This window comes from Lygodium microphyllum, chromosome 20 (genome assembly GCF_053477565.2).
Source record: "Lygodium microphyllum isolate KBCC chromosome 20, Lygodium_microphyllum_v1.1.10, whole genome shotgun sequence".
In the NCBI taxonomy this organism is placed as follows: Eukaryota; Viridiplantae; Streptophyta; class Polypodiopsida; order Schizaeales; family Lygodiaceae; genus Lygodium; species Lygodium microphyllum.
In genome coordinates, this window is record NC_141154.1 from 32,831,253 (window position 1) to 32,975,431 (window position 144,179).

The 144,179-nt window shown below is 40.8% G+C and overlaps 1 pseudogene; it reads left to right on the forward strand.

Moving 5' to 3' along the window:
* The first annotated feature begins 41,179 nt into the window (after positions 1–41,179).
* Positions 41,180–110,445, forward strand: LOC148018819 (uncharacterized; annotated as a pseudogene).
* The last annotated feature ends 33,734 nt before the right edge of the window (positions 110,446–144,179 follow it).

Here is a 144,179-nt window from a genome sequence, read left to right on the forward strand (position 1 = left end):
AATGGCTTCTCACTCTCTTGAACATGTCTAGGAAATGGTTTCCTTGCCTGTTTTCCAAACTGACAGGCTTCACATACCTTATGCATTTCTGCAACCTTGAATTTGGGCAATCCTGTAACAATATTTTGGGCCTGCATTGATTTAAGTCACTGTACATTAACATGACCAATGCGTTTATGCCAAATATCAATATCTGCAACTACACCGGTCCCATGTGCAAACATTGCTGCACTCAATTCAGACATGTCTGCATCCAACGTAAACATTCTGCCCTTCTTCTTTCCTTTTGCTATCAAGCGACCTTTATTTTTCATATCCTCAACAAAGCATCCATGAGGATTAAATCTGACCTGCAAGCCCTGTTCAACCATTTGACCAACAGAAACCAGATTCTTGGTGATATTCGGGACATGAAATACATCAGACAGGTATTTCTTTTTCCCATCCTGCATAGACAAAGGAAATTTTCCAATCTGCACAATCGGATGTGCAGTATCATCACCAGTCTCCACAAATCCTGGTTTTTCCATTTTCCTTGCATCCTCCATCCATTCTGCATGACCTGTCATGTGGTTTGATGCACCTGAGTCAACATACCACACATCGTTGCTTTCTTCTGCACTTGTCACAGAATTGTTCATGTGCTGCACCATAAATAAATGCTCATTTCTGTCATCACCCTGTCTACTAGAAGATGCATAATTTCCTTGTTGCAGTTTTCCATTCATGATGTCATTCTGCTTTTTATAGCAGTCTTTAGCCATATGACCCATTTTACCACAATAGTAGCATTCAACATTACTGTTTGCATTTTGGCCTCTTTGCCATCCACCACGACCTCTCTGGCTCCCCCTGCCTCTAGAGTTACCACGTCCTCCTCCATAGGACTGGTTTTCTTGAGTTTGCTGCATATTCTGATTTCTACCACGGCCTCCAAATCAGCCTCCTCTACCTCTGCCTCTACCTCTTCCAGCATTTGAGTAGAAGACAGCTTCTTTTGAAGTTCCTCCTGAAGAAGATGCACCACCATTTCTCTGCTCCTCAGAAATTAGAAGAGCAATCAACTCCTCAAAATCAGGAAATCTTTCACGGACGGAAATGGATGTTCGGAACTGTGCATAATCCTTTCCTAGACCATTCAAGGTCACAGAAACTAAATCATCATCTTCCACTGGCGACCCAATGGAAGCAAGTGCATCTGCAATCTTCTTCACCTTCATGTGGTAGTCATTGATGCTCATATTTTCTCTTTGCACATTATGCAACTCTTGCTTGAGCTGCATTTTCCTGGCTTGTGTATTTGTGCTATACATTTTTGACAAAGTATCCCATGCCTCCTTTGGCGTACTTGCATCCTGAATATGCACAATCATAGAGTCTGAAATACTGATAGACAGCCAGTACATAACTTTCCTGGCTCTCTCATGCCATGCTTTGAATGCCTGCATTTGCTGTTGATTGGGAACATCAGGAAGAATTGGTTCTTCTTCATTTCCTGCAACAAATTCCCAATATCCTTTTCCCATAAGGAAATTCGTCATTCTAAACTTCCATGCCTGGAAGTTGTTCTTGTCAAGCTTTTCAGTGACAATCTGTGAAAGAGAATCAGACGCCATTACAGAATACTGCAAAAAATTCTGTCACTGCAAAAAACACAGCTTCACCCTCACAAGGGCAAATCTGCAAAACTGGCGAAAGTGGTATTTGACCACACAGTCACTTCCTAGTGACGATTTTGCATAAACAGGAACCAAGGATGATTCTGAAACTCCCAATGTCTCTGCGCACAAGCATACGATGCAATTTCTACAGTAACTTTTCACCGACTTGTAGAACAGTGGCTGCACAGCATAAAACTGAGCCTTTTTCTAAGTGCGTGCAGAAAACTTCCGCCTCCAAAACAGGCCCCGAAATGGCCTCAAATCAAAAAAACAGTGTCGCCAAGAGCTAAAGCTCTATCTCGCAGCATATATTGCCCTCTTGCTTCACCGCGAAGGGCGTCTCAACCTGAGACAATGCACTCTTGCAATTTCCGGCTGTGCTACCTGCAAAGATCTGCTCCCAAAACAGAAAATGAAAGCAACACTGCTCCTCTTACCAGAACACCGCGAGCTTGGCTTGCTTTCTTGAGCTCCTTACCACGAACAAGGCTCTGGTACCATGTCAAGATTGTGGGAGAGAAGGAAGGAGTCTCACTTGTAGCTTTCTTGCTTGCACAATGGGGGAATACACACAAGGGTGGAGGCTGAAAACTGTTTTTTTCTCTTCTTAGTTGTGGAAGCCAAAAGAACTCTCATACAAAGAAATAGAAGAACCCTATATATGGGTCTCAAACCAAACTCAACTAACTAAGGTGGCATACTAACCAAGCCACGAACTAGAGTAGATAAGGATAGCTATCATGTAGCTATTATTCATGGGCGGTATACCAACCGCATCTGCAACTAACACGTCGGTGACATAAATGCACAACGGTCACCCTGGCATATCACGAGTGGAGCTCGATATCTCAACATCCTTGGCAATGTGACCATACTTACCACATTAGTGACCGAGATCCTCTGCCATAGCTATAACCTCTACCATGGCTACCAAGGTCGTGTTCATTTGAATAAAAAATAGCATCCTTGCTCTTGTAGCTACTAGAACCTGTAGCCAAACCCAGTTTAACTTCCTCATGAATGAGCAATGCAACAAGCTTATTAAAATTTTGCATTTCAACACCCCACATAGATATGGAAGCATCAAACAATTTATATTCAGGCCCCAATCCATTTAATGCTATTGCACCCATGTTTGCATCCTCCACTTGTGTGCCAATGGACGCTAACTAGTCTGCAATGGTCTTGATTTCATTGACAGAGTCCTGAATAGATCTACACTTTTTGTCCATATTTTTGAATTTCTGCTTCAATTTTATCTTTCTGGCACTTGTGGTTGTGCCATAATACCTGATCAAATTGTTCCGTGCATCTCTTGGTGACTTGCACTTCATTATCTACACCACCATAGCATCTGAGATACATAATGACAGCCAATATAAAACCCTGCGTGCTCCTTTCATCGAAGCTTAGTGTGCCCATCTGTGATCAGCTATAGGATTCCTCTCTAGGAGCTTGGGTGCTTCAATACCCATTACCGAATCCCAATATCCTTTTCCTATCAAAAAATTCTCCATGTAGAACTTCCATATGGCATAGTTATTGCAATCAAGCTTTTCCCCCACTATCTGGGTTATGTTGTCAGTTCTTCTGCACTTTCCATATTGCAAACACTGCTTGACTACCTACAAATCAAGGTCTCTTAATTGATTAGTTTTAGCCTTCCAATGTAATGATAGTTTAAAACATCAACCTCTTCTCAGATCTATGATATTTCAATCCAAAATACCTGTCATACATCCTTGTCAAGTGACAAACCACCTAGGTATTACAACTCGTTTACTCAAACTGCATTCACTGCATATTCAGCATGCATTCAAGCTAACTAAGAGTAAACAGACAAGCAATTTGTGAGTAGAAAATTTTAGTGACCAGCAGCCCTTTTCCAACAAAAAAATCAAGTATATATGCCTCAAAACACCCCTACAACACTTCAGACGTTTACCTCTGCATATGGGAGTCTATACATGTCAATCTGGGCACAAAGTAATTCATGTGCAACAAGTATAAGAGTCAAATAACCTTCCTACATGTTGTAGCTAGCTCAAACACAGTCAAAACAAGGTGTATCTCAATCCAAAAACTCCTCGAAGTGTCACATACATATGCCACCACAACTGGAAATCAATACATGATCATTTCATCATCCAAAGAGGTCCTGTCTTCAAGAGCTAGTGTCATACAATGCATTTACTATTCATAAATGGACAAAGCCATGTCAATACATTTGTTTTCAGCCCCAAACATTAGGTTTCAATCCCCTTCTCAATCCACAAGACATTTACTGAGCATATGCCAAATCGTACATCTCATAGGAGCCAACTAATGTCATGGAGTGCTTCAACATAAACCAATGCCTACTGCCAACAATTTATGACAGTTTTTCACCCTCTCATGAACTCTCAGATTTGTGTATTACAACACATAAATATTTTTTCAAATTGAGAAAATGAAGTTATTGAATCAGCCCAAAGTCATCTCACATAGGCATAACATTCCCAAAGTATTCGACATCAATCATAGCCATTCGGGCATCAAACGAGCATAACCAAGGAGCATGAAGCATCAAGACAAGGGGCTACCTTGGTTTACATAGCTTGTAGACTATTTTTCACAATCGAGAATTGAAGATATGGTGGTAAATCTCAATATCAAGTGTCAATAGTCGATGCTAGGGTTCATTGCCACTAACCAATGGTGTTACCAAGGAGGATAAGCTACCATTCAGCTAGAGTAGAAGCGAGAAAGGACTGATCTGAGAAGAACCAATTCTAGGCAGCTGGCATGAATTAGCATCTGCTATTCTTGGGGCTAGGCAACAACAAATGATGGCTCATAAGCCTCAATCAAGGTTATAGGATGGCTAAGATAAGCCTAGACTAAGTCTAGAGCAAGCCTCCATTGCAAGCCAAGGGAAAAAAAGGGTGCCAATCTCCATGTGCATATTTTGAGGTGAAACTAACCTATAAATTGAGTTGAAAGTTCACTGTCCTAAGCTTAACACAAGCTCAAAGAAGCCTTCCAAAGCACTCACAAAGCTGGGGAACTCCTCCACCTGCTCTGATACCATATTTTTAAAAAATGAGTCACTGATAGAGGAGATCCATAGAGAGCTAAGTCATGCTCTCATTCTTCTTTCATTATTCCATTGTTCTTCTACACTTACTAAAGAGTAAGTCATACACTAGGTTTCACTAACCATGACTAGGTCACACTGATTAAGCTGACTTATTAAATGTCCCACACATGTACAGTTGGACACAGTTAAGATACTATTGGGTCACACACAAGATAATGAGCTTGAAGTCTCAATAGTTCGGTTAATATGTCATTGAATGATCCTATGCATCCATGAAAGAATAGAAAGATGGTCAATTGCTACCTGAATCATCACCCATACTAACCATTGGTGGCCATATCAAGACATTTCAACAACAAGTAGTCCCCATAGTAGTCCTGGGGAAATAAAATCAAACAATTCTAATAACCCCTCAAGACCACAGTTGAGAAATAAGTCCTCAACAAAGGCATAACTTGCCAACAAATTTGCAAAGTGGTTCCATTGATGAAAATCCAATTGACAAGTCACTGTCTCAAAAATCTCAAGTATATCCAAGGTGGCATGATGATAAATCCACAGAATGAGATCCCTCACATTATCAGTTCCATTCAATTATTTGATCACTAACTGTGAATCACCTTTCACCAATAATTGATAAATACTAGCACATTGGACTATATTCAGCCCCATGATTAAGACCTTGTATTTTGCCATGTTATTAATAAAAGTAGTGCCTAAATAAACTACCATTTTCATAATAAATCTACGTCTAGGGTCCTTATTAACCATACTAGCACTCACATGCTTAGTGGGTCCTCACGAAGCTCCATCAAAATACAAAGTATAGACCCATGCTTCATTGATAGGCCATGCCATATTGATCAGCCTAATTGTACTTACAATAGTCAAAGTCAAGTGGAGAGAGAGGATGTACGACATGTACAATCTCTTCTTTCTCACTAAACTCAATAGGGACTCTAGTAAGAATCTTATGACAATGGTGGTAGTAGATATTAATTTCCCACGTGAAAGATCCATCTTGCACTTAGTAATATGATAACCCTTACTCCAGTAGATCACTTGACCTTGTTGGTAATGTTGCTCTAAATATGGATGTTCAAGATAAGGAATGATTATGTCCATCCAATTTCCTTGGCAACTATTTCAAGTTTAAGTTAGATCCTAGAAGATATGCAAAGGTACCAAGTCCAACGTCAGCCCCTATATATAATAGGGCTTCAATTTTTTAAGGTTTACTTTATTTTTAAACTCTACCTCGTGAAAATTTGCTAAAAGGGCTGTAAAGTCATTCTTACCTATACAAACAATCTTACAAGGGCTATCCCATTTGAATACCATTTTGCCAAGAAATAACTCGTGATGTACATCAAAATATAGGACCAACTAATGCTTCACAAATTTATATCTTTATGCACAAAGGTCATGAACCATCTTCATCCTCTTCTTCCCTATCTCTTGATGTAACAAAATCTGCAATCAGATCTCATGAAGATGTCCTACTTCAACCTCTGCTACTTTGACCTTCCCTTTGACATCACTCTCATTGAAACTAATCATCCTGATGTTACAATTATCTAGTGGCTAGATAGGCAAGGGTGGCACCTTTGCAAGTGGTCGAGGATGCTGGAGAGCTTGAACTGGCAGTGGAGGCCTTGGATTCGGTGGAACAAGCCTCTCCCTAGGTGGTGTCACTTGTTGTCCCCTCCTTCTCTTGGTTGGAACTCATTTCCTGGCAGATGCCTAGGATGAGGGAAAAAGTACATACCATGTCCAATCTCCCTATAATTATAGCAAACATACTCTCTTTCTTGTCTTCTTGGGCCCCGATTGCCTTCATTTGCGAGGGGAGGGGGCTATACTCCTTGCACTAAATTCAACAAAAGACTTTCAAGTTGATTAGTAATGCATTGTAGGAGCTCTTGCTATGGCATCTTTGGTTCGGGTGGGGCCTCTGCTATTTCTCTCGGCCTTGGCATGTGTTTACCGCAGCACAGAGGAGCGGGAAAATGGAAAAATGAGATAACCGAAAGGGCACAGGACAAAGGAAGGAAAAGGTGCCCCAGATGGAAGGCAGACCTTGAAAAATTTGAATAACGACCTCTCCAGAAGGCCTCAATGTCGCCTCGAGAAAAGAAAAGAGTAAAAGCGCACCATTAATTGTGAAAGCGCTCCCGAATCCTTGTAAAAGAGTGACATGCTCACTCCTGTGCAAATTGTATGTACTAGTTGGGAATGGGATAAGTTAGAACGGTGGGAAATAGGAAAAGAGGGCCTAGGCTAATGGTCGGCCATGTAAAAAGTGGGGATGACCGCCCAAAAAGTAGGGCATGAATATAAAGTTCAAAAGTGAATGAGAAGATCATTCTTGTGTGAGGCCAAAGCTTCTTCTTCTTCTTCTCTTATTTCTTGCCTTCTTGCTTGTGCTTGAGTGAGGGATTGAGGGAGTGTGAGGGAGTGAGGGAGTGAGTGTGTGAGAGTGAGGGATCGTGGAGAAGAAGCTCCCCATCTTCTCTCTTCATCTTCTCTTCTTCTCTTCTCTTCTCTTTTCTCGCGTGGCTATGGAGGATGGAGCCTGACGGAGAGGGCTTGAGCTTGCTTGAGCTTGCTGCAAGGATCGTGGAGCTACTAGAGTGCAAGAGAGAGGAGGGAACTCAATCGAGCATCAAGGTAAGCTCACTACACCCGTAAGGTAGGCATCGCGCGTTGGCTATGTGAGAGGTAGCCATGGCGGCTCGGCTTGAAATGCTTCATCAATAAGCGGTCCGTAGGTCTCGGGGTAGAGCTCCATAGCTCCCCTTTATTTTGGTTCCGTTACCGACAGAATCGAGCCTCGAGTGCCACGTGCATCGAATCGAGCATAGAAGTAGGGTTTGCAGCCCGAATCGGTGCTCGAGATAGTTAGGAGATTTAGGGGGTTTTAATCCTTGAAGCAAGTAAGTATTTTGATTTGTTGTTGAATATTAGAGTAGACCATCCATCTCCATCTCTGTTTTTGATTTTTGTTGCATTAGCTAAAGATTAGGATAGGAAAAAGAAGGAAAACAGAAAGGGTTCTACTGCTGTTGAAAACAGGGAAATAGGTGCACAAATTCAAATTTCTGGTTGGAAGAGTGTAAGGGATTAGCTTCTGAGGTTACAGCAGGCTGGGATGGGGCAATAAGAGGCCCAAGGAACTAGGAAAGACCACACTTGACATTTTGCTTTGTGAGCTTGAGAGCCAGGGGGAGAGAGAGAGAGAGAGAGAGAGCTGCAGGGAGATCCTTGGAGTGCTGTTTGATTCGAGCACCACAATGATTCCAGGTATGTCTGGCATTTCCTTGTAGTGTTTTGCACCTATCTGGAAGACACTGGATGATTCCATGGAGTAGGTGCTGAGCTTGAGTCATCGCATGCAACCCGCGGACTATCGTTTGCCCAGTCGAACCAAGTTGTCTGGGTCCGATTCCCAGAATCGAACCACCCGATTTCTCGAGTCGGACCGTCTGATTGTGAGAATCAAACCACTCCGTCTGATCTGATTCCAATAGTCGGACCTAGTGCCAAAATTGAACCACGTGTCCTAGTCCCAAAATCGGACCAACTGCAAGGATTGGACCACTTTTCCTAGTGTGAGAATCGGACCATTGGTCCTAGCGCCACAATGGGACCACTCATCCTATCGCAGGAGTCGGACCCCCCTGTCCGACTAGGAAAATCAGACCAAAGTAGAAATTGGACTATCCGATTTTCACAATCGGACTATCCGATGTTCACAATCGGACCACCCTGTCTAAGTCTCAAAATCGGACCAGTCCGTCCGATTCTAAGAATCGGACCACTTCATTAGAACTTAAAATAGAGGGTTTTTGAACCTGTCTGACAGTCCTGGCCACTCTGTTCACATCTCTGACCCCCCCTAGGAACCCAATTTAGCCCTTAGAAGCCAGAGACGAGACAGGATAACGGAGGATTCACCCCAAACAGCTAGACATTGAGCGGACCGAATTTAGAACTTGACTTGACTTTCCGTAACCAACCAACCAACCCTAAAGTAGAATAGAGAACATAGTATGGACTTTCAGTAAGACCTTAGATCAGCCAGAACCTGTGCTTAGAGCCATATCAAGCTATGAACGTGAGGGGAAGAGTGGAGTTTGCATTGAGCATTTCCTACACCCGCACCTCACTTTTGATTTTATCACCAAAGGTGCACTACAAGAAATGAAAAAGCACGTTTTCACACTGAGCACTAGACAACACAAAGCACAACTTGTGAATAAGATTGACAACTGCTTTCAATAACAAGGAACTCATCAGGAGATATAATAACATCAAGGAACCCACTATTAGGAGAAGATCCCAAAACATAGTTGGGTGCCTGAGAGCCCCATCAGTAGGACCTTAAGAGAACACGAAGATCCAGAAGGCGACAACATAGAGGATCGGACGTTGCCGGAGCTACTAAAATTGATCGATGACCTTGTGGAGCTGGAAGTGGGAGCAATGTCAAGATCATGAGGCGGACAAGGAGAGGACCGCGACTGGACTTGGGAGAATTCCCAGTCTTAGTGCAGCAGTTAGTCAATGAGTACGACTTGTTGACTAGGATGGTAGTTCAGGGAAGACCAGTAGAGGAAGTGGTAGCAAGCCTAGAAGAGGAAAGAAAGGCGATAGAGAGCATAATTGCCTATAACCACGAGCAGAAGGCTAGGAAACTCCAACAAGATATAGACATGTACGAGGCCCGTAGCCTTGGCTGGTGCAGCCAAATGCAGAGAGAGAATGAGCAGTAGAGGGACTGACTTATCATTGAGTGAACTCGTAGCCAAGTGGCTCATGTACAATACGTCCGCTGAGCAGAGCGCAACAGCCTTAGCCACCGCATTACTCTCGGGATTAGGGGTCACGTAAGGGGCAAAGGGGCAATCTAGAATCCCTATTGTAGCAAAGCAGCTAGACAAGTATGAACCTAGCAATGACCCATATAGCTTTGTGGAGCAATTTTAACAAGTTTGTGAAGCAAACGGTCTCACGGACCTTGCACAACGCTCTCAAGCTTTCGGTCTGTGCTTAGGTGATAAGGGGAGAATTTGATACACTAGTCTAGATGCAGCTAAGTGCACCAACTTTGCCCGTCTTAAGGACCTCTTTATCAAGAGATTCTCTGAGGTAGGGTACTTTGACAATCTCATCGTGCGGTTGATGAATGTCAGTCAAAGGGAAAAGGAAGACGTAAGGGACTATGTCACTCATGTGCATAGCCTCTTCAAGAGGATCCCTGCAAATGAGCAACCTAATGAGAAGGTTGTGTCTATCGTAGTTATAAATGGAATTCGAAGCGAGGAGCTCTATAAGGATTTGGCTAGTAACTCCACTCTACACCAAGACATGTTAGCTAGATTCTTTGAAGAGGCAATAAGGGTGGATGATCAGCTTAGGGAGCGAAGCATGAGGAACACCAATCCGGACAGTATAAGTCAAAGAGCTCCAGAGCGATCAACAATTTCAGAAGAGAGAGAGAACTCTAGTATACAAGATAAGAGAAAGAGTGTTGACCAAGGCCAGGAGCTGGCTGAGGTGAGAATGGAGCTTGCACGATTTCAAGACCAAATGAGGAAACTTGTGTGGTGGCATGTGCAGTGTATACACTGTGGCGGTAACCACCTCCTAGCCAAGTGCCAAGATCCTAGATCTAGGTTGTGCTCGAACTGCGGTAGGTTTGTTCATGTCACATTACATTGAAAACTACCAAGGAGATTCCCATATGCGCAGCAATACAACCCTCCATACTTAGGCAACAGGCCACCTAACCTCTTTGGCAGGGGAGCCTAGTTGGCGTTCCAGCACCAAATGACGCAAGACCGGCCATTCCTAGGCTAGAGATGAACCCAATAGGCATACCTAGACTACCAGGGCCTTATGTAACCCATCCACTGAGTGACGCTCCTGTTCACTATGTGGAAGAACCTAGTGAAGAGGAGACCTACGTGAACCCATACATATCCTATGATGAGAAAGGAAATCTAGTCCTAATGATGGTGCTAGGTAGAGGAAGAGGTAGAGGCTTTGGAGGACCAAGCCAAGATCCAATCTCATGCTGGACTTGTGGTCATCCAAGCCATATTTCATCATGCTGCGAACAGGTAAACAAGCATAAAGCTGACCTTCGATGCACGGAGTGTGGAATCACACACCTATTTTCTGACTGTCCTAAATGAAAGCCATCAACTAGTTCTGCCAAGTGCCCTTAGTACCCTTGGGGCTGTTAGGTGTGGAGACCTTTGACAGTGAGGATACGCCCATCCCACTACATGTCATGACGCGAGCACAGACAAAACAGGAAGGCATCTCATTGCCTGGGCCAAGTAACCTCAATGCAGCCTCGTTGGAAAAGAAAAGCTAGAGGAGAAGGAGAAAGAGAACAGACACAAAGATTACCCTCAAGTTTGAGGAAGCTACAACATTAGTGACAGGAAAGAGGGTCACTGATGCAGAGGCAGAGACCTCAGCCCCTAAGAAAACAAAACTAGGGAGTGCCAAGGTAGGGGAATACCCCTACCCCAAACGGCAACAGAACTAGGGAGTGCCAAGGTAGGGGAATACCCCCACCCCAAGATTGAGGAAGCTACAACACTAGTGACAGGAAAGAGAGTCATTGATGCAGAGGCAGAGACCTCAGCCCCTAAGACAACAGAACTAGGGAGTGCCAAGGTAGGTGAATACCCCCACCCCAAATGGCAACTCGAGGCTATAGCCAAAGTCAAGGAGTGGGTCAAGGATGCCCAAGAACACCTTAAGGACATAGAGCCCATACTAGAAGATCAAATTGAAGACCTCTCTAATGTGAGTACACCCGTTTCACCGTCGTGACCTCAATCGGGGAACGCACCCACACCACATGAGATGCCGCAGAGACAAGACCAGGAAGAAGTATGTCAGCAAGCTAACCAATACATATGGCCAAAGAGTGCTAACCAAGGAGGAAGACAACCACCCAGCAACCTCCTCACCACTTTAGTAACCACGCAAGTAACCTTAAGCCTAGGAGATCTGCTTCGACAACACCCTTCCTTATGGCAAGAATTAAAGCACTAGGTGGAGGGAAAAGAGGAGCACATTGCCACTGACTTGCAAGAGCAGGACGTAGTCACCAGATTCCAAGCCTAATGCTACACTCAGTTCCAAGGTCACTGCACATCAATGCTTTCTGGGAAGGCACTGAGATGCATGCAGTCTTACCTATCTTACCTTGAGGGATGTAACACGAAAAGGAATCGTAGACACAGGCGCCGGTGTCAGTGTCTTGAGCCGTGCAGTTCTACAGGCCTGGGGAAACCCACCCATGGAAATGGCTAGGTTCAATGTCACATTGGCCAATGGAATAAAGGTCAGACCATTCGGGGTCCTAAAGAGCTGGCCAGTGAAGGTCACACGGGTACAGTTTTCCGTGAACTTCATTGTCATGAAGGGAGTGGACTATGACATACTACTAGGCTGACCCTGGATGAGGAACGCTTGAGTTATTGAAGATTGGGGTAACAATCTCATCTTCTTGGGGAATAGAACAGAAGCAGTAAGGGTTGAGATGGATACTTGGAAGACTACCCTAGCCAACCTTGATGCTATCTCAACCATGCTAAAAGGTTATGCATAGGCAAGCAAACCCTATGGGTCATTGACCAAGTACATCCCTTGCCCTAAGGACAAGCAGGATTGGATGCATGTCTTGGCAACCATTGACCTACCGTTATCAGATGAGGAAGAGCTGTATAGGCAAGCTGCTAAATCCCCAAGCATGCCAGCAAGGGAGCCCATCGTGCCACTATACATGATGGTAGGAAGCTCACGTAACCCAGGGAAACCGGTCTCGTTCCATATCCCCACCAACAAGCTCAAGCTTTAGGAAACCATAGAGTACCTGACCGATAAACTGAAGGGCAACATGGCTGCCAATCTAAAACCCCTAAGTGATCTTTTGGCTAAGCCTGAGTGGAAATGGACCAAAATTCATGATCTGAACCTATTATACAATTGGGCTTTAGTCACTGACGAAAAGGAGATTGGAGAGGAAAGCCTGGGGGATGACGAGCAGTCAGAGGGGCAAGCCTCTGATTATGAGGAGTACGAGGACTGCCGCTCTATTGGAGAAGAGAGGGAAGAAGAGTTAGACACGATAGAATATGACACTGAAGGGAGAATGATCGAACAAATCAAGGCAGACTCTAGGCCTAGAAGGGAAAGGGCAGGCTAGAATGAAAGAGGAGTCATGTAGATGGAGTGCAATAGATCCTGGTTGGAGCACATAGGAGCCATGGATTACGAGCAAGAAGGAGTGGCGCAACCATTGGTAGTTCCAGTGCTTAAGACGGATACACCTACTGAATTATGACCCCCTGGAAAAACTCCTTTCTCAAGTGAGGGTTGTGAGTTTAACTCGGAGTCAGAAGTCAGTGCGAAGAGTGGTCCCGAAATACCCCAACCCTCTAAGGTCAGACGCACCAAAGGGGACTTGCCAGTCCACCTAAGGCACAGATGGCTAAAGGAGGAGGCCATGAAGCGAACTAAGGACTGAGAAGTAGAGAGGCAAAAGAAGCCGCAGGATCTCCCCAAACGCTTCACAAAGTTTAAGAAGGGTGATAGAGTGGTGATATTGCTAGGAGCAAAGAGACAAGGGAAAACCAGCGAGCCAATTGAGGGACCCGTGAAGGTCAAGGAAGTCAACTTGGCAGGGGAAGGCGAGAAGCCTCGACATGTGTTCATTGCTGATGACTTGACCAAGGATGAGGAGGCTAAACTTGTTGCTCTCCTACGAGAGTATGTCGACGTGTTTGCCTGGTTCTTGGAGGAACTTAAAGGAGTCGATCCTAGGGTTGTGACCCATAATATCCCAATGGTTCCAGATGCAGTGCCAACAAAGCAACGACCTTACCCTATGAATCCCAAACATGCTTATGCAGTGAAGGAGAAAATCGATAAGCTCCTGAAGGCGGGATTTATATATGAGATTGAGCACACGGATTGGGTATCACCTATAGTGATCGTTATGAAAAAGAATGGTAAAATTCGACTGTGCATGAATTACAAGAAAGTTAATGCTGCTACGAAGAGGTACAACTACCCCTTACCATATACCAAGCACATGCTAGAGAGGGTAGCATGCAAAGAAGCCTATAGCTTCTTGGATGGCTTCTCTAGCTATAATCAAGTGCAAGTGCACCCTGACGATAGGCACAAGACTGCCTTTGGCATGGAGTGGGGTGTATTCACCTACATAGTTATGCCGTTTGGGCTAATGAATGTGCCTGCGACCTTTCAATGATTAATGTACACCATCTTCAAGGATATGCTTAGACGCGAGCTAGAGGTGTTCGTAGACGACTTATGCGTACACTCTAGTTGGGCCAAACACTTAGAAAAGTTGAGAGCTGTCTTTGAACGGTGTCAGTTATACAACCTCTCGTTGAACCCCTTAAAGTGCCAATTCTAGGTGAAGCACGGATGTATCCTAGGGCACGTAGAGTCAAGGAATGGCATTGCCACTGACTTCTCAAAAGTCAGGGTCATTGTCGACCTACCACCACCCACTAAGGGTGTTCAGTGTTTCTTAGGCCATACGGGATACTATCGATGCTTTGTACTAAATTACACATTGATTGCTAGACCATTGTACAAGCTGCTGATCGTATTCGAGTGGATTGAGGAATGCCAACGTGCATATGAAGAGTTGAAGAAGGCTCTCACCACTGCACCAATGTTACAAGCCCCAGACTGGAGCATAATGTTTCATGTACACATAGATGCCTCTAAGTTTGCTATTGGAGTTGTTCTATGCCAGCCTGGTGAGCATAACCTAGATTACCTCGTGAGTTTTGCCAGCAGGCAACTCACTGAAACGGAGATGAACTATTCCACTACAGAAAGGGAAGGGTTAGCCATGGTGTCTGCTGTAAAGAAATTTAGGCATTATCTATTGGCCACCCCCTTCGTCTTTTTCGTTGACCATCAAGCCTTGCTTTATCTCGTGAACAAGCCGTGCGCTACAGGTTGCATAGCTAGATGGTTACTTCTCTTGTTGGAATTCGATTTCTCTGTGGTTGTACGTAAGGGAAAGCAACACTACATGGCTGATCACATGTCCTGCATACCCACAGGAGAAGCTGTTGGACAAGGCATACCTGACGACCTACCGGATGCTCATCTCTTTGGCCTCTCTAGCGAAAGAGACTTGTTTAGAGCCGATCAAATGCCATATTGGGCCGATGATGTAGTTCAAGTGCTAGAGAACGATCTATCTGAGAGACCTATTGAGAAAGTTAGGCTAAGGAGACTTATCTTGAAGATCCAGCCATACCAACTGATCGCCGGCCAACTCTATAGGCTAGGACAAGATAGTTTGTTGCGTAGATGTGTGTGTGAGCACAAGATGCATGATGTATTGAAAGAAGTGCATGGTGGAATAGCTGGAGGACACTTTAGTGGGGATACAACAGCCCGTAAGGTGCTACAATCCTAACTATGGTGGCCCACCCTATTCCGTGATGCTGCTAAATTTGTAAAACAATGCGATGAGTGCCAGAGGACTAAGATGCCTGTCTGCAAGGATAAGATGGATTTGACCCTCGTAATAGCATGATAGCCCTTCAAAAAATGGGGCATTGACTTCATTGGACCTATCAGTCCTGCGGAACAGTACTCCTAGGCACGCTACATCATTGTGGCAACTGATTACCTGACGAAGTGGGCAGAGGCAAGAGCCACTAGGAAGAACGATGCTAGAACCACTATGAAGTTCTTGTGGGAGTAGGTCCTTTCACGTTTTGGTTGTCCAATTGAACTAGTAAGTGATCAGGGCACGCACTTCATCAATGAAGTGATATGCTACCTGCTCTCGACCTTCCTAATCATTCATAGAAGGTCCTCGCCCTACTACCCTCAAGCAAATGGCCAAGTAGAATCCATGAATAAAATCCTAGTCAACATGCTTACGAAGGTGGTATCCACATCAAGAAGTGACTAGGATAACAAATTAATGGCGGCCTTGTGGGCCTATCGTACAACTTATAAGACGGCTATAGGATAGATGCCCTTTAGGCTAACTTATGGAATGGAGGCCATTCTACCCTTAGAGTTCTTTGTCCCTAGCCTAAGGATAGCAGCCCAGGAGCATTGGGAGGGAAGAGAGGCTTGGATCAACTGCTTAGTGGAGTTAGAGCATCTATGGAGACTCGACTCTTAGCCACCCACGCTCTGATTTGTGAGAAGGCATGAAGCAAGATGTGGTTTGACAAGCATGTCAAACAGCGTAATTTTGATCAGGGGGACCTCGTTCTACAATACTATGTGAAGGGTCACAAACAGAAAATGAAATTTTGAGGACTAGGACCTTTCCGAGTACGTACAATTAGTAGAACAGGAAATGTTGAATTGGAGACACTCGAAGGTGAAGGAATAGGATTTTTCAATGGCAGTCGCATGAAAAAGTGCTATCCTCCTTCCCATCCGTTGCACGAGCCACCTATGCTTGAAGCCCATGTCAGCGTCTGCGTGGCCACTATTATCGAACTGACAGATCAAGATGAAGCAGTGGCACCCACCTACCTATGAATCACAATCACTGCAAAACGGACGTATTCTTTTGATGCCTTGATTGACGAAGGTGCCGACTATAATATCTTGACGCATGACCATTGGACACGCATTGGTTAACCTAAATTATAGCCCACAAATGCTAAACTCAGCCCATTTGGGGAAAACACTTACTCACTCTTAGGAAAATGCAAAGTGGCTGTCTCTTTTGAGTTTGAAAGTATACCAGTCTTCTTTTATGTGTTGCCAAACACTAAAGGGACCGGTAATAAGTCACTACTAGGTCGCACTTTTAAAAAGCAAACGAACTACAATGTGGACTATAACCTAGATCGCATCCATCTTGCTATAGGCAATGTGCGCATAGTGACTACTTTCAGCAAGGGTTATCTTGATCCTTCTACAATTGCAAAGCCGCAGATAGAGACCCCTACGACCACGCCTATGACCAAGCCTAGGGAGAAGGGCTGTGATATCTCATCCCACACTCAAATTGCTAGAACCAAGCCCACCAAGGCCATTCACAAGGCCAAGGAGTCCACGCTCACATGGGTGCCAAAACGACAAGGGCCACCTCCTTGTAAATCATAGAAACGTGATTCTAAACACAAAAACTATCAGTCCACGCTCACATGGGTGCCAAAACGACAAGGGCCACCTCCTTGTAAACCGTAGAAACGTGATTCGAAATGCAAAAACTATCAGTCATAGCCTAAGAGGCAGCTCAAGCGCTATCGACATAGGCGCACTACCATGCCGCGATGGATCCCCAAAGATCTCTTGCGAGCACAAGGATACTATGAGGGCAACCCCTGGATATAGGTGCCTAAGAGTGGACATTCAAGAGGAACCTCACTCTAGCTAGAGAGGCTTGCACATAGGAAGCCTAGGCTGCAAAGCAAGCTGAACCAGCACTGCTTATGAATAATGAATCCCAACACATTTATCGTCCAAAGCTAGATGCCCCAGAATTATCCAAGTCAGAGGAGTTGAGCACCCCCATGCCAACTCAGATAGAATGTAGCACACCTCCTATGCCATTGGAGCCCCCTGCAGCATCTCAAAGTGCTTCTGAGTGCAAAGTCCCATTATGACGCCATAAATGGAGTCACCACTGTCTAGCCCAATTGTACCATCACCACCAGCAGGTCTTAGGCCTTCGTATGAAAGACAATCTTTCCTTTCAGTGGCCAAGGATCTTGCTGAGACCTCGAGAGATGACATAGTGACATGCATCAAGGTGTTAGATAACACCTTCACCACATTCACTAGGAGCTATGAGAGGCTTGACCTATGACTTCTTGATGAACCCCTTGCTTTTGATGTTCGTGCGTTGCCATGCACTTGGGAAGACTAGGAATTTATGACCATCAAATTTCCCAAAATTGCCACCGAATTAATCGCTAATGGAGAAATCTCAAAGGAGCAAGCCATTCTCAAAAGACTAATTACCTTGTACCATAAGCCTGCTCACTCTGCACCTGTTTGGAGGAGCTCACGCAACTTGCCGGCTCTGATTCTTCATTCTTACAATTGTGGTATGCCTTGCATCTCCAATGGGAGAAAAAAGGCTGCCGCATCATTACCAACACTGAGCAAAGAAGGGCAATCAAAACAATTGAACACGACCCTACTTATGTGGCACCTCTTTCATTTAGGGTTTTGGCCATTACATGCAACATACACTTATATGACCATATGTTAGCCCACCCTTGCATTGACCAATTCCTTACGGAAGAGGAACTGCACGTTGCCAGCTGCCTCAACTTTGGGGGCATCTTTCATGATGTCTTGACCTATATCACCCAAGATTCCATACGACCATATGAACTTGATCATCATGCCCAGCTTGAATATAACCCTAACCTCTATACTTCCAAGTAACTCACCCCACAAAGTCCATGTGAGTCCTCCTTCTTTCCTTGCTAATCCTAGGAAGGATTCCTTTAAAACTTAAGGAAGGGGGGGGGGGGGGGAAGAGCAAAGTGAGAGCCAAGTGATGTAGCAAGGTGTAGTGATGGATGAAAATGATCAACTGAATTTAAATAGGAAAGAATGAAAGGAGGAAATAGATGTTGCTTTTGAATTATTTCCAAGTTTCATACCTCTAAAGTAGCACGGCAAATTGTCACACACATTCTTTCTTGGGTTTTTGTTAGTGATGAGTCAATTCATAACGCTAATATTGGCATGGTGTAATGATAGGCATCTACCATGGTAGGACAAGAAAAGGGGGGTAAACTTCCATTCACTGAAGAGAAGCTGACAAAGTATGGGATCAGTGTTGAGACATGTGGATTTAGCTAGTTCACGTTCAAACATACCCTGAATTTAGACGATGCCATCCTGGAAGAGCCGACAGTGAAGGAGTTGGTGGATAAATGCAACCTCCGAAAGTATGTGGAAAAGGTTGGACAGGCTGTAGATTACAGCATGTGCGCTGACTTTTTAAAGAGCTTTGATGAAGGTAGGAGCTGTGGCACGGTCATAGTAAGGACTGGTGACCAGGAAAGAAGGGTGCAAGTGCCCCTTAATGCAGCTATCGTTGAGAAAGCCCTAGGGCTTGTGTCCAAGAAGAAGAGACGCCCAAGAAGAGATGTCTATACCATGATGGGAGTCAAAAAAGATGATGTGCACATAGTGGATGGAATCAGTTTGGCTGATATTCCAGATTCCGCAACAAAGATGCAAGCTAAAATGGTCCACACCCTTTTCTCAGGACAGAGATACAATGCTTTAATGAATAGAATCAGGGTGCCATTACTAGAGAGCATTGCTACAGGAGTTCCACAGGAGGTGGATTGGAATGGTTTTGTGCAAAAAACTATCAAGAGTTCAGCTGCGCTCCTGGCTTCAACAGTAGCACCAGCTGGTGGGGAGTCTCGTGCTTCTACTACACGATCCACAAGGAAAAAACCTGCCTCAAAAGCCTCCACAATCAGATATGGCGATGTCTTGACGGCAATCATCCATGAGGCTATCAAGGATATTGGTGTAGATGAACAGCAAGCTATGCATCAAAGCTCACCTCACTGTGAGGAAGAAGGCTCGAGTGAAAGGACAATAAGCAACAAAGGAGAGCTGGAGGTACCATCTACTCAAGCAGCTAAACGGGAGAAAAAGAAGAGTGACAAGAGCCAGAAGGAGAAGAAAGAAAGACTGAGAAAAGAAGAGCGAGCCGAGATGAAGAGGGCTCAAAGAGAGTCAAGAAGGGTGGAGGAGGAACGAAGGAAAAAAGAAGAGGAAGAACTCAAAAAAATTAGAGAAGAATCAAAGAGGGCAGAAGAAGAGAGGCAAAGAAGGGCAGAACAGGAAGCCGAAGAACTAAGAATGAAAGAACTTGTCGAGTTGGTAGAGGCCACTCATAGATCAGTCGAAGAAACCCATGGGGAAGGAGAGATCGATCCTTTGAGTCCCCACCATGAAGCTAAAGCAAGTGGCAGTGCGGAAATGGCCCCAGTAGTTGTAGGCAAGGGCAAGTCTCTGTTGCACCCCCTGCCTTCCTCCTTTGTGCCAGTACCAACCGACACCACAACCACAACCACCCCGCAACCCACGGCCTCTCTAGACACTGCCCAATTGATCAACATGATGTAGCTACTTGTTAATAAAGTGGCTGAAATTGTACCAGAAGCCGGAGCAAAAAGGCTCGTTGTCGCAGATGTCGATTCTAGGCAAGATCCAAAACTACAGAAGCTAGAGGCATCAACCACTACAGCCCCTACTCCCATGCCATCTAGTGCGGACTATGATGCTTATGTGGCTGAGCTTCTAGCACAATTGGACAAGGCAAAAGAAGAAAAGAAGATAGCCCTAGTGGAGTTAGAGAAAGAAAAGGAAACTTCGACAGCCTTAAGGCTGGAAGTTTCAAAGCAAGGAGCTGCCCGAAGAAGGGAAGTGAAAACTCTACAAGATCAGTTGGAAGCAAAGACCAAGGAAGCCCAGGACAATGAGAGCCACCTAAGACAAAGGCTAGAAGATGAAGAGAAAAACCTGGTGGCAAAACATCGAAGCTTGAAGTTACTAGTGCAACAGTATGCTGACTTACAACAAAGAATTGCCAAACTGGAAAGGTACAAACAGATAGAAGCTCAGGAGGGCGAGCCAAGTGAGCAACAAGAAGATGCCATAGCTTTCTGGCTATGGTATGAACTTGAAGAACAAGACAAATTGGAGAGGGAAATAGAGTTTCTACAATAGGAAAGGTCGGGAGTTCCCGCAGCAGAAGCACAAAGGTTGCAAAATGAGGCACAACGACTGCAAGATGCATTGGAGATTACCAAGGGAGACATAGAGGCCCTCATGGCCATGGCCTTCACCCAAAGGAGATTGCACTTTGCAAAGATCCAAAGTCACAAGCAGCTTGTGCAAGAAAAGTCAGAGCTATTTGCTGAGGCAGAAAAAAGATTCAGCATTGCAAATTAGGCAAAAGAAATTGCTGAAGAACAGCTGGCTCGAAAATCTAGGGAAAGGAACCAACTCTGATTCTTAACGAATGAGCAGTAGTAGGTTGTGACAACCTTGGCAAGTGAGCTGGAGGAGGGAAGAAAGAAGATGGACGAGAGAGCTAGTGAGTGGAAAAGAAAATTTTTTGAAAGAGTTAGGGATTTAACAGAATGCTTGGCGGTGGCTGAGTGCGAGAGAGTGCTTGCGGAGTCCAAGGCAGAAGCTGCTGATCTATATGCCAACACACAAAGGAAAGCCTTCCTCAGCACAGTACTACATGTCACCTAGGCGGAGGGCAATGATTCGGTGGAGAAGGTAAGAAGGGAGCTAGAACTAACCACCCGAGCACTAAAGTATGGCCTTCAAGAACGGGAGCTTCCAGTAGGCACAGCACAAAAGAGCATCAATTTCACTACCTATGTCGTGCCAGCCTCTCCACTGTTAAGCTTAAGGAACTTGGGTTTGAAGAGCATGAGCAGCCACCACCACCACCACAAGCGGTTTCATTAGTTGTCAAGTAGAATGTCGAAGAGGGTCTGGACTTTGAGTAGGATGCTGAAAAAGAGCAACAAAGAATGCCCAATTTGCCTCTACCGAACCTCCCGCCTGAAGAACCCAAAGATGCCCATATGCCCGAGCGCATTGTGGCAACCAGAAGAAGAAGACAAGAACTAGCAGAGGAAGCCCAATGCAGAGCACAATCACTGCCAAGACAATTCCTTGAAGAGCCTGTGCCACTACGGGGGGATCCCCATCCTATCGATTGGCCTCAGGAATTGGTCATATGGCGTCAAAAGGAGTTCCAGACGAGGCCATTTGAACTTTCATTTGCTTATCCACACTCTTTGGACCGTGCTTTGCCTCTAGGTATTCTAGCCAAGATCAAGGATCTGGGTAATGATCTTGCAAACAGATGGATAGAGGAAAGAAGCCTCATAATAACTAGATGGAGGCAAGAGCCTAAAGACTACTGGTAAGACAAGGTAAACAGGGTTCCCAAAACCATCCAAGGCTACAAAGCACAGCCAAAGTGGTGGAGGAGGATTTGGGATACCAATTTTGACGCCTGGACGGCCTTCTGCAGCTCGCTCCCTGAAGAACGCAACGACCCCATCTACATGCCCTACCCACGTAGGCATGGAGTTGACTATGATCGAAATATTCATGGAGATTTTGACTTTTCTAAGATATATAATGTTAATGTCGGGAGCCTCGAGGAATGCCTAGTCTTTAGGTTAGAGGATCTCCTCCCATCTACCAACTGCTTCCTCGCAGATTTTTCTTCTTACTCAGATCCAACCTTCTTAACTACCTGTAATTATCTTAGGCTTATCAAGTTCCTACTAATGCAGAGACCCACAATCGAGGAAGCCCACCTCCCTCCACTCTTTTTTGACATCAACCTAGGGATAGATAGTAGAGCCATGACTAGACTAATGATGAGGGCAAGCCTGCTTTCCTCCTTTTGCCTTGAAATCTTAGAGGATATGAGTAATACCCGCTTCACGAGGTGCAATCATCCTTTCTTGTCATCCACACCTCTGAAGGCCCGAGCCGATATTAAAGAATATCTACAAAGTCGCGCATTCCTATCCCAATGCTTGCAACTGCCTCGTAATCCAGCTGAAGGTGATAGGCATTAGCTAGGACATCTTCCTTGTATGCAATTCTTCAAAAAAAAAAAGAGAAAAGAAAAAAGCACGAGGGCTCACTTCACTCCTACACCTAGGGTTTACACCTAGCCCCTCCCCCACTTCACACTTAGGGCACATCAAGGGTAGGACTTTCAAACCTGTCACCCTAAGTTTTGCACTGCACCTCCAACAACACATGAACTGGGTCCTCAAGTGTGGGACATTACCAAGGGCTTACCCAAGGTTAGACCCATCTCCCAGTTCCACTACACATGCACTTACACCACATCGTGAGACAAACACACCCCTTAGGGAGTGCACAACTTTCTCTTGCAGGCTATGATCGTGACTCAGTGAATGGCTACCCAGCTAAAGAAGATAATCCACGACATCCACTAATGACCAGGAATTTTTCCCTGAGTCGGACAGGACACCACTACAGCAGCTTCAGGAGTTTTTGCATACTCTGATGGTTGGATGAACCAACATGCTTGATGTAGCTAACTATCTGCCTGTTGATGGCTACCATGACTAAACCAAATCAAGCAGAAGGAAAACTCAGTAATGGATCCACCATTGGCATATATTTTGGAACCTCATATTCTCCAAATGTGTGTTCAAACCTCTAGACTTGCGGATTGCTTATTGATTAAGTGCTTTCGGATCAGCACGGGATGCATGGCTACATGGTTCTCAACAGTCGGCTGGCAATGAACAGGATTAGAGATGCCCATGCAATACCTTTATTAGCCATCACAGAATGGGAGCTACAATTGTGTGAGAAATGCCGAGCATCTCATGAGGTCTAAAGCACGCCGGAATCTCTCCCGATCATCGTTAATCAAACTTCATCACCTCTCATTTACAACAGCACCTTTTGATTGTGGTCATCTACCCACCAGTTCCACTTAGCAACAACCCCAACTACCCCACTACTCCCCACCACAGTGCCATGGGACTGGCACTCAGCTAGGAGGGGGTAATGTTTACCGCGGTACAGAGGAGCGGGAAAATGGAGCAGAGGAGTGGGAAAATGGAAAAAGGAGATAACTGAAAGGGCACAGGACAAAGGAAGGAAAAGGCACCTCGGATGGAAGTTAGACCCTGAAAAATTTGAATGATGATCTCTCCAGAAGGCCTTAATGTTGCCTCGAGAAAAGAAAAGAGTAAAAGCGCACCATTATCTGTGAAAGCACTCTTGAATCCTTGTAAAAGAGTGCCAGGTTCACTCCTGTGCAAATTTTATGCACTAGTTGGGAATGGGATAAGTTAGAACGGTGGGAAATAGGAAAAGAGGGCCTAGGCTAATGGTCGACCATGTAAAAAGTGGGGATGACCGCCCAAAAAGTAGGGCATGTATATAAAGTTCAAAAGTGAATGAGAAGATCATTCTTGTGTGTGGCCAAAGCTTTTTCTTCTTCTTCTCTTGTTTCTTGCCTTCTTGCTTGTGCTTGAGTGAGGGATTGAGGGAGTGTGAGGGAGTGAGGGAGTGAGTGTGTGAGAGTGAGGGATCGTGGAGAAGAAGCTCCCCATCTTCTCTCTTCATTTTCTCTTCTTCTCTTCTCTTCTCTTTTCTCGCGCAGCTATGGAGGATGGAGCTTGACGGAGAGGGCTTGAGCTTGCTTGAGCTTGCTTGAGCTTGCTGCAAGGATCGTGGAGCTACCAAAATGCAAGAGAGAGGAGGAAACTCAATCAAGCATCAAGGTAAGCTCAATACACCTGTAAGATAGGCATTGCGCATCGGCTATGTGAGAGGTAGCCATGGCTGCTCGGCTTGAAACACTTGATCAATAAGTGGTCCGTAGGTCTTGGGGCAGAGCTTCATAGCTCCCCTTCAGCATGGTTGGTAAAACATGCATGGTCTTAACTCCCCCCTTCAACTAGGCTTGATACTTCAATTTTCTTTCTTTCTACCTAGCATAAGTGACTGATTCTTCATAGGATGTGGGAAACTTTCCCTTCACCTTCTCCCTTAGTAGAGGGTAGAGTGTGGCTGGAAAATAATCTTTCTTAAGACAATCAAGTACTCTCTCTCCATCGGCTAAGGAGGCTATCCATTTATCCCACAATTTTATAAATATACATTCATATGCTTGGTACTCCCGTGATAAGGTTTGGCAAAGATCTAGGAGTTGTCTCTAAAAATCTTTAGGAGGCTCTGTATCTTGGTACTCATGCAAGAATGTGGTCTTGAGATCCTCCCAGTTACCCCTTGTAGCCTTCATGAGAGCTTGATACCAACCTCGAGCATTACCCTTTAGAACTAAAGATAAGGCCCATACTTTGGTTACTTCATCATCCTAGCCTGTGATTAGGAAGGTCATTTCTAAGTCATCTAGAAAGTCTAGAGCTTTCTTTCCTTTGTGCCCAAAAAAGCTTGGAAAATCCATGATAGGAAGATGTTGATGTAGCTCAATACAAAACAAAGATGAACATGTCTAGACCCAAGTCATATATTATTAAGGGTAGAATAAATGGATTCACTGATGCATTAATCTTAGCAAGACGACAAGGGCCCATAAGTCTCTTATGATATTTTGGAACTTGAGCTTTGTGCTAACTATTATATGCACGGTTTGCCTAGCAAGAGGACAGATGGGCCATACAAATCCCTATGGTTCATGGGATACACTTAGAATAGAATGAATATGTGCACATTAAAGGAGATGTTATAATCCAAAACAGGGAATAATATGGGGTCAGGGGGGACAAAAAGATCTCTCTCAACCTCTTAGCTCCAAAATGGGAAACCAACCTTTGCTGAAAATGTATCTTCCTACTAATTCACACATCAACCCTAATGTTTTGAACCGAATGAAAGTTATAGAAAATAGGATTATTCATTTATGCATTAACTACAAATTTCCACTACAAACTTTCATGAAGCGTGTTGTTCAAGATCTGGCCTCTTAGATCCCACCATTCAAGAGATACGAAGGATTTGCTTACTAGTGATTAGCCTAGCTTTGGTGTGACCATCATCAACCTTGTAAAGTTCATAGACTTCGATAGCTACCTTCTCAATTACTTTGAGCCTTCTTGCTAGTAGTAATTGAGATGCATCACCATATGTAGCCTCTTGCCAATACTGCACACCATTGATGTGTAACTCCCCCTCCAAAAACTTGTTAATCCTCGAATTTGAAAGAGCTTTCACCACTTGAAGACGAGGCTCCTTAGTAAGAAGTGTCTTTACACTAGACACAAAGCACTTAACAAAATGCCTTAACCTAGAGACTTTATGAGAGCAAGATTTCTCTTGAAGTAAAGAAGGGTGTGTGTAATTAACTTGCTTGACCCGCATATGTGTTGTTTGCCGATAAAGATTATTCTTCCCTTGAGCTTCTTTTGGAGACCATGGTGGTACTCTTGAGCAATGAATCCCTTGAATAGGGTTTGATGAAGATTCCTCCTTATTGATCCCTTGATAAACACTCGTTGAAGAAGAGGACAACTCCTTAGATGTTTCTTCCTTCATAGAAATTGTAGAGTGTAGCTTAAGAAGTCCTCATTGGGGGAACCAAAATGAGAGTTGAAAAGACGAATGGGTTGTTTTTTATTCACCCAGCTTCCAATCTCACTAAGAGAGCTAAATAAGGGCACCACCTAGCCAAAAGGAGGATGGGATATGACATCCATTTCCACAACTTCAGAAGAGAGAATTTGTAGCCTATCTTAAGAGAAATGAAGATGATAGAAGGTTAAGAGAGGTGATGGCTCCTAATTTCTCCCATGAACATATATATAATATGAGAGAATAAGGATTCCCCACAAATAGAGCATATGGAAAGTCTTAATAAGTTTAAGTATGAATGTAGAGGGAGAATTATAAGAGACACCATATGATCTAAACATTATATTAGAATATGAGAGAGAGGGAGAGAGATGAGAAGAGAGGGAGACAAGAGGAGAAGAGGTAGAGGAAGCTTGCCATTATATATTCATGAAATGTTACATAAAAAAAAGATACTCACTCATAGCTTACCTCAAAGAGATGGACTAGCATGAGGGTGTTACATAATGTGTTCTTAGTGGCTCCCCTTTGGGCTTGGTGATTTAGAGTGCTCTCATGTGCTTGTGATTATTTTTCTTTACATCTCCATGGGCACCTTATATAGCCTCCATGAGGGACTAGATTTAATCTTCTTGATTAACATAATCCTAGATTATGTATGGCATCTTTGATAATATAGAGAATAGTGGATGGGACAAGTCCCCACCTTGGTCATCATGCAAGAAGCCAAAAGGGTGGTGCTAGACAAGCTAGAGAAAGGGAGCTAGATTACAAGAGGTAGATGCCCAAAGCACATTATTATAATATACTTACAATAAGTATAAAATAGAAAATTCATGTGATAAGGGTGAAAGAGAGAAGAAAAGTTCATGTAGTTAGCAGCCTGTGCCTTTGTAACTTCAAATCGGTAAGAATCTGAAAAAAGTTTCTTCTGCAACTTTGTAGACTAGGTTGAAACTGGCCCGACAATGCGAGGATTTTCTTGAAATTTTACTTTCCTTGGGATTTATTAAAATTATTAAAAAATAATTTCAAATGCTAATTTGACTTTAATTTCTTAAATACATATAAGCATGTGATAGAGGGGGTCCATGCTTGTAAGCTTTTGTGTAAGATCCAAATGACACCATGATGTGGACATTGACTTGTATACAAGGGTGAGGTGTCCTCTAATGATAGCGATAGATCTCAAATATTGGTGATGCAGGTGGAATCCAAGTGTAGTTGGAGTTTAGTCCTTTGCAGAAATCTATGCACTTACTCAATCCCTAGGTGTAATCCATTTCCACCTTCACTAAGATAACCCCTCCCTTTTACCCTTTACATTGACATCCTTCCTAAGAACTTATTTTTTCACTTCCTAGAGATATCATAACCAAGAAGCAATGTAGCATATCTAGTGCTTGAAGAGTAAACCCAAAGTGATAAGATGTAGGGTTTGTAAAAATTACACGGCATAGCGAACATAATCTGAGAAAGAGATAGAGATAGAGAGTACACAATAGATAAGAGGAGAATTAGAAAATTTCTTTAGCTCCAAACAACTGATACAGAGTTGGCTCTATCCACCCATGCGTTTCCATAGTGAAGCTTAGATGGCGATCTAGACAGAAGATAGATGAAGAGCTTAAGGCTAGCTGGAATAACTCTGACTGGGTGAAAGATAGATGATCGATGACTGTGAAGGGGTTTAGGTTTTATATCCCATGAAGGCGGTTAGGTCGGCATGACCGACCTACCATATGAGCCTCCACTAGTCGACCAGGAAATATTCCCTTTACCATTGAGCTAGGGGGTCACTGGTAGCAGCCTCCCTGGGACCGCCAGCCAAGGGCTGCTTTCGCGGCCCTTGGAACCCAAAATAGGGGCCCCTTTTAACTCCCTTACCCAGCAACTCGATGCAATGTGCCTCGAGTTGCTACCAACTTAACTACTTAGTCCAACTCAAAGATTAGACCCACAATGGTCACCTTTTTGACATCCAGTCACATAGACCTCATAATGGGGGCCTTACAACTTTGAGCACCATGGATCATTGGTGGTACCTTATGAGGGTAGGGCATTGAGCATATCTAACACCCCCCTCAATGTCCACTTATAGGTGAACTATATCCTCAGCCAAATGCCGATTCTCTGAAGATGAACTTGAAGCAGATCCTTCATAAGTGCTTTGGTGAAGATATCCGCTCCATTCTCCTCTATTGGACAGTAGACCAGTTCCACTATCCCATCCTCCATATGCACATAGTGATATTGGATCTTTGTATGTTTGGTGCATGCATAAAACACTAGATTTTTGGCAACGGCGATGTAACTCTGATTGTCACATCTCAGCACAGTTGGTTCTTCATCCTACACTCCCATATGCCATAGGATAATTCTTAACCATACTACTTCACATGCAGCAAAACAAGCTTCATTGTATCTACTTTGGTAGTAGAAGACAATGCCACTATTAGATGCTTCTTACTAATCGAAGAGAAAATTCATGAACCCAAAGAGAAACAATAACTAGAAACTGACTTCTTGGAATTACTGTCTCCTACCCAATTTGAGTCACAATTCCCCACAAGAGAGGTTCCGGAACTGTATGTGATATCATAGTCAAGAGTTTCCTTCAAGTATCTGAGCACGCGCATCCCAGCCTTCCAATGACTCTCATGAGGTTTGTTTGAGAACCTGCTCAAAACACCAATAGCAAAAGTGATATATGGTTTGGTATTACACAAGTACATCAGATTGCCGACCATCCTCCTGTACCTCCCAATGTCTGTCATTGCTGATGTATCCTCAACGGATAACTTTGCATTCACCTCCATAGGTGTAGCTATCTCCTTGCACTTGGTCATGCCAAATGCCTTCAAGATCTCCCATGCATACTTCTTCTAAGAGATGAAGATCTTTCCTGGCTCTTGCCAGACTTCAATTCCCAAACAACAGTGTAGCAAGCCCAAGCCTATCATTTCAAACTTAGAACTCAAAGCCTTTTGAGTTTGGTTGATCATATCTTCATAGTCATCTGTAATAAGAAGGTCATCCACATATGGGACAATCACTACAGACTTTTCACCATCCCTGTAAACATACAAGTTATCATCTGAGGTACATCTTTTCAAGTTTAAGCTTAAAAAGAACTTATCTATCTGCTGGTACCATGCTCTGGGGGCTTGTTTCAGCCCATACGATGCCTTCTTCAGCTTACACACTTTGTTCTCAGAATGAGAGGCCTCAAACCCTGGTGACTGAGCCACATACACCTCCTCCTCGAGATCACCATTTAAGAATGCTTACCTAACATCCATTTGGTAAGCTGGCCATTGCAAGTACTGTGCAAATAGTGGTCATTCTGGCAGTTGGGGCAAATGACTCTTGAAAATCAAACCCTTCAACTTGTGAAAATCCTTGTGCAACCAGTCTAGCTTTATACTTTTCTAAGGTACCATCAGTCTTATACTTTACATTCCAGAGCCACTTGGTGCCAATAACCTTTCACTTTGCTGGCCAATCCACTAGCTCCCAAGTGTCATTCTTCATTATGTTGTCATACTCGGCTTGCATAGCTACCTTCCATGCTGGATTTGCAAGTGCTTCTTCTAAGTCATATGGCTCCTTTACTTCTCTCATAATCTCAGCCATCAAGGCTATATTGACTATGTGAGCAGAAGCCCTCCTTTTCTCCTCTATTCTTTGAGACCTCCTTGGTCCATCTGCCTTCTCATCAATAGATGTGGACATAGGATTATTGTGGTTATAGAGCTGCTTCACCCAACGCGGCAATGGTTTTTCTGGTGGGGTGATGTCAAGTTGGTGAACTTTTTCCTCATCATCTGAAGATGATGCTTCCTCCTCCTTAAGGATAGGGACAGTTGTCGGGCAGGTTCATAGTGGACTACTTCTTCGCTTGATGATAAAGCGGAAGAACTTGCCTTCTCCTCCTCCACTGAATGTAGCTTCTCCTTGAATACCACATCACGGCTCGCGATAACCTTCTTTGCCTCTTGGTCATATAATTTGTAAGCCTTCTGCTCATCACTATAACCCAAGAAGATACATTTTCTACTTTTTGGATATAACTTGTTTCTCTTCTCATCTGAAATATGTGCATAACATTCACATCCAAAAATTCTAAAGTATGAGACAAATGATTTCTTACCAGTGTAAGCCTCATGAGGTGTTTTTTCCTTCAGAGCCTTTGTGTAGCTCCGATTTAAAATGTAGACTACAGTATTAATAGCTTCAGCCCAAAAATGGTTAGGCAATCCCTTGCCCTTTAGCATGCATCTTGCCATCTCCACAATGGTGCGATTCCTGCGTTCCACAACACCATTCTGCTGAGGTGTGTGAGGCGTCATCAATTGACGCTTGATCCCTTTGCTCTTGCAAAAGTCTTTAAACTCCTTTGAGTTAAACTCACCACCACCATCTGTTCTAAATTTCTTCACACTTTTCCATGTTTCATTCTCAACAAGTGTTAGCCATTCTTTAAACTTACCAAAAACTTGAGCCTTATCATGTAGGAAGGACACCCACATCTTCCTACTGTAGTCATCGACTATCAACATAAAATAAGAAGATCCCCCCAAGGCCCGTGTAGGCATCTTTCCGCACAAGTCAGCATGTACCAACTCTAGAGAAGCATGTGCTTTATTCTTGCTTTCTTATGGAAATGCCTTTCTCTGTTACTTGCCCATCATACAAGCTTCACATGGTTCCTTCAATTCAGTCAGTACAGGTAGGTGAGCAACCATACCTTGCTTGTGCATCTCCTTCAACACTGCAAATCCAATGTGTCCAAACCTTTCATGCCAAAGCTTACTTGTGCCCACTCCAACGGTGGCTGTATGAGCACTTAGCTCATATAGGTTGTTCTTCTTTCTCCTTTGCCAACAACTTTGCCATCACTGTTAAGAATTTCTGCACGTGTCTTCTTGAACCTCACTTCATGACCAAGATCAGTTATGGCAACAACTGATAACAGATTTCTCCTAATTTCGAGAATATACAACACATTTGAAAGCTTTTTGATATCACCATTTGCAACAACAAATGAAATAGTACCTGTGCCCACAGTAGAGCATTTTGCATCATTTCTAAACATCGCAGTGATGGATTCTTGTAGAGGCTGCATAGAACTATATAGACCTTTCTTATTGGTCATGTGATGGGAGGCCCCACTATCCAACACCCATGAGTCAGTGGTAGATTCTTCTTACACCGAGGAGCACACCTCCTCAATGGTCTCCATGAATAACTCCAACTCTACTTCAGTCGTATCGGCTGTCTCTTTCCCTTTACTTTTAAGGGTACCATTCTTTTCATCTACCTTCTTGACATGACAATGTGCAATTGCATGTCCTTTCTTCTTGCAGTAGAAGCACTCTCCTTGAAACTTCTTCTTGCCGCCATTCTTCTTTTTGTCACCATCATTTTTGGTGGAGGAACCACCTTTGCCTTTTGCATTGGTAGAGAATGCAGCATCTCCATTGTTGCTTCCTTCTCGGCCAGCAATAATGCACAAAACTCCTCAAAACTCAAAGCTTGAGGTCTCACCTGAGTATTAAGGGTAGTTACTAGTCCATCAAACCTTTATGGACAAATCTGAAGACACCTCCAACCTAGCTCCTTTCCACAATAATGAAAATCCTTATTTGCATTTGATAATTTTCCATGATTCATTTGGGGCTGCTGCCAAGTGCCTTTTCCTCTAGATGAGTAAACCCCTCTTCCATGAGCATTTGAGGGACCTCTATTTGCTTGAGGCTGCCTATTTTTCCATCCAGTACCTTGCTGTCCACAAGTTGCATATGCATTTCCAGCACCTCTTCCTCTAAAGTTTGATATTCCTCTTTCACCTCTACCCCTTTGATTTGAGTAGAAGACATTGTCCCTGTTGTTTTTAGACTCACTAGAGCTTGTATTGAGTCCAAGTTTCACTTCTTTATGCAACAGAAGTGCCACAAGCTCATCAAAGTTAGGGTACTCCTAACGTACTGATATGGAAGTGTCAAACTACTTATACTCCTCTCCAAGACCATGGAGGGTAGTGGCCACCAAACCATCATCCTCAACTTCAGCTCCAATTGAGCCTAGTTATTTTGCAATGGTTCTAATCTCACTCACATAGTCTTCAATAGACCTTCCATTCCTAGATATGTGGCTGAATTTTTTCTTCAATTGTGTCTTTCTTGCATGAGTGACATGCTCAAAATTCTTCATCAATAAGTCCCAAGTGGCTTTTGGTGAAGTACAATTTGCAAGTTGCATAGCTTTTGTGTTTGACACATGTAAGGATAGCCAATGCAAGACCTTGCTAGCCTTTTCCAACCATGTCCTATGTGCCTTTAATTGATCCTATGTTGGAGGTTTATCCTCCAATAGCTTGGGCTCATCTTCAAGACCTATTACTAGGTCCCAATAACCTCTTCCAATTAAGAAATTTGACATCTTGAACTTCCATAAAACAAAGTTATTGTAGTCCAGCTTCTCACATACTATGTGGGTGATAGTATCCTTCTCTTCTATGTTTGCCATTTCAAATTCTTTAGCTTTACAAAACAAGATTTGATGTAGAAAGTCAATTTCCCAAAATGCTAGCAAGAAATGTACTCCAATGACCTATAGTGTAACCAATGTTTTTTTACTAAAAATTTGTAGAAATAAATACTATTGCATTCTCAGCCAATATATGTCTTTTGTTCCCATTCAACCACAGTTACAATGCCTCTAATAAATTGCATTCCGATCTAATGTGATGACTGCAAGTTTTGGAAAAGAAGATATTGCCTCTCTTTTTGCAGCTTGCAAGGAGAACACTGCCCCATACACAAACTTGAGGTAAGAAATACACTTGATTTTTTCTTTATCCACACTTTTATTGAAATAACTACCAATTTAAAAAATCACATGTGATTTTACAATATCCGTTGACATGAATTCACATTGGAAATAATTACCGAGTTAAAAAATCACATATAAGTTTATAATATCCATTGGCAACTTAGCACTAGCAAAACCCGTTCAAGCAAAGTGGGATCCTTAATTTGCTCATAATAATCCTCTACAATTTATGTATACTTCATGCATTTGTGGTATAGAAAGGGCTATCAACAACAATATCTAAGAATATTTTAAGGTACTTCCTTCCATAGGTCTGAAACTTTCTTATTATGTTACATATAAACATATACATGTAAAAGAGAAGAATCTAAAAATATAGCCTTTGATGATAATTGAGTTAATTTAAAAATAATTTTTAAATCTCCCATATTTCATATTCTCAAATTTTGTGTAGCTTGTTGCTTTCATAAAGAAAAGTAGAAAATATATCTAAAAATAGACTACATAAAGCAAATAGCAACACTTTCCATGAAGATAAAAATTTGAATTTCATTTATTCAAATGTATTAATGTTATTGAAGATCAATAGTCTAACAAAAATATATTTATTTACTTTATTAACAAAATTGAAAATATTTATATTCTTAGATTTTTTTGATATATATATTCTAATCTCTCTACTAAAATGGCCTAAATAATTGGGACCTTGGAAGATGCCATTGGGATATAAAAGCAAATGACCTCACTACAAGTGGAGAGATTTAAGTTTTTGAGGACGTGTATTCATAGGGATAACTTGATGTACATTGAAAGAATCAATTTATCTATGCTAATCATAAATAATTTTATGACACAAATATAGATTCTTCGAAAGAAAAACTAAATTAGAATACTAAATATACCATAATTTGAATATGTCAATTTCAATTCTATAAGAGACATAAAAAACAAATCATAACAGGTTTTTACACTGCTCTTAGTAGCTAGAATATATATAGAATTACTTTATTGTACGTTGTATGTGATTGTGATTGTGACAGTTTTTCGCCAATATGATCAACATTTTCTTGCAAGGAGCCTAGATGAAGCATACCTTGATATTACCCAGCAATGCTGTACTCGGAATGTTATGTCAGTGGAGGTGACTAGTATTCTCTTATGCACCCTACTGTTACTTTGTGGACTTCAGATTGGTGGTCAATAATAGCAATACTTACTGATGGGCCCTTCAAGGAAGAATGATTTAAAGTCATTATCTCTAGGATGACAATGTCAAGATTGTGGGAGATAAGGAAGGAGTCTCACTTGTAGCTTTCTTGCTTGCACAATGGGGGAATACACACAAGGGTGGAGGCTGAAAACAGTTTTCCTCTTCTTAGTTGTGTAAGCCAAAAAAACTCTCTTACAAAGAAATAGAAGAACCCTATATATGGGTCTCAAACCAAACTCAACTAACTAAGGTGGCATACTAACTGAGCCACGAACTAGAATAGATAAGGATAGCTATCATGTAGCTATTATTCATGGGCGGTGTACCAACCGCGTCTGCAACTGACAAGTCGGTGACATAAATGCACAACGGTCACCCTGGCGTATCACGAGTGGAGCTCGATATCTCAACACTCCCCCTCGAGCTCAATCCCAATTCCTGCACACCAAGCAGGTCTCTGAACTTGCGCAGCTTCTCTGCGCCCAATGCCTTCGTGAATATGTCAGCAACCTGATCCTCTGTGCTGACATAAACTAGATCAATAAGACCTAGTAAAACCCTCTCTCGCACATAGTGATAATGCACCTCAATGTGCTTTGTTCTAGCATGATAGACTGGGTTATTTGCCAAGTGTATACTGCTCATGTTGTCACAATAAATGACAACTGGCCCATCTGTAGACTGATGCATATCATAAAGTAGCTTATGCAACCAAGCTACCTCACATGCAGCCATTGCTGCACCCCTGTACTCAGCCTCTGTGCTCGACAAGGCAACTGTAGGCTGTTTCTTGCTGCTCCAAGTGACTGCAGCACTCCCAAAAGAGAACACATATCCACTGGTAGATCGTCTATCAGAAATGCTACCAGCCCAATCAGCATCAGTGTATCCATGCAACTGTATCTGAACCCCAGTCTCATAAAATAGTCCATACTGCAATGTGGACTTCACATACCTGAGTATGCGTCTAGCCGCATCCAAATGTGGTTTCCTTGGAGCCTGCATAAACTGACTTACCAATCCAACAGCATAGCTCAAATCTGGCCTGGTAATAGTCATATAAATCAAACTTCCTACTATGCGTCTGTACATAGTAGGGTCTTCTAGAAGCTCACCTGCATCTGTGCTCAGCTTCACATTCTGCTCCAAAGGAACTGAAATAGGCTTACAGCCTGTCATCCCATATTTGGACAGCATGTCCAATCCATACTGCCTCTGCAAGAGCTGTATCCCACTTGGTGATCTAATCACCTCAATGCCCAAGAAATAACGCAGCTCTCCCAAATCCTTCATCTCAAACTTCTGCTTCAATAGCATTTTCACATGAAGGATATCTTCATCACTGTCACCTGTCATAATCAAATCATCAACATAAATGACAAGTAGCATAATACCTTTCTCTGTTTTTCTCACATAAAGTGAGAAATCTGCTTTGGAAATCTGAAAGCCAATAGTGACAAGATACTGTCCTATCTTGTCAGACCATGCTCTAGGTGCTTGCTTCTTCAACCTGCAAACAAACTCAGGATGAACAGCATGCACATAACCTGGTGGCTGCTCCATATAGACCTCTTCTTGCAAATCACCATGCAAGAAGGCATTCTTTACATCCATCTGATGTAAAGACCATCCCTTTGATGCAGCCATAGCAATGACTGCTCTTACGGTTGCCATCCTTGCAACCGGACTGAATGTTTCTTCATAGTCAATGCCATATGTTTGTGCATACCCCTTGACTACTAATCTTGCCTTGTATCTGTTCACAGAACCATCTGCATTGTGCTTCACCTTATAAACCCACTTACAGCCAATTGCATTCTTACCTTTAGGCAAAGGTACCAATTCCCATGTAGCGTTTGCTTCCAAGGCATCCATTTCTTCATCCATGGCTTTCTCCCATTTTTCTTTTCCCATGGCTTGCTCAAAAGAAGTGGGTTCTGGTTCCTGTATCACCTTGACCATATATGCATAGTGAATGGCTGTAAATCCATCATATTTCAGCCTATTCACAGGATACCTAACTCTGGTAGACCTGCGCAAAGTGGGTTCACTCCCAGGTGCTCTCAAAACATCCCTAGTCTTCCTTACTCCAGGTGTAACAATAGAGGGAATACCCAACTCATCATCAATGCTCTGTTCTGAGCCACTGGATTCACCATCCACATAAGAGTGACCTGCATTCACATCAAACATGGGCTGATCAACCTTCTCTTTTCCTTTTCGTGATACCTGCATACCACTATCTGCATTACTTTGAGAAGATTCTCCTGATCTCAATCTGCCTGTCCATGGCGAAGAATGTGAACCACTGCTAGAGGACGCTCCAGGTCCACTAATATTTTGTGACTGCTGCTGTGAATTCTGTGCAGCATTACCATTTTGTGCATCTACATCATCAATCACATTTACTGGTTTATACCAGCTACTCATCTCATCAAAAACAACATCTTTGCTCACTGTAAACTTACGAGTAGAAGGGTTATAGCATCTATACCCTTTTTGCTGCAGAGAGTAACCAATAAAGATGCACTTCTCAGCTTTTGGATCCAACTTGGATCTCAGCTCATCTGGCACATGTACATAGGCAATGCAACCAAAAATTTTCAAATGAGAAATATCTGGTTTCCTACCAGTATACCTCTCCTCTAGAGTCATTCCATGTATTGCTGCAGTGGGAGTCCTGTTCATTATGTAGACTGCTGTAGCAACTGCTTCAGCCCAATAAAAATCTGGCAAGTCTTTTTCATTGAGCATGGCACGAGATACCTCTCCAATATGCCTGTTTTTTCTTTCTGCAATTCCATTTTGTTGTGGGGTATGACTGCATGAATATTGCTGCTTTATGCCATGCTCCTGCAGGAACCTTGCAAACTCATTTGAGAGGTACTCTCCCCCTCCATCTGACCTTAGGCATTTTATCTGCACGCCTGTTTCTTTTTCAACCATCGCTTTAAGAGTTTTGAAATGCCCAAAAACTTCACTTTTCTTTTTCATAAAATACACCCAAACTTTTCTGCTATAGTCATCAATAAAACTGACAAAATAATGACAGCCTCCAAGAGATGCAGCTTTAGTAGTCCACACATCAGAGTGGATTAATTCCAATGGCTTCTCACTCTCTTGAACATGTCTAGGAAATGGTTTCCTTGCCTGTTTTCCAAACTGACAGGCTTCACATACCTTATGCATTTCTGCAACCTTGAATTTGGGCAATCCTGCAACAATATTTTGGGCCTGCATTGATTTAAGTCGCTGTACATTAACATGACCAATGCGTTTATGCCAGATATCAATATCTGCAACTACACCGGTCCCATGTGCAAACATTGCTGCACTCAATTCAGACATGTCTGCATCCAATGTAAACATTCTGCCCTTCTTCTTTCCTTTTGCTATCAAGCGACCTTTATTTTTCATATCCTCAACAAAGCATCCATGAGGATTAAATCTGACCTGCAAGCCCTGTTCAACCATTTGACCAACAGAAACCAGATTCTTGGTGATATTGGGGACATGAAATACATCGGACAGGTATTTCTTTTTCCCATCCTGCATAGACAAGGGAATTTTTCCAATCTGCACAATAGGATGTGCAGTATCATCACCAGTCTCCACAAATCCTGGTTTTTCCATTTTCCTTGCATCCTCCATCCATTCTGCATGACCTGTCATGTGGTTTGATGCACCTGAGTCAACATACCATACATCATTGCTTTCTTCTGCACTTGTCACAGAATTGTTCATGTGCTGCACCATGAACAAATGCTCATTTCTGTCATCACCCTGTCTACTAGAAGATGCATAATTCCCTTATTGCAGTTTTCCATTCATGATGTCATTCTGCTTTTTATAGCAGTCTTTAGCCATATGACCCATTTTACCACAGTAGTAGCATTCAACATTACTGTTTGCATTTTGACCTCTTTGCCATCCACCACGACCTCTTTGGCTCCCCCTGCCTCTAGAGTTACCACGTCCTCCTCCATAGGACTGGTTTTCTTGAGTTTGCTGCATATTCTGATTTCTACCACGACCTCCAAATCGGCCTCCTCTACCTCTGCCTCTACCTCTTCCAGCATTTGAGTAGAAGACAGCTTCTTTTGAAGTTCCTCCTGAAGAAGATGCACCACCATTTCTCTGCTCCTCAGAAATTAGAAGAGCAATCAGCTCCTCAAAATCAGGAAATCTTTCACGGACGGAAATGGATGTCTGAAACTGCGCATAATCCTTTCCTAGACCATTCAAGGTCACAGAAACTAAATCATCATCTTCCACTGGCGACCCAATGGAAGCAAGTGCATCTGCAATCTTCTTCACCTTCATGTGGTAGTCATTGATGCTCATATTTTCTCTTTGCACATTGTGCAACTCTTGCTTGAGCTGCATTTTCCTGGCTTGCGTATTTGTGCTATACATCTTTGACAGAGTATCCCATGCCTCCTTTGGCATACTTGCATCCTGAATATGCACAATCATAGAGTCTGAAATGCTGATAGACAGCCAGTACATAACTTTCCTGGCTCTCTCATGCCATGCTTTGAATGCCTGCATTTGTTGTTGATTGGGAACATCAGGAAGAACTGGTTCTTCTTCATTTCCTGCAACAAATTCCCAATATCCTTTTCCCATAAGGAAATTCGTCATTCTAAACTTCCATGCCTGGAAGTTGTTCTTGTCAAGCTTTTCAGTGACAATCTGTGAAAGAGAATCAGACGCCATTACAGAATACTGCAAGAAATTCTGTCACTGCAAAAAACACAGCTTCACCCTCACAAGGGCAAATCTGAAAAACTGGCGAAAGTGGTATTTGACCACACAGTCACTTCCTAGTGACGATTTTGCATAAACAGGAACCAAGGATGATTCTGAAACTCCCAATGTCTCTGCGCACAAGCATACGATGCAATTTCTACAGTAACTTTTCACCGACCTGTAGAACAGTGGCTGCACAGCATAAAACTGAGCCTTTTCCTGAGTGCGTGCAGAAAACTTCCGTCTGCAAAATAGGCCCCGAAATGGCCTCAAATAAAAAAAACAAGGTCGCCGAGGGCTAAAGCCCCCTCCCGCAGCATATACTGCCCTCTTGCTTCACCGCGAAGGGCGTCTCAACCTGAGACAATGCACTCCTGCAATTTCCGGCTGTGCTACCTGCAGAGATCTGCTCCCAAAACAGAAAATGAAAGCAACACTGCTCCTCTTACCAGAACACCGCGAGCTTGGCTTGCTTTCTTGAGCTCCTTACCACGAACAAGGCTCTGATACCATGTCAAGATTGTGGGAGAGAAGGAAGGAGTCTCACTTGTAGCTTTCTTGCTTGCACAATGGGGGAATACACACAAGGGTGGAGGCTGAAAACAGTTTTCCTCTTCTTAGTTGTGTAAGCCAAAAAAACTCTCTTACAAAGAAATAGAAGAACCCTATATATGGGTCTCAAACCAAACTCAACTAACTAAGGTTGCATACTAACTGAGCCACGAACTAGAATAGATAAGGATAGCTATCATGTAGCTATTATTCATGGGCGGTGTACCAACCGCGTCTGCAACTGACAAGTCGGTGACATAAATGCACAACGGTCACCCTGGCGTATCACGAGTGGAGCTCGATATCTCAACTTCGATAACATACCCCAACATCAAGGGAGAACCATCTAATGTCATCAACCCCTTGAGAATGCACGAAGTGAGAACCATTTAAGGCAGATGACCCCTTTTAAAGTGCCTCCTTGTAGCAAGCCTAGTGGTGGCATAGCAATTCTCCAAAATTGCTATGTTACATGTGTAGGGAGTAATATAGAATAAGAGCTAAGAGCATAAGTTGACGAATTAAAAGCCTAGAGATTGGTATGGAAAATTTAAAACTAGTACATTATAATCAAATATATAAAGAGTAAGACAATTTGAATGATTACAAAGAAGATGAACTTGAAAAATAGTAAGAAGGGAATATGAGCATAGAATTAAATGGTGAATGCAAGTTAAGAAATATTTAGCAATTTAGAATAAATTGAAACTAAAATTAGTACATACCAAGGTAGTCAAAGTCAAAGTATATTATTTGAAAATATCCAAGATAAATCTTTATAAGTATTCATTTTTAATAATTCACACATACTCAATAAAGAGTAGTGGTGAATTGAACACACGATAAGATCCAGAATGAAATATAACAGGTTCTATGAATCATGCAAATAGTTATGCTAAAGTCTATAAAGTCTTATCTGGCTACAAAATACATACTCAACACAATCTATTCGCATAAGAATGTCATCAGATGGATAAAATAAAAGGTAGTCCATACATACTAAGCCAGCATAATTTAAAATATAGCTTCTTATTAGTTTTTTAAAAATTAGTTAATATAGGCTCCTCAAAAAATTTTAAAATGAAAAATAAGTGGTCTACAAAATCATAGTAGTTGAAACGTATACTAATTGTCTACCTTTCCCTAAACAAAATATAAGGAGTATCTGAAATTAAGATAGGCAAAATACAAGAAGTATATAATGAGGAGATGATCACTAATAGTAATTCATTACACACACACACACACACACACACACACACACACAATATAGTTATCTTAGAAAGATAATATATGGAGACTTACTACTATTATTTTATAATGAATTTTAATATTTGATATTATGTCATTCTTAGATCATAGTTTACCAAGTAAAAAATCAATCACATTGTATACTCATATACTAGGAAGAACCCTAACATAATATGAGAATTTTGATCGACTTTGACAGTTATAATGAAGGCCTTATTTTGAGTGTGGATATATTTCCTATCAAAAATTGGATTTCTAGTAAAAGTAAAAATCTCAAGTTCTTGGAATTCTCTAAAGACATATTCTACTCACATATATCTAAGAGTGAACATAATAATAATAATACAAGTGATAGAATGTAAGAGATGGGGATGCACGGGATACACGGGGGATTAAAATATAGGGGAAAATACCAGCTACACTAGCCAGGTATAAAAGGTGCGGGGACTTGATTTTTCATCATCAAATAAATATACAAGTCTTCTTTCTCCCTCACCTTGCTCTCCAAGCTTCTGTGTCTTCCTTCCCTATCTTCTAGTATTTCTCTCTCTATTTCTAGTCTTTCTCTCTCTCCTCATAATTGTCTTTCTCCCTCTTCTGCTCTTCTTCTTCTTCTTCTTCTCTGCAGTTTTCTCTCTCCTCTTTCTCTCTCCCAATTCCTAATTGGTGACGGAGATGCGCCAGCTGAGAGCCACCATGGACAACCTTGCTCTTCAATTTTTGCAATGGCTGCAGTTTCAAATGAATGGGCAAGTAGATCATGGGCAGTATGTTGAATATCATGAAGATCATGCGCACCTTGTAAATCATGACCAGCATGAAGCAAATCATGGACAACATGTTGAGGATCATGGGGATCATGTGCATCTTGCAGATCATGACCAGCAGGAAGATGATCCACCTGAAATTTATGAAGAGGACAATGAGGCATCTGAGGGACCCCTAGTTGGTGAAGAGCCATATGGGCCACTTTTGGCAGAATATGAGCATGCTGAATCTGACATTTTGGATGTCATGGATCCCTCTAATGATGATCTTGCTGAGGCTATGCATCACTTCATGCTCCATGAAGACTCATACCTTGTCAGGTGTAGAGCAGTTTACTCCATTTGATGTAGATGCCTATGATGAGGATGCATATGGAGCCATTGATGGCTATGAACCCATATATAATGGCTATGAGTTTGGGGATGCCTCTTCATACCCCTTTGATCCAGGTGGTTGACAATGCCTATTTGGGGCAGGAGTTTGGGGATGCCTCTTCATACCCCTTTGATCCAGGTGGTTGACAATGCCTATTTGATGACGATCCTTCCCCCTTGGACGATCATTATGGTGGATATCCCTTTGATCCAAGAGGGTGACGGATCACTATAAATGGGTATATATTGTAATTACTCCTTCCCAAACACATACCCATATCTCATACCATACGTATGATCCCATTACACACACTTCACCCATATGACTCAATGAATAACCCCTTGTAATCATGCAGCTGAGTAGTACTCAGGCCTGCCATCCCTACTCTGTCATAGTTGCCCATTTTGTTTTTGAGGAAAAAACCTTCGGGTGGGGATGGAATGTAAGAGATGGGGATGCACGGGATACACGGGGATTAAAATATAGGGGAAAATACCGGCTACATTGGCCAGGTATAAAATGTGTAGGGACTTGATTTTTCATCATCAGATAAATATACAAGTCTTCTTTCTCCTTCACCTTGCTCTCCAAGCTTCCATGTCTTCCTTCCCTATCTTCTAGTATTTCTCTCTCTATTTCTAGTCTTTCTCTCTCCTCGTAACTGTCTTTCTCTCTCTTTTGCTCTTCTTCTTCTTCTTCTCTGCAGTCTTGTCTTTCCTCTTTCTCTCTCCCAGTTCCTCTCTTTGACATAGAATGTTTGGAATCTTATAGCTCAACTACCAAAATTTATCCAAATTGAAAGTTATTATAAATATTAGTAAATTTTGAATCAACATCTCTCTCTCTCTCTCTCTCTCTCTCTCTCTCTCTACACACACACACACATAGATACATACATACATACATACATACATACATACATACATACATACATACATACATACATACATACATACATACATACATACATACATACATACATACATACATACATACATACATACATACATACATACATACATACATACATACGTACGTACGTACATGCATGCATGCATGCATGCATGCATGCATGCATACATACGTACGTATGTACGTACGTACATACGTATATACATACATACATACATACATACATACATACATACATCTAAAGAGTTGGATAGATAAGGGGTTAGCATGGGAAAAATACCTGGCCACACCAAAGGGGTATATAAGGTGTAAAGAGACATAGTTAGTCATCATTTTATCAAATAATCAAGTCTCTTCACCACCCTTCTAGCTTTCATGACTTTCTCTCCTTTCTCTCTCTTCCTCTCTTTCTCTAGTCTTTCCCTCTCCTATTCTCTCTCTTTCTCTCTCCTTTCTATAATCTTCTCTCCTCTCTTCTCCCTCCTCAATCCACTTCATTATTGTTGGTATCAAAGCCTTGGTCTTTGGTCCCTTCTTTTATCCCTTTCCCCACCCAGTTACATTTTATAAAAAAGAAAAACTCTATAGCAAGAACAAGAGCTCTAAGGAGCAGTGAAGGAGTACCACAAGGTGCTCGCAACCTTTCTTGGAGATCCTACACAAGCCATGGCCAGGTTGGAGGTACTCATATCATCTTTAGTAGCTTGTCACACCAATTTTAAGGTAAAATTTTAGGGGTTCTTGATTAAAGAAGGCTCACAAGATTTGGAGAGAGTTTGCACTATAGTTAATTTTTCTACAAAGAGGAGTTCTTTTTCATTCTTGAGAGCTTCCATGGATTCTCAGCAAGGAACCTCCATCTCCCTTCTTATTCTTCACTCCCCCCTAAATCAAGGACCCTATGAGAGCCTTTCGCAACTATTTTAGGTCAGTTGTTACTCTTATGTAGACCTCGGCTTCATAATGGACAAAATGGGTAGCATGATAATAATGGGGAACATGGACAAAATGGGCAACATAGCCAAATTAGGCAACTTGGGTATAATAACCAACATGTCTATAATGGCCAACATGTCTTAAATAGGCAACAAGGTACTTGTGATTGGGAGATCCATGACAAAATTACTCTTACCAAATACAATGGGCAATTATTGTCCCCATCAAATCTCAAAGAGTGGACAACCAAGTTGGAATTTTGTTTTGACCTCTACCCCAAGACAAAGGAGTAAAAGATTCATTTTGCAACTCTCCACCTTTAGAGTTTTGCACATACTTGGGTGGTGCTATGTGTTGTGTGAAAATTAGCCTATCCATGGATGGGAGTACTTCAAAGAGCACATGGTGCACAAATTTTTCTCCTTGATTAAGAGGCGTGGTTGGCTAGGAGAGGTGGTATCAACAGGACCAATGTAGCTTATCCATGAGAAAATATACAAGCCAATTTCTCAATTTGACAATGTATGACACTAAGTTTCATAAGTATATATGGGGTTGGAGCCCAATTTTTCCACCCATGTAATGGCTCAAAATCCCATTACACTTTTCCAAACAATAGAGATGGCTGAAGGATATGTGTGAAAATATAAGAAGGATGTTGGATTTCAACATAGTTTTGGACAGCAAAGGACTACAGCTAGACAAAGTCCCCCAATGAGATACTTTTTGGGGGAGTAATATTCCTTACATTAGCCCAAAATTACCCACTTACTTGCCATTTAACATTTTAAAACAATAGTCAAAATTTAGGGCAACAAGCAACACAAAACAAGTTGTAATTAAACTAAGAAATGCTTTAACCTAAGGTAGCCAAGGGGAGTAAGAATTCATCTCAATGGACCTCTTTAAAGAGTGTAAAGAGAAAGGGTTGTGTTTTCTATTAGGGAAAAGTACATGGTTGATCATGCATCTAAATGTGTTTACAAGAAAGATAAACTCAATAGTACGAATGTCATGGAGGATGTGGAAGAAGATGATGAGGATCTTGATAATGTGATATATGTTGGTCATGAGGATTATGATGAAAGCACAAGACAAGAATGGTTCTATGCTCCCTTAGATGATTTTTCCTTTGATATTATTTGCCTTATGATCTAGGTGGGACTAGCTCTACCATACCCTCAGATGCTACCACTTCCATTTGCTCTATCTCGATTGATATATGGATGAGTTCTAGGAATCCAAATATGTTGAAAATACAAGGAAAAATAAACGGAAAATATGTTTTTATTCTAGTAGATAGTGGTAGTACTCTTTTTGTAGAAAAATCAACCACAGATTGATTGAAATGCTTTCCCATTGAATTACATTAGCCCATTAAGGTAGAGTGGCAAATTGTGATGAGGAGTCATTGGACTATGAGAAAAGAAGCTTAGAACTCATCCAATCAAAGAATATTTAATTAAATGTTTACCATTGGAAGATGCTTCTTGAAGACCAAGATCTATTTTGGAGGAGTTCCCCTATCTTGAGGATTCTATCTCGTCTAAAGACTAGCTAAATTTGGCCCAATTTGGACTCCAAATAGCACACTTTTTTGAAACAGTTTTGACCCTGCAATACTGACAACCAAATGTAACCTATACAAGTTGAAAATACACTCTAAGTGCTTCATTTGATAGGTTACATGTCTCATTTGGAGAAGCTCATAAAAAGTTAGGGTTGATTTTGTATAGCAATCTTTTTATGGACAACATGCTATCCACTATTAGTAGGAGCCCAAGTGTCAAGAATTGGGAGCCAAACTCATTATTTGCCTACTCTCACATGATGTTCATATCATATACATATCTATACACCCCAATTCCACATGGATTTGATCTTCTTCATATACATTTTACCACTTATAATGTTGAAAAAAGTAATACTCTACAACCCCACTATTGAACCGATAATTGCTTCTTCTTTTTTGAGAGAAAAAACATTTGGGGTTGCGATGGAATATAAAGAATGGGAAAGACAAGGGTTTAGCACGAGGGAAATACCCAGTCACACCGATGGGATGTATAAGGTGTAAAGAGACATAGTTAGGGCATTTGTTTATCAATTAATCAAGTCTCTTCACTTTCCTTCCAGCTTTCATGGCTTTCTCTCCTTCTTTCTCTCTCTTCCTATCTTTTCCTCTCTTTCTCTAGTCATTTTCTCTTCTCTTCTATCTCTTTCTCTCTCTCCTTTCTGCAGTCTTCTCTCCTCTCTTCTCCCTACTCAATTCTCTTCATTACAGTACATACATACATATACACACATACATGTGTGTGTGTGTGTGTGTGTGTGTGTGTTTCATATTTATGAAATTTATTTGATATAAATATATAAATATAATAAGTATAATTAAATCTTGCTAGCCTATTCAATAAACATATGGTTTATAATTACTTGGAGATCATAACTAAAGAGTTCTAGCTAGTAAACATTTTCTATAATGCATATGCTATTAAGGATAGTTATTTCTAAGAATAATTATATCGATTGGGAGCCTAATTTGTTAGAATATCAAGCTCCCATTACTCTTTAGTCAGTCTATCTTTATGTGTGTGATCAACATTAGTTGGATACAATTGTACACGCGTGTCACATTCAATAAATTTGTGTAGTCAGTGACTTAACCACAGTTAGTCTTGGTTAGTCATACCTATGTGTGTAAGTCTCTTTCAGTTAGTATGATGGAAGAATAATGGAAGAAGATCAACAATGAGTTGAGGCTCATCTTCCGCTCCACTCTGTCTCTCTCCCTCTCTTCCAACATGGTATCAAAGCTTGAACGCCTGAAGCCTGAAGGCTTGGCAGTGGCCATTTTACATCAAGACATCAGATCTAAAGAAAACGCCATCAAAGGAGATTATGCATGTAGCCCATTTTTTTCTAGAAGCTATATCTTGCTACAAAAATGTTTTTTGGAGAAACGGCCCACAATTTCTAGCCATTTCAATCTGGTCTACAACTTTGCAAAAGAAAGTGTTTTCAAATACCTCACAGATTTTGAGATATTCAACACAGACCTCTGCAAACTAGTTGTTTACTACAATAAATAGCAAGTGATTCCAGGGCACTGGTGGCTTTCATCCTAACAATGTATATGTCCTTATTATCATGCATTTGAGCATGATATTGGAGTGTTAAATGCTCAGTTTTTGAGCTTATTTGCAGGCTGGAAATAGTGAACTAGTTGTTGTCCTGAATTTGGAAGCAATATACCTATAGGGTTGAAGTATTTGTGATGCTTATTTGCTAGTGACAAATGCTTGGATCATATCACTTGAGTGGTAGATGCTTTTTAGGATATTGTGAGTGCTAAAAGTCCAAAGTTTGGAATAATGTATTGCTGGTTATACCAGGGTATTGATTGGTTATTGTCTGCAAGAAGGATACCTATCATCTTCACTTGATATACATGCAATCTATTCTGATCGGTTGTATCAACTCCTGCATAGAGTGGCAACAACTGAATGAGATGTTTTGGAGCTCTTTTGAGGTCTGAATACTCTTGTTTTAACATAGAAAATACTGATGGTTATAGCAGTGGGCTGGCTGTATTTGGTATTGCTACTTGCATACAGTACATATACTTGTATGGACATAGTTTGTTGCTGGGATGTTTTACCACTACCATAGAATGTTTTGAACTGATTTGAGCTTGGTTTATGCTCAATTGACTATGTTTTTTCATTGTTGGAATACAATTTATAGCAAGCAAGTTGTCAAGAAAATTGTCCTGAATTGCAGGACATTGTCCTGAATAGCAAGAAACTGGTCTTGAACTGTAGGAAAAGGAGTCAGATACTTACAGGTTGTATACATCACTTGTTTCTAATGGTTTATGTAGATGATCTTATCATCACTGGAGATGATGAAGAGGGCATTGCTGAAATTAAATCATGTTTACAGGCTGAATTCAGAGTCAAAGACCTTGGTGAACTAAAGTATTTTCTTGGGATTGTGGTAGTCTCTATGCCTCAAGGTATATGGCTGCTACAGAAACAGTATGCTCATGACATGTTACAGAAGTATGGTATGGATGAATGCAAGCCTATGGAGACACCTCTTGATTAGAATGTCAAGCTGCAAATTAATGTTGGGAATGACATAGAGAATGTGACCATGTATCGATAGATGGTGGGCAGCTTGATATACTTGACTATTACCCGTCTTGACTTATGTTATGTAGTGGGGTTGATTAGTCAGTTCATGTAGAAGCCTCGCAAACCACATTTAGATGCAGTCAAGAGGATCATGAGATATATAAAGGGTACTATAGGTATGGATTGTTTTATGCATATGGAAAGTCTCTTGACTTGATAGGGTTTACTGATGCTAATTCATGGGCTGGTTGTGCCTATGATAGGAGATCAACCAATGGTTATGCATTTGGATTGGGCAGTAGTATGATTAGTTGGCAGAGTAGGAAACATCCTACTATTGCATTGTCTAGTATAGAAGCTGAGTACAGAGGAGCTACCTTAGCAGCTTGCGAAGCAATTCGGTTGATGAAACTGTTGAAAGACTTGGGAATACAGCTTGAAAGCAGAGTGAGATTGCATTGTAATAACCTCAGCAATGTTATGTTGGCCACCAATCCTGTCTACCATGCTAGGTCCAAACATATTGAGGTTCAATACCATTTCATCAGAGAAATGGTTCTTACAGGGCAAATTGACTTGATTCATGTGAAGACTGAAGACCAAGTAGCAGATATATTTACCAAGTCTCTTGGTAAAGAAAAGTTCATATACTTCAGACAGCTACTTGGAGTTTATCAGATGGTTTGAGCTTGAGGGGGAGTGTTAGAATATCAAGCTCCCATTACTCTTCAGTCAATCTATCTTTATGTGTGTGATCGACATTAGTCGGATATAGCTGTACACATGTCAGACATTCAATAAGTCAATGTAGTCAGTGGCTTAACCACAGTTAGTCTTGGTTAGTCATACCTATGTGTGTAAGTCTCTTTCAGTTAGTATGATGGAAGAATAATGGAAGAAAAACAACAATGAACTGAGGCTCATCTTCCGCTCCACTCTGTCTCTTTCCCTCTCTTCCAACATGATGGCTAAAACCTTATATTCTAATTATTCAAGAATCATTCGAGTCCATGCATATTGTAAAATTAAAATAACTCAACATTCACCAAGGATTTGGGAAAACATGACTTAGAAGCTATAACTTTATGTGTTTTACAAGGCATATCTTAGAAAGCATATCTAAATATCTATAATCTCAAACAAGTGTATCTATTTAGTTACATCTCAAACTAAGTATAAATTTGTTAAATTAGTTATTAAAAATGAATAAAAAATATTTTTTTTGTACAAGACTATAAAAGAGGACCAAAACCATATCTTTAGCTACACCTTACTTTCAAAATACATATATTTGATCAAAAGCATCTCTCAAAAAATGTGCACCTCTTTCTATAAGCCATAATTTTATTTTATAGTATATTTAGATTTCAATGAAATCTACATAAGTCTATACTTGAAAATCTGACCAAGTCTAGGTCACTTTGGAAGCCTAATATTGAAAATAAAAAGAGTATATCTAGAGAGTTATAGCTAGAAATTTTTCTATAAATCATGTTCTTATGATAAAATGTGAATTGCAAAGATAAGCTTATCAAAATAGGATCCAGAGTTACCCAAAACAAGTTTTTTTGCTTATTATTGTGAATTATAGATCCAAGGTCATTGTAGGACTAAAGTATTTGATTATAATTGTTCAAATTCTAAAAGCTCTATCTAATAAAAATAGATTTGACAAATGGGTAAAGCTTTCCTCTTTATAGTATTCTCAAATTTTGAACATATAAAAAGTTATACTACCTAGAAAAGTTTGTCATCAATGGGTCATGCTATTGTAGATGGACATCATGATGGTGATTAAGATTTGGGACCTAATCTTTAATGTCACATATGGTTAACCCTAAGAAATTTTGAGTATACATGTGCGAAGAACTATATTGGTACCATCTTCCTAGGGAGTCTTTCTTATTCATGTGATCATTACAAGTGCATGGCACTTTTTTGCTAGATGGGTTTAAGCAATTTTAAAAGTACAAAGGCACATCCATGTGCTAAAGGGCTTCTCACATTTTCTTGGGGATATAAGGAAGGTTGTAGACTCAAACAAGATGCCTAAGTTAATGCAATCTCACAAATGTTTAATATAAAAGTAAAATAATTCATTTAAAAGCTATATGAAAATTTACTTAAATGTTTGAAACATGTTCTTTCAATTCAAAAAATTGTTTCATTATTGTAGATTGTTGTAAGTCTTCCTGATAAATAGAGGCATTGTGGTCCTTTATCCTCTGTAAGAGGAGTGGCTTGACCTTCATAGTGACAATTGTATTTTTTCGAAGATGGTGATACAATGGGGACTAACACCATAGGAGTGTTAGGAGTACTCATGGAGTGATATATCCAAGTTTAGGGTATAGGGTCATGTTCTATTAGGCTAGCTGAAAGGGATGCGAGACCATGATGTGGGTTTACGAGTGTATTTAAAATCACTTGGAATCAATCATTAAATGACAGGCAATCACCACATGTTCCTATAAATACGACCACATCTACAAGTAATAATGGTTTTTTTTAATAGATTAGATATGCATGTATCCATAACCATTTTTCATTAGGAAAATTTTGGACTCAAAATACGCCTTTTAGGAGGTTTGGCTCACTCCCTCTCCTAAAAAATGGGGGCACATTAAATTTTTTGCAAACAGTTTCCAAATTTGTCGAACCTTGAATATTTAGAATGTACTTTTAGAGCTTTTTTTTAAATCAATAGGATGTCATGAGATTCTTCAAAAGATTCCAAATTGATGTGACCCATGGATATGACATCCGTGGAGGGTGGATGTCACATCAAGGGGCCACATCATTTTTGAATCTTTTGAAATATGAAGAATATGACACTATGCTATAGATTAATTATAGAAAGAGCTTGAGAAATACATTCCAAATATCCAAGGTTCAATAGATTTTTTATAAAAATTCACAGTGGCCCCATGTTTTAGGAGAGAGAGTAAGTCAAACTCCCTAAAATGCCCATTTTTGAATCCATATTTTTCCTAATACATTAAAACCTACAAGCATGCTATTCTTGCATTTTGATTCTTAGACATTAGAGAATAAATAAACAAAGGAAAACACATATATGCACAAAGAGAGAGGGAGGGGGGAGGGATAGAGAGGATCAAAGGGCTTCAAGTTTTTGATTTGTGAAGCATTCCAAGAACAAGAAGTTGCCATTTGCTTCCATTTCAAAGATATGGATTCCTCTTTCTTTGGTCTTATGAATCTTCATTCCTCTATTAATGGTCCAAGAAACGTGTCACCAAGGTTCATGTAGAAATTGGTATTTTCTACATGGTGAATCTTCATTCCTCTATTAATGGTCCAAGAAACGTGTCACCAAGGTTCATGTAGAAATTGCTATTTTCTACATAAACACTATACACCATAGTTGAGAAGAGGAGAGGAAAAAGAAATTGAGTTAGCAAAACATCAAACTTGGTATGGGTGCTTATATTTCTTTTGATATTTGGTTGGATTTCTTGTATTCATTGTTGTTAATTTGTCATTACATTGATCAAGTGTGCAAGAGTGTCCATTTGAGCCATTTCCTAGCATCATTAGGATATTTTGGGGATTTCTATGGTGTAGCCAAGATCTTCCCAGTAGTAGCAAGCAATAACCTTTGCCAACATGCTCCATATTCAAGACTACTAAGGAAACTAGAAATTGGACTGTGGAAATTTCAAGAAGTATCGACTTGATAATGCCCAGAGGTCATACTCACTATTGATAGACCATCCTCACTAGGAAGGGGACTAGTTCCCATTTGTATTATTTCCAAAAGTGATGAAAATTACACATCTCACACCTTTTGAAGTCTTGATGAAAATCATGATGAGCCTATACTTAACCCAAGAGAAAAAGACAACGAAGGCTTGGTATCCAAACTTTTTTATAACTTCTTATGAGGAGATTCAACAATACAAAGGAAAGGAGTTGCATCTAGAGTCGAGAGACAGATCACCTTGGGTATATGTCAAACAATTGTCGAAAGAATGAGGAATGCCTCCAAGAATATGCTTGACCATAGAAGCAATGAGTTTGGTATAACTCATACATGCTACATTTCCCTGAGGAAAAAGCATGCAATATTACCATCATTGGGCCCACAAGGCTAATGTGAGAAAGACAAAGGCCATAAAACTTGACCATGATGATGAAGAGCTAGTATCATGTGCAATTCTTAGGATCAAACTCATAGCAAAGAGAGAGTACATCATAGATTCTCTCATAAAGAAAGATGTCGATTTCAATATTCTAACTCATGATGCATGAGATAAAATTGGACAAGTTGAACTTGTGTCAACAAACATAACTATCAATCTAGATGGGGGAGATTTATATTCATTGTTAGGAAAGTGGAAGATTCTAATATAAGTGGAACCTAAAAGCATGCTAATAATGTTTTATGTGTTTCCAAACTAGGAGGGTGTTGGTAAGGAAATTGTGCTTGATGAAGAACTTTCAATTAAGCGGCCAAGTGTAACTTTGATTTTGATATGCAACACATACACCTTAGCCTTCCAAATGTTAAGATCATCACGACTTTCAAGAAAGGTAATCTCACTCATCCCCAAGGAAAAGGCAATGAAATTGCTATAAGAATATTAGAGATGGGATATTATACCATAGCTATTGAGTATGAGCAAAGGTAGATAGACCTATCACATTAATTTAATATCACTATTATGGCCTTAGTCTAATAACATTAATTCAAGCTCATCTAGACCTTAGTGTAGCCATATCTCATTCCTAATATGCTAACAATAGAAAAAATTATAGAAAACTCCACCAAATCCACATCAATCATCAACTCAAATGTTTAAAGCTATTATAAAATCTATGTGTTGAAGCATGTACAAACTATAAAGGAATATCAAAAGCAATATCACATATTGAAACAACGATAAAAGGAAAATATGTTTGCATGTAAAAATTATTATGAAAGGTACATTTTATACTTGAGGACCGAAATTTGATGGCTTTTTTTCTTGTTTTTTACATTTTTGCCTGTGAAAACAAGTTCTTTTAAAAAAAATCTAATCAAACAACATGTTCTTTTTAAGACAATATCTATCATTTTTCAATGACATTATGTATAATATACTTAGATTTATAAAGTTTTATAGACTTAGAAGTGAAAGGTATTTGAATAAACTTAGGTGTCATATGAAATATCAAGCATCCCCGTCAAATGTAGGCCTTAGTCACAATCATGTAAGCTTATTGCTTGAATTATCTCAACACATTTGAATTTTGAGCATGTATCATGCATTGGTCTCTACAAATATTTATGAGTATGTCTAATCAATGTCAAGGGACTCCAATGAAATAGGTTGAGGATAGAAGAGAACAAGACAATATAGAATACAATAGCAATCAATGGATGCCAAGAGAGCTTTACATGTAGCTTAATGTGTGCCTATGTGTGTGGGTGTGTGTGCATGTGTGAATGTGCATGTGCATGTGCGTGTGTGAGGTGCATCGAGCTATTTATGGCCACTTTCAATGGGCAATTGTTTGTGCTACATAATCAATTGGATAAAATGAGATGCTTAGAATCGAGTTGGATTTGAATGTTAAGCATTTCCATTAGAAGTTGCATGTAAATTAGAAAGGTGGATGGTTTGCTTTTTTTTTTTTTGTAACATACATTTGGCTTCAATCACCACGCCCCCTCCAATTGTGATTTATTGATGCTACCTAGATGCTACTAGGATGGGGGGGGGGGGGGGGGGGTAGGGTAGTAGTGACATGATACACTTACATGTATTTGAATGACATCATCATTTTCATAGGTTACATTACATATCAACTTGCCTATACATTTTTATGTCAATTGTAGGCACCCCATGTATCAATGCCTAAAACCTTTCAAGGGATACTTTAATTATGTGTACAAAAAATATTTAAATAGATTCTTCATAAAACACATGCACACGATGAGTGCAAGAGTTTAGGGTTGTAAGAGCAAAGGTTGGAGTGTTTTTTCTTGGCTATTGCATTGCATATTGTTTTTAGGCCCAAAGTGGTAGAAGTGGGGGGGGGGGGGGGATTTTATTTTCATCGAATGGTACCATGTCATGAGGCAAGCCAATTTGTATTGATGGTCTCTGCGATTATACACTTACAAGTATTTGAATCCCCCTAAGATGCTAATCATAATGAGGGATATTGAGGCTATGAAAAAGTATTTTTGTCACCTAGAATCGATTCTTGTAGATCAATTTGGGACAATATACATTTTTTATTTTGACATAAAAATAGAGTTTTGTTGCTATAGAGACATCAACATCTATAAGCATGGTTTTATTACAAGGATGGAACTAAATAATAGCATGGTAGATACATTATGGTGAGTTGGGTGGCTTTTATACATGTTCAAAATAGCTTAGGCCATCTTTCCAAAGTGCAAGGTAAGGAGTTGGCCTAATTACACATGATTTTCTTGTGAATAGCAGTGAAAACACAGATCTAGAGCATGATAGCTATGGAGGTTGGAAGATGAAGACTAGACTCATGGTGACATAGACAATGACTAGATTGATTGTTACACAAGTGAATTAGGTTTCAGGATGGAAGCATGGACTCATAAACACAATCTTGTGTAATGGAAAATGACACTTGACAAAGACACTAACTGAAAGAGAAAGGTATCGTGACATTTTTCATTGAAATAAGGACCAAGTACAAGCTTATATAGCTTTCCAACAGCTATTCCACTCCCCTCACTGTGCTTATGGGATACAGAGCACCTTTTCCTGCAGCATACATCATTTGCCTATTTCTCAACAATAGTCATATTGTAAATGACTTGTAGTGAGTAAACTTCTCTTTAGATGAGGTTTCTTGTTCCTTGTGCATCCACTGGGGAAATGATTTTCTAGAGGGGGGATCTACCATATATGTTACATGCATTTAAGAGCCATTTATAAAACCACTTATTTGAGATTTTATTTTGGATAAAATACACCATTTTTCTATTCAATAATGAATAAGACATATAAATGCCAATATTCTTTTGTACGGAAAAGATGAGATTAAACGGGGTTTAAGGACTACCTTTGTTGGACCCATGTGACACAATGTTTTGAATGACCTCCTACTACTTAAGATCATTCCATTAGGAGGAGGTCATTACACACAACCAAATTATGGAATGAATGAGGTCTAAGTGTACGCACTTACACAATCATAACTCAAATGAGTGCGAGATTTCAAGATTCCTACATGCTATGGTGGAGGAATTCGTACCATGGGGATTGAGAAAGGTTTTTAAAGGGGGTTGTATATCCTATAGAAAGTTTTCTTTAGACGCTTTTACAAGTAAACATGTTGAAAATTTTTTAATATTATAGTGGCTCAAATAAGATTCATGTAATCTATCGTGGAGAAATACAAACTATTAACAAGGACCCCAAAAAGCTGTATGGGATTCTCAACCCTCGAAAAAATGTCATTTAGGATGGAGACATGGGGTCTATGAGAAAATAATTAGTTCTCCAAAAATATGAAATAGGTTGTGGCTTTGGGTGTATGAAAGTGGAAACACACAATAGTTCATAGGGCTTTTGAGGCAAATAGGGTCAAAAAAAGATCTAAGAAGAACCTTTTTTTGTTGAATGAAACTTAGGAAAATTTAGCTTTCTTGAAGAGGAGAGTGGAGGGGAGATTGAAGGACATTCTTTTTCATTTTCATATGCTTCTAAAAGCCAACTTACTTAGATCCACATCATGAATGCTATCATTTCAATTCTAATGTGAGTATGACCAACTACTAAGTGTTTATTTTGATGGCTAATTTGAAGGCAAGGTGAAGGCCTTTCTAAATGTTGTGTTAAGAAAATTGAAAGGTAGCAAAATGGCCCCCCTCTTTGACATTCAAGAAAAACATACTTACCTCTTCTCTCAACTATGAGGTGTCTCGCATCTTGACCCTTATATACTCAATGTGTCACTTCTAGGGCTACCTAGACTTGTGTTGGCATCAAAAGGAGGTCGTATTGGGTTTTTAATTCTCTAAAGGACTTGATTTAATGTGCCCAATGGTTCAAGTCCCAACGATCACAAAGAAGTGTGAATATTATTATAATACAAATGGGTAAAGTCTTAGAGACTAATGGATAAAAGAGGGCTACCTCAAGGTAAGTTGACAATGACAATTTGCTATCAAGCAACTGATAGGTGGGTGGACAATGAAAATCCATCTTAATTACTTGCATTGCATCCACCTTTTGTCTAGTGGTCCTTGGGTCTTTATCCCTCATTTATCCATTGGTTTTATCTTTATGTTTATGTTTGTTGGTGGTCATTAGTCACATTTTTAATGGTGATTCGAACACCTCAAACCAAATACATTTCCATTTAGGAACCATGAAAATTTGGCCCACATACTTAGATATTAGAGTCCCTTGTCATTCTTAGAGTCGATTTGAAAAGTACAAAAGTTGACATGTAGTTTACTCATTATTTTCATCTCGTCCTGCTAAGATAAATCAGTGAATCTGCCTTTACTAAAGGAGTCATTGTCTTGCATTATCTGTTCCTCTCTGAAATGGGATTCAGATTGTCAATGGAAAAAAGTTAGACGAGGATAAAGACTTATTTTCCATGAAAACAAAAGATGTAAGGATAGATCAAATAGTTTTCCACGCTTAAAAAAGGGAAAAGAAAATCCCAACTTAATCTAGCCCCACATGCAAGGGTGGGAAGGAGGTCAAGATTTTGAAAGCTAGAACACTCTTCAAAGGGGTTGTTGAAAGGCCATTCATGCGAGCGGGGGGGGGGGCGCTGAAAGGCCCGATGGTCATTGAAGTGAGCTTGCGTTGAAGCCCTCGAAGTTCTGAAAGACGCCAATTGGTTGCAGGGCGGGCGATACGGATTGGTACCACACGCACTGCAGTCTGGACTCTGCAGCGGCCTGTTGGCTGGCAAAAGCGCATCACGTTGGCATCCGTCTGAGACTCCAATGGGGTACAATTCTGCATACATACATGCAGGCGGGATCCCACCTCTGGACTGGAGTCCATGATATAGATTACCACCCCCACATCCTCAAGCGCCTCTCCCTCCAACGGTCGTCCTCGCAAGCGCTCTTCTGCCGTAGACCAATCAACAGCCACACTTCCTTCGTCCTCGCATTGTCGTGCCTACAAGGTAGCATTGATGCGTGCACCTACTCCTGCTGCGCTGCGCAGCTTCAAGGTCATTATATGCCGTCTACCCGTCAGGAGCACGCTACATACATGTATGTAAACAATAATACATGTGTGTATATATATATATATATATATATATATATATATAATCTTCATTATAATTGCCATTACCATATTGTTATAATCAATTCAAACCTACTACTACTTATCTCCTAAATTCCTAACTCCAAGTCACAAGTAGACTTTACTTTCTAAAGGTTCAAGCATGACTTACTACTTTCTCTCTTCATAAGAAGCCAAGACTTGTCACTTCATGCACAAGTAAGTCAATGCAGCAGGTAAACTTCTCAAAAAAATCTATCATACCACACCTTAAAGAGCTAAGCTTCTTGGTTAAGGTAGAACAGATGAGCATCAAGAACTTGATTGTCAATACATGTGGCCTTCTGGCCATTGGTCACTTATGATAAGTTATTGACAATGAAGTGTTGTTTCACTTTCTATACAACAATCAAGATATTAAACTTCAACAATAATAAGATCCATCTACTAGTGTGTGCCATGGCACAAGGTTTACTTACAAGGTACCATAATGCCTAATGTTCAATGAAGAAAGTCAAAAGGAAAGCAAGGAGATCATGAAACAACTTTTTTGCAATGAAAATGATTGCTCACCCCTCTCTCTCAATGGTGGAATACTTCACTTCTACAATGGTGAGCTATTAGCAACAACAAAGCTCACACGGAAATCCATACTGTGTTTAATCACTGGGTTGGCACAACACCTCTCTAATGACAATTTGGGCAGTATCAATATGTACACGGCATATTACTGTGTCTGATTCAGGCCGAGTCTTAAGATAGGAGCAATCATGAGATCCTTTTTTAGACCTCGCACCTTATTGGACTGACCACATGGTGCATATTCTCAAGAAAGTTCTACTAGAATGACCAATTGAAAAAACTTAACTAACACGACTTTTGATTAAGTCTCAGTCTCCTTAGGATAGTCTTCTTTGGTGGTGGATCTATGAGAATGAAATTGAGGAGGTGTTATAAGAGGCACACAATGGCATTATTGAAGGACACTTTGATGCAAATACCATAACCCAAAAAGTGCTTCAACCCCAATCGTGGTGGCCCACTCTCTTTAACAATATAGCTAGATTTGTTGAACACTATGATGAGTGCCAACAAATAAAGTTACCTATTCAAAAGGAGAAGATGGAACTCATATCAATAATTTCCCACAAACCTTTTGAAAAATAGAGTATAGACTTCATGGGACCCATGAATTCAACCACACAATATTCATAGGCTTGATATATCATCATAGCCACGGATTACATGACTAAATTAGTTGAGGCCAAGGAAACCCATAAAAACAATGCATGAACCACTGCACGGTTTCTTTAGGAGTACGTCATCTCATGTTTTTCATTGCCCCATAAAAATCATCAGTAACCAAGGGACACACTTCCTTAATGAAGTGATTAAGAACTTACTATCTACATTGTTGGTCATCCATAAGAAATCTAGTTGTTATTATCCCCAACTAGGATCATAAGCTTATGGTTGCACTATAGGCCTATTGAATAGCTTACAAGAATGTCCCCCCTCTTGACTTACATTTGGCATAGATGTCCTTATGCTCATAGAGTTCTTAGTCCCTAGCCTATGCATCTCTACTACAAGAATGATGGGAATGCACTAAAGCTTGGCGATACCACTTAGAAGAGATTGAATGCTTGAGTGAAAAATGCTTACTAGCCACTCATGTCCTAAATTGCTAAGAAAGGCTTAGTTTGGACAAGTAGCTCAAGCAATAATCCTTTGAGAAGGGGGATTTTACTTTCTCTATTCGATTAAAAGTCATAAGAAAATGCTGAAACGTTGACACCTTAGACCTTTCACATCCATGTAATCAACAATACAAGAAATGTTGAGCTAGAAATGCTAGATGGCTTGCCCATGGGCCATTTTAATGGTAGCAAAATAAAGAAGTATTATCCACTTCGACACCATTCGCATGAACATCCCATGGCAAATAACAACAATCCCTTACTCTGAGTAGAATAGACCTTGTATAAAAAATTTGAGTAGTAGCAACAACACATCCCTGCACCATACTCCACATCAAATCCAACTAACCCCATCGTAAATGTTTGAGTCATTACTATTACTAGTTTAGAAATGGAAGATGAGCCTCTAGTTCTTGCCACTTACCTTTCTATCCACCTTACAATAGGCAAGTCAGTCTTCCTAATGCACTTATTGATAAGGAGTAGGATTATAACACACTTCCTTAATGTTATTGAAAAATCTTACAACCCTACAATTGCAGCCCATGGATGCAAAGTTAAATTCCTACAGAGAAGGAATTCTTGTTGGATAAGTGTAAATTGATAGTCACCATTGAGATTGGACTCTTCTTCTTTGTTCTCTTGAACTTCGAGGGGAGTGGCATTGAGATTTATCAATAAGCATATCCATGTTCAATTAGTAGATGCACGATTAATCACAACTTGTAGCTCCAAAGAGGTGAGATTCGAGCCTACTTAGGTCTCCCCTCCTACATGTCAACCCAACCCAACATCCAAAACCTCAACACTCTTGACTCATCTCTTAAGTAACCAAGCCTCCAACAAGAAGTCACATCACACTGACAATCAATGATAGTTAGTGTGCTTGATTTCAGAGAAAAATCCCGTTTTTAATAACTTATCAATCTCTTCTCTGACACAATGGATGTATCAAGGATTCATAGGATAGGGTCGTTGCTTGACAAGCCTATCATCATCTTTGAGAAGAATCATGTGGGTGAGAACTTGTGGTGGAATACCCTTAAGGTTAGAATAGTCCTAGGCAAAAACCTCGCTATTCTTTTAGCAAGTTAATCAATTATTTCTCATCCTCTTCATTGAGGTCCTTAGTAATGTAAAGAGGCTTAGGGAATTTCCTAAGCACTGCAATGTTTACCTCTATGGTGTTTGTCAGCCCACTAGTGCAATGAAATATGCCAATAATTTGGGAGGTTGGAGGGTTGTTAGAATCTCCATTGTAAGAGTGTTGAGATAATGTCCAAGTGAACCAGTGGGGTTTTCAAAGATTCCATCTCGATGCAAACCGTCTCCTTCCTATTCTAGGAAGACTAGACTATTGCCCTAGTCCTCGATGAGACATGCATTGCATATGGTGAGCTAAGAAATAAGTCATAGTCCATGCCTTTTACAACAACAAAGTTAACTTTGAATTGTACCCGAGTGATCTTGAGAGCCCAATCTCTTAAAACTCCCATCGATCTAACTTTAAATCCATCAATTATAGTTAGGTTAAAGTATATCATTCAATTGCCAAATTTTCCTAGGGTCCCCAAAGGAAGAATAGTGTGTTGCTCGACTCCTTCCCAAAATGTATTAATCCCTAAAGTACTTAGGGTTGGGGGTGCACTAGAAGTGGGTTGTGGAATATGATGAGATTTGGCAAGGTTCATTTCTTTTATCCAATAGTTTAATCATTACCAAATCAATATGCTATCTTTGCATAGAGTTCTGAGTGGAATGATAGCTTTTATGGATGTAAGATCTACAATAATCATGAGTTCAATGGTCTCCTAGTTGTATTGTAGGTTGCTTGCATAAAAAACAAGAGAAGTCTCTTATTCTATGGGTTGTGATTCATGCGTGGGCTCAGTTTGGATTTCATTACGTTGTCATGGTTTCTCTTGGAATATGCTTGGAAGGTTCAAGATCTCGTCAGCCTATGCTATCTGAAACTTGTCTTGAGTCACCTTTACCCATTTCTCTACATTGTTAATTGCAGTTAGTGTTGAACTGGGTTAGGGTATACCTTGTCCTTGGCAATGGTTCCTTTAGCACTTTGTGGTGCTCTTATAGTGCTCTTTGCACTAGTGATGGTAGTAGCAAAGTTGATTGGAGTGGTAACATGAGTTCATGGGAGAAATTAGGAGCCATCACCTCTCTTAACCTTCCATCATCTTCGATTGATTGGAGGAATTTATCTTAGCTCATTGCATGGCTACTAGAAGGGCTAGCAAGGCCTATTATGGGGCAAGTGGAGACTATGTAGTATAGTTTGGGCCATAGTTAAACTGTTGCTAGGAAAAGTTAGGAGTAAGGAGCCTACACAAGGCTATATAATATGCTACTTCATGGACAAATCATCCACAATTTGTACATGACCAAGGTAGTTAGGGACATACCAAAGGTAGATGATCCCTAGCATAGTGATTGCATTGCATATTTTGGAGGCATAATTTAGAAATTTTGAGTGATTCTACCATCTTAAGCTATTCTTGCTACTTCGTCCTAGCGTTTATGATTAAATCTTGGGTTTTCTTTGTTTCCATGTGGTTTTGTCTTATAGATATATCCTGACAAGATCCATGCAGCCTTTTATTTCTACTATGTCGATGGTGGAGGAAGTCCACATGGATAGCCTCGGCTAGAATATGATTGATTTTGGAGTGATCAAGTTTGGAGTTCCATGCTAAGGTCTCATAGATCCTTTTATCGTGGATGTCCTTGATGAAGTCTTTTTTGACTACCTTGGCAATGGGCCTCTTTGTGTGGTAGGGACACATAATCTCTCATGTTCTCATCCTTTGATACTCCACCTTCATTAGCTGAACAATGAGATTATTCCCATAGTTGGCTTTCGCGAAGCATTTAATGAATAGGTCCTTAAGGCATACAAATGGGGCCATTTCAATAGCATATCAAGATCGTTAAACCAAGTTTTTCCCTTTTTTCCTAAGCAAAGTCTAAAGGCTTGTGCTTTCTTGGCATTGTCAAAAAGGTTATTGGCCTCATAGACTTGCTCAAATTTATCAATAAACCTGTAAGGGTCATCTCCAATGCGATACTTATATAGCTGTTTTGCAACTAAGGGGATTTTTGCTTGGTCTCTAGTGCTTTAAGTGTTTTCGCTTCTAGTTAGGATACCTTGTGCGATATGTCTCCCCAATTGCATCATCTGATAGTGCAATGAAACAAGCATTGTTGGCACAAGATCCAAGAGGGAATCCTATGAGAAGCCCATGGCTCCTACATTCAATAACATTTTGTGGATAGTTTCCATCGCTACTTGCATGGTCAAAAGCTAGTGTTTAGTTTCATTGTTAAGATCCAGTAGTTGATTGAGAGTTTCTATCCCCTAGCCTTGTAACTCTTGAAGTTTCCTTTCCATATCCTTAGAAGTCGTAGTGGAGACATTAAAACCTATAACTTGTTGGAAGCTATCTATTGAAGCCTAGAAATCATTGGAGGCATCACCTTAGCCCTTAGTTCTCGCCATTGTGCATGGTGTCATTTGTTAGAAATGCGGGATCTAGAGCATGACATAACCGGAAGCTATGGAGGATGGAAGGAGAAGTGTAGACTCATGATGGAATGGACACTGTTTGTTACACAAGTGAATTAGGTTCCAAGATTGAGACTTGGACTCATAAACACAATCTTGTGTATGTGGACAATGACATTGACACTTTACTGAAATGAAAAGAGTACTATCATTGCATTAAGAAAGGAAGCAAGTACAATGCTTTATAGGAAAGTAGGAAACTGCAGTAGGCACCATTGTGCATATGGGATAAGTTAGCCTGCATATCCTTGACCCTGAGACTCCATACAAAGAGGCTGTTTGAGTGTGATTGCTGATTCTCAACACCCCTCCTCAATCACAACTAGTAAAGGCACAAAGTGTGTAGAGGCTGTAATGAGAACCACCTGCAAAGTGTGGGCATACCACAGACATGGCAATACACCAGAGGCTGTTGCAGAAAAAGCTAAGTGTGGGTACCATAAACATGGTGAACATCCAGAGGCTGTAACAGGGGCCTCACAAAGTGTACAGGGACTGTAATGCCAAGTTACATAAGGAGTTTTACAAAGCTTATGGCAGGAAGCATTAGGGCAAGGAAAATACAAGGCTATTTAAAACAGTCTATCAGAATTATGAGAGTACAAGGACTGATGAGTCTTGTCCTTCCGATCCTGGTGATCTTCATCTTCTTCTTCCTTTGCTTCATTTTCTTCTTCTTCTTTGACTGCGACTAGATAGGCCTTTTGGGATCTCTTTCTTGCGTGGCAGAACTTCTCGGTGTGTCCGGTCCTTCTGCAGAAGTCACAAAAGAGCTGATCTTTCTTGCCTTTGTACCTGTTGCCAACATATAATGCATGCTCATCTCTAGAGGTACTTGGTTCTTCTTTAGTTTTTAGCTTCTTTTCTTCTTCTAATAGTGATGCCTGGATATCAACAAGTTCAGGATTTGGCATGTTGATTAGAGTTGTTGATACATTATTATATTCAGGAGGCAAGCTCTTAAGTAGAACATCGATGCAAACATCTTCATCCATTTTAATGTTGATTCCTTCAAGTTGGGTTAGGAGTCCTTCCATGTAATTAAGATGTGTGGCAAGTGATGTGCTGGACTTCATTTCAAGCCTGAAGAATTCAATTAGGAGACCATACTTTGATGATTTAGATTGTGCACCGAACAGGGTGTCAAGTCTTTTCCATGTATCCTGTGAGGTCTCACAGTTATCCACGTGATGGATATAACTGTCATCTAGCTCCAATTTGATAATGGCCTGGGCTCTGTCATCATTCTTTTGCCAAGTAGTTGCAAGGTCCGCGTCCCGCGGTTTCTTCTCTTTGCCATTTGTGATGGCCCAGAGACCCTTCTTCATCAGGATGAGCTTGATGCGGGTTTGCCAAGTGTGGAATCCGACTCCTTTGAATCGAGCATTTGGTGAGTCTTTGCCCATGTTAGATTTACGGGAACAGTAGCAAATCAACTTCAGACTTTATTAGATTTGAGCAACAGAAGAATTGATTGAGAGACACAAGTGCTAAAAAACACTAACTGAGTGTCAATGAATACCAAATCTGCAAAAGTCTTTTACTCCAAGTGATCTTCCCCTTCTTGATTTGATGCTGATGCCTTCAGATCTGAGTGACAGTACTTTAATGAACTTCAGAGAGTATTGCTCAGTGATTAAAATCACTGTTGATAACTTCAGTGAGAGAAACAGTGAAAAATGTCAAGATTTTGAAGCTTTTGGCTATGGTGGAATTAGGGTTTCTGAGACAGGGGCCTGGTTTTTTTGCTGATTGCAGGAGCTACAGTGCATCATTTTCAAAACTTTTTACATATCTAGGAAGCTTATGTCATGGGCTACCAAAGCCCCATGGAGATTGTCCAGATCGCGGGCTGTACGGCGCACGCAGAGGCCACGAACAGAATCGGCGCAGATCTGGACAGCGACAGTGAATTTCTGCAATGCTGGAGCCAGGGAGCATCAATGTCATCGATTATTGTGCCAAGATGAAGCGCCTTGAGCAGAGGAACAACTCTCCAGAAGAAATCGTGGGCTGAAATGGTCTGGTTGAAGAGTTATGGAAGCTCCAAGCAAGGTAGGTCCTGTCTGGCTATGGCAGACACAGAGCAGAGATTGGGGATTTTCACAATGCTGAGCTCCAGATGGTCCAATGTCCTGGATTGATGTGATACAGGGAAGCTTTATGAGTTGGGGAATACTTTTCCAGAAGGAAGCTCCAAGAGATTTGACCTGTGGAGTGAGATATAAGCAGTTCAATCTGACAGGGTGCTGCTGGCTATGGCTGCCATGGAAGCTTCAGTGAGAGTAGAGTTGAGAAAAGAAGTCATACACTGACACTGAGCTGGATGGAGGTTCAGAAGAATCAAGAGAGGCTGGAGAAGCAATGCCATGCCCAACTGGGCTCTGATACCATGTTAGAAATGCGGGATCTAGAGCATGACATAACCGGAAGCTATGGAGGATGGAAGGAGAAGTGTAGACTCATGATGGAATGGACATTGTTTGTTACACAAGTGAATTAGGTTCCAAGATTGAGACTTGGACTCATAAACACAATCTTGTGTATGTGGACAATGACATTGACACTTTACTGAAATGAAAAGAGTACTATCATTGCATTAAGAAAGGAAGCAAGTACAATGCTTTATAGGAAAGTAGGAAACTGCAGTAGGCACCATTGTGCATATGGGATAAGTTAGCCTGCATATCCTTGACCCTGAGACTCCATACAAAGAGGCTGTTTGAGTGTGATTGCTGATTCTCAACATCATTCTTGTAGTTTCTCTAACTTTTAAGTGGACTAACTAGATAATTTGATCAATTAGGTAATGGATAGGGGTGCTAAAAATGTCTATGGAGCTTAGGATAGGGGCCTCTACTTGATGTGGGCGTTGGGTCACATCCAATGTGTAATTTCATGCACTTACACCATGAACTTCCAAGTCCTAGATATTTATCTCCTCCTTATCCAACTTCTTATTTTTGAGTCGCTTACCTTTATTTAGATTGTTGAATGTTGAAAAAGAAAAGTTTTTCTTGTTACAATTTGGTTGGTGCATGTGATCTGTACATAAATAGGCTTTCTCCTTTCATCAAACAATGTGTGAAAAATACTTAGACGAAAAACTTTAACTTTTTGAACAAATACATCTCTATTAGATTGAGCATGGTTTGTTCTAGTTTGTGTGACAATCTGTTTTATTCTATTGAGTTCATATTCCCTTGTGGGATTACCTTTTTGTTTTCTTATTTCCCTCAATGCCGCCTTTCTTTCAGCGGAGGTATCTACATGTTGCTGCTCTTTAGGCCCTAGGGAAGGAGGTGGTGGGACAAGCTCTTCTTTGTGTGGTCCCATTCCAAAACTCACATCCACCTCCCTCTCTTGGCTTGCCTCCCGCTGCTCTTCTTCGATGAACCCGAGTGCGTCTACTTCGTGCAAGGTTAGAACACAATATTAGTGAGTTTGGGAATCTCCCAATTCCCATTTTTTGAATACTAAAAAGGTGGCACTCGGATAACATGCCCATAAGTTTCTCAAAACCATATTATGTGACCTTTCATTGGAAAGTACTTGAAAAATGGAATCTATTGAGCTATAGAGCACTCGATTTGGAGTTATAATGTTCAAGTTATGACAAATCCAAAGATTTGACCATGTGTCCCAAACTTATGGGAAATTCCCATATTCCCCAATATGGTGTTTTAGGCCTACCAATAGGAGGTAGTGGCGTTGCTCTTCCAGGCTTGAGCCAACTGCCCTCGGTTGTGGTGGCATCTACAGTCCTGCTTTCAGTGCTCTACAAGCCATTCCTAGTTTCCTTTTCATGGCCTCTATGGACTCTCCCTTCTCTGCCTGGGTGATGTCCAATAGAGTATCCAAGAAGGCACGTTGCTGCATTTGGAAGTTCACTTGGGCGGCCTCCACTCTGCTTTCAGCAAGAATTTTTTCTTTTTCTACTTGAGTGAGACGGCGTGCCAAGGATTTAACTCTTTGTTCATTCTGGTTAGCCCATTCTTCTGCTCTCCTTTCCATGTCTCCAAGGCTTTCCCCTGTCTCTAAGCTAGTACTATCAGCCTTTGTTCTTGATCTTTCATTTCTCCCTTGAGCTTATGCTGCTCTTCTTGTGCTGAGGAAGCTTCTTGGGTTAATCTTTCCACCTTTCTTTCATACCTACGAGCTCTTTCCTCCCTCAGCTCCTCTAGTTCTTCTATGGCTTTAGTGATTTTCTCCATTTTAGCTTGCAGATATTCGTAGCATGCCACAATCTCTTCATTGTGCCATCTCAGGCATCATACGGCCTTGGTTTCTTCATTCAGTTGCACCTCCATTCTGCTTTTGTCTCTTTCTTAGCTTGTAGCTACTCCCTCAACTCGTAAACTTTCCTTTGGGTGCCATGGCTATTTGGTGTGTTTTCTCCAATTGGGATGCAACCATGGTCTCTTTCTCGGCTTCTAGCTCTACTACCATGATTTTTTTCTCCTTGGCTTTCTCTAATTGAGAGAGAAGCTCCTTGATGTTTTCGTCGTATTCTTCAGGTGGCCTCTCTATTGTTGGGATGGAAGTTGTGCAGCCTGCCACCTTTTGCCTCTTCGGGTGTTGCTTTGACTTGGTGTCTACCGCAACCAGACTTTTGGTTCCTACCAAGGGGTTCCTTATCCTGCTCCTTGGTTCATTTCTTTATTCACGAAGTACTGGACCCAGGCCATTAAGTTGCTGCCGTCCACTTGGGTTGTAGAATAAGGAGTGGAGATGGTGGTGGTCGTGGTGGGCCCTTGCCTTCTTGCATTGCAGGTGGCACATGGGCACTTGAGCTCTCGACCCTTCGTCTCTGATTGGGATCGTGGGTTCTGGCTCATCCTACCTGGACTGAATGGACCTGTGCGTGGTGAGGGCTATGTCTTTCTCCTTTTTTCTCAACTCCTCCTCCTCCTCTTTCTTCCTTTTTCTTCTTTCCTCCTCGGCCTTTTTGGACTCCCTATGAGCCTTTTTCAAGTCTTCCTTTTCTTGTTTTTTCCTCTTCTCTTCCTGCTTTTCTAGTGCAATTTTTTTCATCATCTTCTTAGCCTTTCCCTGACTAGTTTGCACTTCTTGTTCCCTGTTTTCTTCTTCCTCACTCAGTGTCCTTTCACTAGATTGCGCCTCTTGTTTCTAGTGAGGGAGTGACCTGATTGGTGTTTCATCCACTTCTTCTCCTGCTTCTTCTTGCCCTTTCCCTAAGGCTTCCCTGATGATAGCAGAGAGACCCCCATCGAGTCCAATGGTTGCAGCCTTTGAAGATGAAGCTTTCCTTTTAGCCTTGGTGGCAGGAGTGTTCAAAGATGGGAGAGAGAGATAGGGAATACTTCATATCCATGAGACTTCAGGCTCTCATTGTGTTTTCTTCATTATTCAAGAACTAATTGAGAAGCACACAATACAATGTAAAAGTAAACTAGACTAGGTGTAGACCTAACTGACTAACTCTAGTCAGGTCACTGACTAACACACACCCGACTTATTCAATGTAGTCACATGGAGACAACTGTACACACACACTAGCTGTCACATATGTCGGTCACTCATAAAGACGAACTGAAGTGAGCTTTACTTCTAACACTCCCCCTCAAGCTCAAAACAAAACTCAAATCATCTGCATCACTCCAAGTGTTGAGTGTTGAAATGACTTGTTTTTTGGCTGATTTTTGTTATTTTTGAGAGCTGAATGGTTGATTTTATGAGATGATTGATTGGTTTAGAAGTGGTTTGAGAGTGTTTTGGATGATATTGATTGTGTTTTGGAAGTTCATGATGTTTATTGGTGGTTATGTGATGTTCTAATAGGTTCTGATTGGTTCTGTATACCTTCTGTTTTGTTCTGTTTTGGTCTGTTTTGTTCTGATTGTCTTCTGTAAGGAGGGATGGAGTATTGATTGATGAAGATTGAGATATTGTGAAAGTTTATTGAATATTTTGTGAGAGTTTGGAATGGTTTAAGTATGAGTTATGTGGTTTTGATGACCTTCTGTAACCTTCTATAGAGTCTCTGTCTCTGTTCTGTTCTGTTCTGTACTGTAGCTGTTCTGGTACTGTTTTGTGACTGTTCTGTATGCTTCTGTATGTGTTCTGATGGATGAGAGTGTAGCTTGGGAAAAGTTTTCTAGCCTTGGAAAGAGGCGAATACAAGTGCAAAAGAGCTGAAAGAAGTAAAAGAAGTAGCTGTTGAAGACTCAAGTGAAGACTAGAGTGAAGTGACAGTAGTGAGCTATGAAAGGACACTGTAGTGGCTCTGGTGACTCTTCATATCAGACATACCTCTTGGGAGGGGTATCCACGACCTAAGAAGGATTATTGAGAGTGATTTTTGAGAGATTGTAGTGAGGATATGATGTATTATTGATGGAGTGAGAGAGAGAGAGTCAGAGATAGCCAATTCTACTCAAACAGAGTGATTGTATATGAGAGATTGAGAGAGAAGACTATGAAGATATTAAAGATGAATACTATGTGATGTATTTCCATTCAAAGATGGTGTATTACTTTTCTTTCTTTATTCTATTGATGGATTTTGTGAAGATATTGAAGAATATGGTTGATTCTATCAAATCCGTGGGAGATCTACATGATGCTGCATGAAGATTTGTTGTGCCTGGTGTTCTTTTCTTCATTGTGATTATATGAAACATGATAAACAAGCTTGTTGATGTTACAAGATAGATTTTCTTGCAAGAGAATTCCCCTTTCCTTGGTGTTCCTCTTGGGGCTCCATGTTTTTGGTGCGCAGCCGGGGAATCTTGCCATCAACAAGCACCAGAAGAGGCTGAAAATGAAGGAAATGGCATTGCCAAGAAGAGAAGAATTCAATGGATGTTTGTAAAGTTCCTTCTTCCACTGAAGAGTTGGAATTTCTCATAATCAAAGCCACTTTCCACAAGAAGTTCATCCCACAATGGCGGAAACACATCACCATCATGATTCATGCTCTATGTAGTGGACAGTTTCCTCTTCCTGTTGAAGCAGCAGAAACTTGCATCTTGGTGGCCAACTGTTTGGGAATAAACTGAAGAGTAGAAACAGAGAGAATGGCCATCAATGGAAGATTTGGCATTCATTGAGAAGTTTCCAGACAACATCAAGTGGGAGATTGTGAAGAAGCTTCAGGAGTCTTGGTCTGTAGAGGTTCACAAAGACAAGAAGGAAAAGAGTTGGAATTTGTTCGTGGATGCTCAACAGCAAGATACATGGGATGCTTGGTGTACTGATAATCTTCTGTTTGTTCAATTAGCAACCCACTGGAAGCTAGTAGACAGTGTGTTTTTCACAACATACACTGTTGAAACCATCAGAAGCTGGCATTACTATGATGATGGCACCATCACAATGCTCAGACATATGCATTTTGACACCTTCAAAACCGAATACCTTCCTCTGTGCAGTGGAATGAAAGCAGAATTCAGGGACGTTGAAAAGAAAGAAGTAGAAGAAATGTTAGCAAGAGAGTCCTCCAGAGACTGAAGCCTTCTGTTAACCCTCTGTGGAGCACTAACAACATAGTGGAGCCAACACCTTGATGAATGGCGCAATAAAGAGGCAAGCGTTAGAACGAGTCCAGAGGTACGTGAGAAGAGAGAAAGAAAAAATCAAGGCCGAGTACGAGCTCGCAGCAGAAGCCGCCTTTGACGCCCTTGCGGAACTCTTTACAGAAGTCCCAATGGCACATCAAGCCCTTCCTCCTCCTGCTGGAGGTCCACTTCCAAGCTAGATCCGTCCTGGAAATATTGATGACAGGCCAACGAATGTAGTCCCATTGCCAGTTTTTAAGGGAGAGTACAATGAAGACCCCGATCTTCATGTAGCAGAGTTTATGGTAGCATGTGTGGCTAACAATGCCAGAACCCCTGAGCATTGGTTAGCAATATTCCCCGCCACTTTCAAGGGCGCGGCGTTTCAGTGGTATGAGAGACAAGTAGCAGGAACTTTTGGCACATGGGACGACCTGAAGTTGGCCTTCCTCACTAAATTCAGGCGTGAAGGTTTTGAAGAGCGGATGCGAGAGGAATTTATGAACCTAAGTCTTCTGGAGAAAGAGTGGAAGCTTATGTCTCACGAATGGAATCCATCCTGAAGAGATTGACTAACCATAATCTAGATGATGGCATTCAGAAGGGGGTGTTTCTCAGAGGATTACAACCAGAAGTCCGTAAGTTTGTGGAGCTGCAAAGACCAGCCACACTGCAAGCTGCAACAACAGAAGGTGCAAGACTGTACGATGAAGTGGAAGCTAGATTAGCGATGAATACAGGAAGAGGAGTCCTACCTCCTCTGATGCCAGGAATGATGTATCCACCAAATGCAGTCCCAGGGACTGTTCCCTACCCTTACCAACAGATGCCTCCAGTATCACAGTACAGTGCACCAAATCCACAGTGGCCACAATCCATGCCTCAAATGATGGTTCAACCACAACAACAATGGTCCCAACCAATTTCCTCCATGCCAAATCAGCAGCAACAGTGGAATCCTACCAACTAGAGCCAACAGCCAACAGTTCAAACAGGAGCTCTGAATCAGAACCAGAACAGAGACCCCTCTGTACCAGCCCAACCCGTTTATGCAGTGATTACAGAGACTCCTCAAAACCCTCCTGCCAGTACGTCCGGAGGAGAAAGCTTGAAGGATTACTTATCCAACTCAGTTACAAACATAAAAAAGGAGTTGATGGATGTGATTACAGAGCAGCTACAGACGCTGAAAGTGAATACCGCTAGCATATCCAACGTTGCAGGAGCAGGAAGAGATGTGATGCGATCAAATACTTGGTGTGGTAAGTGTCATCAAGCAGGCCATTTAGCCACTGAATTTACACATAGACCAACCATTCCTGGAGCTTTCTGTTCCTACTGTTTGCGGAAGAACCATACAGAGGACATTTGCTCTCTGAAAGAGATGCATGATAGGAGAAGGAAGGAAGAAGATGCAAGGTTCAACTTGCTGGAATCCAAAATGACAACACATGATATTGGACCCAAGCCTAAAGAGTTTGGTCCTAATTTCGGACCCAGAAGATTTCCTTCCCAAAGTTACAGAGGAAGACAGTCTGGCGGTGGTCAGAGATTAGAAGTGGAGTGTTATAGATGTGGAGAAAAGGGGCACATTTCACCAAATTGTCCAAATCCCAGAAGGTCAGTGGATTACAAGCCCTTATGCAGTCGATGCAAAGAAGAAGGCCACACTGCAAAAGACTGTCCAAGCCTAGCCCCAGTGAAAAACAGTGCTATTGATAGTCCGGCCAAGGCCCAAGAGCCTACCTCCAATTTGGTGGAATTGGAAGTTGCTGCCATCACTCGTGCAAAGCAGAAGGAACCACCTATCCAGAAAGAAAGTAACCCTCCTGCCAGAACAGTGAAGTTCAATCTTCCACCAGAAGAACAGAACAGAACAGAGCTTGACAGTGCCGTACAGAGCCCTACAGTGCCACAGAGAGTTACAGAGACAGTTACAGAGACAGGACCAGAGGTCCAGGAGACAGAAGAGGAGGAAGTGCCGCAAGTGGCAGAAGAAGTTCCCATAATTCCTCTGTTGGAAGAAAGAGGGAAAATGAAAATGGGTGTTGCCCCATTCCCTAACCGATTAGAGAAGCCAGTGGATCCTATTAAGGAATACGATCTGGTCAGAGATCTAGATGCCTTTAAACCAAACCTCACATTCCGACAATTATTGATGTTGTCTCCCAGTTGCCGAAAAAGGTTCAAAAGTATACTGACAAGAAGATGTGGATTAAGGATTGCTCCCTCAACAGCAACAAAGTCCAACAAAGCTCCAGAGCCTGTCAAAGAAGTGGACGTAGCTAACGCCTTCCTAGATCCGGGTACTCTAGAGACTGGCGTGTGGATAGAAGGCTGCTTCATTGCAAATGCACTGATTGATGGTGGTTCATCAGTGAACATTATGACGGATGTGATAATGAAGGATCTAGGCCTACAAGGTGTGCAACCAACCCAATGGCTCATCAGACTGGCGGATCAGAGTAGAATCAAGCCTTTGGGTATTCTCCCATATGTGAAGACTATAGTGGCTAGAGAAAATTATTGGCTAACCTATTTGGTGGTGAAGCCAAACTCTTATGGCACATCCTATCCTCTGTTACTAGGCAGACCATGGCTTTTTGAAGCCCGAGCAAGGACGGATTGGTTCAAAGGAACCTTGACCTTGGGTAGAGGACCCAACAAAGTGGTGTTGAAGCTATATGGTTCTCAAAAAGGACATGGATCCACCTCCTTGGAATTATCTTCTGACTCCCCTAATGATGCTACGGATGGAACATCAGCAGATGAAGATGCTGTCAAACAGATTCTTCCCAAGAAAACAGTGGCACGTTCCTTAACAGTGGATACTATAAGCCGACTTCCAAAAGATGCAAAGCCATTATCAATGGGTGAATACTTCCTGCCTGAACCAGGAATGACTTCTGAAATCACTTCTGACAGTGAGATAGAAGCATGGATGTACTGCTCTCCCTGTTACATGGCCATAGCAGAGCCAGAGACAGAGGTAGAAGATGAAATAGAGAACCTGTTCTTCTCTTACAGAGCTCCTACAGAGACAGAGACAGAGACAGAAGCAGAGACAGAGACAGAAGCAGAGACGGAGACAGAAGCAGAAGCAGAGACAGAGACAGAAACAGAAGAGGATGAATATGATATGGACAAAGAAGGTTATGAAAGTGAGCTAGAAGAGTCTATTCCACCCGAAGAGGATACATTTGGAGAAGGAGTTCCAGAAGCATCAGAAGCAGACGAGCTCATGCTATGGGACAGAATGGTGATGGTACCATTTGGTCTGGTAAATGGATCTTCTCATATGCAAAATCTTTATAAGAAATGGGTTAAGAAGAACAAGCCGTCTTTTAGCAGTGGCTCATGCCGTCCTCACTCATCTTTGCCAAGAAAAGATGATGATGATGCATCGTGCCAACAAGCACCAGTCCCACAAATCCAACAGGAATCAGATGGTCCCTGTTATGTGACGTTCTTGGACGTGTCATCAGAAGACGAGTCTTCAATCCAAGAGGTAATTAATCTTGCACCAAACCCGAAACGGCTCTAATCCCATTTCAACATCTTAAGGAGCAACCTAAGTCTCCATCAAAGGAAGAAGTTGGTTCTAGTGGGACATCAGAAGAGGACACCACTCCCTTGAAGGAGTCGGATCTGTATCCAGAAGCAGTCCGTGGGACCTTCATCCGTGAAGTAGAAGGTGAAAGGCAGTTAACCTTTGTGGATGCAGATGGCACTGAACGCCACTTGAAGGTGGGTAGCAGTCTCCCAGAAGAGAAGTTGTCAACCTTGTACAACTTGTTGAAAGAAAATTTGGACGTGTTTGCATGGTCCTACAAAGACCTAAAGGGGATTGATCCCACAATATGTCAACATCATATTGACTTGGAGCCTGATGCCAAGCCAGTACGGCAATGACAGAGGCGAATGAGCCCGAATTATTCCACATTGGTGAAAGCGGAGCTGCTGAAGCTTCTGGAAGCCGAGTTCATCTATCCAGTGGCAAATAGTGAATGGGTTTCACCCATCGTGGTTGTACCCAAGAAGAATGGAAAATTGCGAATATGTGTGGATTTCCGCAAGCTCAATTCCAAGATGAAGAAGGATCACTTTCCTATCCCTTTTACAGACCAACTGTTGGACACAGTGGCAGGATATGAGCTTTATTCCCTTCTGGATGGATTCAGCGGATATAACTAAGTCCAAATCGCAGAAGAAGACCAGTCCAAAACAACCTTCACCACAGAATGGGGGACCTATGCTTACCGAGTAATGCCGTTTGGGCTTTGCAATGCCCCTGCTACTTTCCAACGAGTCATGATGGCCGCATTTCAGAATCATCTGCACGACTTCATTGAGGTATATTTGGATGACTTCTGTGTCTATAGTTTGATCCGTGAACACTGGGAACACCTGGAACAATGCTTTGACCGATGCCGGGAGTATGGAATTTCCCTCAACCTCGACAAATGCATCTTTGGGGTCTCTTCTGGAGTTCTGTTGGGCCACATTGTCTCTGCACAAGGGATATCAACAGACCCTGCAAAGATCGAAAAGATTGTAGCTCTGACAGCACCCACCAACCTCAAACAGTTGAGGGGATTCTTAGGCCATGTGGGTTACTACAGAAGGTTCATAGCCCATTTTGCAACAAAGGCAACCTCCTTGCACAAGCTTCTGAGGAAAGAGGCAGAGTTTACTTGGACGGAAGAATGTGACAAAGCCTTCAACACTCTGAAGCAGTGTCTGATTGAGGCACCCATTATGCAACCTCCTGATTGGACGAAGGAGTTCCATGTACACACTGATGCATCAATTGAAGGCTTAGGCGCAGTCCTATGCCAGAAGGGCTCCTCAAAGCTGGATCAACCGATCTATTATGCAAGCCGAAAAGTCACTGATAGGGAACAGAACTATACAGTGACAGAGCTGGAGTGCTTGGCAATGGTGTTTGCCCTAGAGAAGTTCCGCCATTACCTCCTATCCACCCACTTTAAGTTTTATGTGGATCATGAGGCCCTATCCTTCCTGATGAACAAAGCAGATGTGAAAGGACGAATGATGAGATGGCTCCTTCTATTTTAGGAGTTCGACTTTGAGGTGATTACTAAGCCTGGTCGTTCCCATGTTCTGGCTAATCATTTGTCGGGTATCCCACAAACTGCAGACGAGGAGCAGGATGATCCAGACCTCCCTGATGCTTCCCTATTCCTGGTAGAAACTGTAACTCCCTGGTATGCAGACATTGCCAATCTGCTGGCAACCCAACAGTATCCTCCTGGCATTTCTAGTCGAGAGAGAAAGAAGCTTATGTTAGAATCAGCCCCCTACACCCTGCTAGGCGGTGCACTGTACAAGAAAGGCAAAGATGAAGTGCTCAGAAGATGTGTTGCAGGAGATGAGATTGGGATTGTTTTGAAGACTTGCCATGACGAGCCATGTGGAGGTCACTTTGCAGGAGAAGCTACAGCCAGGAAGGCTCTGCTAGCAGGATATTGGTGGCCTACCATTCATAAGGATGCCTATGATTACTGTAAAAGATGTGATGCTTGTCAGAGAATGGGGAAACCTACCAAGACAAGTGCCATGACACTGCAACCTATCCTTCCCTTAAAGCCGTTTGAGAAGTGGGGCATCGACTTCGTAGGTCCAATTGATCCTCCTACCAGAAGGAAACAGAACCGATACATCCTCGTATGTACGGATTATGTCACAAAGTGGTGTGAAGCTAAAGCCCTAAAGCGGGACGATGGTAACAGCGTGGCCCTGTTCATGTACAAGAATATCATCACCCGTTTTGGTAGTCCCTTAGAGCTGGTAAGTGACAGAGGCACTCATTTCCTTAACAAAGTCATGGAAGAGTTGACAGAGTTGTATAAGATCCGCCATCGCAAGTCCACTCCTTATTACCCCAGAGCCAACGGCCAAGTCGAAGTCACCAATCACATCCTCTGCTCGATTCTGACAAGAACGATTGCCACACATCGTCGTGATTGGGATGATCGACTTAGCGAGGCCCTCTGGGCGTACAGAACCTCCCATAAAGCAGCAACAGGACAGACACCTTTCTAGCTGGTGTATGGTACAGAAGCTGTTTTCCCTGTTGAACTGGAATTACCTTCTTTGAGAGTGGCTATCAAAGAGCGTTTGGGGGACGATGATTCACTGCAACGCCGTCTCCTACACCTGGAATGTTTGGACAAAATTCGTAGGATGGCTCTCCAATGCATGGAAGCCACGCAAGCTCAACGTAAGGCTTACCATGATAGCTTCATCAAGCACAAGGAGTTCAAAGAAGGTGATTTGGTCCTAGCCTATGATTCACGATTTGGCAAGTTTCCTAGCAAGCTCCAACAGCGGTGGATGGGCCCCTATAAGGCACTTGCAGTCAACCCTAATGGCTGTCCAAGTGCAGACCGTTGATGCCTCTGATGATCCCTTTCTGATCAATGGATATCGCCTAAAGAAGTACTTCCCTCCTTGGGGATCTTGACAATCACGGTCACTTGATCCTTTCCCTTGTTGGCGCGACACTGTACTTCTTATGATGCTACTTCTGATAGCCGTTCTTCAGCCACTCCTGATGAGGTGGACGCAACCCTCTGTCCCCTCAACCCTACCTTCCAGCCGTGATCTCTTATCCTCTATTTTCCACCAGCGACAGTGGCGAGGTTGGTTCTGACAAATGGTCTTTCTACCATTCCCTTGCTCAATTCGAGAAAAGAAAAAAAGAAAAAAAAACACAATATACATATCGGTCATGGGAGAAAAGGACTTAGGTCCCTGTCATGTCGATCTATTCTTCGAGAAAAGGTGGAAACACCCTCGGGAATAGGGGAAAAAAAAAAGAAATAGAAAAAAGAAAAACAAAACTGTTATGAGAGAAAAGGAAGAAATTCCCTGTCATAGCAGGCCTCGTTCCAAGAGAAGGTGGCACACACCCTTGGGCGGAAAGCTGGCTGTGGAAAAGGTGGTAGCACCCAGCAGTCCAGAAAGTGGATTCATCACTTGAAATTTCCAGGATCCAATTCCGAAGCTACCTCCCTTGGTACGCTGTGTCTTGGGTCTTTCTGCAGAGTGTCTACCTGTCCTCTCGCAGACGACATGTCCTATCTAACACAATGTTCGATTTGATGGCTACCTCCCTGGATATGCCTCTTCAACAACTGACGACGTGATCTTCATCGACAAACAATCAAGTGACGTGAGCTTTCATCCTAACCGGATGGGAAAGTGAGTATGGTTGCCCTCTCTAATTATCAACAGAGCGTGAGACAGAGGGTGGGGCGAGAGACCAGTCTTTTCCCTTCAAATCAAATGAGAGGTGAGTAGTATGACTGAAGTGTTGCACGCACGGGATGGGCCTCTCAATGCACAAAGCACACTTTGTTCTGTGCACTTCACCATAAGGCTCCCTGGCCTTCCTTCTTGCATCGTATGCCGGCACAGGGCGGGATGCACAATTGCACCATCAAATGCGCACAAGGTATACAACCTTTGCACAAGTGACCGTGAGGATTACATCAACGGGTTTCAGGAAAAGGCTGCCCTTCTGTATTTATCACCAGAGTGTGAGACAGAGGGTGGGCTGAGTGTGACTGAAGTTTCTTCAATCAATTATTGAGAGGTGAGATTGAGGGATGTTACGACACTTGGAGTCAGGTATGTTCCCGTTTCCTTATGCACCCACGGGATGGGTCTCTATTGTCATCACAGGACACGTCATCCTGTTCTGTACACTGCGTTGTAAGGCTCCCTTGCCTTCCTCCTTGCACTTATGCCAAACGGGTTGGACGCACTAATGCACCATCAACTGTGCACCCTGGCATACTCCTTCTGCACCATTTCCCTGTTGATTTCTAAACCGGGTATGAGATATGGGTTTCAATCATTCTTCCTCGAGTGATATTAGTCCTGGGGTGAGTGACTGTTCTTTCATTTCATTTGAGTGATTGTGAGTGGAGTGTAATATCCCTCGTCATCGATAAATTTCCTACGCTTCCTTCCACCAGCTACCTCCCTGGCTACTGCCGTGTGGTCCCTGCCATGAAGGACATGTATAGCGACGATGCCTTGGTACCTCCAGCAGCCGACAACAACACCGGATGTGCCATTGACAATCACCCTTGATTCTCAAACAACATGGGCCAAGTTTTTCTAACCCTACAACTTCTGTTTCTCCGTGACGTTCATGTTTTAAGTGTGGGGACGTTAGTGGATGGTCTGTGGCGTGGTCCTAGGTCCCTGTTGCTCGGTTAACCCTCTCTATTAAGATCTTAAGTGTGGGGACGCGTCCCTGCGCGTCTACATTGCATACCCTTCTGCATATGTCTTAACCTGCTCATGCATGTATGCCATGACTTGTTGTTACCTTGATGGGGTCCCTTGCCACCCATTCGTTCATTTTCCACCCACCCTTGGGGCTGTTCCCTTGCAATTTTCCTTCATTCCCTGCTTTTGAGGTCCTGCCATGTGAATGCACCCTACGTTCACCGAAGTCCACATCCAACCTTATAGCCCTGTTCCTCCCTTTGCACTGACCATTTTTCCTTTTTACCTACCCTTGTTTCGGTGCCCGTTTTTCGAGTTATTAATTTTTGAAGCATTTTGCGCAAATTAGCCGGTTTTTCATATGAACGCGCTTTACTTGCTTCGGAACTGTGATCTGACATCATAGCCCTGACAACAAATTTTCCCCTAACATTTTTTCTTTTTACTCCGAGTCATTTTGATGCACAGTTTGTCCAATATTAATTTTGCGGTTTTTTAAGACTTTTTCGTGCGTCTTTTTGACATTTTTCCATGTGAACCTACCTTGTTTGCATCGGAATTTCAATTTGATTTGACAGCCGTGTTCCTCGTGCCTTCCCCTACCTTTTTCCTTTTTCCCCACCCTCTTTCGGCTTCTGGATTTATTATTATCAATTTTTAAATGTGTTTTCGGGCGTATTTTTGGTGTTTTTTGCATGTGAACCCCTCCTACTTCCACCGGAACTGCGGTTTAACATGACAACCGTGTGCCACCCCTTCTGCGGCAATTTTTCCTTCTTACTGCATGTCATTCCGGTGCACGGTTCGTCCGATATTAATTTCCGATCCCATTTTCGGGTTTGTTTTTTGGGTTTTTCCCATGTGAATGCATCTTATCTTAGTCGGAACTATGTTTTGATGTGATAAGATTGTCGGGCATGTCTTTTTGCATATTTTTCCTTTTTCCTGCACTTTGTTCCGATGCACGGATCTTCCGATATTAATTTTTAATTGTGTTTTTTGGTTCGTTTTTTGTGTTTTTTTGCACGTCACCGCCCTTTACTCTTCCCGGAACCTCCGTCGCATATTTTTCCTGTCTTCCTCCTGTCGTCTTGCCCACTTTTTGTTTTTACGCTATTTCGTTTTGACGTCCGGATTGGGAGTTATTAATTTTTCTTTATTTTTATGAGTATTTACGCGCTCCGTCCCGCACGTGAACGCGCCCTTTTTCGATTTTACGCATCTTAACGCGCCCTGGTCGTGTCCGCGTGCTCCGTCCCTGCATCCAGGCGCCCTTTCCCTCCCGTCACCGCAAATTTTTTTACCCCTGCCCCGCGCATGCGCGCGGGACAGGGGCGTTTCCCCTTTCTTTTTTTTTTCTTTTTTTTAATTGATTAATTACTTACTTCATTTATTTTTTATTTTTTTTTAATTTTTTTAAAAAAAAAACACCCACCCCTCTCCCCAGCGGACACCCTCTCCCCCCCCCGACTCTCAACTGCCCTCCCCTCTCTCTCTCTTTCTTCTTCTTCCTCTCCCCTCTTTCTCTCTCCTCTCCTTCTCCTGTACTCCCACCTCCCCTCCTTCTTCCTTCCCTCCTTCTGCCTCCTCCTTCCACCCTCCCTCTTCCCTCCATCCCCTCCCTTCTCCCACCTCTCCTCCTCCCTCTTCCCTGCCTGCCCGCCTTCCTCCCCCGCCTTCTCCTCACTTGCCGCCTCCCTTCTACCCTCCCACCTCCCTGCCTTCCTCCGCCTCCTGCCCCTTCCTCCTCCCCCTTTCTCCTTCCTCTCTCCTCCCGCTCCTCCTCCTTCTGCCCGCGCCCCTGCCGCCCGGCGCAGGAGCCCCCGCCTCCAGTCGCCGCAGGAGCCCCCGCCTCTAGTCGCCGCAGGAGCCTCCTACTCCAGTCGCGCCCGCCGCCGAACTGCCGCCCTCCGCCTCCTACTCTAGTCGCGCCCGCCGCCGAACTGCCGCCCTCCGCTTCCTGCTCCAGAAGACGCCGCCTGCCGTCGCCGCCGCGCTGCCCGCCCGCCGCCAGGCGCCGCCATCTCCTCCTCCTCCTAACTAACCATTAGGTTAGTTACACTAACTTCTCTTCAGATAACCTAACTTGCTTTAACTTCATGCACTTAATTAACTAATCTAACTAACCCTAGTTAGGTTAGTCACCCTAACCCTAACCCTAACCCCACCCCACTAACCCTAGTTAGGTTAGTCACCCTAACCCTAACCCTAACCCTAACCCCACCCCACTAACCCTAGTTAGGTTAGTCACCCTAACCATAACCCTAACCCTAACCCTAACCCCACCCCACTAACCCTAGTTAGGTTAGTCACCCTAACCATAACCCTAACCCTAACCCTAACCCCACCCCACTAACCCTAGATAGGTTAGTCACCCTAACCCTAACCCTAATCCTAACCCCACCCCACTAACCCTAGTTAGGTTAGTCACCCTAACCCTAACCCTAACCCTAACCCTAACCCCACCCCACTAACCCTAGTTAGGTTAGTCACCCTAACCCTAACCCTAACCTTAACCCTAACCCTACTTAGGTTAACTAACCCCCTTTAGGTTAGTCTCCACTGACTTAGTCCCCCTAACTGCCTTATCTAACTTCACCTAGACTAACCTAGTTCCCTTTGACTAACCTGCCTTGACTTAGTCAGACTTACATGACTTACATAGACTAACAGGACTTAGCCGACTTAATTTGACCTTACTTACCAGACTAAGCTGATTTTCCTGATTTAACTGATTTAATTAATTTATAAATTCATTTCCACCTCATAAAATTTCAGAAAAATTTCTAAAAATTCCCTTCGCTTTTTGCCAATTTTTGGAAATTTGTCAGCTAGAAATTTTCACCCCTAACAATTTCTGAAAATTCAATATTTCCCAATTTATCCCAAAACTTCCCAACAAATGTCAAAAATTCATTTCAAATTAGTAAAAAATTCTAAAAAATTCCACCCACCCCCTTTACCTTTTTCCCTTCCTTTTTCACTTTAACATATTTTCATACATGGAACCCCTATTTTAAAACCAAAAAAAAAAAAACCCAACAAACGGACATTAACCATAACAATCTCTATCTTATTTTCATACACTAAATTGTGGATATGTCCTCCATGGCTGAATTTTCATTTTTTCCCTTCATCACATATTCATGTGCTATATCTCTTGCTTTTATTATTATTATTCTTAAACAAAAAAATACAACAAAAAAAAAACAAACAAACCAAAAAACAAACACAAACCATAAATAATAACAACTTATAAAAAAAAAACATACAAACAAACAAACACACAAATAACCGAAACCACACTATAAAACCAAAACCAACACACCTAAAATATTACCCCACTCCCCTCCACAATCACACCTTAAAAAGATATTGAAGAATATGGTTGATTCTATCAAATCCGTGGGAGATCTACATGATGCTGCATGAAGATTTGTTATGCCTGGTGTTCTTTTCTTCATTGTGATTATATGAAATATGATAAACAAGCTTGTTGATGTTACAAGATAGATTTTCTTGCAAGAGAATTCCCCTTTCCTTGGTGTTCCTCTTGGGGCTCCACCAAGTAGCTGTCTAAAGTGAATGAACTTATCTTTACCAAGTGATTTGGTAAAGATGTTTGCTACCTGGTCTTCAGCCACATGCTCCAAGTCAATCTGATCTACTAAAACCATTTCCCTGATAAAGTGGTAGTGAACCTCAATGTGTTTCGATCTTGCATGATAAACAGGATTTCTTGCTAACATGACACTGCTTAAATTGTCACAGTACAGCCTTAGTTTGCTGTCCAAGTTTACTCCCAAGTCATTCAGCAACTTCTGTAACCACATAGCTTCACAGGCCGCTAAGGCCGCACCATGATACTCTACTTCCGTACTGGATAGTGCAACAGTAGGCTATTTCTTACTCTGCCAACTGATCATGCTACTACCCAATCCAAATGCATAGCCGTTGGTTGACCTCCTGTCATAAGTGCAACCAGCCCAGTCAGCATCAGTATACCCCATCAAGTCAAGGAGTTTCCCATATGCATAAAACAGCCCATGATCTGTGGTACTCTTTACATATCTCAGAATTCTCTTGACTGCATCCAAGTGTGGTTTGCGAGGTTTCTGCATGAACTGACTGATCAGGCCCACAGCATAACTCAAGTCAGGTCTAGTGATCGTGAGATAGATCAAGCTGCCTACCATCTGTCTGTACATGGTAACATTCTCAATCTCTGTCCCAACATCAATCTGTAGCTTGACATTCTGCTCTAAAGGCATATCCATAGGCTTGCAATCAGCCATACCATATTTCTGTAACATGTCTTGAACATACTGCTTCTGTAGCAGCCATATACCTTGAGGTGTAGAGACAACCTCAATCTCCAAAAAATATTTCATCTCTCCTAGGTCCTTGACCTTAAACTCAGCCTGTAAACATGTCTTTACTTCAATAATCCCGCTTTCATCATCTCCTGTAATGATCAAGTCATCAACATAGACAACTAGCAATACATAGCCACGATCTGTCTTCTTCACAAACAAACTATGATCAGCATCACCCAATCAGAAACCATGTTGTTGCAAATAACTGCTGATGCGAGCATTCCATGCTCTGGGTGCCTATTTCAGCCCACATAATGCCTTTTTGAGCTGGCATACATGTGCTGGAAATTCTGGATGCACATAGCCTTCAGGCTGTTCCATGTAAACTTCTTCCTGTAACTCTCCATTCAGAAAGGCATTCTTTACGTCATCTGCCATAGTTTCCAGCCTCTAGCTGTTGCCAAAGAAATCACAGTTCTAATTGTAGCCATCTTTGCTACAGGGCTGAAAGTCTCCTCATAATCAAGACCATACTGCTGCACATATCCTTTTGCAACCAGCTTGGCCTTGTATCTTTCCAATGATCCATCTGATTTACATTTTACATTATACACCCACTTGCAGCCAATAGGTGTTTTGCCCTCAGGCAACTGTACCAAATCCCATGTGCCATTTTCAGCCAAAGCTGAATATTCCTCATCCATAGCAGCACGCCAATCCTCATCTGCAACTGCCTCATCAAACTTACTTGGTTCTCTAAAACCTGTTACTTTCGTCATATAAGCATAATAACAGGCTAAATATCCGGTGTAAGTGTATCTATCAACAAATCATCTAACCCTCTCTGATCTCCTGAGCTGTGGCTCACTGTGAGCTTGCCTCTCATGAGGCGGTACATAACGACTCTGCCTAGCACCTGGCGTCATAACAGATGGAATCCCCAGTTCACTGTCTAAGCTGTTCATTGCTAGATGACTCATAACCTATAGTGAGTGGACCTATTACATCTTCAAAAACCTTTTCTTTTCCCTTATTTGTTCTCCCCCTCACTGACATATCCGTGTCAGTGGATGCAATAGTGTGACTGCGCAATCATCTTGTCCAAGGACTCACTGTAGATGGTACATCTCCTATTTGACCACTCATGGAAGTACTCTCTGCAGGAGTATTTTCAGCACGACTCATACTGGGTGAGCCATCAGTAGGCATTGCAACAGAATTCCCATACCAGGATGCTAACTCATCAAATACCACATCTCTGCTTATGAGTGTCTCATGCGTAGAAGGTACATAACACTTATAAGCTTTCCGTTCCTGTGCATATCCCACAAACACACTCTTCACTGCCTTAGGGTCCAGTTTCTTCCTCTTCTCATCAGGTATATGCACATATGCAATGCTGCCAAATACCTTCAAGTGTGAAATATCAGGCTTATGACCATACAGCCTGTCATATGGAGTGACATCATGAATCCCTGCTGTAGGGGTTCGATTCAGCACATAGACAACAATCATCACTGCTTCAGCCCAATAACCATTTGGCAGACATTTCTCATTCAGCATAGCTAGCTGATTCCATCAGGACCCTATTTTTCCTCTCTACAACACCATTTTGCTGCGGTGTATAGCTACATGTGAGCTGTCTTCTGATCCCATATTTAGCAAGATACATGTCAAAGTAATTAGAGGCATATTCACCTCCTCCATCTGATCTCAAACATGATATGTAGCAGCCCATCTCATTTTCTGCATGCTTCTTGAAGTCTTTGAATTCATCAAACACATCATCTTTATGCTTCAAAATATAAAGCCAAGTGTACTTGTTGAAATCATCAATAAATGATACATAATACCGTGCACCTCCAAAAGAAGCATTATGTAAAGGACCCCAGACATCACAGTGCAGCAATTGTAAAGGCCTAGTGCTGTTTTTTACATGTCTCATGAAAGGAAACCTTGCATGCTTCCCAAACTGACATGCATGGCATACATGACCAAAGTCATTATACTTGAATTTGGGTAATCCAAGTACTACTTCCTTCTGCTGCATAGATTCCAGCTTTTGTACATTGACATGTCCAATCCGCTTGTGCCAAATCTCTACATCCCGAATGGCACTCTCATCATGAGCAAACACGGCTGCCTTAAGTACCGGAATGGTCGCATCCAATGTAAACATCCTGCCATCCCTTCTGCCCTTGGCAATTAACTTGCAGCCATTTCCATACTCCTCAATGAAACATCCATCTTTGTTAAATCTCACTTGCAGATTCTGTTCTGCTATTTGACCCACAGACAAAAGATTCTTTGTTATGGTTGGTACATGTAATACATCATGCAGGCCTTTCTTCTTGCCATCAGGCATCATGAGAGGAACAATCCCTTTATGCTTTATGTCATGTTGGGTGTCATCCCTAGTACATACATGACCATGTGTACCTACAACCATCTCATCAAACCACTCTCCATGCGGTGTCATGTATTTTGACGCCCCAGAGTCAATGTACCATCTATCATCTCTATTATGTCTCGATGCATTTTTAGATACATGCTGCATGGCAAAGAGTCTAACAACTTGCTCATCATGAGCACCACTGGAAGATGCATAGTGCCCATGTTGTCTGCCCTTTGCCTTCATATCTCCCTGCTTCTTGTAGCAATCCTTTGCAATGTGCCCATACCTGCCGCAATAATGGCAATCCTTGTCCCTGTTGGACTGATCAGATGACTGCCATGAACCAAATCCACCACCTCTACCTCGGGGTGATCTCCCCCTACCTCTAAACCCGCCAGATCCACACTGGCCTTGTGTATTTGCACCATGCCAATTACCCTGCTGCTGTGGCTATCCATAAGCATTACGAGTGTCACCACGACCTCGAAATGAACCACGACCTCTAAATCCTCTGCCACGATGGCTAGAGTATAACATAGTGTCTCTATTCTGAGATGCACTGGAACCTGTATTCAAACCAAGTTAGACCTCCTCGTGCAGCAACAAAGCAACTAGCTCTTCCCAAGTAGGGGGCTCTTTTCTAACAGAAATGGATGTGTCAAAAGCTTTGTACTCTTTCCCTAATCCATTCAAGGCAATAGCAATCATATCATCTTCTGATACACTTGAGCCAATGGTAGCAAGTTGATCAGCTATGGTCTTAATATCCGTGGTATACACCTGGATGCTCCTGCCATTCCTAGACATGTTGTTAAACTGTTGTTTCAATTGGATCTTTCGTGCATGTGTCATGGTTCCATAATTTTTCATTAGTATATCCCAAGCATCCTTCGGAGTCTCACATCCAGTGATTTGAATTACCATAGCATCAGATATACATAGAGAAAACCAATGCAGCACCTTGCATGCTCTCTCATTCCATAGCCTATGAGCTCTTTTCTGTTCATTAGTTGGATTTGTTGTAGGCAACTCAGGAGCAGCCTCATCTCTTGTACATAGATCCCAATAACCCCTGGCAACTAGAAAGTTCTTCATTCTGAATTTCCATAATGCAAAGTTCTTGTTGTCTAACTTCTCTCCAACTATCTGAGTGATATTATCAGTCCCATGTGCATTAGCCATGATGCAATAGACTATGTCTGCCAGATGCTTGACTACCTGCAAGCCAACAAGTATGACTGACCAAGTTTAGTCCTTAACTGTTTATGATAGTTTTTTGCAATTAATTGCAGTAAAAAACTAGGGTATTTCAGCCCAATGATAGCCCAAAACAGTCCACAAACAAGTGATCTAACCCGTAGGTATAGTAGCCAATACATATACTTTGTAGTTTCTTCAACTTAAACTCCTGCAAACTCACTGCCAGGGTAATTACATGCAGTCTAAAAACTGTAAACTGTGAGTAAACAACAGCAATTTCAAGGCCAAAATCAATGTGTATGCATGCCATACATGTCCCAAAAACTCCAAAGTATCTGCTAGTACATGTGGCAATCCAAACATAACCATTCGAGCAGAAAGTAGTGCATATCCAACAAGTACAAGTGACATAAATCTGCTCACAGATTACAAACAACCAATACTCTGGTAACCAAGATGTATTTCAGCTCCAAAAATCTTCAAGACATGTCATACATTCACTTTGAAGTGATAGGTTCAATACATGAGCATTTGGGTAGGCATAGACAACCTGTCTTCATTAATCACTGTCAAGGAATACATGACTGTTTATAACCATGACTGTTCATAACCAGGCCAAGCATTGTCAAGGAAATTATTTCAGTTCCAGATTTGAGTATTCAACAGCATCCAATGCTTTCCACAATCCTCCATACATTCAGCATGCATATGTCAGCTCATATAGGTGATAGAAGCTCCAAAGTGACATGTATTGCTTCAGCAAGATACAATGCTTGCTATTCACTGTGTATGACAGTTTCCAGCCATTCAAATATTTCTAGATCTGAATATTTTAGTCATAAAAAACCTGCTCCAACACATGAGAACATATACATATAGCCTTCAAGCAAATGTCTATGCCTTGTTGATGCTTTTGGGCATAACCAAGAGCTTCTGTAGCTCAATGATAATCAAATGCAAGCTGTCCTTTCACTTTCCCAATAGTTCAAGACTGTTCACAGATTTGTGTACTCTGTTCCCAGCTCATAATAGAGCTCCAGCATAAGTAATGGCTTCCTGTAGTCTTCAAGTACCTTCAGAAGGTGTAGACAAGCTCCATATCACTTAGTAAATGATGTAGTTGATAGTTTGCAGAGATCTGTGATCAATAGTCCAGTAGGTGCAATCACGCTGATTTCCAGATCTGGTTTGACAGCTGGTCCTCCTCATCATGAGGCTCAATGAGCACTTACATATGCTCAAAGATGCCCACCAAGGCTTCCAGAAAGGCCTCAACCATTGTGATAAAGCATAGAGTCCAAATGAGCAAATGCATACCTTGACAGAGTAATGGCAGCTTGTTTTGTTTTCAAAAAACCTTGTTCTTCAGCTTCTTCAAGTCTTCTTGACTCTCTCCTGCTCCAGAGAGCTCAACCTGGCAATGCTCTGATACCATGTTCAAAGATGGGAGAGAGAGACAGGGAATACTTCATATCCATGAGCCTTCAGGCTCTCATTATGTTTTCTTCATTATTCAAGAACTAACTGAGAAGCACACAATACAATGTAAAAGTAAACTAGACTAGGTGTAGACCTAACTGACTAACTCTAGTCAGGTCACTGACTAACACACACCCAACTTATTCAATGTAGTCACATGGAGACAGCTGTACACACACACTAGCTATCACAGATGTCGGTCACTCATAAAGACGAACTGAAGTGAGCTTGACTTCTAACAAGGAGATTCTCCTTCGGCAGGCTGATTGCCAAAGCCTTTGCCGATGTTTCAATGGTCTTTCTCACAAAACCATCGAGGTTCACTTCATCTAGCGACCGTGCTACGATGCTCTCTAGTAGGAGGACATTAATGGGGCTCATAATGGTGTTGTACCTCTGACTAGAAAAACAATGTGTGCACCATCTTGGCTTGGAGTTGGACTTTGGGATCTGGAATATCTGCCATGCTGATGCCATCCTTGGTGTGGATCTTTGCCTTGTCCATTCCTAGCAAGGCATCTACATCTCTCTTTGACTTCCTTTCTACTTTGTTTGCTAAGCCTAATGTCTTTTCCACCAGCTTCGAGATTAATTCAATCTACACCTGATGAGTTTTCTCTCCCTCATGCATAGTTACGGTGCCGTGGTTCCTGTGGAAAGTCCTCAAAAACTCTGCACAATGGATGTAGTCTACCCCCTGGCCTACTACTTCCACGTATTTCTGCAAATTGCATTGCTCGATGATCTGTCTCACAGCCCACCATTCTTCAATGGCCATGTCTTCTAGGTTGAAGATATGCAAACATAAACTGGTTGAAGGCTCGTGTTTCCACATAAAGATCATACTTTACCTGTTCTTCTTCTGAAAAATGCAATTTGCTAGCCTTTTCTTGGCCTGCCATGATGGGTGCCTATCATGAAACCATATTCGCCATTAGTATTATTCAGAATAATCACAAAAAAAAGGAAATTAATTACATATTTGTTGAGTTGAATTGCTCGAGTGTAGAAATTGACTTTTCTTCCAATTAGTATGTTGATTTCAAATTTTGTTGACCTTTTTTGCACTCACAAGTTGTTCCATCCTACCAATGTGTGCCATTTCTTTATTGTTTTCATTGTGTGTTTAGTTTGGTTTGTGAGAAATGCGGGATCTAGAGCATGGCAGAGGCGGAAGCTATGGAGGATGGAATATGAAGATACTACTCATGTTGACATTGACAAAGAAGACAACTGTTACACAAGTGAATTAGGTTTCAAGATTGAGACTTGAACTCATAAACACAATCTTGTGTAGGACTGACAATGACACAGAGACTTGACAGAAAGAGACAAGTACTATTGCATTATCATCATATGAAAGTGATAGTCAAGTACATCATTATATAGGATTGCTTGGTAGCACATTTCATCACTGTGCCTATGGGATCTGTCTCTCTTCCTAGAATGAACTGCATCTTCCTAGCCTAGTTGTTCCATACAAAAGGGCATACATAGGGTGTGATTGGCAGATTCTCAACACCCCTCCTCAATCACAACCTGAAAGTACAAAGTGTGTTGAGGCTTTAGTGAGAGCTGCACCTGCAAAGTGTGGGCATACCACAAACATGGCAAAACACCAGAGGCTGTCGCAGAAAAGGCTAAGTGTGGGTACCATAAACATGGTGGACATCCAGAGGCTGTAACAGGGCCTCACAAAGTGTACAGGGTCTGTAGTACAAGGCTACATGAGGAGTTTTTTTCAAGCTTATGAAAGGAACATTAAGGCCGGTACAATGCTTTTAAAACAGAAAATGAGAGACAAGGACCGATAGGCCCTTGTGGTATTTTTCAGCATATGATTTCTCTTTGTTAGCATGAAAAATCTTCTTGTCTTTCATCTTTGGTTCTTCAGCTTTGAATGATGTGGTCTTTTGGTCTTCATGGCTGATCTTCTTATTGTCCTTCTTCCTTTGCTCTTTGATCTTATGGTCTGGTTGGTCTGGTTCTTCTTTGACTTTGCTTGCAACTTCAGTCTTCATGTCCATGTATTTGTCCCCCTCAAGCAAAGACATCTCATTCTTCATGATGGCCAAGGTAACTGGAGTGTCTTCAAAAACTTTAGATGGAATCATTGATTTCACTTTAGTATGAGCAACTCCATGTCTCTTTGCAAGTAGATCACAAAAAACTTCTATGTAGTGTAGATAAGTCATGTTACTTTTCATAAAGTGTATCCACATATAAATCTTCTTGGTTATCATAGATATGACCAAGAATCTGCTTCAAATCTGTGAGTAAGTGGCAACCAAATTGATCTTCAATGTGTCAAAAAACACAAGTGAAGATAGTGTTAAATCAACACTCTTAAGTATCAAGGGATACTAGAGTTGAAGATGGTGATTTTTGATGCCGATCCTTTGCTTGATGAACCCGTTGTTTGAGTCCCCTCCTTGATGTGTGGCACTGACTTTGGTTAACTTGAGAAACTTGGAACTTGAAGTGAAGTTGACGCTTTGGAGCTCAAGTCTATGAGAGGTCTTCAAATCTTCAATGGGTCTTTAAGTGCTTCAGAGATCTCCCCTCCTTGCTGGTAAAATCTTGCTGGGAACTTTAGTAACACAGTGGATCAGAGTGACAGAGGCTTGGGTTGAGTGTCAGGAGAGAGAAAATGAAGAATTTTTGAGTTTGAAGGATTTTGGCTATGGTGGATTTTAGGGTTTCTGAGACAGGGGCCTGGTTTTTCTAACATTGCAGGAGCTATGGTGGACCATTTTCAAAACTTTTTTTATGGAAATGTAGCTTATGTGATGCTCTACCAGAACCCTAATCTCCTCATCCAGATCGCGGCCCGTACTGCACGCCCAGAGACGAATTCCGTGAACAGGCACAGTTTTTACATATTTCCGCGATTTCCGCAATGCTGGGCTCGATGATGAGCAATGTTGGACTGTGATGCATCAGGGAGCTTCGCCACAAGTAGAGGAATGTTTCTCCAGAAGGAATCATGGGCTAAGATGGCCTGTAGAGTAAGATATAGAAGCTCCAAGTGCTGTATGTCCTATCTGGCTATGGCAGACACAGAGCAGAGATTGACAGTTTAAGCAATGCTGAGCTATGGAGTGGCCAATGTCAAGCTCTTAAGTGATAGAAAGAAGCCTTGGGAGTCAAGGAACAAATGTCTAGAAGAGAGCAGGTTCAGATATGACCTATGGAGAGAGATCCAGGAGCTTCAAGTTGACAGGGTGCTGTTGGCTATGGCTGCCATGGAAGCTTCAGTGAGGATAGAGGTAAGAAATGGAACCATGAGCTGGGACTTGAGCTGACCTGAGGTTAAGAGGGACTGAGAGAGCAAATAAGGGAGTTATGCCATGCCCGACTGGGCTCTGATACCATGTGAGAAATGCGGGATCTAGAGCATGGCAGAGGCGGAAGCTATGGAGGATGGAAGATGAAGATACTACTCATGTTGACATTGACAAAGAAGACAACTGTTACACAAGTGAATTAGGTTTCAAGATTGAGACTTGAACTCAGAAACACAATCTTGTGTAGGACTGACAATGACATAGAGACTTGACAGAAAGAGACAAGTACTATTGCATTATCATCATAATGAAAGTGATAGTCAAGTACATCATTATATAGGATTGCTTGGTAGCACATTTCATCACTGTGCCTATGGGATCTGTCTCTCTTCCTAGAATGAACTGCATCTTCCTAGCCTAGTTGTTCCATACAAAGGGGCATACATAGGGTGTGATTGGCAGATTCTCAACATGATTTACCTTACCCTTACCTTTGCCTTGCCTTACCCTTACCCTCTTCCCTTTGGAATTGAGAAGAATCCTTCCTAGGATTGAAGGCTAGAGTGTAAAGGACGCGTTGCACATGGGCATAGTGCTTTACTTCCACATGAGCCAAGCATAGATGTTTGGATTCTATTCCATGTGGGCATACCGGTCAATGTTGAAAGATCGGATGCCGAGCTGGGTGATGTAAGTAAGGACATCGAGCAAGAAGTCATTGAGTCCATGCGGCTAGCAATGTGCAACTCCTCCTCGGTAAGGATGCGATCTAAGTAGGGGTGTCCTTGAATATGTTCTTCCATGGGTCGGTCAAATGGTCGTTAATATTCTATAAGAGGTTGGAGAAATAGAAGTTGGGTCATATTCCAATGTTTTAATTGTGCATCATTGCTTGGCATTTGACATGACCTAACATCCCTCGAGCTCCCATTGGAGGTGAAGAGTGCACCATTTTTTCAAGAAAGGGGAGTTGTTGGCTACAAGTTGTTTCAAGTCTTCTATTTCTTGTTCATTGGCACAAGCTACGTGCTTTTCATATGAAGTGATGAGGCGTTGTCGCTGCGCTTGTTCACGGGAAACTTGGATGGCAATCAACTCCGTAGCTACTTCAAAAGCTTTGACAAACACGAATTCCGATTCTTCCCAAGAACAAGGGAGTGTGTGTATTTTTGTCACCACAGGTTCACCCAAGAGTCCCAAGTCTAAGCGGTCATAGCTTTTAGCAAGCAACATGAAAGTCATATCCAAGTGTCTAAGGCAAGCAACCAAGTCATCCCCCATATTTTCAGCTAAGTTGGCGGCCAGAGTTAGAATTGATCACCGCTCATAAGAGGTTCTAAGGACAGTAGGTGGTTGGGGTTTCACAGAACTAGAGAGTTAGCAGCTAATGGTCATAGAATGGTTTGCTACTTAGGTTGTAACTTGGCTTCATGTTCAATGTGTTTAGTTGTAGTTGAATTTGTCATGCTATTAGCTACTTTTGAGGTTTGAGGGATACTATCAGCTTTGGATTTGGGCGTTTTGTTAGTAGCAGGCTGTGGTTTTGGATGATAGATTGGTTTAGATGCTGTTGATGTAGGTTTTGGCAGGTCTATGGACTTGGCGGCCTGATTCTCTTGTGGTCCAAGTGTCTCTAACTCACTGTTTTGTGTGGCCAAGCTCGAGGGTGGCATTTGAGTAGGACTTTTGGTTGTTTTGGCTTTGGGTAGCCAAATCTAGGGGTTATCCTCATAGTAGGCTTGCGCTTGCAATAAGATTTTGGGGACCCATTGTGGCTTGACCGTGCGTCAATGTTTACAGTTTTGTCTTGGACTCCTAGGTTTCGAGTATGGGCCCTTATCTTTGCAAGGACGTAAGTGTCTGCTTCAAGGTGTCAATCCTTGATGTTTAGGTACCCATTTGAACTGGGGTTTCTTGGCTTCAATGTTGGGTTTAGCAGGTTGCACGCATTGAGGTTTGGCAGGTTGTCACACGTCATGACCCCCCTCCTTATACTTGATGGTGGGGTTCTCTATCAGTGGTTTTGCGGACTCAGAAGGAGTCACATCACCCTTATTGAAAGATGTAACTATTCAGAATTGTCTATGGCTAGGTGGATACGTTGCAACTCATAGTCGACAGTACAACAAGCTCGCTTCTTAAAGGTTTGTCCTAACACCAATTTTGTGCCTGCATCTTTAGTGTTGGGCAACACATAGAAGATCATCGGCATGCTTTCAGACTTGATAGAAACTGCAACGTGGCACTTTTCCAAAAGTGTGTAGGGTCGGCCTTCATAAGGGCTGAGCTTAGCATTAGTGGACTGCAACTATGGTTTGCCAATTTCGGTCCAATGGTCATGGGTTAAGACATTAAAAGAAGCTCCCTCATCGATCAATACATTGATGGTGCATGTGTGCTTGGCAATGACCATTATGCTTAGGTAAGTTGGTTCTATAGCTTCCTCATCCTCATTTTCCATCTCAGTGATAGTGGCTACTCATACTTGGACAGGGGGTGCCAGCGTTGGAGGCTCGTACAATGGGTGCATGGGAGGGAAGTACTTCTTTATGCAGCTGCCGTTGAAGAAGCCTATGCCCTCACCTTCTAGGGTTTTGAGTTCTACGTTGCCAGTTTGGCTGATGGTTCGAACCCTAAAGGGGCCTAGCCCTCGAAGTTTTAGTTTTTGCTTATGTCCTTTGACTGAGTATAGCAGCACTAAGTCACTTTGTTCAAAGTTGTGTTGCTTGACATGCTTATTAAACCAATGTTTGCGTCTTGCCTTCTCACATATTAGTGCATGGGTGGCTAGAAGCAGGGTTTTTGATAAGCATTCGAGCTCAATTTTGTGTTCCATCCCATGCCTCTTTCCCATCCCATCTCTCTTGAAGGGATATCTTGAGGCTAGGTACAAAGAACTCTAAGGGGAGAATTGCCTCCGTACCATAGGTCAACCTAAAGGGGGTACAACCACCTTGTAAGTTGTGGATAGGCCCACAAGGCTGCCATCAACTTGTTATCCCAATCATTGCGCAAAGTAGAGATGACCTTGGTCAGGACGTTTACTAAGATTTTATTTGTGGATTCAGCTTGACCGTTTGCCTAAGGGTAATAAGGTGAAGATTTCTAATGGATGATTAGGAAGGAGGATAGTAGGTGAGCTATCACCTTGTTGATGAAGTGTGTGCCTTGGTCGCTGACTAGTTCAATGGGGCAGTTGTGAACTGCGAGATCACCTGCTCCCATAGGAACTTGGCACTGGTCCTAGAGTCATTTTTTCTTGTAGCCCATACTTCTACCCATTTTGTTAGATAGTCGGTGGCCACAATGATGTATTTGGCTTGTGAATACTATGCCGTGGGAGTAATGGGTCCGATGAAGTCAATCCCCCATTTCTTGAAGGGTTGCCGTGCGATAATTGGGGTTAGCTCCATGTGATCTTTACGAATAGGGACTTTAGTTTGTTAGCACTCATCACAATGCTTCACAAATCATGCTACATCTCGAAAGAGAATAGGCCACCACAGTTGGGATTGCAACACTTTACGGGCTGTCACACTCGGTTGAAATGTCCTTCTACAACTCCACCGTGTGCCTCTATCAGTACGTCATTCATCTCATGCTCACACACACATCTGCACAGTAACCCATCTTGCCCCAACTTGTAGAGTTGGCTTGCTATAAACTGATAGGGTTGGATTTTCAAGATGAGCTACATGGGGCCTTTTCTATCACTTGTTCCAGTAGTCCGTGCTCAAGCACTTGAACTATGTTATCTGCCCAATATTCTAAACAAATCGTATTCTAAACAAATCCATTCTTCATCTAAAATTGACACTTCAAGGGGTTCAATGAGAGATGATATAATCAACATCGTTCAAAGTGTTCTCTCTAAGTAGAGTGAACACATAAGTCGTCCATGAAGACCTCTAACTCCTTCCTCAGCATGCCTTTGAATATTGTACACATCACTCGTTGGAAGGTGGCTGGCATGTTAGTCAATCCAAAAGGCATAACTATGTAGGCAAAAATGCCCCATTCAGTGGTGAATGCAGTCTTATGCCTATCGTTAGGATGCAGTTGCAGCTGCTTGTATCCAGAGAAGCCATCCAGAAAACTATAGGCCTCTTTGCGAGCCACTCTCTCAAGCATGTGCTCGGTGTACAACAATGGGTAATTATCTCTCTTCATAGCTATGTTTACCTTCTTATAATTTACACACACTCTAATCTCTCCATTTTTCTTTAATATGATGACTATTGGGGAAACCCAGTCCATGTGTTCAATTTCATAGATGAACCATGCTCTCATTAGCTTGTCAATTTCTTCATTGATGGCATGGGTGTGCTTCGGATTCATGGAACACGGTCATTGCTTGATCGGTGTTGCAACATGTGTCATGGGTATGTTGTGAGTAACCACACTCGAGTCTACCCCTTTGAGCTCTTCTAGGGACCAAGAAAAGACGTTTATATACTCTTGCAAGAGAGTAAGGAGACTTGCTTCATCTTACTCAGCCAAGTCATTGGCTATAAAGGCAGGTCGTGGGGTCTCCCCTTTCTTGGCTAAATTGACCTCTTTGACCTTGGTGGGTCCCTTGATTAGTTTGCTTGCTTGCCCCTATCGTTTGCCTCCCATCAAGATCACAATCCTATCTCCCTTTTTGAACTTCGTGAATCACTTTGGCAGGTCTTGCGGTTTTTCTTGCTCTTCTAGCTACGTTTCTTTAGGCAGTTTCTGTCATTCCTCCCTTAATCATTGGCGTCTTATGTGGAAGGGTAGGTCCCCCTTGGTGCGTTTAATTTTGGGGGGTCGAGGTATTTCAGGGTCACTATTTGAGCTGACTTCCGAATCAAAATCTCCATATTCGCTAGAAGAGGGGCTCTCTCCTGGTGGTCGTAGCTTGAAAGGTGAGTTCGTTTGTAGTAGTGGTGTGTCACTCAATTGGGCTAGGCCTGCTGCTCATAGTCAATTGCACATGTGTGCTCCACCAACCAAGTTCGATCCCAGTCCTTGTGCCTGACTCCCTTCACTATTCTAAGGGCACTCTACTTGCATGGTTTGGAGCCTATCCATATTTGTTCGATTATACATCCCCTAGTGTCATATTCTATAGTATCAATTTCCCTTTCGCTCTCATCAATGAAGGAACAACAGTCTTCATATTCGTCATCAGAGCTGTTTGTGTCCAATTGCTCCTCATTTCCCAAGTGCTGATATATCTCTTTTGGTAGGATGGGGATTAAAGCCCAATTTTACCTCAAGTTTAAGTCATATACTTTGGACCCTTGCCAATTAGGCTCGTCCAAGAGATCTTGGAGTGGCTTGAGGTTAGTTGCTAGATCGCCAGCTAACTTGTCGATCAAGTACCCTAGGATCTCCAAGAGCTCTCATCTATTGTTCAGGACTTGGAATGCAACAAAATTGAGTCTTTCAAGTGGGCTTCCAACCATCATGCAGAGTGGTACTAAGGGTGTGTCCTTGCACTTGCCACCCATCCTGATGGCTTGTTCATACTCCTCATTGTCCAAGAATGGCAGGTCAATGGTAGCAAGAACATGCATCTAGTCTCACTCGTCCTCAGAGCACGTGATATACTTGGTTAAGGCCCCATAGGATTTCCTAATCTGGCTGTCACCCTTAAGCATGGTGGAGATGGCATCTAGGTCAACTAACGTAGTCTTCCAAGTGTCCCCATCTCTACTCTTATAGCCTCCATTCGATTGCCTAAGAAGATGAGACCATTGCTCCAATCTTCTACAACTCTTGTGTTGCGCATCTAGGATTGGTCTAGCAAGATGTCGTAGTCCACTCCATTCACGACTATAAAGTCAACAGAGAATTGGATTCCTGCGATCTTTAGTGGCCAATTTTTCAACACTCCAAATGGTCTCACCTCTATTCTGTTAGCCAGTGTGATGTTGAACCTATTAGTCTTGATTGGTGGGTTACCCCACGTTTAGAGTATTGCATGGCTTAGCACACTCACTCCTGCCCCCGTATCCACGATTCCCATTCTTGTGACATCCCCCACTGTCAAGACTACATGCATTTCCGTGCCTTCCCAAAAAGCATTATCGTGCAATGATTTAGGCATGGAGTGTAGCGTCAGACTCGGTATTTGCATTTTTGCATCGTGCTCAGGCAAGTCTGTGGTAATTGGCTCATCTGATTCCTTGACCCACAGTTTCAGCTCCTTGCATTATCAGGATGCACAAATAGTATAACACCTTCGTGGCATTTGTGAACCTTACTCTCATCCCATAAGGTGACACACAGATCCTTCCATGATTGACGAATCCTTAAATCATCTTCTTGGAGTGAGAACGTTAAAGAAAAAAAGGTAATGTACTCGCTATCTGAAGTAATTGATAATACTATGTTGGGACATATTAGGAATGCAGAAACTTCACATGCAGCTTGGACAATTTTTGAGAGCATGTTTTCAGTAAATACAAAGGCACGAAAGATTCAACTCAAGCAAGAGTTGAATGCCTTGAAGCAAGGGAAAATGTCTTGAAGAAAGAGTTGAATGCCTTGAAGAAAGGGAAAATGTCTGTCAATGAGTATGTGTTGAAGATGAGGAGCATTGCAGATGCTTTAGCAGTGATTGATGCAATGCTGGATGATGATGATTTGGTTTCATCCACTCTGAGTGGCCTTAACAATGAGAAGGCATGGAAATCATTTGTTACTTCAATATATGTACGGAAGCCATTTCCAGATTTTGATGAGTTGATCTCTCTTAGATTATTGAAGAGATCAATATAGGGTAATTCGTCTGAAAGAAATGGTGAACAGGTCCAAGCATTTTACTCGAGTTCAGGAAGGGGATGTGGTAGATCCTCTTCAAGAGGCCGTGGTATGGGACGTGCTGGGATAACCAGCAAAACATGTTCAATCAACAGTTTAGTGAAATGCAGGTTTCTGGAGGCAGAGGAAACTTTAGAGATAGGGGGAGCTCTAGAGGAAGAGGTGGATGGAAGGATAGAGGTTCTGGCAATTCTGCTATTGTTTGCCATTATTGTGGAAAAATAGACCATATTGCAGCCCATTGCTATGCAAAGAAGGATGATATTTGCAGTGGTAAATTACAACAAGGAAACTATGCATCGTCTTCACGACAGAATGAAGACAAAAATGAGCGTCTATTTGTTATGCAGCATATGATGAATGCAGTTACAGGAAAGGGGACACATGATGATGTATGGTATGTCGATTCAGGTGTATCTAATCATATGGCCAGTCATGTTGAATGGTTTGGAGAGATGCATGACTTACAAATCCCAGGTTATGTACAGATGGGTGATGATTCATGCCACCCAATTTCACACATTGGAAAGGTTTGCTTGTCCTTGTATGATGGCCAGACAAAGAGTCTGACAGATGTATTACATGTGCCATCAATTATAAAGAATCTAGTATCTATTGGCCAAATGGTAGAGCAGGGGTTGTAGGTCCGATTCAATGCAAAAGGTTGTTTTGTAGAAGACTTTAATGATAAGTGCAGGTTGGTCGCAAAAGGAAGTAGAGTTGGCCGAATGTTCACTTTAGATGTTGGAATTCCTGCAATGGATGCTGCTATGTATGCTAAAGGAAAAGAAGTAGTTGGAGATATTGAAATATGGCATAAACGTATTGGACATGCAAATGTGCAAAGGCTGAAATTAATGCAGTCTAGAGGATTGGTTATAGGGTTGCCTTCATTTAGAGTTGCAAAATTGCATAAAGTCTGTGAAGCATGCCAGTTTGGTAAGCAAGCAAGACAACCCTTCACACATGACAGAGAAGTGAGTAGAAAAATACTTGATGTAGTGTATACAGATGTTTGGGGGCCTACACAAAATGTATCTCTTGGTGGCAACAAATACTTTGTCACATTTATTGATGACTGTTCAAGGAAGTTATGGGTATACTTCATGAAGGAAAAAAGTGACGTGTTTGAGCACTAAAATATTTTAAGGTAGCTATTGAAATAGAAACATGCTTAAAAGTAAAGTGCTTGAGATCACATGGAGGGGGAGAGTACCTCTCTAATGAGTTCAGTGGTTTCTTGAGGACTCATGGGATAAAGAGGCAATTTACTTGCAGGTATACCCCATAGCAAAATGGTGTTGCACAAAGAAAAAACAGGCATATTGCAGAAGTTGCACAGGCATTAATGGCCGAAAAGAATATGCCCAAACATTTTTGGTCTGAGGTTTTCCATACTGCTGTTTACATTATGAACAGAACTCCCACAGCTGCAGTTCGTGGGATGACTCCTGAAGAATGCTTTACTGGCAAGAAGCCTGCTGTATCGCACTTGAAGGTATTTGGTTGTGTTGCATACGTTCATGTGTCAGATGAGTTATGGAAGAAGCTTGATCCAAAGGCAGAAAAATATATTTTTATTAGATACTCTTTAGAGCAGAAAGGGTATCGCTGTTATAACCCTGTCATCACAGGTGAGTTTAGAGTGGGAAGGGATGTTATCTTTGATGAGATGGGAAGTTGGTTTACACCTACTAGTGATGTTTTGGATGATGATAATGATCAGGACAGCTATGTGCAGAAAGATAAACAAGAATCACGGAGTCTTAGTGGACCAGAAACATCATCTGGTACTACATCTACAGTGAGACTAAGGAGTAGCCCCACATCTTCAGGTGGATCTATAAGTGTTGCAGGGAAGGACAAAGGAAAGAAGAAAGTGCTGGATGGTAATGATGCATCTACCAATCATTTTGGATTGGATGGAGATTCTAGTGGTTCGGAGAGCTTGGATGATGAGCTTGGTATTCCTTCTGTCAGGACACTAGGTGTACAGAGAGCTCATCGTAATGTAAAGGATCCATTGAGTGATCCGGTGGTACATAGATCTAGCAGGGTTAGATACCCTGTTAAAAGATTTGGTTTTGAAGGTTATGCAGCTCACCATTATGCTTATATAGTGAAACTAGTTGAGGATGTTGAGCCCACTTGTTTTGAGGATGCTATTGGTCATGCTCATTGGGATGTAGCAATGGATGAGGAGATGGCTGCATTAGAAGCCAATATGACTTGGGATTTGGTACCCTTACCTAAGTGTAAGAAAGCTATTGGCTGTAAGTGGGTTTACAAAGTCAAACATAATGCAGATGGTTCAATTATCAAGTATAAGGCTAGGCTGGTTGCAAAAGGCTATGCTCAAACATATGGCATAGATTATGAAGAGACATTCAGTCTAGTTGCTAGGATGGCAACTGTTAGGTGTGTGATTGCCTTGGCAGTAGCCAAAGGTTGGAGTTTGCAGCAAATGGATGTTAAGAATGCCTTCTTGCATGGTGAATTGCAAGAAGAAGTTTATATGGAGCAGCCAACAGGTGAGGATTTAGAGCATCCCACATATGTGTGCAGGTTAAAGAAGACACTCTATGGGCTGAAGCAAGCACCTAGATCATGGTCTGATAAGATTGGAGAGTATCTTGTCAATATTGGATTTTGTATTTCTGATGCTGATCACTCACTTTATGTGAGAAAGGGAGATGCAGGATTAGCCATCATGGTCATCTATGTGGATGACTTGATTATTACAGGTGACAGTGACAAATGGATTGCTGAAGTTAAGGACTTCTTGAAGAAGAAGTTTGAGATGAAAGATCTGGGTGAGCTGAGATACTTTCTTAGTATTGAGGTGATTAGATATGATGATGGTATATGGCTATCCCAAAGGCAGTATGGCTTGGATATGTTATCCAAGTATGGTATGACAGCATGTAAGCCTCTTTCAGTACCATTGGAGCAAAATGTGAAGTTGAGTGCTGATGTTGGAGATGAGATAGAAGACTCTACTATGTTCAGGAGGATAGTAGGGAGTTTGATTTACATGACTATCACAAGGCCAGACTTAAGCTATGTTGTTGGCCTTGTTAATCAGTTTATGCAGATGCCTAGAAAGCCTCATTTGGATGCAATTAGATGTATATTGAGATATGTGAAGTCCACTTTTCATTATGGACTTTTTTATGAGGCAGGTAAGGATGTACAGGTCTTTGGATACACAGATGCAGATTGGGCTGGTAGCATGTTAGACAGAAGATCTACAAGTGGATTCATGTTTTCCCTTGGTAGTGCAGCAGTTACATGGAGCAACAAAAAGCAACCTACAGTTGCTTTATCGAGTACAGAGGCTGAGTACAGAGGTGCTGCTATGGCAGTTTGTGAGGTGGTATGGTTGCAAAAGTTATTAGGTGATTTGGATGTCCAGAGAGATGGTCCAGTTTTCATTCATTGTGACAACATGAGCAGCATACAGCTAGCTAGGAATCCAGTGTTCCATGCTAGGACAAAACACATTGAGGTGCACTACCACTTTATGAGAGATAAGGTACTTGTAGGAGAGATTGACTTGATATATATCAGCACACAGGATCAGATAGCTGACATTTTCACAAAGGCATTGGGTGCTAAGAAGCTTCGAAAGTTCCGAAGCTTACTTGGAGTTGAGAGATAGAGTTGAGCTTGAGGGGGAGTGTTGAGATGGCAAGCTCAATACGTGCGGACATTGATGATGGACCGCTTGGCTAGATGGATCCGCACGTCTACACTTAGCACGGTGGTGGTCATTATGATACTCACATGGCCACTGACTTATCACTTATTATATTTAGTTTGTTACACCTACCTACAACTGGCAAAGCATACACTATACAATGTACACAAAGTATAGATAAGATACAACATAAAGGAAAGTGGCCTACTAAGTCAAACAATGCGTAACTGACTACACTAATCGATTGGCGCTACAGTAACTTCCCCGAGTATCAAGATTTTCTTTTTTATGTGAATTTCTAGCCGAAGACTAAGCTTGTATCAACCCTTTCTTTAAGGGGGAAGGATCCTCACAAGATAGGTTCCTAGTATCTCCTTTCAACTCCTTTCTCTTTTAGATGTATTTTTTAGAGTGCTCTCCAACTTTGTGTGACCTTGAAGTCATTTTCAGACAAATCTTGTGAAGTATGTTCTCAAGCATGTAAAAACCCTCTTTTTACGAGGGAGGTGATTGGGAATAGTTTGCCTCACCTCTAAGTGCAACGTGGTAGCTTCTCCTCTATTGTAGAGATGTGTATGAGATGGACTTTGAGCACATGCCCATGCTTGTACTCTTTGGGGTAGAGCTTGAGCATGTGCTCAAGCTTGTATCAACCCCCCTCTCTATGGGGGTGGATCTCGGTAATATTGTATCCCCTCTATCTCTAAGTGCAATGTGGTAGTTGCCCCTCTCTCATTGAGGTGTCCATGAGATAGAAATATCTTTGAGACATAGCTTGAGCATGTGCTCAATCTTGTATCAATCCTTCCTTTTTGAAGGGAGGTGTATCATAGGATAGGTTCATGGTATGGATCTTGTGCACAGCTAAGCCTATATATACCCCCTCCACTTTTATGTGACTTTGAGGATTCTCATTGATATAGCTGTGAGACAACATGCTTGAGCATGTGCTCAAGCTTGTATCCGAACCACCTTATCTATTTTATATGACACTTTGATATGCCTTTAGATTGTAGCTTGTGCATCTTCTTAAGCTTTTAAAAATCCTCTCCTAAGGGGGGAGAAGTTTTTCAAGAGTGTTTACCCCATCAAAGGTAGATGGAAAACAATATTATCAAGCTCCTCCTTGGCGAAGAGGGTTGATACAAGCTTGAGCATGTGCTCAAGCTTTGTCCTAATAAAGAGACCTCAAAATCCCATTATCTTACTAAGCTACCATGCCTTATGTGCTACAAACACCTTAAAGTCATATCACACAAAGAAGATTTACATCATATGACTTCCCTTTTTATCTTTTAAATTGCCATAGGCAAAGCTTGGTCTAATGCTAACATAATTGACATTATTTGTGCAACAAGTATTAGAAAAGTCAAGTGGATGTGAGTCATAAGGAACATGGATATAAGAAGATGTCTAGTGTTTGATGGATAACATGTTTAATGACTAGATTTCCAACATGCATAGTTGACTTTCCATAATTCAGAAGGGCAAAGAGTTCATATATCTAGGCACATTTAGGTTCTTCTCTAGTCTGCGTGCATAGAAAAGTTCTCTAGTCCTTGTGCATAGAAACCATTATCTATTGAGGCATAACCTTTGACACATACCTCACACCTTGCATTAGGAAAAAGGATTGCATAATGGTTCACTGTAGTCATACATCTTAGGTCACTTATATTAGACATCAACTTCCACAAATTAATTAGGGCTGCACCTTTTTCATTTATTTAGAATTATTTCCTAAGACATTGCATTGCTAATAGTGGAAGTCTAAAAGACCATGAGAGTTTGCAATGTGTTCATGAGGAGCAAGCTGAAAATGGCTAGCATAGGAAAAAAGGGGATGTTTCCTTGTAGTGGATATCTTCCTATTGACCCAACCCCATTTTTAGCCAGGATGGGTAAAAAAGGGATATTATTTTCTTGACAATGGAAAAAGATTCTCCTGTTTCATTGAGAAGGCTATTAGACGATGCGATTCAGGCTTGTTTCCGAACCTTATCTATTTGATATGACATTTTCATACGACTTTGGAAAAGGGATTAATAATATGCTCAAGCTTGTATCAACCCTATATGTAGGGGAGGGAGGGCCTATATCTGTGATTGTAGCATGGTAGTATGTAGGGGTGAGGGCTTGTATTTATGACTATAGCATTGTAGTTTCTCCTCTCTCATTGAGATGTTTTGGGGAGGAGCTTCATAGGAGATGCTCAATCTTGTAACAACCCATTCTTTCCAAGGGAGGAGCTTCACGGGATAGGTTATTGGTATCACCTTTAACCTCATTTCTCTTTTAGATGCATTTGAGAGAGAGAAAGAGAGAGAGAGAGAGAGCCTATGATCAAGCCTATAATGACCTTGTTTATTTGATATGACTTTTGATGTGACTTTGGTATAGAGGGGAGGGAAATTCGGCAAGATGGTGGGATAGAGCTTGAGCATGTGCTCGAGCCTATAACAAGCCTATTTGAGAGAGATAGCATGAACTTATGATCAAGCCTATCACGACCTATATAGATGATCTTTACTTTTATGTGACCTTGGGGTCCTTTTTGGATAGAGCTTATGAAGCATAAGCTCAAGCCTCTATGAACCATCTCTTTTTGGGAGAGGAGCTTGGTGATATTTTTCACCTTCTATCTTTGAGTGCAACATGATAGTTTCCCCTCTCTTATTGAGGTGTCCATGAGATAGAGCTTGAGCACATGCTCAAGCTTGTGTCAACACATTCTTTTTCTGTGAATGTCTTAAATATCTTTGAGATGTAGCTTTAGCATCTAGTCAAGCTTGTATCAACTCTTCCTTTCCAAGGGAGGAGCTTCACAGGATAGGTTCCTAGTATCTCCTTTCCCCTCAAGTTAGGCTTGAGTACCCATATGAGGGAATGGCTCATTTGTACAATGCGTCGATTGCCTATATGAGCTAGGCTAGGATCCACAACCCAAGGTATCAAGAGAACTGTGGAAGATGGGTTTTTTCTTATACGAGTATACTTATTTGAATTCTGAAGCTTTAGTGTCATGCACCTAACATTATGTTCTACTTAAATTTGTGTTCGCAAAATTGAAACTAGTTGAAATATCCTTGCATGTAGGGACAACCCAACATTATGTTTTATTTGAGCTTATATTTGTGAATTTATATTGCTTTTATTTGAGTTTGACTTCATTAAGGTATTATAATGCATGTCGTATATGAAATTATCTTTTTGGAGTATCATAGTCCACATTATATATGTTTGTTTTTCCAATGTGTCCAAATAGATTGCTCCTGAAATGACCATGAAAAGAAAGGCATTAGTAGCAGAAGAGCCACCTACAGTGAACTTTGCATCCTTGGATGTAAGGAGTTGGTACATTGACATATTCAATCCTTTTGATGTATTTCTCAACAAGCCTCACTTATTCATATTGGATCATGTGGATAATGAGCTAAGTTGGGATGATATTGGACAAGTAAAAAAATTTGCTTCTAGGAGGGTTAGAACTCAAGAGGAGGTGTCTTGCCTTGATGTGAGTGTTCGCAAATTCATTTATCAAGTTATCCCTGATGTATACGAGGTTGAAAAAATGCAACGAGATGTTGAAGATACAATGTTTACTAGGGGTTGGGAACTCACATGTGAAGATGAAAGACTAAGCATTGATGAGCTAGTGAAATTATTTGACGATATGAAAATGACAGCCGCATGAAAGAAAGAGGTTATATCTACCGAGACCAAGATATCAACACATAAATAACAATCATCAAAAGAGGGACAACTAGTACTTGTATCAATAATTCCAACTAATCCCCTAGATCCAATATAGGAACAAGAGCCTTTATTGCTACCAAAAGTTGACGAGAGACAAGTTACAAAGCTCAAAAAGAAGTTAAGGGCCCTAGGATTGAATGCATATGTAGAATACTTTCCATTTGGATTAGATAGGCAATACTCTATCCCTGTAGTCAAATGTAGGGAAGCTCCACTACAATAAATTTGCAGGCCAAAGGAGCATTTCTATGTAAATTATCTATTGGGCAAGTTTCAATCATAGCCCACTCCAACTTCCTTTTGTGCATATTTGATGCCCATATATAAGAATAATCATGGGGAGATTGTTCCAAGGCCAAGGGAATTGGTGAAAGAGGAGGAGTTAGATAATTATTACTACTACATCCTAGGTAATCAACACTCAATCAATGTAGCAAGAATACTTATTGAAATGAATTTGCATGAAAATAAGAACATGAAGCAACACTATGTCAAGCATATTGCATGTATTGTTGTGGATGCCCCTCTAGAGGTATCTGTGGCCATATCCATCTTATCTAAAGAAGAAATGCAGGAGCACCTTGAGAAACAACCTTATAAGAGTACCTTAGAACACTTGAGATCCCAATGGATGGAGGACCTTCAAAACCTGCACCAGGTGTAACCAAGTGCGCCAAAAGTCATTTTAACTAAACTGATCCTTGTACTTGTGTCAATGCAAAAATTTGTTAGTATTTCTGAAATGAGTATTGGCCAAGGATTTCAACAAAGGTTTTCTCACATGGTTATGTGTGAAGAAAATATCTATACGACATAGCTCAAGATCTTGGATAGTGCAATGGAAGGGAAACTAGATGGGAAAAAACCAATGATAAGTACCTTTCATTGTCTCAGTGGATTAACAGACAAAGACATAAGAATGTTATGGAGAGGGATTATGCAAAAAAAGATATTACTTGCAAAGGGTACAAAGGACATAGATAAGATTGATGTAGCTAATAGGGTAAAAAAGATCAAGCATCGAGTTGTGTAGGTGGAACTACTTCCCATATTCAACACATTTGCTAAGGAAAAATGTAATAGCTCGGAAGAGTTGTGTGGAAAATTCACGATTGTAGAAAATATATATGGTCATTTTCAAGAAATGTGCACAGATTGGATCAAATCAAAGATCCAGGTCGGAAGAACACATGTCAAGTTTCCTTCCAATGCTAAATCATATGTAAAGTGGTTAGTAGACCAAGTGGAGGAAATCCAATAGCTAGAAGGAGACCTCAAATGGAAAATATATATGGCAAGTATTGAGAAGGAGGGCAAATTTTTTCTAGACAGATACTTTGCTTCAAAAATTCTATCTTTGGACATGTGTATAATTGACCAAACTGAGGGACATGCTTCTAAAATGTCATGGATTTACAAATGTATTTCAAGTTCTTTGAGGCACTCATGCACATTGTAGAGCAGACCATTATTCTTGGCTTTGTGCAAATGGAGAGCTTTGTGGTGATGCAACAAGACTTGAAACAGGGATCTTGGAAGCATAAGATCTTCTTTGGGATGGCAAGCACAACGAATCATGCACCCTTCAAGCATGTCCTTGACACCATGTCAGTGTTTTTCTTTATTGCAAAGGAACATGCTTATGAGGGTTTTGATATATATTTGACTATTTTAAATGAAGATACACTAGATCTTAATATTTACAATCTTGTGGAAGGCAACCTCCAACAAAAGAAGACACACTTGATCCACACATGCATAAGAACATTTTGTAATATTGAAGACCACATCATGGATGTTGTCTCTGATGGATATATAGCAAGGGTACTCCTAAAAATTCAAAAACTTGTGATATGTATGGTAGAAACACCAAAAATCCATGACAAGTTACACGAAACATTGATGGTATGGATAAAAACTCAGCTAAACATTAGAGTTTGGGTAGGACAACTGGAGGAGGTTCAAATAATAGAAGAGGCCACAAGTGAGAAAGGAAAACAAACTCCAAAACCAAGTCTTGCAGAAGATGTAGAAGGTGCGGCAAACCTTGTAGCCTAGGAGGATGATATGGATATAGAGTAGATATATATTTTGTAGTGATTTTACAAATGTTTATATAAATCTCGTAGACCAAAATAAAGGGTGATTAGTATCTTCATTTTTTTCTAAATTTTTTGTTTTGTGTTTTCTTTTTTATGTATTGATAGTTCTTGTGTTTTAGAAATGATATTGTATTAAACTAGTAGATCAAGGTCAATTTTCTATGATTGGGCTTAGAAATATGCCCAAGTTATGCCTAAACTTAGGCTCAAGAAAATATCTTGATCTTGGAGGCATTTCAAAGTGTAACATACTTCTATAGGCTTGAGAACATGCTTGAGCTCTGCCTCCTTAAGAACTGGAACCAAAGAAACAATTGTTACAAGATTGAGCACCTTGCCAAACTATTTCTCAAAGAGAACTCAAACAGAGATATATGCTCAAGGACATAGAAGAAAACTTGAGCATGTGCACACAACCCAAAGCTTAAGCACGTGCTCAGGATCTTCCTACTTAAGGCTTTGGACCAAGAAGAGAGTTGCTATAAAATTGAGCACATGGCCAAATAACACAAAAAAGAGAGTTTGATTAATCTTGGACACATGGCATATACAACTTGAAAATTTTATTTAAAAGAGAATATGTAATTTTTCTTACATATATAGCTTGAAAATTTTATTTAAATGAGAAATATTAAGTTAGTTTAGGAATATTGAAGTCTTGTGTTGTGCATAATGCAAGTGATGATGTGAGTTCAACTATCCAATCCATTGTGATATTTACTAATATTTCAACTGAGCATGATATAGGATAGAGTCACCAAGTGTTTTCAATAATGACAGGAAAATGGAAGATGGAGTGATGGAGGAATCATTTGGTAGCAACATTAATGTTTCTACAATACTGAGCATGACAAAGAAATCCATTCTTTAAACGGTGGTATTGGATTTGAATGGCTTCTATTCAAGCATTGTATCCAACCATCACCACTTCATAAATCCATACTATATGGCCATAACAAGTATCTAGTGCTCTGACCCAATTGTATAGAAATCATGGGTAGTTCACTATATCTATACCCTCCATATCACGTGCGTTAAAGGCCTATTTATCAATATCCTTATCTATGAGTTTTTCATTAATAAAACATAAAACTTTTCTATTCAATCTGTAAGTAGCCCCTTTATATGGGTTTATTCTGTATGTAAAAAATGTGTAAAAATGGTATTTTAAAAATCCCTTATTGAACCCATGTGATACTTACATATATTTATGATTGACCTCCCCCGGATAGAATTCTTGAATATTTTGCTAGAAAGGTGTAATGTCAGAATTTGGTCAACTACATAAGAACATAATGTTGTATCAATGGTTAGAAGTTTAGAGTAGAAAACAAGATATAGTTTAGGGTTTTTTGCCATATGGTGTGAGGATCACTGCTATATATGACAAAATGAGAATGTATAGACTAGGAAAGCTAGGTGTTGAAGCACAAATCAAGCCCTTGGCAAAAATGGCTATGCCATTTGGGTGTGATGTTGAATGGGGACCATCATTATTGATGATGATCCTTATAGGGGTTGTATTACACCAAGAAGCAACTACATCTTTTTGTCTACTTTTGATATCAAAGAAAAGGATGATGATATGCTTATGAGACATTTACTCCCCTATCTTCTTGTGCTGAATGATATGTCTAATGTGTAAAGTGCTATTACAAGCACTCGATATGAGCAAGTACCTCTAGTTGAAGATCACAATTGGTAAAACCAAGTTAGAGGAGTCATGAATGAGTGGGATGACATGAAGAATAGATGGTACAATCAAAATTTTCACACAAAGAGGTTGTCTCTTGTACAAAAAACTACAAAGTAGAAGTACAAGTCTAGACGTAGTCGATCAACGTATTTTACAAGTTCTTCAAAATGAAGAACATAGAATTCCTATAATGAAACTAGCTGACTTGATTGGGCTAGCAAAAAGTTTAGGTTGCAAAAAGAGAAGCAGGATGAATGCAAGAGTTGCAAAGAACTTTTTGAAAATATTGCTACACCAATATGGATTTCCAAAGCCATCGTGTGAGTATATGTGTGTATAACAAGTTAAAATTCTTATAAAGTCTCTACACTTTTGCAAATTACTATCAATTATATCATTTTCATGTTGTGTTTTTAGCGAATACTACTAATACATCCCAAGATTAATGAGAAGAATGCTCATGTTACAAAGGCATTGTCATGGAATCAAGCAACATGCAACCACTTATTGTAACTCATTTATACACTTATGATAATGACACTAGTAAATACTTTCCTATATTTTCAGTGTCTACTAGTTTTCTATGTGTGGTTTTGCAGTTCTTGTAGCTATGCTTGCAAGGACACTTCGCAATTAAGTGAGGGAGAGTATATTTTTCTTTTGAGGTTGCATCACAGTGCTCGTGGTAGCTATGTTCGTGATGCTGGATGTTTGCGATGGAGCTGTGCTCGTGAGGACACTTTGCAATTAAGTGGGGGAGAATGACAACACCTAGAACCAATGCTACTATTGCAAAATTTTTAGCAAAATTGTACACAATTAGTACATTGTTACCAACTTTTTACATTAATTTAATGCAAATGCAATGTTCATTATTGTTGTTTTTGGAGGATGTGTCTCTGCAGTACTTACCAGTAGGAAATGTCGATACAAGGAAGTTTTGTATGGGAGAAAGGTGGTGCTATAGATAAAATCTGATAGATTTCCTTAGTGAATCCCAACCATGACCAATCAATGTGCTAGCAATCTTTGAAACTCTCCAGAGAAATCTTGCATACGGGTGTATAAGGCGGATAGATGGCCAAATGTCCTACTCTGCAATATGCTGTTCACATTTCTCAGATATAGGACTTAAGTGCCCAAGCAATTTAGTATGCAAGACAACAGTCAAAATGGTGGTTTGAAAAATGGTTTCTACATCATTATGTCGTGGCCCCATATGAGTACATTTTTATATGGGATGAAGACCTTGCTGTCGACAACTTTGATGTTGAAATATATATAGAACTTGTTAAAAAGTATGGCCTTGAGATATCCCAACCTGCTTTAGAGCCAAGTTATAAGGTGACCTGGAGAATGAAAATGCATTTAAAAAAAAAAGAGAAATTCATAGAGTAATTATAGAAAGCTCTGGATGATGCAAAGATCCAAATAAGCCTCCATGTAGGGGGTTTGTCGAGATAATGGCTCTTGTAAATGCATGGAAATGTGTTTGGCATCAGATCCAGGATGATTTGATTCATGGACGGGGTCTTGACTTTGCCTGAGGGAGGTGTGTGAAGCCTCTGTATGAGAAAGTGGGAGTTGTGGGTACTCAATGGATAGTCCACAAGGTTCTCCCATCTTTGGATTTCCAAGGAGAATCAATCAATGGAAAGGCTTCATGGGAAGGGGTTAGGGGAAGATGTTAGTATGAGTGGAACTTGTTTCACAAGCATGTGGAAGAGGCTGACCAAGAGGCTCTCAAGGAATCAAAGGGTCACTAGAATCATGACCTAGGGATATTAGTATGATACTCACTTTGGCAGCTCATTGAAGACTTGACTTGAGTTTGCGGGCATCATTCGTTATATGTTTGAAGCAAACATGGAGATTGTAGGAAAAATGAGGGATAAGAAACATGATTGGTAGGGATAATAGTCCAACTATCATTAAGGAGTTGGAAGGGAAGGAAATGAATTAAAAGAAAATTTTAAAATTAGAGGAAGGAGAGGTCGTTGGAGGACGTTATGTGAGAAAGGAGGTGTTGTGAGAAAGAGGGAGAGGCATCGATTGATGGGGAAGATGAAGGGGGCATCGTGAAGAGAGAGATATATATTTTTTCTACAACGAATGATAATTGGATACGCGTGGGCAATTAGCTCTATCTTAGGGGGGACTTTGCATATTTTGCTGGGTGTCACAAATCTCATGGGAGAAGAGAGAGAGAGGGAGTTTGTTGAAGAAGGAGGAGTCATGGTAAAAGAGGGGGCACCATCATGCTATGATGAGGCGTGAGAAATAGAGAGAGCAAACATGATGAAGAAGAGGGTGGCATATTCCTGAACGCCATCAATTAGAGAGAGGGAGAGAGATAGAAGGCTCCCCAAGTCATCAAAATAAGAGGATTGGAAAAGAAATGTAATTGAGGAAGAGCAAGAGAGGAGCATTGAAGTCAATGGCTTGTAGGAAACCATCGCCATGTCTTCTCCTCCAACCTCAATTTTGGAGCTTCAATATACCTGCCTAATCTGAAGTGATAGGGTAGGAGAATCATTTTCTGCCTTCCAATCGCTTCACTTCACTCTTTATTTTGTTGAAGCACTATGGAGATATTCAATTACCTCGAGTCTCCTTCACAAGTCGTCATCCCCAACTCCATGGAAGCCATAGTTTCAAGCTTAAAACTAATCAAAATTTATCTAAAAGAGTTCTAAGGGGCCATTCCTAAGACAACAATGCAATTGGCCAATGGATATCTTGGGAGAGGGGAAATGATGACCTCACTATTTGGAATGACTGGATAGACTCCCCTTGGCTAGACTGGAAGGGACACAGCTCCCAAAGACGCAATTACGATTCTTGTACTTTACGTAAGTGCCTTAACTCATTTAATATAAAAAAGTGATTTAGCAAAAGTTAGGGTTTTCTTTAGAAACCTGAAAATATAGTTTTGGATATTTTATGAATTTTTATTGGGATAAGAGAAAAAGAAAATGAATCTGATATTATTACTTTGAACATTATTAATATAAAATGTGGTATTTCTAACTTTATGCAAATTAAAAGTGTTGACGAGGTACTAAATTATACCAATATGAGACAAGAGAAATGTTTATAAAGAAAATTAGAGTTTATGGGTTTTAGGAATGTCAATTGATTTGATAATAAAAGGAATCAGATAGAACTATTGGGTCTATGCTCTGAAGTTAATTCCTAAAGGGATAAAAATCCTAGGTTTAGTATTTTGGTGTCCAGTACAGAGATAGAGATAAGTGCGAGAATATGCAAGTTTATTGAGTTCTCGATATTAGATTAGTTGGACTACTATGGGAACGAGTGTCATAACTATTGAGGAAGGCTAGGATAAATCATTGAAATTAGTTATCAATATCACCTATTCAGTACAACAACTCCTAGGAGTTGGCTTGACAACCTAGTTAAACGTGGCTTGGGTCATTTTTTGGTGCATTGGTCGGGAGCCAAGTGCACTCAAATGGGTGATTGATCTCCCTAGGATATTAAAATCCTATGTATTAATGAGCGAATATGAGGTATCTTTTCTAAGGGACTATTTTCCTAATTTGCCCCAAAATTGCCAAAGGAGAATATTGGTTTGGGCAAGAGACATAGAGTTAGTAGAGGGGGGCAAATATTTTGGCCCGAAATTAACTATAGGTGTAGAAAAATTATATTCTTGGAGTTGGGGTTATAATGATTATGTGTAAACCATAGTTTTATTAGCAGTGCACTTTGGGCTAATAGATGCAAAGAAAATAAATACAACTTGTGTATCGTACCACTTTCATTGGTATTATTGTAATGCTTATCGAACTTTTAGAAGAGTGGTATGGGATGATGTGTTGCCTTGGATACGTGTATCTAGAGGTTTAAAAGTTACTTTCAACACAAAAGATGTTAGAGAGACTACTGAAATTTTAGGCCTAACTCCTGAGCAAGAATAAAAGTTACCTTATATACCCAGAGTTACCAACCATTCTAAACCTTCTAAGTGTGCATATACGCAAAAAATTAACTCTATAGCTTCAAACAAAACGTGCAAAATTTTGGAATATGACAATAATAGCTATTTCATTAATAGTGGATGATTTCAAAGGAGAGTTGGAGACATCAAAATGAAGCTCGAGATCAATGAGCTAGAGAATGTGCAGCGCAACAGGAGGCTTGGCTATTAGAAAGGCTTGAGAGGGTGAATGCATTATTGAATCTGGGGATAGATGTTGTGTCTAACTCAAACGTAGAACCTTTTAGGCCTAGTATATCATTTGATAGAACACCATCAATGGGAAGTGAAGTAGACTCATATCAATGGGATCGAGTGGCCTCAGGCACCAATAGTGTCACTAGGAGTAGACAAAATAGCAAAAGTAGAGGGAGTGAAGCTAATGCTACAATAGGGAATACTGAACCACCCTTTGATTGGGATTTAGAGTCAAATTTTGGATTGCGCAAACTATTTAAGGAGCCTAAGGAACCTGAATGGTTGGATATTACCCAAGATTTAGGGTTAGAGATATTATTTAGAGAAACAATGGCTTGTAATCTAGTCAGATTAGCTGATTTCACGTAATTTAGGGGACTGTGGGACGAGGATCCAGATGTGCATTTGCAAAGATTTGAGGTGACTTGTGTCATCAATGAGATAATAGATGATGGCCAAAAGCTTCATATATTCCCTGCAACATTAAAAGATGAGGCAGAAAGGTGGTACGAGAACCTAGATGCCCAACATAAAGTGACTTATGCGGCCTTATCAAGAGCGTTCCTGGAAAAATTTTGATGACACAGTTTCCAAGATAGACTAGCCCTTCAATTGGATTATTTGTTCCAAGGAACAACCGAAAGTGTTGAACATTGCACTGAACGTATGGAGAAAATTATTCGAAAGATGAATCCAGCTCCTGATGAACTTACACAAAAGTGTAAATTTATTGATGGGCTTAACCATGAAGTTCATTAGCATGTTAGCCTACAATAGCTAGTACGTTGGCAGATGCTAAAATACATGCTAGATGGTGGGAAGAAGTGCAAATCAGCCAAGAATGACGAAGGGACTTATTTAAAGAACCTCGGATGGAATATCCAAGCACTTCAAGTGGGATATCTAAGAACATGTCTTATGTGACCGTTCCTTTAAATTCATCAGTAACGGCAAGCCCAAATGTATCAAGTCTACCTTTAAATACATACACTTCTATTCCAGCCTATATGATGCAAAAGGGAATGCCTTTTATGCCGCAATCTAAGTCCCCTCTTGATAAAGTAAAAGTAGCTGATATTATTGCAAAATCCCTAAGAAAGTTGAAGGAGGAAATTATGGGTGCAATGCAAGCACCTTTGAAAGAAATTTATTCAATAACAACATAGTCTTCTAGTGCACAACAATCCTCCAGTAGCTCAACTCCAAACCCACCTAGATCCAATATCTGGTGTGGTAAGTGTCATGGGTATGGCCATGTGGCTACAGAGTGTCTGACGCCTTCAAGACTAATGCCTGACCATTCACCATTCTCCACCTTTTGCCTTAAGACAGGGCATCTAGATACAAGTTGTTGGCATAAGGTAGGTCAAGAGCAACAACAAGCTTGTTCAATGCAAACAAATTACAATTACAAGGATCGTAATAATACGACTTATGAGATTGGACCACCTAATCAACCTTTTAGGCCAAGAGGATTGCCAACCCAAGGTAGACCTCCAGTACCCCAAAATAATTACAATAATGATGAAAGCAGGAGAAGAGATTCTCATTTTTGGAGAAATAATGGTACTTTTTGTAATCCAATGGGGCAATGGGGACCACAAAGGCCTAGGGGACTGGTAATTTGTTATCAATGCCAACAGGAAGGTCATATAGCTACATATTGTCCAAATGCACATAAAAATCAGGACTATACTCCTTTTCTATACAGGAGGTGTAGTGGCGAAGGACATCACGAAGAGGATTGTCCTAAGCAAGAAGATAACCAACCTAATGACAATCGAGCGACCAAAACCTCCTCTTTAACAAAAATAACTTTAGTTTCTTTACACCCCCCATAGGAGATCTATGCACCAACTTTAATTTTGACCTTAAGGACTACGTAAGGTATCTTTGGAGTCATGGATTGCCCCATTAACAGTCAGCTTTACGATGATCTGCGCACAATCTTCGACTTCAGCCTTGAGGATTGAGTGGCAAAATGCTCCCTCGGTGCTTCACTAGTGCTGTCAATAGCCCCATTGAAGGATTCCTTAACTCGCTTAAGCAGCTTTTGAGAGACTTCCTTCAACTTTGTGTCATGGAAACTTTTGAACTTAGATGATCGCTTCCGCAAACCTTCCTTTGATTCCATAATTCCCTGCACTTTTCTTAGAGATCATCATTGAAATTATCAGTTTGATAATGATCTTTGGCATCAATTTTTCATATTTTTCTAACACACACACATCATGCATCCAAACAAAATCATATACATGCACTAACGGAATATATACATTGGATGCAGATTATCATAATGCATCACACACACAATGAATCATACGCAGAAAATAACCCAAATGCACAACAAAAGAAATGGAGGTGTATACGACTTGGATGCGCAGCAGCACGACATCCACCCCCTCTAAACCTGCGCATCCTCCGGATGTGCCAACTATCCAGGATCATTCAAATCCACAAACAGGTCGAGTCCATCTTCTGTTTCTAGTAGATCTGTTTCTCCATCAGCTTCATCATCTATATTTTTTGCTTCTTCTACTTGTCTTTCATCTACCTGCTCTTCTTCTATCAATGCTTCAAGTGCATATTCTTCAGCTTCTCTTCTCTTGAAAATCTTGACTCATTTTCGAGCAATGGGCACCCTCAATACTGTTCCATCTAATTCAACCAACTCATAGGTACCATTGTTAAAAACCTGTTTCACCTCATACGGTCCAAACCATCTTTGAACCATTTTTCTCATGCTACTATGCTGATTCTCTAGACTACTGTCGTAGACTAGAACCCAATCTCCTTCTTTTATGGCTCTAGGCCTCAAGCGATGCCTTAAATCAAACCTGTCCTTGTTTCTGAGTCGGGCTGCCTTCAAAGGATCAACTGCTAGCTGCACATCTTCTGTCCTTCTCTCTAGTTGACGAATCCGAAGAGCTAGAAGCTCCTCCCTTGATAGATTCTCATGCCACGGAAGAAAACTCCAAGTGAGAGCACAAATTTCTGTAGGCATGACAGGTTTTTGCCCATACATCAACTCTACAGGCATGTATCTAGTAGTCACACTATGTGTAGAGCGATCAGCCCACAACGCAAAAGGTAGTAATCTTGGCCAATCCCCAATCCGACCTCTACAAGCTTTTGCCAATGCTTTAACTATCGACGGATGTCCTCTTTCACTCTTGCCATTTCCCTCTGGATTATAGGCAGTAGTAAGAGCCAATTTAATCCCAAGCCGTGAGAAAAATTCTCTAGCTTCATCTGCATCTAGCTCTCCACGATCAGCTATAATCTTGCCTATACATCCATACCTGCAAAATATTTCTTCCAACAAGAATTTACATATTGTAGTGGTGGTCTTTGTCCGCAAAGATCTGCCTTCAACATAGTTTGTAAGATCCTCCCTAGCCAAGACAAGATACCTCATCTGCCAAAGTCCCACTGGCAAAGTAACCAAGTCTACCACCCACTTATAATGCATACATAGTGGATAAGTCGGATGCAACTCATCACGATGTCGCACTAAAGAGTAAAGCTGGCAGTCCCTGCAAGTCTCCACAAAGTGAGAAACATATTTATACATCCCTTTCCACCAGTATCTTTCTTTGATTTTCTCATAGGTAGCCCACACACCTCTATGTCCAGCCCATGAGCTCTCATGAAACTCTTGCATAATCTGTATCTGCATCGCTACATCACAAACTACTCTCAAGGGCAAGCCTCCTCTCTTCTTTGGATGCTTCCAAAGAAAACCATCTTTCAAGAAATACCCATAAGCCTTCCTTCTGATTTTCTTGAATTCATCATCTGTCCAATCAGCTCTTCGAGTCAATGAACTTAGATACTGTCCAATTTGCAGCCACTCGTCAACATAAAGTTCTTCAATAAAGGCTTCAACAGTAGATACATGACAATCATGAACAAGGACAGAAGCAGCAAACTCTGTCTCATCATCTTCTGCAAGCATTGACTCCTCATCCTCATATCTCGCTCTAGATAGCATGTCAGCAACTGGATTATCTTTCCCTGCTATGTGTCGAAATTCTGGATTCATTGATTTGATATAGGCAATCCATCGAAGCATCGCTATATCTGGAGTCGAGCAACTAGTAATCATACCAAGCAAAGGCAAACAATCTGTTTCCACAACAACTGAAGCTCCAATAAAATACCCTTTGTCACACTTCAGTGCAGTGACTACTCCCCACAACTCTCTTTTAATCTGCGAATACCTCCTCTGTCGTTCATTAAGAACTTTAGCTCCAAAGCGGATTGCATATCTATTTCCATCAACATCATCCTGTCCCACTGCCCAACCTATGCCAATAGGGCTAGTATCAACTGTCAACATGATCGGCCGACCACACTGATAATCTGCCTTGCGAAGAATAGGAGCTGCCTACAACAGTTTCTTGAGTTTACGCATGGCTTTTGAATGCTTCTCATCCCAATGAAATTTTTGCCCCTTTCGAAGCAGCTGATAGAGAACATCTGCTATATGAGCAAAATGAGGAATCCAAATCATGTAAAATACACAAGCTCCCACAAATCTCTGCACCTCTGAAGTAGTCGAGAAATACTCTGCAATCCTGTTTATGGCATCCACCTTTGCAGGTGAAGGCTTCCTGCCATAATATCCAACCATATGCCCAACTATGATGACTTCATTAACACCAAAGACAGATTTCAGCCCTAAAAGTGTCAGATTTACCTCCTCTAATCGTGTCAATATTTGCTCACAAGCAATCAAGTGGTCAGCCACAAACTGTCTACATCCACGCAAATTAAGACTTTCATTCTTTTCTTCTTCTGCACAACCCTTAATAGGCACATCATCTAGAAAAGGCATGGTATACTGTGGAATATAGTCTCGTAGAACTCTATGCATAGCATTCATCATATGAGCAACTGAGTTTGTGGCACCTTGAGGCAAGGTACACATCCTCACAAGACCAATAGGTGTCCGCATAGTAGTAATATCCCTGCTTTCCAAGGCAAACTGAAACTGATCATAACCTGAATACAAGTCACCTAGAGAATAGATGGCTCGTCCTGCAAAAGCCTCAGCAAATTCATCCACAACTGGACCTGTTCCCACATTCCTGATTGTCACTTTGTTCACGGGCTGCATATCCTGAATAAATCTCAAAGTACCATTCTTCTTTGGTACAATAAACCACCTGTTAGAATAGGGTGCAGAAGAGGGTTCCAAAATCCCCATTTTAATCTTCTCATTCAGCAACTCTATCAGCTTTGGCAAGTGTGCTTTAGGCACAGGTATAGGACGTACATTCCATGGTACATGAGGAACAGTGAAGATGACCATAGGTGCAACCAATTCGGGACTAATGCAGCCAATTTCATGTGGAAAGAAAGCAAATGCCTTACCATGACGTCCAAGCATCTCTCTAAAACATTCTTTTTCCACTGGAAGCAAGAAATCATCATTTCCAATCTTCAATTCTGCAAGAGTTTCAGCTGTAAATTTATGTCCAATATTTGCAAGATCTCTCAACATAGGCTGCTTCATAGCTTTTTCAATCTGCTCATCACTATCAGGAGGAAGCGGCCCTGCAACCGGCTTAACCTTCTTATCAACTGTTTTATATTTTGTGTCAACCTTGGCATCATTCAAGCACTCTTTTCTTTGCTGCAATTTCTGTAAATTTTCAGCAACTCTCAACTCTGTTGGCTGAAAAATTTCAGCCTTTCGCTTTATGGACTGCATGGGTGCAGCCTGAAACTCTGTATGTAGAAATTTTTCTGCATTCAAATCTGTTGGCTGAATGGATTCAGCCCTCGACTCTATGGACTGCATAGGTGCATCTTGAAATTCTGTATGCAGAAATTTTTCTGCATTCAACTCTGTTGGCTGAATGAATTCAGCCCTCTGCAGCTCTGTTAGCTGATCAAGATCAGCCATAAATTCAGTTTGCTGAGTTTTCTCAGCCTCTAACTCTGTTTTCAGCATAAAACCAGAAATTTCCTGAAACATATCCAAGGTTTGCATAGGTATGATCTTTGAACCCTTACATACATCAGTTTTCACCATTGCTCCCATCTCAAACAAAGTATCTGCATAAGACATCCCTTCATACAATCCATCTACATGCTCTTCTGCTTGCAAAATACCTGCATTCTTCAACTCTTTCTCCTTACGTCCAATGTACTGCCTGGCAGCTCTAGGCAAATCTGAAATTTTCTGATAACTCACTGAACTATCTGAAGAAAAATCAACAAAATTATTGGAGAAAGACTGGCTGCCAGGAGGCGAGATCTTCTCTTTTCTCCACTCCGTACCACTGGCGTCTCGCAAGACAGTGGTACCTAATGAAAATCCAACTCCTTCGCAGGTAGTGGTGCCTCATGCAAGGAGTCTCTGTTTCTCGGATGATTTACCCCAACAGTCATAAACTGAACAGCTCGCATACCATATTTACTGCGTATCCGTGCATAAGCTGACCCGTCATCCATCACTTTCGTTTCCATTCTTGCTTCTGTAATGAAAGGCTGACCAAGAATAATCGGATAAGAGCATGAATCCTGAACAAAGTAATGATAATCCTCTTCAACATTACCAATAGATATTCTGATACTCGGACAAGCAGCATACATATCACCAGAAGTATTATTGGCGGCTCTCATGCGCCAGCCATGCTCTGCATCCATAGGCCACTTGCCACTCTCATAAACACCTCGAGCAATAAGATTAATCTCAGAACCATGATCGACTAAAGCGACCAATGGAATTTGTTTCTCTCCAATCCTTACCACCATCTCAGTGGTTGCTCTAGCCCAATGACTTCGTGAAAAATGGTTGCGAGGAATGAGAATAGGGGTATCATCATCTTCATACTGCATAGGCTGAACTATTTTCTCCAATTGCGGAATAACAGAAGCATTCTCAACCATCACTGCATCATCATGCTCTTCCCCAAGAGCTCCATGCCACAATCCCTGTAAAGCAGGTCCTTCCATCGCATGTCGTTTTCTCCGCAAAAGATCCTGCATCTGATCCTGTATTTCTCTTCTAGCAATCCCAAGAGCTTCTCCAACAGTAAAAGCGACTTCACTATTCAAAATTCTTTCATGAAAAATCTTACTCATATCCGTCTGCATATCAAGGTCTGACAAGAGCTTGAATCCTGGCTCTTTTCTTGGTTGCCTCTTTTCTTTCATCTGCTTGTCTCCCATAGGTTGTTCATGACCTAATTGAGCTGGAGAACTTGACATAGGTGGAGCTGTAACAGGTGGTGAAACAAAGTCACCCCCTCTAGTCTTTTTGGAGGTCCTGGGACCCTCCTCATCTCTTCTTCTCTTTTCCTCAACCATGGCATCTAAACCCTGTGTTTTAGCCATATAAGCAAAAATAGAATACCTGTCAACAGGAGAATCCCATCCTGTTTCTCCTCGGATGCTGGAGCCCACACAAGTCATAGTAGATGCCTGAACTTTCCCTCTTCTCACTATCTCCAAGGCAGAGGACCATAAAGCAAAATCTCCATCAGATTTCTGCTCAAGCTGGACTCCATAAGCTGAAGCATCTCCTCTAACACTCACATAAGCTGATCGCGCAGCCATATCATCAACAAGCTTCTTCATGCCTCCCTTACCAAAGTTCGTGTCAAGAGGAGCACCAGTCTCTGTCAGCCATATCTTCCCATCTTGTCCCCAGAACACTACATTCTTCTTACGCGCTTCCTGAAAAGCATCACAATCTCTGCAGTGTTGGTGCTCTGTACTATCACACCAAATACATCGTCTCCCTTTTCTTTGACCAGCTGGAAAAGCAGTTGCTGGAGCAGGTGCTACAGCAGGTACTGACATAAGTTGCTCCTTTAACTTACCAACTTCAGCTTTGACTGCTTTAATCGTCAAATCTGCCAATCCTTTAATAACATCATCTACAGATAAGGGCACTGGAGCAGTAGGAACTGGTGGATTTACAACAGGAGGAGTAGGCTTAGGCATAGAACTTGCAGTAGGGGTAGAAGAAGAGGTCTCCAAGGATTTTTCAGAAGTAGATCCTGTATTACGATGCAATCGTACTCTCCTGCGTTGCTTCTTAACAAGAGCATTCACAGCATCAATGACATGTCTCCACTCGGTCTTTAAACCTGAATCAGTAGCTTGATCTTCCAAAAGATCATCCAACTTTTCCTGTAAATCAGCATCAGCGGCTTGTAAAAATAATTCCACTTTCTGCATCTCCAAAGCTTGCTGCTCCGTTCCATCCAACTGATCATAGCGGCTCTCAAACTCTCGCAGAAGGGCGGTAACTGAAAGTCCCTTATTAGGCTAAGAAATTCCTGCGGTTCATAAGATCTGTATCCTCCAGGAAATATTCATCTTTTAATGCCTTCTTAAACTCTGCCCAACCAGCATGTGTTTCTTGAATTTCTGAAATTCGGACTTCAAGAGCGCGCACCACGATCCGCAAGAAGTAGCGGCTCCAAACATCTTGAGAAACCCCAAAAAACTTTATCTTTTCTTCATACAAATGCAGGTAAGTTGACACTTGCTGGCCATTAAACTGCTTCATCTCTTGTTGGACAGCTTTCAAGGCATCCATAGCATCACTATCACGTTTCGCATGAGCTTGCTGCTGCATATAAATGGTAAATGACTGAAACAGGTTCTTCATGACATTATCATCTGACATCTCTTCTTGCGAGTCTCCCATCTTGCTGAAAAGTGTCGCAGCACTTTCATGTCGGGTTCACCAGAAATGTCGTAGAGTTCATGCAAGAGCTGCAGAACACGGGGTTCAAGATATAGTAAGGAAAGAGGTTAACAAGAAGATCTCAATATTTGATGCCAAAGATCACTATATTGCTTGTCAAATGAATTACAACAAAGATACTGTCAACAAACAAATTTTGTTCAAGTCCTTCAGCATGTATCTTTTTTCCTTACTCCAAGGTTCTTAAGCAAGCTCAAGCTTTCAAGCCACTAACAAAGGTAAAAGCATTGGGGTAAAGTCTGTAGGGCAGCTGGTTTAACATACAAAACAGCATTCACTGCAAAACTGTGATATCAAAGTTCAACTAGAGCCATCGACCAAACATCAATTTGGTCATTGATTGCTTCAATTTTCCCTCTAGTGCATAAACCAGAGTACTCCCAATCAATCTTCACACTGATACATTCTCTTGCAAGAGCATAGTTATCTGAAGAATGTAGCTTTGCATCAATAAGCTTCAGTTTGGAAACTTCAAATCTGTTTACAGCAACAAACCTGGCAGACTCTTTTGTATGTAGTGACTCAAAAGGATTGGCAGCTTATCAAAAGCTGTGATTTTCTGTTCCACATAAGCAACAATTTTGAATGTTTTTTGGTGGAATTCACATTTTCTTGTTGCCTAAAAATGCTCTGGAGGATGAGAGCATACATAATGGATAATCCGAATACATCTGTAGATAATTTGAATACATCCGAATGCATCTGTAGATACAGTTGATGATTTGAATACATCGATTCTTTGTGCTTGTTGCAGCTCTGGTTAATCATCATCCTACTCCTCATCTGCGAAACAAGTGCTCTTTACCCAATGCATTTCAAAATTACCGAGCTCACTTCTACTCATCAAATGCATTTCAACATAAGATAGCTCACTCCATGCAGATTGAGTGAGCCAAGGCGATCACAACATATCTTCCTTGGACATACTCGACGGCTTCAGGAATGTCGTAGTAACGATTAGGGGGGCTTCATGTCTTGCCATTAACAAGAGTCCCAGTAACTCCACATTGGCGTCGAGCACAAAGAGGAGGCGCGCATCATGCTATTTGACATACCCGAGACGGAGCCTGTGTGGCTTGAATCACAAACTCGACGAGCTTGAGCTTTCATGCTTGTTTCTCTCTGCCTGCAGATGACCATGCTGGCCTGTCGCAAAACACCTGTCAGATAGCACTTGATAAATTTGAAACCACCTTTGCATCAAACTACTGGAATTGCCCATAACCTCCATTGGCATTAACATATGCTGAAAATTGCTGTTCTTCCCGCTCCCTGTTCCACTGTTCTAACTTAGCTCTGCGCTCAGCACTGCCTTCTCTGACAGGGCTCTTGTTCCTGTGCCCCGAAGGACTCAGTCGACGGGGCTGTCGGGGCTAATTGCCCTTTCATCATCTCTCCTTCTGCTTCTTTTGTCATCACGGTCATATCGGCCCTTGCTGTCCGTAATCTGCTTGTCATTCGGGTCCCAATCCGCTTCCGTCCACTGCCTTCCTTACTCCACTGCCATTCTGGTATTGGGCTTAATTCAAAGCAGCCTATGCAACGCATCAGCTTGTCCTTGCCTCTTTCACACATGTCCATCTTCTAGCCATCTTCTAGAGGTGATATGGATCCCTCAATTCTTTGTGCAGGCCACCAGTATCTAACGTGCCTCCCGCTCCCTTCAGTGCCTAAAAAAATCCTTTTCTTTTTTTACCCAAAAGATGCTTTTTCCCTCCAAAAACGGTTTTTGAAAACCAAATTAGTCTCCCCTTCTCCTCTTTTAGTTGAGCGACCAAAACCTCCTCTTTAACAAAAATAACTTTAGTTTCTTTACACCCCATAGGAGATCTATGCACCAACTTTAATTTTGACCTTAAGGACTAATGTAAGGTATCTTTGGAGTCATGGATTGCCCCATTAACAGTCAGCTTTACGATGATCTGCGCACAATCTTCGACTTCAGCCTTGAGGATTGAGTGGCAAAATGCTCCCTCGGTGCTTCACTAGTGCTGTCAATAGCCCCATTGAAGGATTCCTTAACTCGCTTAAGCAGCTTTTGAGAGACTTCCTTCAACTTTGTGTCATGGAAACTTTTGAACTTAGATGATCGCTTCCGCAAACCTTCCTTTGATTCCATAATTCCCTGCACTTTTCTTAGAGATCATCATTGAAATTATCAGTTTGATAATGATCTTTGGCATCAATTTTTCATATTTTTCTAACACACACACATCATGCATCCAAACAAAATCATATACATGCACTAATGGAATATATACATTGGATGTGGATTATCATAATGCATCACACACACAATGAATCATACGCAGAAAATAACCCAAATGCACAACAAAAGAAATGGAGGTGTATACGACTCGGATGCGCAGTAGCACGACACCGGATTATAGATCTAATCATTATATCTTGGTTTGTATTGAATATATTACAAAGTGGGTAGAAGTGAAAGTGCTTAAGAAGGATAAAGCCATTGATGTGGCTAAGTTTATGTATGAGAATATCATTACCTGTTTTAGTTTCCCACTAGAATTAGTAAGTGATCGAGGTTCCCATTTCTTGAATGGTCTTATTAGCGAGCTAATGGAAATATATAAAATAAGCACTGCAAATCAACACCTTATTATCCCTGAGCTAACGAGAATGAAGTAACTAAGCACATTATTTGCATGATTTTACCTAAAACAGTTGCTTCTCACAGGCGAGATTGGGATGAACATCTATATGAGGCATTATGGGCCTATAGAACCACTTATAAGGTGACAGTGCAAAATACACCTTTCAACTTAGTTTATGGAACTAATGCTATTTTTCCAATTGAGCAAGACTTGCCTACTCTATGAATCGCCCTCTCATTACATTTAGGTGAAGTTGAATCGTTGAAGCAAAGACTTTTACAATTGGTGAGGTTAGATGACGAAAGACTGTTAGCTTTATAGAGCTTAGAAGCAATGCAGAAATGTCGTAAAGCTTGGCATGATTAGAATATCAAAATACGAGAGTTTAAAGAAGACAATTTAGTTTTATTATATGATAGTCGCTATTACAAATTTTGTGGGAAGCTAAAAATTCATTGGTTAGGACCTTTTAAGGTTGTTAAAGTTTATGATAATGGTTCTCTTGATGTGCATGATATTAATGCTAAAAATGAGATATTTAGAGTTAATGGCCTCCACCTTAAACATTTTGTGACTTAGTTTGGTTAGGTATAGTTGGGTAAGTGGTTAGAATGACCCGTTAACTAATCTATATTCAGGTTTCTTTTCTCTTTTGGGGTTTTTAATGGGATGAAGGTATGGATTTTTTGTGGATGGATGCGCTTTACCCTCGTCTTGATGCTGACAGTTCTGATCCTATTCATGTTGGGCCTTATAGTATTCCGCGTTTTCAAACACATGACAAGTTCTTATATGCACTGAGAGGAAAGGCCTGTTGCGGTTTTTCTTTTGTGATCATTTTTTGTTTGCAATACCATCCACCATTTGGTTGTAGACAATGTTAGCGGTATCTTTTCATGCATGCTCAGCTTCTGTGTTGGCAGTGTCACACATATTTTCGACGCTATGGTACCATTGCCATGCAGGATGTTATAGGCTACACTTATTAGTGCCACAATTATGATAGTGTATTCTCGCATGAGCATGGTGTTGTTCAGTCTAGGGTGGGTAGAGAGCAGCAAGAATTTTTCCGATATCAAGCTGTTGTTTACCGTTTTACTCCATCATATCTCAATGATCAAGTGAATTGTCCCTGTTGGGATTTTATTTGTTGGTATATGGATGCGACTGAGGGCTATTGTTTAGTATGTTTACCAGTGGCACCTATGCCCTATTATGATGATGTAGCTGCGGTTCCGCTCCATGATGTGATGGAGGTTAGTGATACACTTGATAGCTAGTCTATGACCTCTGATGTGTCTACGTTGGAGGCTATTTATGAGCATGGTTTAGTTGATAGGCTTGACTTAGTGTGGATGATTTTGGATTAGGGTTATTGTTTGCAGTAGAAGATCTTAGGGAGTTTGAAGATTTTAGTTTAGATATTTTGTTTTCTTAGAGTCTTTTGAGGTTTTTACTTTATTCTACATATTTTAAAAAAATATACAAAACAAATAATCCTTTAAAAAAACAAAAACCACTTTTGGTTTATTGGTACCTTTACATTTTAGGTTTTAGCGCACTTACTTAGTTAGTCTTCACATGGTTAGGTAGTTAGTTGCATGCATGGTTGGGATACTCGTTCAGTGCTAGGAGCTCATTACAAGGTAGTTTGACTAGATGGCCAATTTTCAAAGGAGTTTCACTCTTAATTAATCAAACATATTAATGGGTTAGTGGTTAGTGGTTGAGTTCTATGCAGGTTTGATGATTGTTGCAATTTGTGAACCACTACATGATTGTCTTCACAATTATCTTGGAGTTGCAATATCCATATACATAACATGTTGTTTCATATCTGATTTATATCTTTATATTCGTTTAAAATAAGGGAAAGTTTAAAATATAACTTGATTGAAATCATTTTGAGTTTTCCAAACCTAACTACCTATAGAAGAAACACAAACCTCAATTTTTAGAAACACAAATACACCGAAAGATATATATAACCAATTTAGTGTATATGAGAGTCCACCACATGGGATGGGACTTAGCACTAGGGAGTGATTGAAAGGGGGTGATGTGTGTGCATGACCTAGTGAATTTCATTGTATGGAAGTCTGATTGGGAATCCAATAGAGTTTTTCCCTATCTTTTTGTCACTTTTCTAGTGATATGTGGGGGTAGCTGAATAACAAGGTTCTCTCCACGAAATTTTACCTAGGAGTAACGTGGATGAGAGATGCTGAGCTGATGAGTATCTCTGCTTATCATTTACCGAACCAGAGTGACTAGTATTATGTGCTAGATTAGATTCCTTGAGCGAAGTTGTTGAGCTGAAATGTTTGACCGTTCAATTAAGAGATGCATTCTTAGCCTTCTAGTTAATCCTTTATTTTAAAAAAACACTTAAATCCCAATCCAAATAATAAAAGTTCGGAAGAGTTTATATATTTATTCTTCGGTAAGAAAAGAAAAGAAAAGAAAAGAAAACACCCTGATACTGTAGGGTTAAAGGAAGAAGAAGAAAAAAACCACCAAAAGAAGATAACCATCACCTCTGAGGTCTTGGTAGGCTGTAGGGATTTCCTTGACGGGTACCCTGCGTCTAATGCCTTGTATCTCTTTGGGATGGAACCTTTTGGGAAGGAGAATCAATGTATATACTCTTTTGGCATTGAAGGAAAGCCACTACTATTTAAAAAAACAAAAAGCTCTGGCCAGAGCTTTCTGTAATCACTACATGGAGGGTTACTATTCAAAGAGTGATTACAGAAAGCTCTGGCCGATGCAAAGATCCAAATAAGCCTCCATGTAGGGGGTTTGTTGAGATAATGGCTTCTGTAAATGCATGGAAATGTGTTTGGCATCATTCGATCCAAGATGATTTGATTCATGAATGGGGTCTTGACTTTGCCTTAGGGAGGTGTGTGAAGCCTGCATATGAGAAAGTGGGAGTTGTGGATACTCAATGGATAGTCCACAAGCTTCTTCCATCTTTGCATTTCCAGGGAGAATCAATCAATGGAAAGGATCCATGGAAGGGGTCAGGGGAATATGTTAGTATGAGTGGAACTTGTTTCACAAGTGTGTGGAAGAGGTTGACCAAGAGGCTCTCAAGGAATCAAAGGGTCACTAGAACCATGACCTGGGGATATTAGTATGATACTCACTTTGGTAGCTCACTGAAGTCTTGACCTGAGTTTGTGGGCATCATTCGTTATATGTTTGAAGCAAACATGGAGATTGTAGGAAAAATGAGGGATAAGAAACATGATTGGTAGGGATAATAGTACAATTATCAATCGTTGTAGTAAAAATATATATCTCTCTCTTCACGGTGCCCCCTTTATCTTCCCTATCAATCGGTGCCTCTCCCTCTTTCTTATGACACCTCCTTTCCCACATAACATCCTCCAATGGCCTCTCCTTCCTCTAGTTTTCAAATTTTCTTTTAATTCATTTCCTTCCCTTCCAACTCCTTAATGATAATTGGAGAAGCATGGGCAATTAGATCTATCTTGGGGGGAAGGGGACTTTGCATATTTTTCTGGGCATCACAAATCTCATGGGAGAAGAGAGAGAGAGGGAAGTTCATTGAAGAAGGAGGAGTCGTGGAAAAAGAAGGGGGTGCCATCATGCTACGATGAGGTGTGAGGGATAGAGAGAGCAAACATGATGAAGAAGAGGGCACCATATTCCTGAACGCCATCAATTAGAGTGAGGGAGAGAGATAGGAGGCCCCCCAAGTCATCAAAACAAGAGGATTGGAAAAGAAATGTAATTGAGGAATAGCAAGAGAGGAGCATTGAAGTGAAGGGCCTGCGTAATTTGAAGTGATAGGCTAGGAGAACTATTTTCTGCCTTCCAATCGTTTCACGTCGCTCCTGATTCCGTGGAAGCACCATGGAGATATTCAATTACCTTGAGTCTCCTTCACAGGTCATCATCCCCAACTCCATGGAAGCCATAGTTTCAAGCTTAAAGCTAATCAAAATTTATTTAGAAGAGTTCTATAGGGCCATTCCTAAGGCAACAATGCCATTGGCCAATGGATCTCTTGGGAGAGGGGAAATGATGAGCTTGCTATTTGGAATGACTAGATAGACTCCCCTTGACTGGATTGTAAAGGGCACAGCTCCCAAAGACGCAATTACGATTCTCATACTTTACGTAAGTGCCTTAACTCATTTAACATAAAAAAGTGATTCAGCATAAATATAACTTTGGTTTGGAATTTTTATAAAATGTATTTAAATTTGAGTTTCAACTCTAAATAATTGTTAGAATTTATGTAGGTTTTCTTTTATATTTAAAAAATAAAAATACTAAAAAATAATTTAAAATTGGTATAGATAAATTTTTATAAAATATTTGGTTGAGAATTTTTCAAGATATAATATGTTTTCAATGATGTATAAACTGCTAAAAGTATTCAAATTTTTTCTATAATTTTTGGAAGCTTTTTAATATGTCTTAAAAATAAAAAATAATTATTTTAGATGAAAATTATAATAATTTTTAAATAAAAATCATATTTTTAAGTTAAATAATTTTAGGATCTTCTATAGAAAACTTGAGAATATAGTTTTGGATGTTTTGTGAAATTTTGTAGGGTTTAGAGAAAAAGAAAATGAATTTGATGTTATTACTCTAAATATTATTAATATAAAATATGGTGTGTCTAACTTTATGCAAATTAGAAGTGTTGAGGAGGTATTAAATTATACCAGTATGGGATAAGATAAATGTTTATAAAGAAAATTAGAGTTTATGGGCTTCAGGAATGTCAGTTGATTTGCGAATAAAATGAATTAGAAAGAACTATTGGGTCTATGCTCTGAAGTTAATTCCTCAAGGGATAAAAATCCTAGGTTTAGTATTTTGGTGTCTAGTATAGAGATAGAGACACACTGCAAGAATATGCAAGTTTATTCAGTTTTCGATATTAGATTAGTTGGACTACTATGAACGAGTGTCGATGTAACTATTGAGAAAAGCTAGGATAAATCATAGAAATTAGTTATCAATATCACCTATTGAGTGCAACAACTGCTAGGAGTTGGCTTAACAACCTGGTTAAAAGTGTCTTGGTCTTTGGCCGATGATTTTTTGGTGCGTTCGTTGGGAGCCAAGTGCACTTGAACGGGTGATCAATCTCCCTAGGATATTAAAATCCTAGGTATTTATGAGTGAATATGAGGTCTCATTTCTAAGGGACTATTTTCCTAATTTGCCCCAAAATTGCCAAAGGAGAATATTGGATTAGGCAAGAGACATAGACTTAGTAGAGGGGGGAAAATATTTTGCTTGAAATTAACTATAGATGTAGATCAGTTATCTTCTTGGAGTTGGGGTTATAATGATTGCGCGCAAACCATAGTTTTATTAGCAGTGCACTTTGGACTAATAGATGCAGTGGAAATAAATACAACTAGTATATCGTACCACTTTCATTGGTATTATTGTAATGCTTATCGAACTTTTAGAAGAGTGGTATGGGATGATGCATTGCCTTGGATATGTGTATCCAAAAGGTTTAAAAGTTACTTTTGACACAAAAGATGTTAGAGAGATCGTTGAAATTTTAGGCCTAATTCCTGAGCAAGAAGAAAAGTTGCCTTATGGAGAAATAGACCCAGAGTTACCAATCAGTCTAAACCTTCTAAGCGCATATGCACACAAACATTTAACTCTATAGCTTCAAAAAAAACGTGCAAAATTTTGGAATATGACAGTAATAGCTATTTCATTAATAGTGGATGAATTCAGAGGAGAGACGGAGACAGCAAAATGAAGCTCAAGATCAACGAGCTAGAGAACGCGCAGTGCAACAAGAGGCTTGGCTATTAGAAAGGCTTGAGAGGGTGAATGCATTATTGAATCTGGCAATCAGGATCTGGAGTTGATAGGTGTGACTACATTACAAATCCAATAACTTTGATAAACTAATTTTTGCTTATAATAATAGGTATTATCATTTTACCCTTTAAGCATTTATAGTTTAGAGGTTATTGAATGTATCCTTATTCAAAAACTTGATGGGATCACAAAATTAAAGACTTATTTTTTGAGTGAATCTATATGATGGAGAACTTATTAATCCAAAAATTTGATGTGTATGATGTAGCAAGCATTGGACTCTTGTTTTAGTAGATTTACATGACAAGAAAGCTTACTTTCTCAACTCACTTGCAAATACACATGTTGAAATTAGAAGGTATAACATTTTAAACTAGGTTATTGCATATATTGTTCGTTCCAAAAATATAAATGCCAAACAAACAAATGGAAAAAACATAACTATTATCTTACTTTGCAATGCAGTTGTGTGAGAAGAATGCTGACTGCCTTGGATATAAATGATGAAGTGTTTTACCTTGATGTAAAAGTACGTAATGATCAAAATACATATCAAACCTTTATATGCATCCATATTAGAAAGCAAACAATATTTGGTGCTAGAACTCTAAACTATCAACTTGGTATATTGCAGGTTCCTCAATAGAATGATGGTTACTTATGTGGTTGGAGAGCACTTTGCAATGCAAAGCTAACACTAGGTCACTTCTACTTAGCGTCTACATGATTTTCACAATTCCTTCAAAGTATTATGGTATGCTAAGTGATTTTACAATCACAATCAAGGAAATTCTATTCATTTTTTTGACATAGTAATGGTGTATGTCATGTTGTGGCAATTTAGGTAACATATACAGACATATTCTTAAGAGACTATAAGAAGAGCATGATTGCTAAGATGTTGGTTTGAGCAGGACTTGGAGAAGAGTATTCATTTGGAAAGTGCTTAAGAACAAGCTTAGGCCATAGGATGGTGTACATGGTGTTGTGGCAATTTAGATAACATATACAAACATGTTCTCAAGGGACTACACAAAGACTATGATTGCCAAGATGTTGGTTTGAACATGACTTGGAGAAGAGTCTTCGACTGGAAAGTGCTTTAGAATAAGATCACAAGATAGTGTGCCATACGTAGAAAGTCATCAATTACAATTCCCCTAACAAGGCATGACGAATACCATGACATGCAAAAACCTTACAAAAGACAAGCCTTCAATCTCTAAATACTCACCCAAGCCATGAAAAAAATCTATAATCCTACTCTAACATTATATATGACTATGGTCTAGAATTTGGTCTCTTACAAATATCTCATGATTACTAAGTGTATTAGATTGAACAAATATTTTATCACTTTAAATCATTCATATGATTTGATTATCCATAGTCTCAATCTTGAATTTGAGTCAAGATGTCATACTATACCCTACTCTCAGGGTATTTTCATTGTGGATGCATTTTAATATAGTTTAAATAAACTTATCTACGTTGTATATTCACTTTCATAAAAAAGGTTAAAGTGTACCCTATTCTAAGGGGGATTTATATGAATCAAGTTAAAGTATGCCAAGTTCTAAGCACATGACTTGAGAAGATTCTAAATATAATATTAGAGTAATTTTCATGATGCGAAAGTGGAAAATGGGCATGTGTACACTCTAACTTGGGCATCACCTAGATATACATGATTTTTTTTTGTACTTTCAATTTCACTTGACATTTTGTTTGAAAGTTCAACTCAAATTCCTACCCCATAGTCCCACTCGATGATATTGATATAACCTTGAGCATGTGCTAAAGATCTATCTCAAAGACGTGCTAGAAATTCACATAAGAAAAATAGTACTCACATAAGCTTGAGTACATGCTCAAGCTCTCTCTCATAGACATCTCAATAAGATAGGAGATACTACTATACTGTGCTCAAAGATAGAGGTCCTCCCCCACAAAGACAAAGTTGATAGAAGCTTGAGAACATGCTAAATCTCTTTCCCATATGCATATAAAAAAATTCATATCAAATAATAGGATACTTGAAGCACACTATCTAATAGCCATCTCAATGAGATAGGAGGAACTTTCTTCCATGCCCTCAAAGGGGGAGGGGAAAATCCCATTAACAAGCTCCTTCCCCATAAGGAGAGGCTTTTAACAAGCTTGAGAATGTGCATAAGCTAAATCCCAAAGACATATCAAAAAGCCATGCCAAATAGGCAGGGTTTGAATACAATTCAAGCACATTCTCAAGTGTGTCGTCTCATAGCTATCTCAATGAGAAAGAAGAAACTATTTTTCGATGCCCTCAAGGGGACATGAGTAAATCATCTTGACAAGCTCCTCTCCCATAAGGAGAGGTTTGGTTTGAGCTTGAGAACATGCTCAAGCTCTCTCCCAAAGACACCTCATAATCATACCAAATCAATACATGAAAATAGTTGAGCCATGTATGTATCCATGATGTATGTTTTTGTTGAGCTCTAAGCTTGTATATACATTGATAATGTGTATGGGTGCCTAGAGACAAAACTATATTTATGTAGTATTGACATGAATTCATTCCTTCATGGCCGTGAGTCATTGGTTCCATACTAAAGACTTGTAATACAAACACCATGCCCTATGCCTCTATGATTGAATTAATACTAATGTAGAAGGAATACTTGGCAGCATGGAGGATAAAGCTCAATAATACAATCAAACTCTCTTCCAAGTTGAGCATAGCCTTGTGGATAGGATCAATGATATCCTTTATGAGATTGAGGTTAGCTTTAGAACATATAGAGAATCTTAATCTTGAGATGAATAAAATGTTGAAAGAGAGCATAATTTCATAAATGTTGTGCTTTAGTATTTTTCAATACACATAAAAGTGTATCCTATTCGAAGGAGATTTGACACGAATCAAGTTAATGTTGAGATATCGAGCTCCACTCGTGATATGCCAGCGTGACCGTTGTGCATTTATGTCACCGACTTGTCAGTTGTAGATGCGGTTGGTACACCGCCCATGAATAATAGCTAGATGACAGCTATCCTTATCTACTCTAGTTCGTGGCTCAGTTAGTATGCCACCTTAGTTAGTTGTCTTTGGTTTGAGACCCATATATAGGGTTCTTCTATTTCTTTGTATGAGAGTGATGCCAGGAGGCATATTCCACGGTGGATTCCGTGAGGTTTTACGGTGGATTCCGTAAACTTAGATGACCGGGGCTCATACGCAAAGAGGATTCTTTGTGCGAGAAGTTGATGGGGACGCCTGTCCTTTTCGGGCGTTTCATTAATTTAGTGTGTACATGGGTGATTCCATAGCGGGTGATTCCGCAAAATGCATATTAAATTAATAAACGTTTATGAGTTTAGAGTGCGCACTCGTAATAAATTAAGGTTAGGATTTATTTCTAACCAGTTGATTTATTTATGTAGCTGAAGACTGCTAGGTATTCACTTTTGTCGGTTTAATTGTGTTATTTTACTAACGATCGTGAATGCTTCAGTTGATGTGTAGAGATAGCAGGAGTGGCGGAGGAAAGCATTGGAGACTAGCGAGTTTTCGATCTTTGGACTATATTTTGATAGGCGCCACGCCTATATTTTGATTATGTCTATAGAGACATTGATTATTTATTATTATTTTGTATGCGCTTATGCGCCTGGATATGTTATTTCTATTTGGACATTGAGATTGGGCGTGCCAGACTCTATGGGCACCGTCCATTAGCTTTATTTTCTTATTTTTGGTAGAAAGCAAACTCAAAAAGCTAAAAGCTTGTATATTTTTGTAATTGGGCTATTTTTGAGCATAAAGATTGGAAATATACATTAAATACATGCTTTGTGAAGCGCTCACACAAGGCATGGGGGAGATTCAACCCAATTTGTCTCTTGTCTCATGTCGTGCTTGCTTTTACATTGGTTTTTGTGCTAAAAAGTAGAGTACTTTGTTCTTGGGGACCTTTGGGAATTCACTACGTGAGCTACCTGCGTCCGATCTGCGCACCAGTGGAACCGACAAAAGTGAATACCTAGCAGTCTTCAGCTACATAAATAAATCAACTGGTTAGAAATAAATCCTAACCTTAATTTATTACGAGTGCGCACTCTAAACTCATAAACGTTTATTAATTTAATATGCATTTTGCGGAATCACCCGCTATGGAATCACCCATGTACACACTAAATTAATGAAACGCCCGAAAAGAACAGGCGTCCCCATCAACTTCTCGCACAAAGAATCCTCTTTGCGTATGAGCCCCGGTCATCTAAGTTTACGGAATCCACCGTAAAACCTCACGGAATCCACCGTGGAATATGCCTCCTGGCATCAGAGAGTTCTTTTGGCTTACAGAACTAAGAAGAGGAAAATTATTTTCAACCTCCACCTGTGTGTGTATTCCCCCATTGTGCAAGCAAGAAAGCTACAAGTGAGACTCCTTCCTTCTCTCCCATAATCTTGACATGGTATCAGAGCCTTGTTCGTGGTAAGGAGCTCAAGAAAGCAAGCCAAGCTCGCGGTGTTCTGGTAAGAGGAGCAGTGTTGCTTTCATTTTCTATTTTGGGAGCAGATCTCTGTAGGTAGCACAGCCAGAAATTGCAAGAGTGCATTGTCTCAGGTTGAGACGCCCTTCGCGGTGAAGCAAGAGGGTAGTATATGCTGCGGGACGGGGCTTTAGCCCTTGGCGACCTTGTTTTTTTTATTTGAGGCCATTTCGGGGCTTGTTTTGGAGGCGGAAGTTTTCTACACGCACTCAGGAAAAGGCCCAGTTTTATGCTGTGCGACCACTGTTCTACATGTCGGTGAAAAGTTACCACAGAAATTGCATCGTATGCTTGTGTGCAGAGACATTGGGAGTTACAAAATCATCCTTGGTTCCTGTTTATGCAAAATCGTCACTAGGAAATGACTGTGTGGTCAAATACCACTTTCGCCAGTTTTGCAGATTTGCCCTTGTGAGGGTGAAGCTGTGTTTTTTGCAGTGACAGACTTTTTTGCAGTGTTCTGTAATGGCGTCTGATTCTCTTTCACAGATTGTCACTGAAAAGCTTGACAAGAACAACTTCCAAGCATGGAAGTTTAGAATGACGAATTTCCTTATGGGAAAAGGATATTGGGAATTTGTTGCAGGAAATGAAGAAGAACCAGTTCTTCCTGATGTTCCCAATCAACAGCAAATGCAGGCATTCAAAGCATGGCATGAGAGAGCCAGGAAAGTTATGTACTGGCTATCTATCAGTATTTCAGACTCTATGATTGTGCATATTCAGGATGCAAGTACGCCAAAGGAGGCATGGGATACTTTGTCAAAAATGTATAGCACAAATACGCAAGCCAGGAAAATGTAGCTCAAACAAGAGTTGCATAATGTGCAAAGAGAAAGTATGAGCATCAATGACTACCACATGAAGGTGAAGAAGATTGCAGATGCACTTGCTTCCATTGGGTCGCCAGTGGAAGATGATGATTTAGTTTCTGTGACTTTGAATGGTCTAGGAAAGGATTATGCACAGTTTTGGACATCCATTTCAGTTCGTGAAAGATTTCCTGATTTTGAGGAGTTGATTGCTCTTCTAATTTCTGAGGAGCAAAGAAATGGTGGTGCATCTTCTTCAGGAGGGACTTCAAAAGAAACTGTCTTCTACTCAAATGCTGGAAGAGGTAGAGGCAGAGGTAGAGGAGGCCGATTTGGAGGCCGTGGTAGAAATCAGAATATGCAGCAAACTCAAGAAAACCAGTCCTATGGAGGAGGACGTGGTAACTCTAGAGGCAGGGGGAGCCAAAGAGGTCGTGGTGGATGGCAAAGAGGTCAAAATGCAAACAGTAATGTTGAATGCTACTACTGTGGTAAAATGGGTCATATGGCTAAAGACTGCTACAAAAAGCAGAATGACATCATGAATGGGAAATTGCAACAAGGGAATTATGCATCTTCTAGTAGACAGGGTGATGACAGAAATGAGCATTTGTTTATGGTGCAACACATGAACAATTCTGTGACAAGTGCAGAAGAAAGCAATGATGTGTGGTATGTTGACTCAAGTGTATCAAACCACATGACAGGTCATGCAGAATGGATGGAGGATGCAAGGAAAATGGAAAAACCAGGATTTGTGGAGACTGGTGATGATACTGCACATCCTATTGTGCAGATTGGAAAAATTCATTTGTCTATGCAGGGTGGGAAAAAGAAATACCTGTCCGATGTATTTCATGTCCCCAATATCACCAAGAATCTGGTTTCTGTTGGTCAAATGGTTGAGCAGGGCTTACAGGTCAGATTTAATCCTCATGGATGTTTTGTTGAGGATATGAAAAATAAAGGTCGCTTGATAGCAAAAGGAAAGAAGAAGGGCAGAATGTTTACGTTGGATGCAGACATGCCTGAATTGAGTGCAGCAATGTTTGCACATGGGACCGATGTAGTTGCAGATATTGATATTTGGCATAAACGCATTGGTCATGTTAATGTACATCGACTTAAATCAATGCAGGCCCAAAATATTGTTGCAGGATTGCCTAAATTCAAGGTTGCAGAAATGCATAAGGTATGTGAAGCCTGTCAATTTGGAAAACAGGCAAGGAAACCATTTCCTAGACATGTTCAAGAGAGTGGGAAGCCATTGGAATTAATCCACTCTGATGTGTGGACTACTAAAGCTGCATCTCTTGGAGGCTGTCATTATTTTGTCACTTTTATTGATGACTATAGCAGAAAAGTTTGGGTGTATTTTATGAAAAAGAAAAGTGAAGTTTTTGGGCATTTCAAAACTCTTAAAGCTATGGTTGAAAAAGAAACAGGCCTGCAAATAAAATGCCTAAGGTCAGATGGAGGGGGAGAGTACCTCTCAAATGAGTTTGCAAGGTTCCTGCAAGAGCATGGCATAAAGCAGCAATATTCATGCAGTCATACCACAACAAAATGGAATTGTAGAAAGGAAAAACAAGCATATTGGAGAGGTATCTGGTGCCATGCTCAACGAAAAAGACTTGCCAGATTTTTACTGGGCTGAAGCAGTTGCTACAGCAGTCTATATAATGAACATGACTCCCACTGCAGCAATACATGGGATGACTCCAGAGGAGAGGTATACTGGTAGGAAACCAGATATTTCTCATTTGAAAATTTTTGGTTGCATTGCCTATGTACATGTGCCAGATGAGTTGAGATCCAAGTTGGATCCAAAAGCTGAGAAGTGCATCTTTATTGGTTACTCTCTACAGCAAAAAGGGTATAGATGCTATAACCCTTCTACTCGTAAGTTTACAGTGAGCAGAGATGTTGCTTTTGATGAGATGAGTAGCTGGTATAAACCAGTAAATGTGATTGATGATATAGATGCACAAAATGGTAATGCTGCACAGAATTCACAGCAGCAGTCACAAAATATTAGTGGACCTGGAGCGTCCTCTAGCAGTGGTTCACATTCTTCGCCATGGACAGGCAAATTGAGATCAGGAGAATCTTCTCAAAGCAATGCAGATAGTGGTATGCAGGTATCACGAAAAGGAAAAGAGAAGGCTGATCAGTCCATGTTTGATGTGAATGCAGGTCTCTCTTATGTGGATGGTGAATCCAGTGGCTCAGAACAGAGCATTGATGATGAGTTGGGTATTCCTTCTATTGTTACACCTGGAGTAAGGAAGACCAGGGATGTTTTGAGAGCACCTGGAGTGAACCTATTTTGCGCAGGTCTACGAGAACTAGGTATCATGTGGATAGGCTGAAATATGATGGATTTACAGCCATCCACTATGCATATATGGTCAAAGTGATACAGAACCAGAACCCACTTCTTTTGAGCAAGCCATGGGAAAAGAAAAATGGGAGAAAGCCATGGATGAAGAAATGGATGCCTTGGAAGCAAATGCTACATGGGAGTTGGTACCTTTGTCTAAAGGTAAGAATGCAATTGGCTGTAAGTGGGTTTATAAAGTGAAGCACAATGCAGATGGTTCTGTGAACAGATACAAGGCAAGATTAGTAGTTAAGGGGTATGCACAAAGATATGGCATTGATTATGAAGAAACATTCAGTCCGGTTGCAAGGATGGCAACCGTAAGAGCAGTCATTGCTATGGCTGCATCAAAGGGATGGTCTTTACATCAGATGGATGTAAAGAATGCCTTCTTGCATGGTGATTTGCAAGAAGAGGTCTATATGGAGCAGCCACCAGGTTATGTGCATGCTGTTCATCCTGAGTTTGTTTGCAGGTTGAAGAAAGCACTGTATGGCTTGAAGCAAGCACCTAGAGCATGGTCTGACAAGATAGGACAATATCTTGTCACTATTGGCTTTCAGATTTCCAAGGCAGACTTCTCACTTTATGTGAGAAAAACAGAGAAAGGTATTATGCTACTTGTCATTTATGTTGATGATTTGATTATGACAGGTGACAGTGATGAAGATATCCTTCATGTGAAAATGCTATTGAAGCAGAAGTTTGAGATGAAGGATTTGGGAGAGCTGCGTTATTTCTTGGGCATTGAGGTGATTAGATCACCGAGTGGGATACAGCTCTTGCAGAGACAGTATGGATTGGACATGCTGTCCAAATATGGGATGACAGGCTGTAAGCCTATTTCAGTTCCTTTGGAGCAGAATGTGAAGCTGAGCGCAGATGCATGTGAGCTTCTGGAAGACCCTACTATGTACAGACGCATAGTAGGAAGTTTGATTTATATGACTATTACCAGGCCAGATTTGAGCTATGCTGTTGGATTGGTAAGTCAGTTTATGCAGGCTCCAAGGAAACCACATTTGGATGCGGCTAGACGCATACTCAGGTATGTGAAGTCCACATTGCAGTATGGACTACTTTATGAGACTGGGGTTCAGATACAGTTGCATGGATACACTGATGCTGATTGGGCTGGTAGCATTTCTGATAGACGATCTACCAGTGGATATGTGTTCTCTTTTGGGAGTGCTGCAGTCACTTGGAGCAGCAAGAAACAGCCTACAGTTGCCTTATCCAGCACAGAGGCTGAGTACAGGGGCGCAGCAATGGCTGCATGTGAGGTAGCTTGGTTGCATAAGCTACTTTATGATATGTATCAGCCTACAGATGGGCCAGTTGTCATTTATTGTGACAACATGAGCAGTATACACTTGGCAAATAACCCAGTCTATCATGCTAGAACAAAGCACATTGAGGTGCATTATCACTATGTGCGGGAGAGGGTTTTACTAGGTCTTATTGATCTAGTTTATGTCAGCACAGAGGATCAGGTAGCTGACATATTTACGAAGGCATTGGGCACAGAGAAGCTGCGCAAGTTCAGAGACCTGCTTGGTGTGCAGGAATTGGAATTGAGCTCGAGGGGAAGTTTTGAGATATCGAGCTCCACTCGTGATATGCCAGGGTAACCGTTGTGCATTTATGTCACCGACTTGTCAGTTGTAGATGCGGTTGGTACACCGCCCATGAATAATAGCTAGATGACAGCTATCCTTATCTACTCTAGTTCGTGGCTCAGTTAGTATGCCACCTTAGTTAGTTGTCTTTGGTTTGAGACCCATATATAGGGTTCTTCTATTTCTTTGTATGAGAGTTCTTTTGGCTTACACAACTAAGAAGAGGAAAACTGTTTTCAGCCTCCACCTGTGTGTGTATTCCCCCATTGTGCAAGCAAGAAAACTACAAGTGAGACTCCTTCCTTCTCTCCCACAATCTTGACAGTTAAAGTACACCTAGGTCTAAGCACATGGCTTGACAAGATTCCAATTATAGTGTTAGAGTAACTTTTATGATGTCAAACTGAAAGATGATAACAAAATGATATCAAAGTATACCCTAAAATATTTTAAGCAAGTCAATTTGAAGTAAGTTATTGCATCAAACTTCTTTATCATCAAAGTGATAGTCACATTATACCCAATCGAATGAGTTTATTAAAAAACTTAATATATTAATGATCCTAAACTCTTATTACATATGTTGGTATACAAAGTGGAGAGCACAACCTTGCTTTTTATATATCAAAGGGCATCTTATAGAGTTGAAAAGATGTAATCATATTGATGTGCATACCATATTAAAATGCAAAAAACATGGCTAAGTTACAAATCACTTTGTATCATGTTTTTATAATGAGGAGGTTGATATATGTATTATATGTACAAATTCTTACACGAAGAGTTTTAAATTTTTTGTCTCATGTTTGTAAAAGAAAAAAAAGAAAGGTAAACTAGGTCCCACTAAGCCCACTAGCTACCCATAAAATTATAATTGACCCTTTCTGTTGCGAAGGTTGAAAAAATAGAGTGATGGACAAACTCAAAATTCTCAAAGTCAAAAGAATTAAACTATTCTTTACTAAATTTGATTCAATGGGCAAACTTTAAATTCTCAAAGTCTATTCTTCAACCTGAATACATGCCATGATGGATGTTTCCATAGCCAAGCGGGCATGAAATCTAATTACTAAGAGGAAAAAAGAGATTACAATCTTAGCTAAAACATGGGCACAAAATCTAATTAATAAGAGTAGAAGATTCTTCAATTTGAACACTTGATAAGGTGGATGTCTACATGCTAAAGTTTTTGTTAAAAACTCATAATCCAAAGGGAACACAAAAGCCAAAACCATTGAAATTAAGGTCCCATAAGCTCATTGTAACTTATTATTAAGCATAAAACTAAATCCTTTATCTTGTCCAGATTCTATCAAATAAAGTTTGAGCTAAATTTTACAGTACAAAAAAACAATGAATGATCCTAAAATTTGACACCTTCAACTTTATCCAATTTGCTTGGTTGCATGGCCAACCACTCCTCATATATTGAGAATGATAAATAGCAAAAATATTTAGATAATGACTCAAAAGCTGGGCCAAGTGACAAAAAAGGGATACAAATTATAGCCAAGTGATAGAAAGGGGTTAAATAAATCTAAAAAGAATTGGACATGCTGGGAATGATACTTTTCCCATTTTACCTAAAACACTGTTAGAGGGACATTTAGCATGTCCCTAATATACATAAATTTGTATGAGTTTCCTATCTTTTGCAAAAAAGCAAAAAGCTTGTCATCACAATTATGCTTAAGCTCCTCTTGCTCCATTCCATCAAGAGAAAGCTTTTTCTTTGACATCTATAAACAATGCAAAAATAAAAATTATGAAAGTGTATCCTTTCTAGCAAAAAATTTTGAATAACTAGATTGTATATCAAAAACCTAATCACTGACGTGTGAAATGTGAGTTTAGTAAAAGGCACTAGAGAGTAGCACAACTTAAATTGCATTTTGTATGATAACAACCTAGTAAAGTGGCATTTAATGGTGGCCTAAATAGGCCCATCCAACCCTTTTCTCTTACAAATAGTGCAATTAACAATGTGCATAGCCATCTAAATAGGTGTCCATTTAAATATTGATAGGTATTGAGCTTGCCATAGCTAGATTTCCTTATCGTGTGATAACCACCTCTAATGAGGACATGGACAATGAGGTGATAGAGTTCCCGGTAAATCATTGTCGAGCCTAGAGTTCATATCCATTTTGGATGCTATGAGATTAAGAAAATACAACATAGAATAAACACATCTTTTTTGAGTGGCTTATTATTACAGTAACAAGGACCATTGAAGTTTGTAGAAACTAAGGCTCCAAAGTCCAAGAAGTCCATAATTTTTGAAAAATAAAGAGGTTCAATTGACCCCTATCTCTTTGAGGTGAACCAATAATTGAAGCCCAAACCGATGCAACAAAAAGACAACCAAGATACCAAAGCTACGGTGACCAAGAATTCAATATAAACAAGATGATTAGAATCAAAGAAGAATATATGAAAAAGTTATGTGTATACCCTTTAAACATTTAAATTTTTACTTGCTAAGCTATTTTCATATGAAACATGGATCGAAAATGAACTTTTTATTATGATTATGTAGTCTAACATAAGAAATAAGATTTTATAAGAGCTGAAGGAGTTAGCAAAGCTGCTTAGTTTGCATTTCATATGACACATTCACAAGAACTTTGATAGACCTCTATTGGTGAGATAAAACACAATAATAATTGAAGAAATGACATGCATAGGTAAAAAAATTCATATTCTATTTCTTATTAGAGTTAGAGTTGGTTTATCACTTACAGTCTCTCTGATTTGATTGTACATGGTTGCCTTTGCCTTGATGATCTTAGCTTTAGTTTGATGGAGATAGAAAAGATTACGAATAAAAATGGTTGATGATTGTGAGATGCTGTATCTAAAGGATTCCTAAAAAGGCATTTAATAATAGATCCATTTTTCTCAAAATTTGAGCCAAAAAGGACGTCTCTCACACCCAAAAGGGAGTACTTACTTTTTTATTTTTTTAAAGCCAATTTTTAGTATGTAAGAACTATTTCTTAGGCCTAGAAAAAGTGATTAATGAGCCCATGTTCTACCAAGTATCACACTAATAAATAATTACAATGCTAACTTGTAATTTAAACCCAGTCTATCTAGTAAAGAGTCAATTTCATCTTTCCAATTGCTATTAAAATATAGCAAGAGAAAACTAGCAAGTTCAACCACCTCTTTTGGAATAAATTCATACTCCAACATAAAATCTTCAACAATTTTGTAGGCTTGCATACATTAATCTATATTGTTGTATAAAATGCAAGATCAATTGCCTTTCTTTCGGGTCACTGTCTTTGATGGAAAAAAAAGTTGCATAGTTTGTGCTCTATCGTATAAAACACGAATTTAGTAGTTCGATTCATTGTTTTCTTTATATCCTTTTATGTTTCATAGGTTTTTCTATAGGTCACTATCCTTGATGGAAAAATAATTGCAATCCATATCATTGGTGCGTAGCTTGGGCTTTGTCATGTGAAACACGAATTTAGTGATGGGGATCATTGTTTCACCTTTTTATTCTTGCATTTCATACATTTTGCATTTAGTTTCTTGTTGATAATTAGTTTTCTTATCACATTGTTATAGTTTTTTTTGTTGCACATGTCTTTTTTCGCATATCATAATTTTTTTGGGTCATTGTGTTTGACAAAAAGAGAAATCACATTGGTACTTAGTTTGGGCTCTACATGTGAAACATGAATTTAATGATATGGTTCTTTGTTTTACTTGGAGTTTTTTATGTTTCATATGTTTTGTGTTAAGTTGATGGTTGATAACTGGTTTTCTTTTCATGTTATTGCAGTTTGTTTTGTTGAGGTATGACTAGAACTAAGTCTACTACCCAAGGAAGCAGAAGGTTGATTCTAGGAACATTGCTGAGAAGATCCATCAATCCTCTAAGCCATCCAAGCCACCAAAGAAGCATAAAGGGAGATTTTCACAAGGTGTAAGATGTCTTAGGAAAATCACAAAGATAATGAAATATTTGAATAATGCAACTGCAAAGTTGCCATTCTAGAGAGCGATTAGGGATATATGTGATAAAAATAGTCTCGATAGCTTTAGGTGGGAAAGGAGTGCTCTTATTTGCATCGAGGAGGCTACGCACGACTTCTTGATTGAATTTTTCCAAGATGCATATATCTATGTTGCCCATCCACATACAGTGACACTTATGGATAAGATATGATTATCCTATAAAGATTGAGATATAGATTCTCTAAGGTTTTGAAGCCTTAAAAATGAGAAGATGTATAATATTCTTAATGTGCCACCATAGAGCAAGAAGAAGGAGGACACGTGCCCTAAAGTGAAAAGCATAAGAAAAATAAGTAAAGCAACTAGGACTTGTAGAGGATGAGCTTTTTGACATGGTTGATAGGTTCAACCCAAGAGGTTTTAGTGTATATTGCTTCTTGCTTGGTGACATAGATAAGAGAAATTATATTATTTTTTTGGACTCAAAATTTGTGTAGATCCTAAAGGATAAAATAAGAGAAGTAAATGACTCTATCCTTCTTGCTAGATTGGGATAAAATATATCTAAATTTATTTGTTCTTCAGAATGATATTTTTCTATCATGAATTTTTTCTCCATATAGTCACTATTTTACTGCTTTTACTAAGTGTATGATGCATGAACTTCCTTTTGATATACATCAAAAGGTTGAGATTATTGATCCTTCAATCTTCCAATACATGAGGCTAAGTAAGCTTGAAGCAAATGCATTTGACCATTGGCTCAGTAGAATTGATTTTG